This window comes from Staurois parvus, unplaced genomic scaffold (assembly GCF_062004578.1).
Source record: "Staurois parvus isolate SC_StPar_1 unplaced genomic scaffold, SC_StPar_1.0 ptg000023l, whole genome shotgun sequence".
Taxonomy (NCBI): domain Eukaryota; kingdom Metazoa; phylum Chordata; class Amphibia; order Anura; family Ranidae; genus Staurois; species Staurois parvus.
The window spans coordinates 3,406,121-3,550,299 of NW_028317819.1; the positions used below are offsets into that span (position 1 = coordinate 3,406,121).

At 41.2% G+C, this 144,179-nt stretch overlaps 1 protein-coding gene across 1 annotated transcript; it reads right to left on the reverse strand.

Moving 5' to 3' along the window:
- Positions 1-9,999: 9,999 nt before the first annotated feature.
- CTDSP2 (CTD small phosphatase 2) lies at positions 10,000-79,120 on the reverse strand. Its single transcript, XM_089692807.1, has 8 exons — positions 78,544-79,120; positions 30,282-30,430; positions 29,234-29,272; positions 26,660-26,761; positions 24,290-24,346; positions 22,483-22,575; positions 20,488-20,673; positions 10,000-14,130 (listed from the first exon to the last, which is right to left on the reverse strand). The coding sequence occupies exons 1-8, from the start codon at positions 78,605-78,607 to the stop codon at positions 14,005-14,007; spliced, it is 816 nt and encodes a 271-aa protein (XP_089548933.1). The 5' UTR covers positions 78,608-79,120; the 3' UTR covers positions 10,000-14,004.
- Between the last annotated feature and the right edge of the window lie 65,059 nt (positions 79,121-144,179).

The window sequence follows — 144,179 nt, forward strand, 5'->3', positions numbered from 1 at the left end:
ATGCAACCAGTTTGCCAAACCAGGGAAATGGAATAAAAAGATGTCAAGCGATACACCTATCTTTACCGATCCTGTACTTTCTGTACTTGTAGGGCACTTATGCCTACAGCCTAACACGATATCTCGTTGGTAATTATGCAGAGAACTTTTTGGCTAAAAATTTAATCTGAGGAACAGTAATGTAAAAAGTGCTTGATACACATGCTCTTTGATGGCACATGTGTTTTTGGTTACCTTTATGAAGAATGTCATCCAGCAAAAGTAGCCTAGGCCACACACTGGAAAGACTGTTTCTAACTCTGTGGCCAACTTATCACTTGGGGTATCCTGGTCTCTTCCTAGACACAGCTTAAGCCTTTGAGGCAATACCATTTGCTCAATTTCACTCAACACTCCTACAACCAGGGACGGACTGACCATTGGGGAACTCGAGCACTGCCCGAGGGCCCGGTGTCAGTGGAGGGCCCCATGAGATGTCCCTGGTACCTTTCATAGGCTTATTTGGGTGTGGTTTGAGTGTGGGCGAGGACCCAGGGGCCCCATGAGTTGTCAGTCCGCCTCTGCCTACAACATAACATTCTGTCGTGTGATAAATCAGGTCAGTCATTCGACAAATTGCTCCCCTGAGCATGAAGATTAGGTTATCTTTGGCCTAGTGTGGAGAGGGGGAAAGCTGTCCCACTGTCTTGAAAAATCCTGCTAAGGGAAGCCAGCATAAAAATGATGGGGAGGAGTGATATATACCTTGCTGGTGGATAGAGAGCTCTCACCTACTGAGTAACATTCTGGAGCTCAGAATTAATTTGCTGTCCCTACATCACTTGACACCTGGAGGGTCATCTGTTCAGGATTCAGTCGACCAATGCCTCTGCAGTAGCACACATCAACCATCAGGGAGGAACCAGAGGTAAAAAGGATTTTAGCCTTGGCTGAACTTCATATTCCCATCTTATTTGCCATTCATGTTCCTGACATGGACAAATGGCAGGCAGACTACCTTAGCTGGCAGCACCTGGATCCAGGAGGAATGGTTTTTGCACCTGGGGAGGCTTCAGAAGCTTTGTCCCCCATATGGGTAACCTCCAGGTTCAACAACTGGAAAAATTTCTCTCCTCTGGTGAAAGCAGTGGATGCTCTGGTGGCTCTGGAGGATCAGTACAGCCTAATCTATGCCTTTATTCCTCTAATCTCCTTCCTAGTCTACACGACTGGATTGTGACGGTGGGCATTCTAGTGATTCCCTCAGTTACGAGCTGACCCAGGCTGTCAAGGTACTCTGACCTGATCAGACTTCTGGCATAGCTCATTCCAGATTGACCAGATCCCCTATCCCAAGGACTGGTCCACCATCCTCTTTCATGATCGCTAACTTTACTGGTATGGCCGTTGAATCCTAGGTCTTGAGTAGAGATGAGCGAATCGAACTTGGCGAAGTGGAATTCGTTTCGAATATCAGGAAAAATTCGATTCGCATCGAATCCGAATTTTAGCAAACTTCGGGTGCATGAATCGAATTTTCCCCGATCAGCCGGCAAAAGTGTCACTGCAGAGAGCTCCGCTATTTCTGACAGTTCTGACAGTTCATTTACAGCGGTTGAAACATTGTATCTATTTGTTTCCATTTAGGATACAGATGTTTTTATTCGGAAATAAATAGATACAATGTTTCAACCGCTGTAAATGTGAAGGAACTGTCAGAGAACTGTCAGAAATAGTGGAGCTCTCTGCAGATACACTTTTTGCTGTACTGGAATTCTTCTTCTTTTCATTCTTCTTCTTCTTCTTCATTCTTCTTCTTCTTTTCATTCTTCTTCTTCATTCTTCTTTTCATTCTTCTTCTTCTTCTTTTCATTCTTCTTCTTCTTTTCATCTTCTTCTTCATTCTTCTTTTCATTCTTCTTCTTCTTCTTTTCATTCTTCTTCTTCTTCTTTTCATTCTTCTTCTTCTTCTTTTCATTCTTCTTCTTCTTCTTCTTTTCATTCTTCTTCTTTTCATTCTTCTTTTCATTCTTCTTCTTTTCATCTTTTCATTCTTCTTCTTCTTCTTCTTTTCATCTTTTCATTCTTCTTCTTCTTTTCATCTTTTCATTCTTCTTCTTCTTCTTCTTCTTCTTTTCACCTTTTCATTCTTCTTCTTCTTCTTTTCATTCTTCTTCTCCTTCTTTTCATTCTTCTTCTCATTCTTTTCATTCTTCTTCTTTTCATTCTTCTTCTTTTCATTCTTCTTTTTCTTTTCATTCTTCTTTTTCTTTTCATTCTTCTTTTCATTCTTCTTCTTCTTTTCATTCTTATTCTTCTTCTTTTCATTCTTCTCATTCTTCTTTTCATTCTCCTTCTCATTCTTCTTCTTCTTCTTCTGTTCATTCTTTTCATTCTTCTTCTCATTCTTCTTTTCATTCTTTTTCTTCTTCTTTTCATTCTTCTTCTTCTTTTCATTCTTATTCTTCTTCTTCGTCGTGCCCCGTGACTGCCCAAATGAGTGAAGTGTGCGGTGATTCTAAGATCGACGGCACTCATCTGCATGTCATACTGACTGACAGTATTATTTCTCTTCCCCAGCAGACTCCAAGGGCATTTAAATTAAAGGTACAGTGTTCTGCACTAATATAAAGGCTCTCTGAAGCCTAGAAACCCTTTTAATAAGTTACATTTGCGGCGAATAAATTCGCATCGAATCGAATTTCTCCCGCAAATTCGGCGAATCAGCCGAATCGAATTTTTGAATAATTCGCTCATCTCTAGTCTTGAGAGACCAGGATCTCTCTGATTCTGTAACTCCCACAATGTTAAAAGCTAGGAAATCTGCCTCTCAAAGTGGAACTTTACCCATAAAAAACTTGGTATCAATTTATGTTCTTTAGCAAGAAACCTACGATACATTCCACATTAATAATTATGCTACCAAAATTAGTGTATGCTGTAAATTGCCTCCAGTATTGTCCCTATTTCTTTTTGCTGGAGACTGCCATTTTGCTGAAGCCCAGAGCCCCTGACTAGCAGTAAATCTTTAGGCTATCAGCAGACTGATCTCTACAAATTTGGCATAGTGTTTAAAAATAGAGAGCAACCCAGCATGTGCAGAAGTGAGGCAGTGTATTACTGGATTTTAAACAGTATAGGCACTTATTTTTAGCATTTTACATAGCTATACCTGCAGAAGGGGTGGCATGAAGTGATCTAGCAGGACTTAATTTTCTAACTAAAGTTCCACTTTAAGGTCTGCCATTGCACATTGCTTGTTATTATTATTATACAGGATTTATGTAGCACCAACAGTTTGCTCAGTGCTTTACAATATAGAGTGGGAAGGAGTTTTCATCACAGGAAATACTCCATGGGAAGAATTCTGACCCTTCTGCATGCAGGTCTGGTTTAGCTTTTGGCCTTGAATACCATCAATATTCAAATCTTGGCCACTGTAATTTTATTTGAAAAACCTCCATTCATTGTTTAAATCTTTTTTTACAGGGTGTCCCATGAAGTGCCTCCTGTAAAACCATCTGTGACTGGTTCTGTTGGTACTTCAGACTCTATGCACACTGGGTGCTTTAATAACGCTGGTAACATTAGCTGTGTAAAGTCACAGTAAAAACGTGTTGTTCAGTGTTTTTGTATTAATGTTTAGCTGCGTTTTTTCAGAGTTTTAGTTGACCAAAAAAAAAATTGGGGGGACAAAAAACCATCCAAAAATGCTGGTTTGCCGCGATTTACCACGTTTTTTAGCGTTAGAGCATTTTTACAGCTAAACTCCTCTAGAGACCCACTAGTTCTGGGTTTCTTTCCAGCCAAAAAACAATGATTACAGTCTATGTGTGCATGGACACATAGGATAACATGGTGGGGAGTTTACTGGCTGTAGAAAAAAACATCAAAAGCCAAAAACAGCAGCTGTAAAAACATCCAATGTGCATGAGGACCCAGAAGCTGCCTTTTGAACCTATCAAGATTGATCCCCTTCTCACAATCACTCACAAGGTTTCATTTCTTGGTATCTGTGAGGTGTGTCTCACAGCTAGCAGCCTTATCCTATTCAGAACCCTATTTTATCCTACACAAGGACAAGATAGTATTGATGGATAGAACCTCCTTATGAGGGTTTTGGATTTTCCCCTCAACCAGGAAATTGTTCTTCCATCTCTTTGTCTGACTCCAGTACATCAGAAAGAAAATTATCTTCAATGCCTAGATGTAGTTTGTGCTTTGTGGTGGATCTCTCAGCCACTGCTTCCATTAGAAAGACCAATTCTCTCCCCGTGGCCCCTATAAAAAGGAACCAGTTTCTTGTTCTACCATTTTTGTGTGGTCTTCTGTACATGCTTTCTCTAGGTTTTACCATGAGAATGCAGGGTTTTACCAGGTGGATGTTTGAGCCTTACATGATGCCAGCTGCGGGTGTAAAGACCTTAGGCATTTCTTTGAGGTACAGGCTACTACTGCTTCTATTTGTCTTGTTATGTTAGTTGAACTGCTTTTTGATGTCCCGATGTCTCTGAATGACTGATTCTTGTGTCCCTTAGAAACCATAAAATCTGCTTATTAAAGTTGATTAATGGACACAGGCCCCACTCCTTTAGGTTTAGGATCTACTCTTAAAGTGTTACTAAACCCACAACAGTAAAATCAGTCTGTATATGCAGTAAAGTATGCTGGTTATACTCACTGTGGAACCTAAGGGGTTAATCCTCTGCATTGTGTAAAAAGGATGTTCGATCCTTTCTTCTCTGCCCCTCCTCTTGTTGAAATGACCACCTGATACAGACTGAACCTGTGGTCACATGCACATGTTCATGAGAAAAGGAGAGAAGCGCCTCTAAGTGCAATAAGTCTTTTTATTCAAGTCTAAATGTAGAAACACTCACATGTGTGAAGTAATCATAAGCTTAAAAACCGTGGTTAACAATAGGTAACGGTGGGCTGGTAACCTGGGTGAAGAGCCGTCATCTTACTGCGATGTGGGGAGGTCAGCTCTCGGCTGGAACAGCGTGGTGGCTGGAGGGGAACAGTGGTGAGGCCGGCCGGCGTGCATGTCCTCCCTCAGAGCCGGATGGAACGCACGCTGGAACGTAGCGGCGGCGTGGTCGTGATGACGTCAGATCCCAGGGTGCACTGCGACGCGTTTCGGAGCATGCACTGGCCGTGGAAGGCGGAAGTGCGCTCCTTTTTCAAGCAGGGGGAGGTGGATGAACAGGGGTGAATATATAGGGAACGTGAGTCTAATTGATCAATTAACCAGTGATTGACCATTGCTGTAAGGTGAATAGTGTAAAGTCATGGATGTTAAATGGGGGGGTAAACGAAACCAAATGGAAAAAAGAGAGGATGTAATAAATAAGAAAACAGAAGAAGAAAGAAAAATGATGAAATGAAAAAAATGATGAAAAAAAAAGAAAGAAAAATGAAAAAAATTAATGAAATGAAAAATGACATCAATAAAAGATTTTTGAACAGCTGAAAATCGAAGAAGCTATGTGAAAAAAGTTGATGGGGGTAATAAGAATACAGAATAAAAAAGGAAACAGAGAAAAAAAAAATTATTTTATTCTGGGAGATTAGTGGGGTAAAATGTTCACCTTGCAGCACTGGCACATCAATTATGTAACAGTAGTGAGCAGATATTTAGTGGTAATACAGCATGATTGCAAGGTGGGATATGGTTATGGCTCTACAGGAGCTTCATAATAATTATAACATATATACATGTTGCTAGCGGGTATATTGACAATGGGTGTTAACATGGTAGGATGATAAACATATTGGAAATAGTACATGCAAATGACATTATAAAGAGTAAATTACATTGTAAAAAATAGAATAAAATATAAATAATGAACAAAAGGTTATAAATAATAAACTAAAAATTGGATTAAAAAATGAATAAAAAAAAAAAAATTTGATTAAAAAAAAAAAATAGATAAATTCGATAAAAAAAAAAAAAAAAAGGGAAAGTATCATTTTGAGTGTTGAGTGGCTGTAAATGGGAGATTGTAGTGTTTATAGTATAATGTTAATGTCTAATTCCTCGTTGAGTCCAGCTGGGGACAATGTGTCTAATGTAAATATCCAATAAGTTTCTTGTGAACAGAGTTTTTTGAAACGATCAGACTCAGAGAGATTGTTGTGTATGGATTCTAAGACCCATACTTGTAGGCCATCAGTGGATTTTTGGTGATATTCAAGGAAGTGGCGGGGGACACTATGTTTGTCTTTACCATCTTCAATAAGACGTCTGTGCTCGCCAAACCTGGCACGGAGGGGTCTGATGGTGCGTCCCACATATATAGAATGTGTGGGATTGAATACTGATTTGGGTCTGAGCGTAGTGTGGGCCACGGGTGGGGGGTATAAAAGTTGTGAATGGAGTGTAAAATCTAAAGGTGGGCCATCATCAGGGTGAGACTCAGCGAATAATTGTTCTAATATGTCTAAGGCGTCTGAGTCAGATGGGGTTGGGGGGTTGATATTGTCTGTGTCAAGTGAAATGGCTGTAGGCTGTTTTTTTGGATTGAATGTGAAAGAATCTTTTTAAGGTGAGATTGCGTATAAATTTATTCAGGTCTTTGAATAGTGTGAATAGGTTGGGTGGGGAAGTGGGGGCAAAGTTTAGACCGTGATTGAGCAGAGAGATTTCAGTTTGTGATTAGTTGATGGTTGGATAAGTTGAAGATTTTTACAGTTTGCGGTGTTTGTGTTTGGTGTGTGTTGCAGTGTTTATGTCGTCGTCGTCCCCTACAGCCTCTGTGTTTTCTTTTTCTGTGGGGGGGATTTTGACCTAAAAAAGACAGTGAAGTGTTGGTGGGGGAGTGGTGGGCAGAAATGAGAGTGGGGTTGTGATGATTGTTCGGAACCGGAAGGCCAAGGGTGATGACAGTATGGGCGTCGGTGGATGGGGATATGGGTTGAGGGGTGTTTGTGTGGGTGATGGGGATCTGAGTGCCATTTGGTGTGGTTTCACCAGTTATGGGTATAGGGGTGGTGATGGTCTGAGGTATATTTATAGGGTTTTTTTGTTGTTGGTTTTTGGAAGTGTTATTGGGAGGTGTTTTAGTGTTGGGGCGAGACTTGGGTGTGTCTTTATTATGCGAGCTTTTGTGGTTGAAGTGAGGGGGGATGGGTTGTCGTGGTCTGGTATGTTGTTGTGATGTTCTAGATGTGGGGGGGGAGGACTAAATCCTTGAGGGCGGGGATGCTGTGATTTTTCAAAGTGAAAACTCTATTGTGGTTGTAATCATCTAGATCTCTTTTAAATTTGGCAATTTTGTTTGATACTATGAGGTTCTCTTGATGTTTGGTGTTCTTTTTTAGAGTTTTTAGCCACTGTGTGGGTAATTTGTGTCCGCTGTCTAGGAATTCTTGTAACATGATTTGGATGTGATGTGTATGCTGTTGGAATTTGGTCTCTCTTTGGGAGATGATGACTTCTATCCACTTGGTGGTACAAAATTCAGAGAGATTTTGCCAATTTGTGTGGTTTGTAGGATCCAAGAAGGGGCAGGCCTTTAAGATTCTCAGGCCTCTAGGGGTAATCATGTATGTAAGATATTGATTGAGGAAGAATTTGTCCCACCATTGGTGGTTGGCGATGGAAATGAGTCTAATTTTTTAAATTTGCCCCCAAAGAGATAACGTGTCTTCCTTGGTAATATGGCAAGATCAGAAAATAAATCAGATGCAAAGAGGGCAAAGAAATTGTCTAGGATATCATATCTGATTGCCTCAATATCATGGAGTAGCTCCATGATGAAGGTGAATGGATAGAAAAGTATTCAGTAGTGTATGAGAGAGGGAGAAAAAAAAAAAAAAATTTGATAAAAAAATTCGATAAAAAAAGAGAGAGAAGCGCCTCTAAGTGCAATAAGTCTTTTTATTCAAGTCTAAATGTAGAAACACTCACATGTGTGAAGTAATCATAAGCTTAAAAACCGTGGTTAACAATAGTTAACGGTGGGGTGGTAACCCGGGTGAAGAGCCGTCATCTTACTGCGATGTGGGGAGGTCAGCTCTCGGCTGGAACAGCGTGGTGGCTGGAGGGGAACAGCGGTGAGGCCGGCCGGTGTGCACGTCCTCCCTCAGAGCCGGATGGAATGCACGCTGGAACGTAGCGGCGGCGTGGCCGTGATGACGTCAGATCCCAGGGTGCACTGCGACGCGATGCACTGGCCGTGGAAGGCAGAAGTGCTCTCCTTTTTCAAGCAGGGGGAGGTGGATGAACAGGGGTGAATATATAGGGAACGTGAGTCTAATTGATCAATTAACCAATTAACCAGTGATTGACCATTGCTGTAAGGTGAATAGTGTAAAGTCATGGATGTTAAATGGGGGTATCCTACGCTCTTCATACAGTAGCCACTAATACCATGATCACCCCATACTACCATTTCCCAGGACTTTGCAGTGTTTGCGCTGTTACAACCCTTCCACATGCACATGTTCAGTTTGGTGTGTATGGCTAGAGAGGGGTTTTTTTTCTATCGTGGGAGGGTGCATGTGATCAGCACAGGGCCAATCAGCACTTTCCAGACAGAGGGTCAGAGGTTTCACTTCCTAGAGCAGAAAGAAAAACTCCTACAAGCTTTAACCAGTGCTCTGCTGAAGTCACAAGACTGCTCTAACTGCTGATGAGAAAAGGTATTTAGCAGTTTATATTTACTAAAATAATTGCATTTCCATGTTGTGTGTACTGTGAGACCAGATATAGTGAATGCAGGGTCCTGGATTTAGTAACACTTTAATACTTTTTTGAAAAAGACTGAAGCATGAGTGAGTGTGGGAGGGGTATAACTGGTTGGCCAGAAGCTTTTTTGTTTGCCAGTTTCCAATTTCTGGTGAAGGCAGCAGTATTACTCAGTTGCTTCTGAATAACTGATTCCTGTATCTTAATGGACTTCAAGAAACAGGTTTTTTTATAAAAAAAAAAATCCTGTTATTCATACATACATACAGGGCCGCCATCAGAGGGGCACGAGCCATACACAGGTATGCCCAACCAGGGCTGTCTTTAATGCGGGGCAAAAGAGGCAGCTGCTCTGGGGCCCGTCCTTATTATGGGGCCCAAAGTAGCTGCCCCTTAGGTGCTACGATTTCCACGGTGGGCTTCTGTAGCAATTTGGGTCCTGGAAGCGTCACCTATTTGGGTGGCATCCAGGTTATATCCAGAAGGTGCATCTCCGACCATCCATGGACCCCCTCCTGTTTCCATCCATAGGAGAAAGGGTTCCACCCGTCGGGTCCTGTGCAGCTCCTTGATTCTCTTCCCCCAGTGGTAGTTTGACTCCTGGGTGTGCTATACCTGTGGCCTACTTCCTAGTCTTTCTTCTAGTGAGCGCAATTTCCACCGATCTTTGGCTCTCCCCTTTGCTGTCTAGAGTGTGCTTCACCCCGCATGGCTCCCATCAATGTTAGTGGCTTTACAATCTTCCTCCAGTGGGTCTTTTCTCTTCTGCTGGCAGCCCCAGCTCCCTTTACCTCTCTGGCCAAGAGGTGTGAGTGACAGCATCCAGCCAGGACTCCTATATTAGGACAACAGTTGGCTGTGGTTTACATATGTAAGTGGATATTTTGCTTCAATAAAGTGACTTTTTTTACATGGATTGGTGTTCCCTCACCTGTAATACCAGTGATATCTGGGCGGCTCTAGTTTAGGGACACAAGTGGCTGCGCATTAGGTTTAAGCCTGGGTCTGATAGGCTGCAGTGTATATCTGGCAGATTTCATCTGGGTGTGTATGGGTAGTCTCCCACTTTCGTTTCTATTGCTACTTATCACTGACTGGTTATTTAATCATCACCATACAAGAAGACAAAAGTGCCTTTTAGAGCGTTTCTTGCACTGGACAATTGTCAGAACACAATAGCTCAGTGGTGGATTGCCGCACTAACATTGCTTAGTTAGTATAACGACCTCGCTGCTCGCTGTCCGAGCTCGCTGGGTTGAACAAGCATGCTGGGTTGATCTTTAATGACGTAATGAGCAAAACATTTAAACAAAAGAAACATAGACAAATAGGGCATAAAAATAGATTTTATTACATGCTCTTTTAAAGGGTTTACATAGTTTGATGATCAGTCCATCCATTCCGGTAGAAACTTAAATACAGCAATGTGCTGAAAGTCACTCCAACAGCTGATTGTTCTAAAAAGAATAAAACCTAATACTTGTCACAGACCCTCAAAGAGGAAGGTCAGATCCCAAGCGCACATCCAGCCACCACAGAAAGCCACACACACGGAGGAATGTACATGTTCTGCCTGACTTATGTGCAGCATTGACATCTCTAAAGTGTGCAAGATATGGCTGACACAGCAATGGTCAAGCCATTATCTTCATTATCTGTGTGTGAGATTCCCCTGAGGTCCAATTACTAACAGTCCTACTCAACCCTGTAAATGCAGAACCAGTAGAAGACAGGCCAGGAAATGACGGCTACCCTCTATGGTACAAAAGGGAGAAGAAGGCAATTATCAGAAGTAAAATCACAGCCTGCCCTCTACAAATTTTACTTTTTAAGCTTTTAAATATGTTTCTAAGATGCCAAAAGGCACTACACAGTAAAAGCTCTTTACATTTAAAAGCAATAATATGGTACCGGATAATACCATTAGTTTTACATGTCCCTCTTAATAAAACCATACACAGGAATGCTAATAGGTTGTTCTGACAATGGACTCTGGGCGAGAAGATGGAGTGTCTATGCATCCACAACCAGAAAGTTGGTATTTAATTATGCATTTTAGCAGAATCTCTTGATATCCTGTGGGCGTAGTCATGTAAAACTAAACGTATGATCTGGACCCTTGTGGTGTCTCAACAGAAAAATGATTTAGTTATATTAAAGTCAACACAGGTTTAGGAAGGTTTTGCAGACTAAACTAAAATTTGACCACTTCTCATGTATGAAGAGGTTCTTTCCCCTCAATAGGCTGTTCATGAAGTATACCAAGGCTCTATTAATGCCATTCAATTTTAAAGGTCAGTTTGGTGTATGCAAGTGTAATGCAGTTCCACTAGGGCTTGTACGGTCTCCTTTGGTGAAGCTGTGGGTTTTATTTCATAGTAAATTTTCTAAAGGGAGATACTTTGGCTACCATGCTGTCCTCTGTTGAAAAGGCTGTTTGGGCAGCATGTTAATCTCTAGGGCTTTAATACTTTTTGAATCAATGACCTAAACCAGCTAATTAGATAAGTCCAACTTCACTTGCTACAAACTTGTTCTGGGTTAATGACTCAAAAATTCTGATGCCAGACAGCCAAGCAACTAGCCTTTTCATAAGCAGGTCAGTAACACTAGCCTGCATATTTTTTTAATAGGTGTCTTTAACAGAGGGTATATATTATAACTACATCAAATATTATGGTCAAAATTTAATTTAGTCTGGAAAACCTTTAGAAATAAACCAGCTCAGAACTTTGTTAAAGTCTGCCTGTCTATCCAAACCAACTCTAACTACCATGCCCAATTACAATACCTATAAAAACATACTACACCATACCCTTTTCAGTTCAGAGAAGTGCTAAAGTCTTGAGGAAATTGGGTCAGCTGAGCATGTGTGTATGGTTTATCAATCTCTGCTGCTCGGTGATACTGGCACAAACCAGTAAAGCCAATGTTCCAACTTTAAAATGATATAAAACATTACTTTACTATTTTAAGGCACTGCCTATGTAGTGTATGTCAGCGACTGGTTTCATCTGGTAAGCACCACTCACCACAGTTTTTAAAATGCAAAAATTCAATACTGACCTCAGTGTAAAGCTATATGGATCCTCATAAGAGTCAGTGGACAATTATTTTTGCTTCAAGTCAACTATCAAAACAGCATAGTGAACTTTATATATCCATATATATAAAAAATCTCAAAGCAGCTGAACATTAAAAATCCCTTTGGTTTTGACATATTTGGACTAATTAAATCATTCTATTTTGGAGAAAAAATGTAACATAATAAAACGGGATACTGCTACACAAGGGTGTATGACGTTTACCAGTGATTAAGTAAGCCCTTTTTCATCTCTTTCACTTTTATCATCAACACAACTGTTAACTGCTATACCTGTATGACATCAGGGTAATAGTAACCTGTATCATTGCCATTATCAACTAGGCACCTTCTACCATGGATGCATCCAGTGTAAAAAATCCAAACAGAAATAAAACAAAGCTGCTGTCTGTTCCTGGCCCATTAATTTCAGATGTGTACCTTGGCAGGGTTGCTCTGAAACACTAGGTAGTCTTTGTGCTTAGGATGACACAAACCTAAAAGATCCATCATCCCACTGGGAAAAGTAAAAAAATTGCAGAATGCCAACACAGCAAAGATAAGCTTGAATTGGTCACTTGGACAAAGAGACCGATTTTGATAGCAGAAGCAATATTTAAGGGTAGGGAGGCAAACTAATTGCTAAGGGTTAATTAAATTGTGCAGAATGGTTTTGGTGAAAGAGACTGTTAAATGTGAACTACTGCAGTCGCCCATGCAGTTACTGTACTAATTTATATTATTCCTGTGGTCACCAGACATGATACACACTTGACATGAGAGGGAATGCTCTGTACAGTAAGCACCTGAGGGGTACTGGCTGGACAATGGACTCTCAATAGCATATAAAAGACAGCAAAATTCTCCCTGTATTGCTTTCAGTGATTGCTCATTTTTCTGCTGTCCTATAAGAATTATGGAGACTAGTAAAAAAAAAAAACATTGGATACAAACGTAAAAATGGCTTTCGGAACAGCATTATCAGTGCAGCTATAATACAGATACTGCCAGTTAATATACGTACAATTTTAAAGTCAAAACCTCTGATTTTACTTGTAAACAGACAGGCTGCATCTTTTATCACTTTTGTTCAAGCTACAGAATGACTTTCTCTAAAACCAACAGGTTTTCTTAAACTTTTAACATGCCTGTTACAAAACACAAGTGTTTGATATTACACAAAGTTGAGATAAAGATGATTTCCACCCATTGTGTAACACTAGTGTGCCAACATTACTTGGGCTTCTACTTCCCCTTTAGGTCCCTGAAATCCTGTATTTATCAAGTTATTAAAGCTGAACTCCAGCCAAAACTTAATTCTGACACATTGGCAATTAAAAAATTACCCTTAATGCAGCCTGTACCATGTCTGGCTGCTGCTTCATTGTTTAATACTTTAATTAACACCACAAAGGACTGTTAGCACCTCCAGCACTGAAACTTGCAGTCCCACCTGGGGTTCAGGATTCACTGCTGGTTGCTTACTCGCCATCCCTGCCATTTTTTCCTGAATGCAAGGCACTTCGTGATTGAAAGAGGTGTAAATGAACATTGCAATCTCTCCTCCTCTAATCACAGAGCACCTTGCATTCATTTAAAAGAATGCAAGACATTTTGTGAATATCAGGGATGCCAAGCGACCCGCAGTAATCTCAGTACTCCCTATGGCACTGTAAGTTTCAATGCCATAAGTTTGGGGCTTACAGCAATGTACAGCATTAATGAAAGTAAAAATGTTAAGCAATAAAGCAGCAGCCAGAAATGGGACAGACTGCATTAGTGTTCCTTTTTTAAGTGAAAAATGTGTAAATACAGGTTTTGGCTGGGGTTCAGCTTTAGGCTGTTTAAAGTACCGGCATGTATACTGTAATTTCTCAGTATTGTAGCATTCCTTTGTACAGTTTGATTAATTAAAAGATATAAAGACTAAACAGCAGTACAGAACTAGAAAAGGGAGGTACATGGTACCATTATTAAAAAGGACACTTTCTCCAACTAGTGCACCAAAGTAATGGCATGTATAGATCCCTGCATTCACCACCAACGTGCCACTAAGCACGCAGGTCATAAGGAGTGTGAACTGTACGCAGCTTGCTTGGAAAAGGCCCCAATATCAATATCCGCTTTTGTTCCTTGTCCTCTAAGGCCAAAGGCACTGCGTGTGTGAGAGATTAAACAGAAAAAAAATAAAAGAATATTAAAAAGATATAAAATTGTCCCCTGAAAAAAACTCAAGGCAACAGGAGAAAACTCAAGGGGCCCTCAGTTGGCCAAGACTGGCATAAATGTCCTCGGAGTCACTGAGCTCCTCGAAGATTGGGATGAGGCTTAAAAGCTCTGTGTCCCCCATATCATCGAACCAAGACTGCACAGGCACCTGAAAAACAAAATCGGGGAAAACCAATTGGAATGTTGGATGATATTTTGTTTTCATTAAAACAACAAAAAAACATTTTATGAGACACAGACACAGTTGGCAAGTTAGGCAAATGTGCAGTTAGGAAGTATGGAGGCTGCCATTGCTCACCTCTCCTTCTTAATATATGAACTTCAATACTTTTCAAGTTTTTGACTCAAACATATATTGTGGGACTGTCCTAAAACTAAACATTTTTGGTCCAATGTCTATCTATTATTATACACTGTATTAGGCAGGGAAATATTCAAAAATCCATGAGACCCATCTTAATGTATGGGTTGTAGCTTCCACGAAACACCCAAGAAAATTGGTCACTTTTATCCTTACAGTGGTTAAATACATACCGGCAAAAGCTTGGTGGTCCACTCAACCTACCATAGCCCAAGTCAAAAACAAAATAACTTCTGAGTAAACAAAAAATTACAGCCAAACTAGTCGACTAAATGACTGACTATCTAAAACGTTTGGGACCTGTGGATAAGGCAGCCCATAGACGAGTTTTTTTTTTTTTTGTTCAACCAGTGGGTTGAATGAAAAAAAAAAAGACCCAATTCCACCGTCCACACACTCAATGTGGATGGGGGAAACCTCCCTGCTGAGTTAAATGTATTCTGACAGAGGAGAGACTTCCCCACTGTCAGAATACACTGATCAGCACTGCCAGCTACATCCCATGGCACTGATCGAGCAGAAAAAAATCTGACAGGGTGGTTGTATAGAAGTGGATTGGTAGATCAATTTCTGTAAAACCTCCTTGCCCATGCATGGATTGAAATTTGGCTGGTCCCTGCTGAACCAGATGGATTTTGATCCATGGCTTAACACACTATCTCTCGTAGGATTTTGATTGACCTTTATTGACTATTTGACACCCTACAGCTGAATTAATCCAGAAATTCGGAGGGTGTTCTTTTGGGCCTGAGGTCCTTCCCTCCCTTCCCTGATAACCTTTCGCACCCCTAATATATTCCTTTCCTCTCCTCTACCTTTCTTTTGTTTCTGGTTTCAAGATTTATATTCGTTGGTATCTACCAAGATGACAATCCATCTAGACTTAATGATGCTACTCCAAGCACAGTTGTGAAGCCCTGCTGGTATTCAGGATATTTGAGTGTTGGCATGAAATATGACTCATCCAGTGAGGAATAGAAGTTGATGCAAAAAATGGCTGCTCGCGTGACCTGATCCAAGCTGTGGTGTGTATATGTGGTAGCCTCAGATAGTGCTGATCCACAATCCATGTGGGTTTCTTTGCTTCAACTACCAAGATGACAACGACCTGGCAGTTGAAGCTTTTGGTTTGTGATCATATTTTCTAATTTTGCTGTTCCCGTGGTTATCCATTGTTGTGTAACATGCAAAAGCGCAATAAAAATCTATTGCAACAAATGTATTTTTATTCTTGAATAAGCCAAAGCAGATCTTGGTGTCAATGCATCCAAATTTAAAGCGGAACTTCACCTAAAAAGGGAAATTATGCTTTATGTTTTAGGCAATCTCAGCAGATGTCCACCCTACCTCACTCCCTGCCCACAACCTCCTGGGACACATCACAGGTCTCAGGAGGCTGCAGGTTTATTCACAAAGCACAGCATGACGTGCGCATACACAATGAGGAGCTTCCTACAGTAAACATGGTGGCACCAGAGACCCGAACGCTGGCAAATTACCACCCTGGGTGAGGACAACCCTGGATACATGGACAGGTGTGTACTCCTTTACAAGTACTAAAATGTACCTGCAGTTAGCTGTATTGTTAGTTTAGGCACATTTCAGGACCACTTTAATGTTCTATGATTGTCTGCCACTGCTACTTGTTTACAGTATTACTTATCAATTGGGAATGAACAAACAAATAAAAAAAGGCAGTTGGTAAACTGCACTACAATGCCAATTGCTGAGAGAGAACCTGAAACTATTTCAAGTGGCAAATTCTCAAAAAGAAGTAGAAATCTTTTGTGACAGCCACTTGGCACATAAATTTTGGAGTCTTTTATTATTGTTTTTCTGCTGTCAGATTATTGCATAATAGCGATGTAATAGCTTGTATCATAAGCACCCTTAGAAGAGTAATTTAACAAGCTCAACAGCTGTGGTAAAACAAACCTCTCCTCTTCCACTGGAGAGAATATGAAATGCACCAATATTTATGAAGCAGAAAGAACTTTTAATCAATGCTCCATACAGCCCTCGACATCTGGTATTGTTAATGGTTTCCAAGCAACCAGCCCCTCAATACAATCTGTCAGCAATACTATTGCAATAATTAAAAAGGCAATGCTTGGAAAATCAGAGGGATGTTGCTCTCCTAAATGACCTGTTCTTTGAAAGTGGATAACCTCTGCATCTGCAATGCTGACAATTATGTTGTATGCCACTGCATTGAAGATTAAACAGAGAGAATGAAACAGATATAAAGTAGGAAAATCAATAGTCTGGATACAGACTGAGTGTTTCATTTTATAACAGCAGCAATTTAGCGGAGATATAATGTACAGCTTTTATAGGATCCAACAATGATTCCTCTTCCAAGAAGCAACATAAATGCTTGTCTACTCAAAATGTCTGGTAACTGTAGAGCTGGAGATACAGGAAAGTTTACTGTGTGAAAGAATGAGTGCTTCGGCAGCCTCCAGGAGGAAAAAAAAAAAGAAAAAAAGACAACACCGGCACCTAAGTGGCTTTACCAACTTGTGAAAGGAGGAATGGAAATTTTGACACTTGTCCTTTAAGTCATGGAAGGACAAGATTTGCATGTGCCATTGTGCCTCCAGAAAAAGGGTTAAAACATCACTCAACTCACATGTATAAAGTACTGTTTGGATCTACAACTATGAGTAGCCTTTTCCTCACTTTAGGTTTGGTACAGATTTGGCCACATGTCTGTAGACATACATTTGTGCTCAAAAGTTTACATACCCTGGCAGAAATTGTGAAATTTTGGCATTGATATTGAAAATATGACTGATCATGCCAAAAAATGCTCTTTTATTGAAGGATGATGATCATATGAAACCATTTATTATCAAATAGTTGTTTGGCTCCTTTTTAAATCATAATGATAACAGAAATCACCCAAATGGCCATGATCAAAAGTTTACGTACCCTGGAATGTTTGGCCTTGGTACAGACACACAAGGTGACACACACGGGTTAAAATGCCAATTAGAGGTTAATGTCCCACATCTGTGACTTTTTAAGTTGCAATTAGTGTCAGTGTATAAATAGTCAATGAGTTTTTTAGCTCTTACATGGAAGCACTGACTAGGCTAGTTATTGAGCCATGGGGATCAGAAAAGAACTGTCAAAAGTCCTGCATAACAAGGTAATGGAACTTTATAAAGATGGAAAAGGACATAGAAAGATGTCCCAAGCCTTAAATATGCCAATCAGTACTGTTAAATCACTTATTAAGAAGTGGAAAGTTTGGGTATCTCTTGATACCAAGCCAAGGTCAGGTAGACCAAGAAAGATTGCAGCCATAACTGACAGGAGAACTGTCCGGGATTCAAAGAAAAACCCACAGGCAACCTCAAAAGAAATACAGGCTGCTCTGGAAAAAGACAGTGTGGTTGTTTTGAAGGAGCACAATATGATGACACTTGAACAAAAATGAGCTGCATGGTGGAGGTGCCAGAAAGAAGCCTTTACTGAATCAATGACACAAAAAGGCCTGGTTAGGCATGTCAAGGTGTTGTCAGGCATATTGTAACCAGGCTTTTTTGTGTCATTGGTGCAGCAAAAGCTTCTTTCTGGCACCTCGGCCAAACAGCTAATTTTTGTTCAAGTATAACCATTTTCTACTCCTTTAAAACAACCACACCATCTTTTTCCAGAGCAGCCTGTATATCTTTTGAAGTTGCCTGTTGGTTTTTCTTTGAATCCCAGACGATTCTTCTGTCAGTTATGGCTGCAATCTTTCTTGGTCTACCTGACCTTGGCTTGGTATCAAGAGATACCCAAACTTTCCACTTCTTAATAGGTTAACAGTACTGATTGGCATATTCAAGGCTTTGGACATCTTTATATGTCCTTTTCCGTCTTTATAAAGTTCCATTAGCTTGTTACGCAGGACTTTTGACAGTTCTTTTCCGATCCCCATGGCTTAGTATCTAGCCTAGTCAGTGCTTCCATGTAAGAGCTAACAAACTCATTGACTATTTATACACTGACACTAATTGCAATTTAAAAATCCACAGTGTGGGACATTAACCTCTAATTGGTATTTTAACCCGTGTGTGTCACCTTGTGTGTCTGTACCAAGGCCAAACATTCCAGGGTATATAAACGTTTGATCATGGCCATTTGGGTGATTTCTGTTATCATTATGATTTAAAAAGGAGGCAAAACAACTTTTGGATAATAAATGGCTTCATATGATCATCATCCTTCAATTTGTTGGCATGATCAGTCATATTTTCAATATCAATGCCAAAATTTCACAATTTCTGCCAGGGTATGCAAACTTTTGAGCACAACTGTATCTGTTAAAAATCCAGCTGGCCAACTCTTGCATTCAGTTAAAAGATCTCGAGAAATATATGCTACTTAAAGTGGAGTTCCAGCTGAAAAAAAAAAAAAAAAAAAAAGAATAAAAGTCAGCAGCTACAAAAACTGTCGCTGCTGATTTTTAAAATACAGATACTTACCTGTCCCTCGGTCCAGAGGTGTCCTCACCATGGCTGGTTTCTCTGGCCGTCTTCTCTCCCCGGCACTGGCATCTTTAGTGTGGGCACCCGGCTGTGGCAGCTTGCGACAGCTTGCGACGTCACAGACGGGTGCCCACTGCACATGCGCAAAAAGTTCTGCCTTTGTGAATGGCCCCATAGTCTCCTGGGATCTGTCACGTGTCCCAGAAGACTATGGGGATGGGGGGGTTAGACTACTTCCACTTCTGATCAGCAGAAGTGGGAGCGAGTACCTGTCAGGTTCAGGTACCCGCTCCCCAAAGGTGCTAATCCTTAATGGGGATCGGGGGACAAAGACTTAAAGCAGAACTTCCCCTTTTGGGTGGAGCTCTGCTTTAATAACTCTATCCTGGAGATTATGGTGACATCTCTAAATGATAGTCTGAATGCTTATGTCGTGTTCATGATACTTGCTGGTGATGTTTGCAGGAGCCTGGCACCATGACCCATTTTTGGGGCACCTGTCCAAATATTCTCCCATTCTGGGATAAAATATTACATTTGTTCAGAAAACGTGTTGGAGATAAAATCCCAAATGAACCTCAAATTACTGTATTGTCCGTGTTGTCAGGTGCCTACAGACAAATTATAAGAAACTTAGCTAGGCACTTTATCACAGCAGCCCTGTGTGTCTATCACAGCAGTTCTGTGATAGCCAGGCACTGGCGACAGGCCGAGGGCCCATCGATGCCTGAATGGGCTTGTGAAATGGACAAGGTTGACTATGTGGAGCGTATGATCACATGGGATGAGGACAAATCGAATTCATACAAACTAACGTGGATGTATGGTTTCATTTCAGATACTCCTCTGACTTTGACTCCTTTACCTCTACTACAGGCTAAAGACCCTGTCACCTCCAAATTCCTCCCATGGTCCCTTTTGTTTCCCTCTCTCTTCCCTTAATTTCTTCATTCTTGCTGTTACTTCTACTATTTGTACTGTATACTTCACCTGATAGCTGGCCTTACTGTGTTACCTGCTAACTTGGCTATCGTACCCACAGTTGAACTTGATGTGGCTGTTAGGCATCCCACCTAGAGTATACCTTTTCTTTTACATCTGCCGCTTTTTCAATATAGCCCACAGGCTTTGCTGACCTGATGGTTTTGATACTATACCTGCTATCTATGTCTCATAACCATTGTTTAACTTGATTTCTTGTTTTACATTATCTGGGTTGTACGAGTTTGGATGCATTCATTCAGGCAGGATTTGTATTTGTACTGCAAGTTTAAATTGTATGCAAATACGTAATAAAAGTGGTTAAACATAAATGATTGTGTCCTTTTCGGCTGCCTAGTTCAAATGCTGATGCAAAGGAAAACATAAAAATTGTATCCACTTTTAGTACATCTTGCTTATTTCTAAACAAATCTATTAAAACAGGTGCAAGATCCCCTTTAATACTCATCTCTACAGTTTTCGCAACAGAAAGCCTCTCTTCCTCATTGTTTTTGATTAGGTAGCTCAGTTGACAGATAACTGGGACAATCAACAAGATATTAACTGCATTATTAATGAAGTGAAAAAAGTGCATGTACTTGCTCCAGGGTGCAATTAAATGGAAAATGAGTTTTTTTATGGAAACGTAAGAGAGTCAGCATACACTAGTATTGGCACTTACTGCATTTTCTGGATGAAAGATGTAAGATGCTGGAGAATTGTCTAAGATAATGGTTTTCTTCAGGTCTCTTCCTAGTCGACTCAAGTCTTTAACATAGCAACCCTGGTGGAAGACGCAAGCTTCTCTGAAGAGCCGGGAACGGAAGACCCCTTCTTTGTCCAAAAGGTCTGTCACTGGATCAGCATACTAAGGAGGAGAGTTAGATATTTAGACATTACCTCCTGCTTATTACACCAATGGTATAATAGGCCGATACAAGGAATCTGCAGTAGGCAATAGTGTGTAGTAGCCCACGACTACCATAGATCATCTGGCCAACACCTGACCATTATCGGTTGTTTACCCGATCTTATACAGTGTAGACAAAATAAAGGGAGTAGTTAATACCTAGATGGTTTATACAAGGCACATTTCAGCCCTCCTTTACACAGGTGAGGTCCCATTACTTTGCATTTACAAAACCAGACAATTATCCACCTAGCAGTTGTCACAGAGTTTTTAGGAATTCAAGACCAACTTGGCCACATGTAGCTTAAGTAGCCTTTGCCAACATTAACCGTCACCGCACATACTTAATGTGATCCAGCATTCATACCAGCATGATCTTCATGTGCCCCTTGTCCAATCACAGAAAAGAAAGCAAGATGTTTTATGAATGGAGGAGGCTTCAACTGACTCGCTGTGATCGTTGTGCACCAGCCTTGATTGTACGTTTCAGGAACAGAAGTTCAGCTCCTTCATTACTGTCAGGGGGTGCATGATTCTAACAGTTTCAGGAACAAAGCAGGACCCACAAGTGGGACACACATCATTAGAGGTACATTACTGTTACCTAGATAATATCCCAATACTGCTTTTGCCCTGAGTTCATTTTTAAGCATCTGACAAGGGCAGACAAAAAAGTACAACATGCAAATTAGACCATTTTTGGAGGAATGTAAGGCTTGCTCAAAAGAGAAGTAGGGCCAAAGTAGGGCTCTACGTCTGTAAGTCACAGGAGTGCACTCCTGTGACCCAGATTCAGCCAACAGTCTGTTGTCAGCTGACGTCATTCAGCCGGTCCAGGCTGTGGATGGATGACAACTTTAATGTCGGGATCCACCTACATAACGAACTGGCAGCTGGCTCAACCTCTCAGCCAGAGTCAGAGGGTGACAGATGCAGCATAGGACCGATGCTGCATTCACCTAGGCGAGTATGATTGCTTGCTTTTTTTTTAAACCACGCACTTCTCTTTTAAACCTGAATTCCAAGCAGATCTAACAAATACATCAATTTATGCAGTTTTTTCTGAAATAAAAAATAAAATATGTATGTAAAATGCATTTTTAATGCAGCTAATGTAAGCACTTCAATTTGACTTGGTATCAGCCTCTTGCAATACCCCAGTACAGTACAATTCAGACTGATAGTGGAGTAGCAACAGACTGATAGTGGAGTAGCAACAGGCTGATCAACAATATTCATTTGCTCAAAAGGAACATGCTAACAGGAGGAGAGAGTAAAGAGAGAGATGAGCTTGTCAGTCTGCTGCTGACCTTTATTATTCAATTACAGGTTGGGTGCATAGAGGTGACATAACTATATTTATTTTCAGCAGGAGAAAAAGCCAGGCCACCAAACTAGATCTCCTGACTGGCATGGATGCGTAAATATCAGGACTGGATGGACAAAATGTCTTAACTTCACACAAATACTTTAGCAAGTAAAACTATTCCCCATATACATATTTCAACTTTCGATTTAGCCTGAAATTAGCTCTATTCCGTTGTGCTGTAGGTGACAGTGCTCCTTCCATTTTTACCAAATTCATGATTTACATTTTCTCTATAGTATTTTGACACAATCTACCCAAGTACATAGCAGGATTACTGATCAATAGGACTATTTCATACAAGTGAATTTATATATTTATATACAAGAATGGCCAACAAAATGGACAGAGGTAAAGAAAAGAACTGGAACACAGAAGGACAAAGCTTGCTTCTTTCTTACCTTGGCAAGACTAGCAGTGAATAGCACACACTCATAGAGCTGACCCATTCTTTCCAGAAACTCATCAACATAAGGCCTTTTCAGAACATATACCTATAGTAAGTAAAAGATGCAGAGGGGTATCTTAGGTAGCTTCAAAACAATATCATGATAAACAGTTGAGAGAACACACATCACAAACTATAAGGTCTGGTTCACACCAAAATATCTGTGTTCTGGATGCATTTCTGCATGCGTGTTTTTGAGGCTTTTTTGATGCATTCCAGGGCATTTTTTCCCTCTTTTTTCTTCATCTACATTAAGGACATGTGTTTTATGGTGAGCTTTTTATGAGTTCCGGATGTGTTCTATACAAAAAAAATGCTGCATTTTCTACTTTTGTTGACTGCTCTGGTGTGTGTAGGGCAACTGGAAACCATGTTAAAAACACTGTCCACTGCAGGATAAAGTTGGAAAAAAAGAGATAGTAAAAACATGGAAATCCAGTTTTAAAAGGAACGTTTGAGGACAGAAATGTGAGTGCTACCATTGATTACTTGCTTTTTAAAGTGAATCATGTGCTAGAGCTGCCTCCCTGATCCTGACTTAAAGTGACTGTAAAAAAGGTACAAATTTTATTTTTAACACATAACAAACATATCTATACTTAGCTGCTCTATGTAGTGGTTTTCCACAGAGCAGCCCTGATCCTCCTCTTCTTGGGTCCCCCGCCGGCGCACCTGGCTCCTCCCCCTTGCTGATTGCCCCCAGAGCAAGCCAATTGCTCTGGGGCAGTCAGGCATGTTCGCTCCTGACCCAACCCTGTATGTCCATAAGACACACAAAACATGCTTCGGCCCCACCCCCAATCCCTACTCACTGGCTATGATTGACTGAACCAATGAGGTGAAGAGACCTGGGAGAGCCGATGCTCTCGTGCACAGCACTGGATCGAAATCAGGCTCAGGTAAGTATTAGGGGGGATGAGGGGGAAGCTGCACACTGAAGGTTTTTTACCTTGATGCATAGTATTCATGAAGGTAAAAAAAACCTCCAGACTTTTGAACGACTTTAACTATTTGAGTGAGTCACTGACCCAAAACAAGAAAACACGTATGAGCACATTAGGCATTAGGACACCTATTAATCACATGCTTGCTTCGGGTCAGTAAATCACTACATAGGAAAGCAAGGATAACAATGACAGCCCCAGAACGTGCACTTTCAAAGAGCCTATGCAGGCAGGCATTGGAGGTGCACATCAGACGTGCGTCAGCATTCCCAGTTGCTTCACTGGTGTAGTGTAAATGACAATTCTCAAGGTACATTTGACCTGCTTTATATTACATTGTGTTTCTTTGGACACAGCAGACTCTGTTACAATAGGTTTGGTAAACTAGATCAAATCCGAGTGAATTTTGCGATTGAGCAGTGCTGTATTTAAATGGCAGATTTTGACAACAACTCACATTTACACAAGCTCAAACACATGTCAGCATTAGCTGCTCCCATGTTTCTGTCCAGGTGAAATCCTTTTAAAATGCAGAAAAAAACAAATATATACATTACATCATGGCATCTTGCGACACACCTTCAGGTATTCCATTCTTCTCTTTGGAGCGATGTCTAAATGATTCCAACCAGCGGGGAGATGGAGCTCAGATGAAATATGAGCTGCCTCCTGAAACAAGTAATCAAGAGTAGGCCGCGCGGTGAGGAAACAGCCTATCCTGGATTACTTGAACCAGGTAGCAGCCATGTCTTTCCACTCTGATCTATTATTGAAACAAAAGCATTTTTTTTTCTAAAGAAAACAGTGTCCTCTCACCTGATGAGTGGTCCCCTCAATCTCCACTGGTACTATGAAATCTGCATTGCTGATGGGCTAAAAACAATAAACAGAACAAGAATAACCACATTCAAAGTAAATTAAGAATTGGGAGCATTTTAACCTAGACTATTTATACCCAGTAATAACATTCAGCTAATCATTTCTACAACAAGGACCACAAAGCACAAAATGCATTGACTGGACTACTGCTTGAGCTACAGAAGATAGATGCTTGCCCAGGACTGTTGTGCAGTACAGAATGCAGTATGATCATGCATTCTATAAAAAAAATTAATTTACAACAAATTATTTGCAAGTTATACTACCATACTTCGAAAACATAACACAAACATAACACAAACTTTACTATATCAGTAAAAACATTTCAATAACTGAATGCAGCAACACAAATTTATTACCTAAACTGCCAGTTTAAATCAACTCACAGTTGTAGTGTGACATCACCATCAGGGTATTAAGGCCAAATGAAAGGCAAACCTTTTTTCCATTTTGGATAGCATAAGGAAGGGTTATAACCCCTGTCAGCTTTATTTTACCATCTGTGTCCAATTAGGAAGATTCCCCTTCACTTCCTGTCACAGAGTGAAAAACAAGAAGCAAGAGGAAATCCCTGCAAAGTGAGGGAATCTCTGGTTGTCATCAGGGTCACCAGAACCAGTGTCCGTATTGGAAGATTTTTTTTCCTGAGGACAACCCAAAATTTGGGATTTTTTTTTATTCATTTGCCAATAACTGTAAGTATGACAAATAGATAAGGTGAATTTCCCAAACATAGGTACATACAAAAATGAAAACCAAAAAGGTGTTCTAATCCCATCTCCAATCCAAAAATGCAAAAAAAACTTTTGCCTTGAGTTACATTTTAATAAATTGAGATGTGAGTGCACAGCAGAAAAGAAAGCTGGCCTATTATCTACCATTTGGTGTTGTGGTCTGAGGTCTGCAGCTGAGCTGGAAGGTATTCTGGGAAAGTGACTAGCTTCACACAGTAGGAGGTCAGGGCCAAATACTCACTTTTTTTTTTTTTTTTGAGCTGGGTGCCAGGGTTATTCCCCATGAGCTGCAGGAATATACCTAAACTCATCTCTAGTAGCCAGCTTGGAATTAGCATTATGCCACTAATATCAGATTTGTACTCAGAGATCTACCAAAGGAGAGAACTACAAGTGATTTGTGATGTGGAAACTGCCAGAAATGTGTAGTTGATGCAGCCCTCCTCAGATGGGGAAATCTTGTATAGGCTACAAAAAGAACAAAACAGGAGGGTGCAAACACCTAGTGCATTACCGATTTATTGTTCAAAAAACAGATGCCAAATGGATACTCACAGAAGTGAAGAATAAAATCGCATAAAAACCAGAATCACAGCTTACGGAATTGTGTATAACCATGCTGGACTTACAAACTGACGCGTTTCGGAGGTGTGCCTCCTTTTTTTTTTTTTATAACTTTTTATTTCATACTTATACAAACAACATTAAAACATTCCATCTTCCAAAATATACTTTTTTCTTTTCTCCCCTAAATGAATAAATACATTCTAGAACCCCTCCATCTCCCACCCCCCACCCATCCCTCCATCCTTGTCTTATCTTTCTCTATCTGTATCCATTTCTCCATAACTTTGTTATTCCGACCAATCTCATCGTGATTTCTTAGGCTACCTCCTTTACTTTAATTAGTTCTGTATAAGATTCTGTGCTGTATAAGATTCTGCGAGGAGGTGTACCTCCTTCTGTAGAGCAATGTTAACAAACATGTGCTAATTTATTTTTTTTTATTTTTTAAACCATAAATTAAGTCCCACTGCCCTCGTTATGGGAGATGGAGCCACTGGTAATGTCAAAGGTCATCAGGTTTGTTTGATAACCTTTGACATGACCTGTGGCTCCATCTCCCATAACGAGGGCAGTGGGACTTAATATATGGTTTAAAAAAAAATCTATCTATTTCTCTATCTGGGTTTAAGACATGTTTGTTGGCATTGCTCTGAAGAAGGAGGTACACTTCCAAAACATGTCAGCTTGCCAGTCCAGTAGGGTTATGGTTATACACGATTCCCAACGCTGTTGCATTTTGTGGTTTTTATGCTATTTTATTCTTCACTTCTGTGAGTATCCAGTTGGCATCTATGTTTTATGAACAAAAAATCGTTGGTAATGCACTAGGCGTTTGGGCCCTCCTGTTTGTTTTTATTGTAATGTCAGATTTGTGCCAGATTAGATTGTGTTACTGAACTGGTGCAAACAAGAAAAGGATGCAGTAACTCATAACAATCAGCTGCTGTTACAAGTGTATGACATTCTATTTTCACATGTTGCCATTTTAATCCAGAACACTCCTTACCTTAAAAGAACTATGAACTAGTGTTTCATCCAAATCAATCACCATACATATCTTCCCCTTATCCCTGGGCGCTACCTCAGGGAGCAAGGAGGTACCTGGAATCTGAAATAAAAGACACAAGATATAAGCATTCAATTTCAGTTATAAAAATTTCACTGGAAAAAAACACAAGGCCAAAACACACAAAACAAACTGACACAATCAGACACCAGACTAAGGTAAATCACAAGTAAGGGAAGATGGACAACACTGGCACTAGCTGTACTAGGACCTAATACTGCTTGGGAACCTTGTCCCACTTGCATGAAACATGCATCAAACTGGGCTGACAGGAGTGTTGCCTTCATCTTTTTAAAAAATGCACACAATTCAGGCAACTATGGCAACAGACTCATCAATTTCTGTATTTTTTCCCAATATCACTATAGGGCTGTACCAGATTCTGGAGAACATTAAATAAAATCTCATTAGTGAATTCATTTTTTTAAGCATAGTAATTTGACAATATGACCCATTTTGTGCATGTTTCGGTGAAGAGGTATTTTAGTACTAATAAATCTAAAGACATCTTCAGAAATCTGAAGGGGTTCAGTAGGAAGGGATTTCTTTATAAAAAGTATGCTCACTCTATGTCACACAGGGGGAAAATCTATTAGACATTCCTAATTCTTCCTTAAGGAAAAAAAAATGGTATTTACAAATACAGAAAAGACAGCACTTCAATGATCATTGCTCTTCATGTTATCTACCTGGAAAAGATGAAAGAGTGAGCAGAGCTAGCCGGGATTAGATCCTGCGACCTGCAGGTCACACAGATGCTTCCAGGCAGCAGTCTCAGCTGGCTGAGCCACCTCTTCGGTCCCGCTGGCTGAAGCATTAAAAGTGCAGGTGGAAGAAGCTTATTGGTGAAGGTGCATTTCACAAATTAGTTTCTTGAGATTTACAAACTATGCACAGAACATGAAAAATGAGAAGAAAAAAAAAACAAAAAAACACTGGGGGACAGGATTGGAGGGATAAGAAATTAAAAGCGGAATATACTCTAAACATAAGCCATTTTTAGTGTTTTATGAGTGTCAATGTTATAAAGTGAAAATGTATGATTACAGAACACTAATATTTAACAAAGCAAAGTGCCTTACTGTGGTTTAGAGGACAACACAGAATAAATGGGATTATTACAAGTCTTGTGAACCATCAACTGTCCTAAGAGGGCCTGTCTAAGGCTGGCCATACATTATACAATTTTCCTTTACCAAAACAATATAATAGATGGGCAAACCTCAACACTTTCAATTTGTATGCAATCAGGCAGGCCCTTGCACTACATAGTTGAAGGTAATTCTAAAGGAAATTGAATAGGTAAATTGTATATACACTGCAAAATGGAGTTAATATATCAGACCTATAGATACTTAAAAGGATAAGTTCACCTTTTGTAAAAATAAATAAATAATGGAAATTTTTTTTGCAGGTATTACAATTTGCATTTATTATTTCTTTTACATTGCAGCCTTTAAAGCCTTAAACCCACAATCAGCAGGTTGTGGGTGCAATGCCAGAATCCTACAGACTCTGTCTGCCTGTACCTCCCATACTGTCAGGCTTTTTCTGAACAGCAGGAAGAGTCAATGAACTAAGAGTGCTCACCAGTATCCCCGCAATTCATTGAGCACTTCAAGCTGTCAGCCGCAATAGCGGATGGCACTTGTAGTCTAATTAACAGGAAACTGAGAATGAATGACGCAGCCATCTGGGTGGAGCCCTGCAAGGCCGTGCTGTTTTCAAATTATGACAGCGGGTGCAGGGAGAAGACCCCCGTCCACTGTAACAAAGTGGGTTGCACTGGCAGTAGTTGGTTGCATAGGAGCATGTTATATATTACACCTTAAATATGGGTGCAACATGCTCCTAAACGTGAACATAGCCTTTAAAACTAACATTCTGACTCTTGAAGTTTCCTAAGGGCTTGATTACACTTGCAGCTCTCATTGCTCCCCCCTCTAAAAGGCAATTTGCAGTGGCTTGCTTTTCAGAGGGCATTTGACAGGAGCTGAGAGGACATATGTCGCCCCCTCATCACCTGTTTTGACCCTTGGAAGCCAAGGGCACCATGCCGAAACCATAGACATTACACACAGTTGCAAAACAGTTGGGGCACAGCCAAAATCACTTGAAGAACATGTGATAAAATAATACTGTGGAATGTGTACCGACCCTTCGGCTGCCATTTCAAGTTAAGGTGGGTGGTTGGGGCAGTAAAACTGCAGCTCAAACACCACAAATGTAAAAAAAAGGCCTAAGAGCAGACCAATAGGCCTATTATATGGCTAAATTTACTTCCCAAAACTTTGGCCACAGTAAGTCAAATATGTAACTGAGCCAAACAGACGATTTAAACTTTTTTTCTGTAACCTGACTAAGCACAGCATCAACTGGCTTTTTACATGAATGTGTTTTAAAGCTTCTTACTTTACAAAGCAAAGGTAAATCTAAGCATTGTGTGTTTTGGGTTTTTGTCTGTTAGGAGCATGAGTATGCAATCATGAGCATGACATATAAAACGACAAATACCTGGTAGAACTGGTACTGAAGACATTGTAACAGATCCGCCTGAAAAAAAAAAAAAAGGAGTATATAACGGCTGAGCAATTTAGTTAGAATATTATACATACATATAAAATATGTGTACATACATATATAGTACATCACAGAAATTTAATTAAGCAGGGGTAACTGGCAAACAGAATGTAATTATACATTGCTGGCCAGATGCATCGACCCCAAAACAGGTGAGCAGAACCACACAACTAACTGGCAAAATATACAGGAATAAAATGAATAAGGAAAGCAATATGCAACAAAATCAAAAGATGTTTAAAACTAACCAGTCTCTTTATCTAGCCTCCCAGTATGCCTCTTCTCTGTGTGAAATGACCACTTGGGGCTCATTCACACATAGAGATTGCAGATAGGCCTTGTTTATGCACCTGGGTGACACAAGAGTTCAATACAGCCACAGGGAGCACCTTGTTAAAAGTCAACAATAGGCTGACAGCACAGCAGCTGTACTGATCTTCCCACACATCCATTTACATCCATGAAGAGACAGATGCGTGGCCAGACAGGCTGTGCCCAGGGTTGTGCGTCCATTTCTGTATGGATGTCAAAGAATATCAATACAGCTGCTGCATCTATCAGTGATTTGTCAGGCCATATGGATCATCTGGCACTCCTGAGCAGTTAATCACATTCAATTCTGCGCACTTTCAGGCCTCTGTGCCCGTGTGGATGAGCCCTAATTGGGTAAGGCCAATATACTGATAGGCTGAATAAAGTGCTCAGATGAGCCTCTCCCTGACCCTTTACATTTGTGGCTGGTGTGTGTAGAGAATTACAAGGAAGATCAGGAAGAGTGGGAATTATTTGCAATTGTGGCTCAAGTTATTAGTAAACTGCCCCCTCCACTTTTGGAGAAATTGGCATTTTAATCTGAAAGATAATAATGTTTCCCCTGGTACCTCCCAGCACCCACTTGAAAGAAAATCAAATGAAGAAAGTGGGGACAAATTCTCTTCAAAATATTTCCTTGTACTAGAAGGAGAGTCAATATTAGGAATACCTTTGGAGTTGACTGGGCCTCCTCCTTTTGGATGGGAGCCTCACATGGGCCCCCTGGTCGGCTGACATTCTGTGCACTAAGGCAACAGAAGAGAGCTTTGAAGATACTCCGACTTCTAGGCTTCTTTGGTGAAGATCTGGACACTAGTCCTTAAAAGAGAAAAAACATAAAAATAAAACCATGAATATATTGCTCAGTCAGTGAATTTACAGTACATTTAATAGTATGAATGATATAAATTCCAGATTGCAACACCACCTAGTGCCAGAAAGCCATTGGTTTATCAGCTCCTTCCAAACTGAGCACCTTTTAGAAAGCTTTCCGAAATCAATAACTGTTATACAAGTCTAGCTGTCACCTATTAACCATGGGCGCAGGCATAAAGAGGTGCTACAGCAGTATTTCAGACACCCTTTTCCAAAAAAATCAACTGTATCATAACAATTTACACCAATTTTCAATAAAGTGATGGTTCAGCAAAGGCAATAGCTGCTTCCACCATAAAGTTGACACCCAGAACAGCTACATAAAGTTAAAATACACCAATATGAGCAATCTTATCTGTACAAATCATTTACAATCCTGGTCACTTTTCTGGCAGGCAGGAGAGCCAATAGGGCTTACTGCAGAGTTAAAAGGAGAAGTTCACTTTAACAAAAATAATAAACCACACATCTTTTCTGCAGGTAAAAGAAAGGTGCGCTTATTTTTTCTACTAGGACCCTGGAATCAGCAGACTGCAGGTGCCATGCAGGACTCCTGCAGATCTGTGTCAATGTATTTGTGTGCCCGTAGGCAGTTGTGCGTTTTGTTTTTGTACCTAGGCAACACAAAAAAATCAGGTGCCCCCGGATAAATAAATAAATAAATAAGAGGAGAGAGTTCACCCCAGAGCCACAGACAGAGAGATGTGTGGAATAAAAGCAGCCAGCCATCCCCAGTGTCACTCTTGTGCAGGAATGCAAGTCAGCCCCAACCTACACCCTCCAGAAGCCCGCAGCCTCTCTCAAATCCCAAGGTGGAGCTCTGGCAGTGCCTCACCTGATCCCCATCTGCCTGCCACATGTGTCCCCTCTTCAGGGGGGGCTGCGCTACCCCCCTACCTGAAAAATGCCGCCCAAGGCAAAAGCCTTGTTTGCCTTGCAGCAAATATGCCCGTGTGGGCAGGCAGATACAGATTGAGAGGATAAGACAGTGAACTGAGGAGCCTGACCATGGTGCCGACAAGGTGCATGGCGTGAGAGCTCCTGAGAACCGCCGGAAGTAATGCCTAGGAGTAGCGGACACATCTGAAATGCCCCAACCTTACCCTGCCCGAGGGGTGTCCCGCTCCTGTGTCCTGTTCGCCTGCTGTTGTGGTGTGGGCGGAGGGGTCCGAGCCGGTCGCTGACCGGAGGGGAGATGGACTCCAGTGGAGTGGTGAGGTCACGTGGTCACTGTGACAGAGCACTGGGAGACACCGGCGGGTATGAGAGGAGGGGAGCCAACATACTAAGAACTGGAGTGAGCAGGTCACCATGGATCCCACCGTTGGTAATCCCCTCAATTCAGATCGTGTTAGACCACCCTGGAATGCCCTGGCGAGGGGGACTGAGTACCCCGGTGGTGTTTGGTACACAGGGTAACAGTAAGGACGCAGCAGCAAAGCTGATGAAGGTAGAATGGAGGCGATGTACGAGATGCTGAGGGAAGTGGTGTGTCTAAATTAAAATAGATTTATATTGTCAAAAGGAACTTTATGTGGGATCACCTAGTGGGCCCAGAAGTGATAGAAGAAAAGAAAAGAGGCATAAAGAGCCCCAAGGGAGGAAAGTGGTGGGGGAACAATCTGGAGGAGCTAAGAGCTACAATCAGTGTTTGCCAAATAAAAATGATAGGAAGATCCACAGTGGACTATAACTCTATTCTATTCTGTGGAAGTAATTTCCTGTTCTCTGACCTTAAAAGATAGAAATATTATATGAACAATATGAAGAGCAAATCAGGGGGAGGAACTAAAACATCTCAAATAAGTACAAGCACAATTAAAAAATATATGCCCACACAAGAGAAAGTCCAGAGGGTCAAACCTCAGAGAGACAATATGGAACAAGTGGAAGACGGGAGATGGAAAACAATATAGGAGAATGCTCTAGATTGCCCCTGGGTGTATCCAATATGTGTCAAATTGAAGAAACTGTAAATATGGAAAAAGAACTGGATATAGAAAATATTGAAGAAAAAGGGAAAAGTTCACAATTACCTACAAAAACTGAAATAGCAGAAATGGGGATGAGTTGCCCCACTAGCCATCACTAGATGCAGCGGAGTTGGGAGGAACATGTAACATGTTACCAAAGGTGAACGTATCCTTTAAGAAATCTAGTGGTGTCATCATCCTCTATGCAGCCTGCTGATTGGACATAGGAGTAGCAGCACACTGATAAGTAATTATGTACTCTCCTCCTGCAGCAGAGCCGGACTGGCTCCCAGTACTGCCCCTGCCCCCTCATAGTCTGAATGATGTTGTGCAAGGGAATTACATTAGGATGCTATTAATACAGATTGAGAAATATATGCCATGACTACTCCAAATACATTTTACAGAAATACACAAAATTATTTAATTTATTTAATTTTTTATATCTGCCTGGAGGTCAGCTTTAAATTACTAAAAATACACTTTAAATACTTGATGGAAAGCAATGTAAACATAGAAGAGGTTATACTGACTGAACAAAAAAAGTCAAACACCCTCACATAACAAATGAAATGCATCAATTAACATGAACTGGAAAGCAATTTAAACTGCCTAAAAACTAGCAACACAAGGTGGTGCCTTTTCAACCAGAAAATGATCTGTGCACCCTTCTGAAATTGGTTTCACTTTGGGTTTGCCTTCCTGGACTTCAAGTCTTAGTCCTGCCCAGCCACAATCCCCTTGTTGAATCTGAGAGGCCCCCACTCGCCACTCTTAGTGGACCCAGGGATGGAAGGTGTAAGCACTCATACCAGAATCAGAAGAGGGAGCTGAAAGAAAGGCTTTATGGCCAACAGTGGAAACAGCTCTTATGTAGGACTTTCACAAGCTTCACAAAGCAAAGTGACACAAGAATGGTGACATCGGCTACTATTACCTGGACGCAGGGCCATTTCCAGGGCAGGCACATCACTGTGTATCCATTAGCACTGCTTACAGATGCCAGCCATGGACTGGGTACCTTGACAAGCCCCCTTTAGAAGAAACTAGTAATAAAAAATAAGCAGGCTGCCACTGCTGACCTGAAAAATGTTAGGAGCCTGTATGGTGTGCTGATACTAGGACTGACCCAAACAGCAGAAATTCTGACTTCTTTTACATACTAGTTCAGAATCTCTGGCATAGAAAGCAATACAATTAAAAAATGAGCATGGCAGCTAGGTGCTCAGTCTAGGAAAGTGGTTAGCAATGGAAGTCTACACTCACCGGCCACTTTATTAGGTACACCTTGCTAGTTCCGGGTTGGACCCCCTTTTGCCTTCAGAACTGCCTTAATTCTTCATGGCATAGATTCAACAAGGTGTTGGAAACATTCCTCAGAGATTTTGGTCCATATTGACATGATAGTATCATGCAGTTTCTGCAGATTTGACGGCTGCACATCCATGAATTGTTGATACAAGGCAGGATGGATCCATGCTTTCATGTTGTTTATGCCAAATTCTGACCCTACCATCTGAATGTCGCAGCTGAAACCGAGACTCATCAGACCAGGCAATGTTTTTCCAATCTTCTGTTGTGCAATTTTGGTGTGCCTGTGTGAATTGTAGCCTCCATTTCTGGTTCTTAGCTGACAGGAGTGCCACCCGATGCGGTCTTCTGCTGCTGCAGCCCAGGTTCGATATGTTGTGCGTTCAGAGACAGTATTCTGCATACCTTGGGTGTAACGAGTGGCTATATGAGTTACTGTTGCCTTTCTATCATTTCGAACCAGTCTGCCCATCCTCCTCTGACCTCTGTCATCAACAAGACATTTTTGTCCACACAACTGCCACTCACTGGATATTTTCTCTTTTTCAGACCATTCTCTGTAAAACCAATTCTCTGTTTTTGAAATACTCAGACCAGCCCGTCTGGCACCAACAATTGTGCCACGTTCAAAGTTACTTAAAGCCCCTTTCTTCCCCATTCTGATGCTCAGTTTGAACTTCTGCAAGTTGTCTTCACCTTGTCTATATGTTTAAATGGATTTGCTGCCATGAGATTGGCTGATTAGCAATTTGTTTTACCAAGCAACTGAACAGGTGTAGCTAATAAAGTGGCCGGTGAGTGTATATATTTCTCCAACAACAGGGTTATTTTAAAGAAGGAGGCAATGGACTTACTAAGCAGCTTAAAAAATATTTAATTCCACAGTACACCACTGGGAGGTACTCTAAGAGCTAAGATTTTACATTTCCTGAACAAGAGTGATCCTCCAATACAATCCTGATGATATGGACCTCACACCAATAACCTGCATTCACAGACCCAATATACAGAGCTTATGGCAGATCTTACAGTATACGCGATTCAAAAAGCTCAAATAAATGCTTAAAAACAACATAAATGTTGGATTCCATATTTTGCATTGACTCCACTTTACCAGCAACAACAAAATTGAAAAAAAAAAAAGGAAATGTAATATTTTACAGCAGCTCTGCAAAGCTGCGGTTTACTTGTGATTTTACGTTACCCTGAAATTTAACAAACTGACAAATCTGTTATAAATGCACTTTTTAGATTGATGAATGACAGATAATTATTGTGTTTTATTTGAATTCTTTCCTAAACATTTAACTGCAGCTTTTATTGAAGAGAAACACAAAGTATTATCACCTCCATAGTGCAGCCTATGATCCTCCTGACCCTGGTGTTGCTATTACCAGCACTGGCTGCGTCTGCATGCAGTCATGTAGGCTGGGGTGTGCCTCTGGACAGCTATCGTTCTGTGAGAGTGACACCATGAGGTCCCAGCCAGGAGGATGACAATAACATGTATAGGCCTTGTGGTGGGCCGCTACCGTTTCTGCTTTCAGGAAATTATTTACTGATTGCAAGGCAACCTGCTGCTGCCTACTCTGACACGTTATAGTTTTTACTTAAAGCCACAGCAAAACTTAACAAGGTACTCATGGCTTCTCACTGGATGGTTTATGTGGCTTTCTGAATATGAAATTCTTTTGACTGTAGAAAAAAAACACAGCGTTTTAGGGCGTTAACACCTTCCAGGTGATTGGCTATCACAGCGGGCCTTACAGCCCCATGGAAGCATATACACAGTAGCTGGGCGTTAAGGCCCGCCCCCTCATGTCACATAAATGCATTACGCAGTCAGCAAGAGGATAGAAAATGATTAATAAAGGTTCTTCCAAGCTGCCTTCACTTTACATTTTTACCCCAACCTAATTAATAGTCCTTAGAAGTGGTGGCTGCATTTGACATGCTGTACACAAGGGTTTGGGCAGCACAGTGGCTAAACGGTTAGCACTTCCACCTGGCAGTACTAGGGTCGTTGGTTCAAATCCCAGCCACGGCACCACCTTCCTAGAGTTTTGCATGTTCTCCCTGTGCCTGCGTGGGTTTCCTCCAGGTACTCCAGTTTCCTCCCACAGTCCAAACACATGCTGGTAGGTTAATTGGATCCTGTCTAAATTGGCCCTAGTATGTGTATGTATGAATGTGAGTTAGGGACCTTAGATTGTACACCCCTTGAGGGTTAGGGACTGATGTGAATGTACAATATATATGTGTAAAGCACTGCGTAACGGCGCTATATAAGTACCTGAAATAAATAATAAACATGTTCTATTTGTACAGTAAAATATAGCAACATTTCTGGATTCTGGACAGATGAGGGAATAGGCGAGGGCCCATTCAGACTTAAGCATTCCATTGTGTTAATGTACACAAATTAAGGCAGGCTGTAACGTGTTAACACAACTCATGATCTTGTGTTGTGGTGCACTATGGTGCTTTGGGCTCTACTGGTTTATTGAACCGGAGTGCACTTCAATGCGTTGAGGTAACGCATGTTAACACGATCGTTACAGCATACATTGCCCCAACTAAACAGTGTGAATGGGCCCTGAAACAACGGTCAGGTTTTTACTGCTGTGTGGTGCCACCTGAGACAGAATAGGAGGGAAAAATGTCCCCAACAAGGAATACAGAAAGCCCCACCACCATTCTGAAGAAATGCCAGAAAGCAATATGCTATACTTTTTTCACATTGCACGCCAAGAAAATGTAATCAAAATAAAGGAGTGCATGCATCAAGTGGACATAAGCTTTGCCTTCATTACTAACTGTGGAAGTTGGTTAAAGATCAAAATGGCAATGGGTCATACTGAAAAGGTGCCGAACCAGCACTTGTCAAAAAAAGCGTCAAAATTCTGTTATGTTATAAAAAAAAAAAAAAAAAAGAAAATGAAAACACAGCACAACTGCCTTGAAGAGGTCACAATGAGATCCTTAAGTCTCATGTAGGACTTGACCACAAGGGAGGAGTTGATGAACTGTCTGTTCTTATCATGTCCTTTGTTGTCTTATCAATAGGTAGTTTTATGTGAAAATAGGTGCAGTAGTAAATTACCCTACTACACAAAGACTGCATCTGGCTGGGTATACACTTGTTTATGTTCCTCTTTAGGACAATCCTAACCTACTACCAGCATGTTCTGTTGTGGCATTTAACATCTGCTTCACACGTTTGGTTATACTAGGCACCCGTGACTGCATCATCTACCACCCAATACAACCAACCTGGACAGATGTAGCGTTCACGTCCTCTACTCCTGCTTTTTACAGAGTCAACTATGAAAACCTTTCAAGTGAGGAATGGATGCTACCATGTATAAAATATAAATCTCAAAATATTAGAAGTGAAGGTGTCGAAACCGTCACTATTGTAATGGTCACCAGGATCCCTTATATGAGCCATATTGGGTTCCCAACTTCTACACCTATTGCTCCTGGCCAGTTTCATATGCTGGCAGAATTAAAAAACATAAATATCCTCTAATTCAATGAGTGGAAAATGCCATTTTCCCATTGCAGAAAGTATTGCTAGATCTGAGGCAGAGTGTACCTGTACAGTATCATGCACAGTGATGTACCCCAGGTCTTACAATACCATCAAAAGTCAGGCAATGGAAGCCTCCAGGGTTGGATGGGAACATTGGTTGTGATAGGCGTCATGTGTTGTTCCCTTTTTAAGTTAAGTCCTCTTAACATAGAAGAAAGCACTGAAAGAAAATCTGTGATGATTGAAGAAAAGGAAGGGCAGCCATTGTTTAACTCTAAAATTATAGGCCCTTGGGTTTTTTTCTGCTTGCAATGCGGAGTCCCTGACTTGGAAAGCAACTGAAGTCAGGGCTAAATCAAAACTTCTGATGGTCATAGATTTTGGGTCATTTACAAAGTTCTGAAGCCGCTGGATTAGCATTATAGCCAAGCGTGGCTTGTTTTTTTTTACTTTTTCATAAGATTTTTAAAGATTACATATAACAAAAGACATACTGGTATGTTAATTGGCACCTGTCTAAATTGGCCTTAGTTTGTGTATGTATGAATGCAAGGTAGGGACCTTATATTGTAAGCTCCTTCAGTGTTAGCGACACACTATATTGCCAAAAGGATTGGAATGCCTGCCTTTACACGCACAAGAACTTTAATGGCATCCCAATCTTAGTCCGTGGGGTTCAATATTGAGTTGGTCAACTCTTTGCAGCTATAACAGCTTCAACTCTTCTGTGAAGGCTGTCCACAAGATTTAGGAGTATGTCTATGGGAATTCTTGACCATTCTTCTAGAAACACATTTGTGAAGTCAGGCATGGATGTCAGATGAGAAGGCCTGGATCGCAGTCTCCACTCTAATTCATCCCCAAGATGTTCTGTCAGGTTGAGGTCAGGACTCAGTACAATCCAGTCAAGTTCTTTCACCCCAAACTCGCTCATCCATGTCTTTATGGACCTTGCTTTGTACACTGGTGTGCAGTCATTTTGGAACACGAAGGGGACATCCCCAAATTGTTCTCACAAAGTTGGGAGAATGAAATTATCCAAAATGTCTCGGTATGCTACGCCTTAAGAGTTCCCTTCACTGGAACTAAGGGGCCAAGCCCAACCCCTGAAAGACAACCCCATACCATAATCTTCCCTCCACCAAATTTTACACTTGGCACAATGCAATCAGGCAAGTACCGTTCTCCTGGCAACCGCCAAACCCAGACACCTCCATCAGAATACCAGAGAAGCGCGATTCTTCATTCCAGAGAACACATCTCCACTGTTCCAGAGTCCAGTGGTGGCGTGCTTTACACCACTGCATCCGACGTATTGCATTGCACTTGGTGATGTAAGGTTTGAATGTAGCTGCTCGGCCATGGAAACCCATTCCATGAGGATCTCTATTCACTGTTGTTGTGCAAATCTGAAGGCCACACAAAGTTTGGAGGTCTTTAGTTAATGACTCTGCAGATAGTTGTCGACTTCTGCGCACTTTGCGCTTCAGAATTCGCTGACCCCGCTCTTTCATTTTACGTGACCTACCACTTCATGGCTGAGTTGCTGTTTTTCCCAGTTGCATCCACTTTGGTATAATACCAGTAACAGTTGACTGTGGAATATTTAGTAGCCAGGACATTTCATGGATGCACTTATTGCAAAGGTGAATTCACGGAGCTCCCGAGAGTGACCCATTCTTTCACAAAATGTTAGTAGAAGTAGTCTGCATGCCTAGGTGCTTGATTTTATATACCTGAGGCCATGGAGGTGATTGGAACACCTGAATCCAATGATTTGGAGGAATGTTCCAACACTTTCAGCAATATAGTGTAAAAATCTATATGTAAAACGCTATGTAAAGTGACAGCGTTATTAGGTACCTGTAATAGATAAATAAATAAATTCCAGCAGAATAGCAGCTGAACCACTTTAATTAGTAAAACTATATTTTAAGCATTACTAGATTCCAGTATTATTGAATAATTTTCTACAAATACAGTGTATATATATATATATATCGTCATCGCAGGAAATGCCTAATTTTAGTTCTTATAGAGCTTCTTTTTCTGGAAGCTCCTGTGCTGTATGTTCTTGAGAACTGGGTTCCATTTTTACAAATAAAGGCTTCCTTCTGTAGGACTAGTTTTTCATACTCTGTACAATCTCATGTATACGACATACATTATCCCTTCTACAGTATAACATCTGCAAATAGTTAAGACTCTATGTTTAAAAAACATGAGACCCATATAGCATGACACTTGGTATAACTATCCAATGAAGAGCAGAATGGAGGTTGCCTTGTATATCACAATTTTGCACGAGGACTGCACACAGTTGTGCCCCTGTGCCTCCAAAAGCTATTCTAGTATGGACTTGTGTGCTCCGTTATGCAGCAGTGGAGGCTGTACTACTCATCAAACAATGCTCAGCACAGGACAGATGTACTGGGCCTTTTTGTATTTTTTAGCTTCCCTAGAAGTACCAAATGTTCACTGTTTTCATAAATTTTCACTCCCTAGTAGCTCTTTATCTACAAAATTGCCTTTATTGTGAAGTCTTTGTTCAAAAAGTAAAATTCGCTCTTTACACCCTACCTACCATACCTGGATAGTCATCATAATCTTTGGTAAAGCAGAAAGCAAAGCTAGTGAAAGGACAAAACTCAACTGTTTTCCTTTACACCCAAGGTTGCCTCCCATTCAGTAAAAATTGGACTTGATGCCACAATTACTAATCGAAAAAAGACCATAATACTTTTTTTTTTTTTTACCCAGAAGGTCTTCAAATTCAGGAGTTGTACTGTCTGAGCAGGGCAAAAGGAGCCAGACTGTGTCCAGAGTTGGGTTTACTATGTAAACCTACACTTTAAGCACTGGCATGCTGCTCTGGTCCCAAAACATGAAGGGCAGCCTAAGGACCTAATAGATAGGCATGGGATGTTCCTTCTCGATGCAGATATTTGCATAGTAGAGTGCCTTGGGTTTTTCGGCTCCTGAGAAGCTACTGAAAAAATAGGTGAACTCCTTATGACGTAAGCAAGCAGACTGTGGTCTACAACTTGTATGTATATAAATAAATAAGAATTTTTATGGTACAGTTGATCAATTTAATGGAAACCTGTCATAAGGGAAAAGTGTACGCTGGCATTGCTGGTCTTTACGTCAGAAAATACAGCTCCATGACCTTCGTGCTCATCCAGTGGCTTCAAGGATATCTGTAGTGACAGAGCTCAGAAGTTCAGGTTGTCAGACATAAGAACTCAAGACCTGTATACTTGTTCCCTTAGGAAGCCATTAACGTGGACCTTTTACCTTCTGGGCCCAAGGTAAAGACTCACCTTGGGCCCAGATTCTAGGAGGTGCAGATGACATCACCCCTCACTGCTTCCTTCTGTCCACACAAGAATGCATTACTGTAATACACTGGACGCATTTTCACAGGATTTCTACTGATCAGCTATCCCAGGAGGCAGCAGTAAGGCACAATGTGGTCACCCACTCTTCCTGGAAACCGGGACTGCGGTGGGGAGATTTTATTTTCGTTAAAGCTTTATTTTCAAACTTTTTTTTCACTGGGGGGGGGTACATGACAGGGAAGTGAACCTTTTGTATATCATAGACTGACTGCTTTAAAAATGCCATGGCAGCCAGACAACTGAAATTTTCAGAACAAAACCGCGTGAATGACCTAGGACAGACATGCAGCCCAAGATTCTGACTTTTACTTTTGTATTTTTTTATATTACTCAAAAGTACAGGGTGTCACCAAAAGTCGGCATACATGTAGCATAAATGTAACTTTATTTTATATATATATATATATATATATATATATATAATAAAATAATATGGATTTGTTCATTTTTCCTATGTATGGAGACTTTAAGACATCCTGTATTTAGGGAGAGTAAAAAGAAAGTGTGAGGTGCTGGATCTTTTATAACAGTAGGTATTTCCAATCAGGTCTCCAGTATAGCAGAGGAATCGGTTACCCTTAGCCATTTCTCCCAGGAGCGGTGGCTTAAAGTTGGCTCTAGGGATTGGGTGTCCAAGGATAAAAATGCCAGAAGCAGAACATATAAAATTCATATTCATTTGATTCAGAATCTTCTATCATAAAAAGATTTTCACATTACATGATTCAGAATAAATTTATTTTAGAATTTATTCTGCTTCTGGCACTTTCCTCAGTGCACACCTAGTCAAAGTATTTCAGTCAGTATGTACATCATGATTATACAATCTTGGGAATTTAAATCCAAACTCCAGGAAGATATAAACCAAAATGTAATCCAGTTATGTATTCATTAAAAAGTCATTAAATGCGATTTTCTACACAACCGTTCAACCTCTCCTGATATTGGCCACTTGTAACCTCCGCACAGCAGAACTCTGGGAGAACGAAGGGTAGCACATTCAGCCGGTCAGGCTTCTTTCATATTGCTGTCCAACTATATGAACATGCTTACATCAGAAGATAGTACAGGGGCTGACCAGATCAGCATCCTGCTGCTCCTTCATTGTCCTATAACAGGCTGGGCTAAGTAATGGACCAGGCATCAAAGTGGAAATCCAGGCAAAAATGTTTTTTCTAGTTCTGAATAGAGAAGAGAAAGTAATGGTTGTAACCTCTTTCTGGATTTATGCTGTCTTTGTTCCTGTTATGGAGATTTACTCTATTTGTCCATGTCCAATTACTGACGTTTGCAAAGTATGAAAGGAGCTTAAGATTGCTTTATGTTTATGTAGTTTCTGCATAAAAGCATCCCAAGATTCTATTTCACATACAAAAAAAATTGTTTTATAGGTCTGTAATGCTGCAAGAATAGTAAGAATCAGTCTTACTGGGGTCTATGCATAAAAAATTGATGTGCAAATGTCTCAAATGTTCGCACAGCTGCCATGAATAAATGCAGTTATTTGCCCAATATGTTTCTTACCTAGCATTGTCAGTTCCCATCTAGTGGCCACAGTGCAGTAGTTTGCTGATTGAGGAAGAAGCATGTACCAAATGAAATTAAAGGAAAAGTCAGGATTTCTGATCCTTATGTGTGTCCTGGGTCATCAACTCTGTTTACTGAAGCCAAAAGCATCAGCATGCCAGCCAGGCCATTAACATTCAGCTTTTCATGACCACTAAAAAAAATTGAGTGACGGGGGAAGACAAGTATGTGTAGCTTGTGGTGCCAGTGCTAAACAAAAGGGCAAGTTTTTACAAAAATCTCCCAGCCCCCCTTTCTAAGTCCATTAAACATACATACCATAACCCAGCCTTTTTTCAACCAGGGTGCCTTGGCAAAATGCATAAAAATTGCCCAAAATTGTCTATAAGTCAGCAGGTGTATCGAGCCTGCCTTTTAGTACACAAAGCCACAGATTTTCATTGTGCGCCATTACAACCTTCCAGCCTCTGGCGTCCCAACATCCAATGATGTGATCGGTTGATAAAGAGGACGTCGTGCGCCTGCACAGCATTCTTATTTTCCCCTCCCCTGTAATCACATTAGCTGAGTAAGGGAGAGAAAATCTGAAATACTGGTCACTACCAGTGAGTAAAGGTGTATTTGGTTTGGAAGAATAAATCTCTTACATTGGGTGTCCCACATCTGTGGATGCTGTAGCATTATGTAAAACTATTAGTTTAGTTTTTCACATTTTGAAATGGGGTGCCATGAGATTGTGCAGAATTTTAAAAGGGTGCCTTGACCAAAAAAGGTTGAAAAACAAACACTGGCATAGCTACCCCTTCTGCAAATACATACTTGCCTCCTCTGATGTTGTCTGCATCTCCATGCTGCCCCTGCCTGCACAGTCACAAAAATACACCCTTGCAGTATCTCACCCCCCCCCACTACAAAGCGGAATTGCTCTTTAAAGTGGTTGTAAACCTCAGACATAGTATTCTGGATTGAGACAGGTATACTCTATAGAAGGGTATGCTTTGTATTCTAAGTGTCATTTCTGTCTGCTGCCTTGTTCCTCTGCTATAGGTATGATGAGTTTTCCTGACAGCAAGAGAAAAATGGTGACTGGGGAGGGCACAGCCTGTGAATGACAGCCTCAGCTTTGTTCTTGTGTGAAGGGGGTGGAGTGGGGTGTCCGTTCCCTCCAATCAGCTCTCAGAGTTCTCCTCACTGAGTGTCACTTCAGCTCACGGCCCCTTACTTTTCAGAGCAGAGAGATCCTGTGAAAATTCTGCACTTTGAATGGACTGTGTATTACCTGAGCCCAGTCACTACACTGGGTATATGTAAGGGTTTACAACCACTTTAAGTCTAGGGTTAGAGGAATAAAGTGTAATACATATCTTAATTTATTTATTTCAGGTATATATAGCGCAATCAATTTACCTAGCTCTTTACATACATATATTGTACATTCACATAAGTCCCTAACCCTCAAGAGGCGTACAATCTAAGGTCCCTAACTCACATTCATAAATACACATACTACGGTCAATTTAGACAGCCAATCAACCTACCAGAATGTCATTGAAGTGTGGAAAGAAACCGGAGCACCCGGAGGAAACCCACTCAGGCACAGGGAAACTCCAGGCAGGTGGTGCTGTGGTTAGGATTCGAACCAACATCCCTAGTACTGCCAGGCGGAAGTGTTAACCATTTAGCCACTGTGCTGCCCATATCTTAAAACTTGTCATAGCAGGCTCGCCACTGGTCCTCCGAAGCTTCTTTTCTAAGGCAGACTCACGCTAACGTCATCAGCTATGATGCAGGACCAAGAGTCCTGCATTGTACGGTAGGACAGAAAGGGTCCACCCACAGCCTGGCACATTGGACAGAAGAGGTGAGTGTCTAAAGGCTGCCAGAGCAATTAATTAAGGCAAGTATTACACAGCCTATCCCTAGACTTAAAGTGTTACTAAACCCAGGACCCTGCATTCACTATATCTGTTCTCCCAGAGTGCACACAACATGGAAGTGCAATTATTTTAGTAAATATAAACAGCTAAATACCTTTTCTCATCAGTAGTATATTGTAGTCTTGTTACTTCTATCACTGTCCAGCAGAGAACTGGTTAAAGCTTGTAGGAGCAGTTTTCATTCTCTCCTATGAGGCTGCATAACCCCTGAACCTCCATCTGGACAGTGCTGATTGGCCCTGTGCTGATCACATGCATTCTCCCAAGAAAAGAAAAAAACAAATCTCTCTATGAATACACACCAAATTGAGTATGTACAGCTTGCCCTCGAGGCTCTGTTCTATCTGCAGATGGATTTGGGACAGTAGAAGGGGAGGATCAGAGCATGATCAGAACAGCCTTTTTACACAATATGGAGGATTAACCCCTTAGGTTCCACAGCGAGTATAACAAGCATGCCTTACTGAATATACAGACTGATTTTACGATTGTGGGTTTAGTAACACTTTATAAGCAAGGGTGTTTTTTGTGTAGTTTCCAGAGTTTGACTTCAGTGGGTTTTTTTGTTTTGTTTTTTTACATCAAACTCGCTCCATTGTGATCTACAATGCCTAATGCTACGAACGTTCCCTATTTTTATTCTATCCCTGTAGGGTGAGGGTGCATTGGTGCAATTTTACACTAGAGCCCTACAGGAGCACCGTGTCCTTACACATAATAGTCTTTTACATTCTGTAAACCAACATGACAATTATTAAGCAGAACAGTAAAGAAGAGGAGCCTGAATATTGTTCATGGAGAGTCGTATCCCTGCAGGCGGACAAGACTCTTCAAGCAGGTATGGAATGTTCTCTACACACACTTGTTCTTGTCAATACAGCCCTGTGTATAGAGAGCAGCTGGGAGACAGAACGTCCTATTCAATCTCAATTACTGATCCGCCGAGCTCGGCAACAGCAGGTCAGCTCCACCATGCACATCTGTTTAACACCTTGGCAGAAAGACTTGCTAAACGGAGCAGCCCCTCTCCATATGGAGGCCAACCTAATAGAGCATCTGTGCACAGAAAACAAGTGCTCTTACTACATTGCAGGAAAAAAAAAAAAAAAAAAAACCACACATCTTATTTTTGCTTTTTAAATGATTTCATTTAAGAAACCTTTAACTAAGGAGTTTGAAGAGTCGGTCTGCCCAAAAGAGATGTCAGTTAGGAATGGATGGCTTCTGGTATTTCTCAACACCCCGGACAGATATATTTAGACCAAGCCCCAAGCTCTGTCTCCATTACTCATGTCATTCACGCTAAGGGATTGTTTACACTTGTGATGAAAAGCAATCCATGGTGGATTGCTTTTCAGAGAGTAGTACATAAGCGTCTTGCTGCCTCCTGAATGCTTGAACAGTTTTTTTCAATGGGAATACCACACCACAACCGCAAGGCTAGTGTATTCCTTGTAGTTGTGGTGCAGCCCCACTCACTTGATTGGGTCATGTTCAGCAGCTGTACTGCTAGCCAAAATGTGACAGGAGGTATAATTTTTACCGCAGCATGTGAACAACTTCATCCAGCTGCCTTGTAATTTTAAGGCGGGCAGTAAAACACAGCTCAACAGCCTATTGTTACTGCACTACCGCTCTACGTTAAACTGGTTGTAAACCTCAGACATGAAATATGAACAAAGCATTTCCCTCTATTGTGTACACTTATCTCAATCCAGACCACTGTCTGTTGCTTCATTCCTCTGCTATCAACATGAATCCTTTCTGACAAGTTCTCCTGACACCAAGAGAAAAAAAGGTAACAGGTTAGGGACCTCCAGCTGGTTGACAGCCTCAGCTCTGTTTCTATGTGGAGAGGATGTTTCCCTTCCATCCAATCAGTTCTCAGAACTCTCCTCACTGAGCTCTGCAGTGTCTAGTTTCAGCACTCTGCTCCCTTTAGTCTGAATTCTCAGACAAGCTTCATAAATTCCGCACCTGAACGGATGTAGAGAAGAGAAGACTTCAAATAGACAGGTATAACTTATGTGGGAGGATTTGTTTCATCTCTGCATCACTTGAGACCAGTCACTTCACTGGATATATGTAAGGGTTCACAACTACTTTAACATTTTCATAAAGTTCATTATAGTGAACTCGGTGTAGTTATTCACCCTGAGGTCATCACAGAGGATAAGGGGGCACTCTTTACATCTGGAGGAAAAGAGATTTAATCTCCAAATACGGAAAGGTTTCTTCACAGTGAGAGCTGTGAAAATGTGGAATAGACTCCCTCAAGAGTTGGTTCTGGCCAGCTCAGTGGGTTGCTTTAAAAAAGGCCTGGATTATTGCTTAGATACACAGAATATAACTGGATACTAACATTTATAGGTAAAGTTGATCCAGGGAGTATCTGATTGCCTTTCGGGGGATCAGGAAGGAATGTTTTCCCTGCAGGAGCAAATTGGATCGTGCTTTGCTGGGTTTTTCCCCTTCCCTTGGATCAACTGTGGGTATAAGATTATAACTTTGTTTTTTTTTGGTTGAACTGGATGGACTTTTGTCTTTTTTCAGCCAGACTAACTATGTAAGTATATAAACATTTAGGGTAAGTTCACATTATATGTAGTGACCTGCCTTTTCCTGCTCAAGAAAAAGCACAGACCACCAACAAGGCACACAGAAGCCAATTGTTTCTGGTTTCTTAAATGTGTGATGTATGGTGCAGGAACGTGCAGACGTTGCATATTTACGCAGCATACTGGATGGCACCGCATGTCAATGCACTGCTCTGTAAAGACAGGAATGAAGTGTCACCAAGTAAAAAAAAAAATGCAAATTGTGGTCTCTTGCTGGACCTCACACAGACATCAGCCTGCACAGTTTTATTATGACGGCTACTGTGAAGGAGCCCGCCACACAGAGATCAAAATTCAGCTGATACAACAGGGACAAGCCAAATTTCAATCCATGTGTGGGCAGGTAAGTTGCACAGAACCAATCAACTTTTGCACAACCATCCTATCTGATTTTCCCCACTCGATCCATGCCCCCGGCTGTAGCCCACTATGCTGATCAGTGTATTCTGATGGTGGGGAAATCTCCATCAACAAGAAGTATTCCCCCATCCACTTTAACTGTGTGGATGGGGAAATTGAGTCTTTTTTTTTTCCATTCAACCCGTTTGAACAACAAAAATGACTTTTCTATAGACCACCCTAGAAAAAGAAGGGGGTCTTTTTCAAGACATTGAGTTCTAAAATCCATTCTGCAATATCTGGATATCTAGTCTAACTAATGGTCACTTTCAGAGTCACTGCAGAAATCTATGATTGCTCTGCAAATAATGATCATTACTACTCAGTGAACTGACCCAAAGAGCTTGCATGTTTTCTCAGGATACAACAAGCATAATTGCACCATTATTACAACTGCACTGAGATGTAATCATCTTTGAGTGGAAGGTATGCAGGGAATGTTGCATTTAAAATGATGAATGTCCTCCTCAACACTGCTGTAAATAGGATAGCAGAATACAGCATGGCAGATACTAGGATTGCCCAAGTACACTTCATGTACTAGGTTCCTTACATATATTGCAGCAAACACTAAGCCTAGAATGATTGGCTTTATATATACAGAATTATTTTTGAACCTTTGCAAATAAGAGGTTTTCTGTAAAGTGTAGAACAAAAAAAAGGGTGTTCCTGAAGAATCAAGGTGCTGTCAGACAGTGTGAAAATGGAGATGAATGAAGACAGGCATAATTAATGTCAAGCCTGGGTGACCACCATGGAGTCCTCCATAGATACAGCCATCCAGGGAAGTGTGTGATTCACAAGACTAGCAGGTAAAAAAAAAAAAAAAAAAAAAATTTATATATATATATATATATATATATATATATATATATATATATATATATATATATATATATATATATATATATACATATACAGTGGGGATCGAAAGTTTGGGCACCCCAGCTAAAAATTTGTATTAATGAGCATAAAGAAGCCAAGGAAAGATGGAAAAATCTCCAAAAGGCATCAAATTACAGATTAGACATTCTTATAATATATCAACAAAAGTTAGATTTTATTTCCATCATTTACACTTTCAAAATAACAGAAAACAAAAAAATGGCGTCTGCAAAAGTTTGGGCACCCTGCAGAGTTAATATCTTGTACTGCCCCCTTTCGCAAGTATCACAGCTTGTAAATGCTTTTTGTAGCCAGCCAAGAGTCTTTCAATTCTTGTTTGAGGTATCTTTGCCCATTCTTCCTTACAAAAGTCTTCCAGTTCTTTGAGATTTCTGGGCTGTCTGTCACGCACTGCTCTTTTAAGGTCTATCCATAGATTTTCAATTATGTTGAGGTCAGGAGATTGTGAAGGCCATGGCAAAACCTTCAGTTTACGCCTCTTGATGTAATCCCCCGTGGATTTTGAGGTGTGTTTAGGATCATTATCCATTTGTAAAAGCCATCCTCTCTTTAACTTCAGCTTTTTCACAGATGGCATCAAGTTACCATCCAAAATTTGCTGAAATTTTATTGAATCCATTTTTCCTTCTACTCGTGAGATGTTCCCTGTGCCACTGGCTGCAACACAACCCCAAAGCATGATTGATCCAACCCCATGCTTAACAGTTGGACAGAGGTTCTTTTCATTAAATTCTGTGCCCCTTCTTCTCCAAACGTACCTTTGCCCATTCTGGCCAAAAAGTTCAATTTTAACCTCATCAGTCCACAGAACTTGTTTCCAAAATGCATCAGGCTTGTCTATATGTTCATTTGCAAAGTTCAAATGATGATTTTTGTGGTGTGGACGTAGAAGAGGTTTTCTTCTGATGACTCTTCCATGAAGACCATATTTGTACAAGTATCTCTTTATAGTGGAATAGTGTACCACAACTCCAGTGTCTGCCAGATCTTTCTGGAGGGATTGTGCAGTCAAACGTGGGTTTTGAATTGTTTTTCTCACAATCCTGCGAGCTGTTCTGTCTAATATTTTTCTTGGTCTTCCAGATCTTGCTTTAACTTCCACTGTTCCTGATGACTGCCATTTCTTAATTACATTCCGAACAGAGGATATTGACATCTGAAAACGCTTTGCTATCTTCTTATAGCCTTCTCCAGCTTTGTGAGCGTCAACTATTTTCAGTTTCAGTTTTCTAGACAACTGCTTAAAAGAACCCATGGTGCCGATTGTTGGGGCAAGGTCAGATGAGTCTGGGCATTTAAAACCTTTGAGATTGACATAACCTGGTCTTCCCAGACGATGATTGAGAACAATCCATGACACTGGTAGGTCTCAGCTTTGCAAAGGGGGCAGTGCATGCTATAAATTCTGCAGGGTGCCCAAACTTTTGCAGACGCCATTTTTTTGTTTTCTGTTATTTTGAAAGTGTAAATGATGGAAATAAAATCTAACTTTTGTTGACATATTATAAGAATGTCTAATCTGTAATTTGATGCCCTTTGGAGATTTTTCCATCTTTCCTTGGCTTCTTTATGCACATTAATACAAATTTTTAGCTGGGGTGCCCAAACTTTCGATCCCCACTGTGTATATATATATATATATATATATATATATATATATATATGCAGCCACCACATCTTAGAGAAATTTCTTACTCCCCCCCCATCCACACTAAACAACGTAAACAGACAAATCTCTCCTGCTGGCTGTTGTATTCTGACAACTGACACCTGCAGCTGCCAGAATACCTGAACAGGGACTGCACTGGATTAGATGCATTCGGCAGTTTCTGCCTGGCTCCTCTGATTTTCAGACTGAAGGATAAATCGGGCAGGATGGTGCCGACAAGACCCCACAGCTCAAATTTCAGCCATTTTATCAGAAACTGGTCAAAATTCACTCTGTGTATGGCCAGCTTAAGAACTGGTTACTGCAATATATAACATCAGCCTTTCTCAACTTATTTTTACTCCAGGGGAACTGTTCGGATAATTTTCAAGTTCTAGGAAACCCCTGGTAAAATAAATTTATCAGAAATCAGTGGTAAAAATGCTCCTTATATTTGTGAACAAATGAGAATTCCCCTCTTACAGTGTTGATCCGAATGCTACCACTAAGACAGCAAAAATATATATTTTTTGCTTTATGCAGTTTCGTGCAGCTGGCTCTGCCAAGTGGACCCAAAACTATGTGGGCGCCATCAGATAGAAGGTCATTTACCCACAGTTCAAGGAACCCTAGCAAACCCTGGAGGAAACATGGGGTTCCACGAAACCCTGGATGAGAACGGCTGTATTAGATGATTGCTAAAATCACTGATGGCACACTTTCATGACATCTAATAACTAGCAAACTGACTAATTCATCTTATATTTTTATGCTGGTAACAGGAGTTGGCTCAGATGATTATATCAACTTTTTTCGTACAAGAAAATCAGTCTGACATTACAGTTTTAAATGCATGGCCACTTTGTTATGCAAGAGAACACACTCATCTTATAAATCCCAATACGCATCTGCATACCTGAAGAATACTTGTATATCAGCTTGAGTTTAGAGAGTACTAAGAGGCGCATGCTTTACCTTGCTATTGCTAATTTTGCAATAAGTGTTAAATAGAAAGATTTTTTTTTAATAAGCCCCTAGTTACGTAATATCCACAATATTTTTATTTGCACCAGTGGTCTCCAAACTGTGGCTCAGGGCCAGATGTGGCCCTTTGCTTTACTGTATCTGGCCCTTGGGGCGCTATTCCTCTAACTGACACCAATGATGGGACACTATTCCTCCCACTGATACCAATGATGGGACACTATTCCTCCCACTGATAGCAATGATGGGACAGTATACCTCCCACTGATACCAATGATGGGGCACTATTCCTCCCACTGACACCAATGATGGGGCACTATTCCTCCCACTGACACCAATGATGGGACACTATTCCTCCCACTGATATCAATGATGGGGCACTATTCCTCCCACTGATACCAATGATGGGACACTATTCCTCCCACTGACACCAATGATGGGGCACTATTCCTCCCACTGATACCAATGATGGGGCACTATTCCTCCCACTGATACCAATGATGGGACACTATTACTAGCCTTCAGAACACTGCACCAGCCATCAGAGCATCCTCAGTGCGGAGCACAGGCTCCTTCAGAGTCTTCCCTACCCCAGGTCCATGTATGTGGCTGGAAGTAGTAATGCCATGATGCCACCACATGTGTTCTCCATTGAGATCTACGAGTCTCTCTACTGTGGTGGCAGATTGGACATTAGGTCTTCAGTCGACAGAACTCTGTGAATGGATGACGCAACATTGCAGGTGGAGCCACACACAGCCATGGCAAATTCAAAAGATGATAGAATGCTGTGGGGAAAAGAATCCTGCTAATCGGGTAAGTGGCAGGGCAGTTTGAGGGTGGGCAGCTAGGAAATGTAACCGTGTTTCATTCTAAACCGTAAATATGGGGGTAACAAGAAAACACGGCCACAAATTGTGGACCAAGCCTTTAACCGATCGATCTTCGCTATACCAAGATGTTGTTTTACTACAGAAAACAGCTTTCCTTTCATCAAAAACCTTAAATTATTTAATAATAAGAAAGGAAAAAAAGATACAGTTCCGAGTCTGTTGTCAGTGCTTACACAAAGTATACATAATTTATTGACTAAGATGGAAAGGGAGCTGACAGAGCTTTTATGTAGCATTAAGGAGGCAGATGGCTCTTCAATCTGTCTTTCAGCTCTGGTGTCAAAGAGCAGGGAGGCATCTCTGAAGCTAGAGCAGAGGCCAGAGAAGTGAGGCCCCCCACTCCAGCTATATAGAAGCCAGGGAGCAATCACAGGTGAAACCAAAAATATTTCCTGCGAGATTAAACACGAAGGCAACAGTACGTTTGGGTTGTACGAAAACATTGCCATTAGCGGCTTTTTACAGATGGGGTAAAGAAGAAAATCTTTCTACAAAGTGTACACAACATTGAGAAATGATTACAGCAACTGATGGAAAGCACTGATAAATTAGATCTGCACTCGGGCCAGATACATAAAACACAGATCAAATGAAGCTCCTTAGTTATTCATCAATTCACTAAATGTATTTTTTTTCTTTAAAAGAAGAGTACCTGAAATTTGTGTAATGCAATCCCTTATACAGCAGCACTCAGACTGGGAGAAGCAGGGGCAGCACTGAGAGCCAACTTAGAAAATTCTTTAACAAACATATTTATTTCAGGTACTTATATAGCGCCGTCAATTTACGCAGCGCTTTACACACATATATATATATTGTACATTCACATCAGTCCCCAACCCTCAAGTGGTATACAATCTAAGGTCCCTAACTTACATTCATACATACATATATTAGGGCAATTTAGACAGGATCAAATTAACCTACCAGTATGTCTTTGGAGTGTGGGAGGAAACTGGAGTACCCGGAGGAAACCCACACAGGCACAGGGAGAACATGCAAACTCTAGGCAGGAGGTGCCGTGGCTGGGATTCGAACCAACAACCCTAGTACTGCCAGGCGGAAGTGCTAACCATTTAGCCACTGTGCTGCTCCATATCTTTCAAAACCACCAATACACCGAGACAGAAGCTTGAACTACCTAAAGACCCAAAACACAAGCAAAGTAACTTGATATACAGTATGAAGTGCAGTGTAGAGAGGAATGGAAAGACCTGTACTTTGGGGAGACCAAGCAACCTCTCAACCCGAATTGCCCAACATAGGAGGGCCAAGATGCAGTGGCCTAAGTGGTTATAATCAGAGTCCTGTATCAATCCAGCATTGGCTCCTGCTGCTGTGGCGGGAGTGGGGAGATTATGGGGGCGCCCACATAGGGGCCCCCATAGCAAGCAGCTTGCTACAGGGGCATACAGAGAATAGGAGGAGTCAAGAGTGCCAGCGTGTAATCCCAGAAGTTTGGGCCGCTCTGTACGAATCATTGCACAGAGCAGGTAAGCACAACATGTTTGTTATTAAAAAGAAAAAAAATCAAAAAGAACAAAAACACCTTTATAATCACTTTAAGGGAAAGCGACAATCTTTCGAGGACTGTGTGGTGCACGTTTGGTGCAGAAAGGACAATTGATTCACAAGAGGCATGAGAAAGAGGCCATCTACATCAAATTGGGACAACCACCCCTGTTCTGTAATGCTGAGGACGTTTTTATTAACTCATCCAAGCCAATTCTTTATTTCTAAGTGTCAGCAACCTAACTCAGCATTTATATCTATACAGGTAGAACAGACACCCTTCATCCATTCACCGTAGAATGTGTCAAGACAGATGTTGGTTGTTCAAATACATGTGGTGGGATGCATGAAATGTGTGGAACCACCTCTAGTTACATAGTAATAGTTCTAGTTATAAAATTCAATCCTTGCTGCCAGAAAGTCTGCATAGATATTGATGCTTTGATTTTCATGACAAACTGTAAGTCCAGTCAAATCCTAACTATACGTAAACCTCCATCCACCCCAATTCTAACTACCCTGTAAAGGAAAGAGGTCTATCCTTGCCTATTCTGAGGGCAATCCAGTCCGGTCACATGATCGGCTCCCAGCATTGGCTTCAGTGTAGAGGAGGGACAGCTGACAACGGATGCCCTATAGTACGCCTATGGGTGACGTCCCTGCATAGGCTCTGCAGCTGTTGTTGGTGGTCTCTCCTCTTCACTGAAGCCGGCCACTGAAGAGATCATCTGACCAGACTGAAGCAACCTCAGAATAGGTAAGAATAAACACCTTTCCTTTCACAGGGTAGTTAGAACAGGCTTAGAACCGGGGTGGGAGCACAGTTAGTATTTGACCGAACTTCTACTTTAAGGTGAATTGTTGTCAAATCTGGGGTAGAAATTATTCAATTTTATGTTAAAAAGAGATGGTGATGACCACACCCTGTCAGGGCTGGTTGTTTAATTTGGTAACTTTCGGAAGAATGGTAGAAAACAATTTTTTTTGCCATTTGTGTCTCATTGGAGAGGCAGGACCCAGTTGACACTAGAAAAAGATTTCCATGGTCACCAGGACAAATACAGGAGGTTTTATCCCCCCATCAGGGCATCAATAAAAACTTGATGGGGTCCTAATCCTTTCCTGTTCTATCAAAAATCACTGCCAAAGAGTCAAATGCTGAAGGCTGCACCACTGTAATGGAGGGAAGATAGGAATATATTAACTGCAGTGTGTCCTATCAGACACGTTCCTGGAGAGGACCTGAAGTATGTGGGTGCTTTAACAGGCAACAGGTTTAATAGTATATGCCCAAAGAAGAACATGGATCCATGGTCAATAGTCAAAACATTTTTTGAACACGAACATTCCACGCATGCCCTCTTGATCACATACTTGATGAAGAGGTCCTGCATGGCTTCAGACCGTTTCACCTGCACTTGCTGGGAAGTTTGGTTTTTTTTTTATAAACTTTTGGGTTATTGACCATTGACATGGTGTGTTGGTGACATGTGTTCTTATTTAGGTAAGAGACACTGGCCACCACAGAGGTAAATACAATACCTCTTCTATTGCACAAAAAGTGCTTTTGGACTTTTTTTTTTTAAGAGACTAGCAGTGGCCTTTTTGGGTTTAATCATGTAAACACCAAATCTAAAAATTAGAAATAACAAATGTCTGCATGGAGTTTGCATGTTCTCACTGTGCTTGCGAGGGTACTCTGGTTCCTTCCCACACTCCATTGACATGCTGGTAGGTCAATTAGCTCCTGTCTAAATTTGTCCTAGTAGGTGTGTCCATACATGCGATATAGGACCTTAGATTGTATACCCTTGAAGGCAGAGACTGAGGTGAATGTACAATATTTAAAGCAACATATAAATTGTCATCACTATATAAATACCTGTAATAAATAATTTGTGCTTCTAATAAAATATATTAGACTTTTTAGCTTGGTTTATGGCTGCAGATTACAGTTTAACAAATTTTTTAGGTCGATATCCACTACTACCCTTCTTATAATAAATTTCTATTCCCATCTAGAGATTACTAGAAAGCAAAGTATTCCTGCCAGACATAACTGGGTCTTGTTCCCGCAGCCCTCTGCCAAACTTTACAACATACCCTTTTGTATCTAAGAGAGCAGGGAAAGCAGGCCGAGTGTGCACGATCCACCAGCAGGGGACACTGCATTGACACCAGACTAAGCGGGCGCCGTACTCGGTCCTTGCTGCACATAAAGGAAGGGAACATTCATTAGGACACCAACTCAATTTCTAAAGCAGTTTCTTTTATGTTAGGCCATATTGTTGATGCATAGCTTACATATTAATTCACAAAGGTGCATAACATACTTGATTTAGTCCGCTCTGTAAGTTGTGGTATTTTACCACTACTGGTGCTATTACTAGCAGATTTTATTCTGCTATTATTATTAGTTATTATATGTAAGGCCTCGTTTATACAGTCAAATTGGCCTTGGCAAGTATACGGTGGCAGCCTGGAAGCCTATACAAGTCAATGACAGGCTGAAAGAAACGGCGTCTCTCCGCATATATCTACACATCTAACAGCTTTCATGGGGGTTAGGACAGATGATCGCCCCTTGGTGCAGACGGATTGCTGCCACAGCCAATCCTGTCCCTAACCAAATATAGCAGATCAATGTACGGACATATGTGAATACATGCCTACAGCGGCAGATAGCCACAGGTTCTGTCATTGACTTGTAATGGCTTTCTGGCCACAGCGGACCACCTGGCTTCCTCAGAGGTCAAAAGAGCTTTTCCATAATAAGTACATCTATCCAATCTTCCTTCAGCCATAGCTCCTCCACTGCAAACAAAATGGCATAAAAAAGACAAAAAGCGACTAATAGTGCTCACTGTATATATTATTTATTCAAACCAAAGGGATACTCACAGAGAAAAAAAAGGTAGAAACCAGTATGCACATGCAAACACTCCAGGTCACCTCCCTCCTCCAAATGTGCAGCGTGTTGGCATCATCTACAGGTACCACTCCTATACGCGTTACGCCTCTAATAGAGCTTCCTCACCTACTAAGGTTTTTCATGCACTCTCACTGAAGTCTATCAGGCCAAAAACACACAATGTCACACCAAAGCCAGCACCTGCACCTTTTCCTATTCGCATTGCTTTGGCGTAAACAGGCACCATAGAAAATAATGAGATTCCTCTTGTTGAATTACCTGTTCCCATGCATTTGGCAGTGCTGAAAAATGTAGCAACATGTACTGGTATCTAGTTCAAACAAGACTAAACTTCCAACATACCCTGGGACCTAACCTTCTATTCAGGAGGTGTTTAATGTAATAAAGTATCCACAAGAGAGATCATCATCATGAAAATGGTCAAGGTAGTCATGCCCAAATACAATGGTAGGACACTAATGAAGCGAGAACTGTCCAAACGGTGTACACATACTCGAAGGAATTAAAGTCCTGCTCCGAGCAAAAAAAAAAAAAAAGTTTTCCCATGCAGTGGGGCTGTGGCTACACTTCACTGGTCAACTGCTCGTTTTATCCATGGGTGAGGAGAAAGCTTATACTCACCTGATCCTTCAGGACCGTTCCAGTGATGGACCGTTCCTGGGTTATGTAGCCTGCTCTGGGCTCGATGGTGTCAGAAACAGTCCGCACAAGACCTCTAGACAGTAGCCTCAGGGACCGGTCTTGTACTGGGAGGATCAGAGGATAAGATCATCCTTTCTCCTTTGCCCTCCTCAGTATTGGAAAACTTTTTTTTTCCTCCTCAAGCTGGGCTTTATCTGCACAGGCCAGTTTAAAGGAAACCTGTGAAAAAATATAGTGGCTGCTATTGAATTCTGACAGAAGGAAGAAGTTCCCCAGCCATCAGAATACAATAATCACTGCTTGTGACTATAGCCGTCAGCAGTAATCGAATGAAAAAACCCAACAGGCTGGTTGTACTGAAGTCTATCAATAGATCAACTTCAGTACAACCAGCCTGCCCATACATGGATCAAAATTTTGATCTGTCTGTTGGCAGCTTAAAGCAGAGCTCCACCCAAAAGGGGAAGTTCTGTTTTGAAGACTGGTCCCCCGCTCCCCCTTAAAGGATTGGCACCTTTGGGGAGCAGGTACCTGAAATTGACAGGTACCCGCTCCCACTTCCGCTGCAATTGTCTAGGTGATTGGAAACAGAAGTTGTTCTCCTACCCTCCTTCCCCGTAGTCTTCTGAGACACGTGAAAGACACGTGAAAGACTACACGAGCTTGCGCAGTGGGCACCCGGCTGTGAAGACGCAAGCTGTCACAGCCAGGTGCCCACACTGAAGATGCCAGCGCCTGGAACACCAGACGGCCAGTGAAATGGGCTGCGGGGAGGACACCACGGGATTGTGGGACAGGTGAGTGGCTGTTTTTTAAAAATCAGCACCTACAGTTTTTGTAGCTGCTGACTTTTATTTTTTTTATAGTGTGAGTGGAACTCTGTTTTATGTCACTAACTTAAAATTAGAAAAAATTCAGAACTCCTGATATACACGCTTGTTCTGAGTCAATTATCGGCATAACAGCCCGGCAAGAAGCAATGCTGCTTTTTGCTGCTGGAGCCATTTATGCAATTTTACATACACATGCTGACATTTATATTTTGCACATGACAAAACGCTTAAAAGCCCAAAACATTATTTTTTTTTTAAAGCAGAGGACTCCTATTAATAAGTAATGGCACTTGCAATGTTTTATGTCACAAAATATAAGCGCGACTATATTTTCACACACTCTCAAACCGATTTTAATGCACACAAACAAAATGAAAATTCCAAAAGTTCTATAAAACATAAAGATGAGCCTGGCTTGAGTAAATAGACACCAAATATGTCAAGACTTTAAACTGTGTGCATTTGTGTTCATATGTGTGTGTGGACGGGGTGGTTGGAGTTGAAGCTATTTAAAATTATAAGAGTAAAAGAATGAATTTTTTAATCTATTTTTAACACTTTTTCACTTAAATGTATCACTATCAGAAAGGGCCCCTTATATGATAGTACCTTACTTTTGACAGAGCCTCTTTATATAGACATTAGGATTCCCTTAACGCCTCCTTCGTACTCTGTCTAAACATATCCAGCATAGAACACACTCGATCTGGCCGCAATGGCTCTGAACCTACAAGTGCGCCATCTTGAACGGTGCAATGGATGTTCCAGGGCTTCCACAGAAGCGAGGCAAGTCTTGGACACATGTGGGGGGCACACGTTTGCCTACACCAGGGATAAGCAACCTGTGGTTCTTTAGCTGTTGTGGAACTACATTTCCCATGAGGCATTGCAAAGATTACAAAACTGACAGTTACAGCTATGACTTGCAGAGGCATGATGGAACTCGTAGCCCTGCGGTTCTCAGGTTGCCTACCCCTGGCCTACACGTAGAAGTAATGGGGTGGCTGTAATTTCTGTTAAAGAGCCTGAAACCAGCTCTTAGACTTCATGCACACTGCTGCTCATGAGCATTTGGTGTTTTTTTTTGCCAAAGATCCTGAACTCAACTCAATAAAAGTCTATGTATTCATGCACACATACACTTTTATCAGAGTTTAACAGCAGCAGCGTTTAGGGCCAGTGAAACATCCCTCTCCTGAACGCAGAATGATCAGGTTCAGGAGAGAAACGTTTTGGGCAAAAAATGCAAAATGCATGCAAACGCGCCTAAACGCTAACCGCATTTAGTGCTTGAGCGCTTATTCATTTCAATGGCCTGTACTCTGGAATAAAAGTCTAAGCTCGGGTAAACGCAGTACCACATTTAGCCCTGGTTCACACTGATGCAGAGCGGAATTGGCAGCGTTTTCTGTGCGAATTCCGCACAGCATCAGAATCACACCCCGTTCATACGAACCGCTGCGGGTGTGTATGTTGAGTTAACAACACCCTGATACCGGTCCGCAAAACGCGGTGCAATGTGCAGAATCGGATTGCGTGGATGCGAATACTCATGCGATCCGATTCTAGTGCGGACCAAAAAAGGGTCCTGCACGTTTTTGGTGTGGGTGTGGTGCGATTGGAGCCATACAACATGTATGGCTCCAACCGCACACAAATCGCAGTTTCTGTGTGAATCACATGCGATATACCGCACCACATATATGTGAACCCAGGCTTAGCGGTTTTCTGCCGCCAGCTAAAAAATGTTCCAGTGTCCTAAAAAATGTAAAACAGCAGCAAGTTTGTTTACATACTGATCTGGCAGCACCATAGCAGTTACGGTGGCGGCAGCAGACGCGTTTCTCCGCAAGATCTAATCTGTCTACACCTTTTCCATTAGGAAGACAACATAGGATTAAATAATGCATAAGTATAATCACCTTTTACTGTTCACACAAGCAATTTAAACTCTTGTGGACAGCCACCTCATTTTCAGTGTAGAGAGACCAATGGACTGCAAATGACACGACTGCCAACAGCTAGTTAAATCGCCCATGTAGTTGATCCTTACTGTGAACGGTTTGACCATCTGCAGAGTATTTCTAGACCTTTCATTTGTAAAGCTAGCAAAAAGATGCCAAATTCCACACTGGCCTAAACACGGCCATGCTAGGTTGTTTATTTCTAGCCTTGGTTACCGATTATCCCACTCTACTACTGAGAGTAAATACTACAGCCGGCTATGGACGGCGCAGATATGCCATGCTATGGAGCCACTGTCAGGATGCTCTATATATACCCTCTCAGTCAAACCAAAAATAACATCAGTGTCATCTTCAAAGGGAAACCGGGAGGGAATAAACAAACACAATTTCCGTTGTCATAAAAGGAACACAAAGGATGACCAGGCCGGGAGGGACGCTTTTGTTAGGATGATCACAACAATAATAGCAAGGCTATTAAAAGGTCACTAAAATGGTCTACCAACATTTCCGAGCTTCTGGCTGAGGGACGTTTCTGTGCACATCGTTTTAGATTGTAAGCTCCACGATCAGGGCTCTCATATTCCTTCTGTACTGAAATGTATTGTAATTGTACTGTCTCCCTTATATTGTAAAGCGCTGCGCAAACTGTTGGCGCTATATAAATCCTGTATAATAACAACAACAACATGGTATTAAAGGGTACTAAACTGGCTGGGGGTCAATTTTGTTTACTTTTTTAAGTTGTGGTAACTGAAATATATATATATTATTATTATTTTACAGGATTTATATAGCGCCAACAGTTTGCTCAGTGCTTTACAATATAACAGGAGACAATACAGCAACAATACAGTTCAATAAAAGAGGGTTAGGAGGGCCCTGCTCCTTGGAGCTTACAATCTAAGAAATTATATATATATAAAAAACACATTATACACACACACCTCACAATACAACAGGCTGTCCTCAAGCTAGCCTTCAAATGAAAACCTTGGGTAAAGACGTCTGATAAAAGGGATGAGTAAAGCTGTTCATACATGTAAAGTGAAAATCTCTCATAGTGAATCTCCCGCTGACAGCCATTGTATTCTGACAGTTGGCACCTGCAGCTGTCAGAATACCTTAAAGCGGAGTTCCACTCAACCTGTCAAAAAATAAAGGTCAGCAGCTACAAAAACTGTAGCTACCGATTTTTAAAAACAGCCACTTACCTGTCCGTCGGTCCCGTGGTGTGTCCCCCGCAGCTCCTTTCACTGGCTGTCCTGTATTCCAGGAGGCCGGCATCTTCAGTGTGAGCAACCGACTGTGACAGCTTGCGGCTTTACAGCCAGGTACCCACTGCGCATGCGCGAGTAGCGCTGCGCTTCGTGAATGGTCCTGTAGATCGGACCGGAAGTGGGAGCGGGTAACTGTCAAATTCGGGTACCTGCTCCCCAAAAGGGCCAATCCTTAATGGGGAGCGGGGGAGCAGTCCTTAAAGCAGAACTTCCCCTTTTTGGTTGAGCTCAGCTTTAACAGTCACAGTTTGGTTGACTTTTCTCCACCCAGATCCTTAGATTTTTCAGTCGAAGTTAGTTGAGGCAGCTGGTGTTGACACAACTACGGCTCACATTTTGTCCAGTTCACACGAATCTGTCAAGCCATGGATGGCCAGCTTAATTCTTCTGACTTATGATAGATACACACAGAAAGTTTTTTTCTTTGGTCAACCCAGCGGCCTGAACAAAAATGAAGAAAAAAAAAAAACCAGGAGGTAGCCGTACTAACTAAGCAATGTTAGTGCAGCAATCTTCCCCACTAAGGTACTGTGTTCTGACAGCAGGACTGCCTCCCCCACGAGAACACACTGATCAGTGCTCACAACCATTGGCGCCAAAGTCATAGTGCTGATCGGATGCTGGTTCTCCAGGATGCCCCTTCAAGAGAATCTGGACATTAGATAGGCTACCGTACACACTGGCCGAATATCGTCCGCTTTCTGTTGAAACTGGCCAATACTTGGTCTGTGTTCCAGCCTTTATTCATTTGTGTGCTGAATTTCAGCTTGGGCTATTATGCTTTTTAAACAACGGGCTTTTCAAACCAAAAGGAGCTGTACCTCCTAGCCAGATAGAATATTACACAATATTCAGGTGCAATATGTCAGATTTACCTGACAACCAATTACATTTTATTTTATTTTTTTATATCTCACAAATATCTCAAAAACAAATTCAAAACCTTGATAGATTAACTTGAATCAGCCCTAACATGGGATACCACAACAATCTCATATCATGTCTATGATGGCAGTGCCAGACAGGGCTGGTCAGGAAGGATGCCCTACCCAGTGTCTCAAGTTAGTTGGGTCTTTTTTTTTTCCTCCACCACAATAAGCTGGTACTCTTGGGTTCCCTTCACTATAGGGCAAAACACTGATGCTTTTACAATGATCTTTTGCAAGTAAAATTGTTGGTGGCAAGATTGTGCAAGCATAGCTGGCAACCAACTGATAGCTGTTGGCACCTTTTAAGTGCCAAGCAGGGAGATTTCAGGTGATGCTTCCTGGGAAATACATAGTAATGAACCTCTGCTAACACCCAATAGCTGTGCAATGTCTATGGGTGTAACTAAAAAAAAAAAAAGAAAGAAAAATACATGTAGAGAATGTGACAGACCTGTTAACCTGTCCTATTGGGACACAGCATAGGGAGTGCTCTTCTAGTACTATGCTTGCACCCATCCGCACAATAAAGCTTCACTGTATTGTGCCAGTCCTGTTTCATTTATAGCCATCAATGCCTGAAAGGGTGCATTCTGCTCAAAATCAAATCTGCTGTGTGCTGCAATGTTAATCTTCATGTTACTGAAATATTAAGTCTCATATCTGCTCACAAAGAAACGCTACATACAATGAGATATGCCACAAAACACATAGTACAAGCTGCAATAGATATTGTACTTTCTAGTTTTAGGCCTGGTTCACTCTATCGCGGGTGACTGCAAGAATCCCAATGATTCCCACACCCGCAACCACCCAAAGTCACAACACGCTACGATTTACCAACGCGTGGGGTTGCCATTTATTTTAATGGCGCCCCCACGCATCTCAAACTCCAGGATGTTTGCGATTTCCCAGCCACTGCGTGCATCTTTTTTAATGTACGGAAAACGCAGGCACAGCGGCCCATTTCAAATGAATGGGCTGCCATGCTTGCACAAACGCAGGCCACAAAACCAAAATAGTGTGAACCAGGCCTTAGAAAATCAACCGTATTGTATGCTTCGGAATACAGAGCGAGAAGAGTGATTACTATTACTTTAAGGTCTCATGCCCAGGTCCTCTGAACACCTATAACACTAGCAGGAAAAAAGCAGCTGACAAAAATGCACCGAATGTTTTGCACACTTGCTTAGACACGCCAAGCGTTTGGGTGTTCATTCATTACATTGGCCAACATATCAATTTATTCTGGCCATTGGAACGAACACTCAAGCACTAAATGCGCCTAGTGTTTAGGCACATCTACACGCGTTTAGGCAAGTTCAGTGTTTTTTTTTCTGTCCAAGCGCTCCTCTCCTGAACAAGCAGCACTCCTCTTCTAAAGTAAAATAAGTGCAGCGCTAAAATATGAAATGTGAATAGTCCTCAATAAATAACACAAAACACATGTATACGATAAAAGTTCATAATGGGTATATAGAGCTCAGCATGACTTCAGATATCCCAATTCATCACTTCAAGAAATAGGTGAGAGGCAAAGTACGGATAAAGTGCGCACTCACCGGACGCGCAAAGGTATTGCGCAATGTATAGTTAAATGGAGGTCTGCAAATGGGTCTCTCTCAAGATAGGAATGGAATCGACCCGGGATGGATGGATGTCATCAGGAATATTCAACCGGAGGTCCCCTTTAATGACACGGGTGCAGCCTCTCCCTTCCTTTAATACACCTGTAAACATGGCCACAAAGGCTAACATAGCGGGGCTTTTTTTAGGCTGAAAAAAAGTGAAAGGCCTGTAAAAGTGGTATTTTTACATCCTGTGTGTGTGTGAGGTCCTAATAGATTAATTTATACAGCTCATAACCCTGGAACTAAAGACTGCTAAAAGAGGTTTGACGGTGAAAGAGGGACAAGGCCCTTTGGTTCCAAATGAGGGACAGGTGGGAGCCAGGCACATGCCAAGTTTGTGAGAGGATTTCAACACCTCACAAGGAGTAATAGAGAAGCGCTCAGAAAAAATTGAAGCCTAAACAGGACAGTTTTCGTTGCTCTATAGCAGTGGTCTCCAAACTGCAGCCCTTTGCTTGCCTCTATCTGGACCTCAGGGTACTATTCCTCCCACTGACACCAACAAGGAGGCACCATTTCTTTCACTAGTACCAACTATGGGGCACAATTCCTCCCCCCGACACCAGTGATGGGGCACTGTTCCTCCCGCTGACACCAATAATGGGGCACTGTTCCTCCCGCTGACACCAATAATGGGGCACTGTTCCTCCCGCTGACACCAATAATGGGGCACTGTTCCTCCCGCTGACACCAATAATGGGGCACTGTTCCTCCCGCTGACACCAATAATGGGGCACTGTTCTTCCCGCTGACACCAATGATGGGGCACTATTCCTCCCCCTGCCACCAATGATGGGGCACTGTTCTTCCAACTAATACCAATGATGGGACACTATTCCTCCCACTGATACCAATGATGGGGGCACTATTCCTCCCACTGACACCAAGGATGGGGGCACTATTCCTCCCACTAATATCAATGATGAGGGAATATTCCTCCCACTGATACCAATGATGGGGCACTGTTCCTCCAACTAATACAAAAGATGGGGCACTGTTCCTCCAACTAATACCAATGACTTGACCCTATTCCCCCCTTCCACTGACTACAAGCACTATGTCATTTTTTTTTATACTCCTACTGACACTGGGACATGTTCTATGCCCACTGGGCCCTCCAGCCCTCCTATAGTCTGAAGGACAGTAAACCGGCCCTTTGTTTAGAAAGTTTGGAGACCCCTGCTCTATAGCAGTGGTCTCCAAACTGCGGCCCTGGTGCCGGATGTGGCCCTTTGCCTGCCTTTACCTGGAAAGTTCACAGTTCATCCCTGGGTGTTATTTGTCAGTTTGCAATGACCAGAAATATAAGTTTTCTGTTAAGGAATTATCACATGAGGAACAAGGTGGTTATTTTATCTATATTTACATGTAACAATAAATTCACTATAACTGGCACATTCACTTTATATCACCCTAATAAAGGAGGCTGCCACTACTGTCCTCTCTTCTAAAAAAAGCTAGTTCTCTGACTGATGCACTGATGGTTTAGTTTAAAGATTGGGAATTCTGTCTTTTCTCTGACTTTTAGCTTCTGGCTGTATGTTTGTTCTAGGTTAATGATTTAGATGTGTCATTTGAGGTGGAGATAAAACAAGTTTGCCAGAAATGTGGATTTGATGTGGATAGAACACCTACTTTACTTGACCTCCTATGGGATATTTATGTATGTGAGGAAATCATCATATGATAACGTTGACTCAGTATGTTAAATAGAAGAGGCTAGTCATCAAGGAGAACTTCAAGCTATGAGCAATTGCAGATCCACTGTGTGGTCAGGCTGTAGAGTCAATGGAAGAGAAAGAAGCTATAAAAAACTAAAAACATTGTGTTAATTTTTTTTTCACATTGAATAACATAATAAAAAAATTAATACCAAAATGTTTATATCCCTTTAAAGCCCAACTTCAGGAAACCTAAATATTCTTCGTTGCAGTGGGGCTTCGTCCACACTGCAAGGATTAACTGCTTATTTACGCATGGGCAGAGTAAAATCAATTTTATCTACCAAGTCCTCCACATCTCTTCACCGCAGCAGTAAACTGTCCTTGGGCCTGCATCGGTCTAGGTGACATCAGAAGATCTTAGTCTGCCGCTGCATAGGGGACAAGAGGCTGCAAGGACCGATCTAGGTACTCCTAGTAGTGCAGGCACAACCCCGCTGCATGGGAGTAATCGTATGTTATTCTGGAATTTAACTTTATGAAAGGAGGAAACCAAATGTATCAAATGTTGAACGAAAACAAATGTTCTAATTCCCCCAGTCACATATTTGAGGTGGATGGGGAAATCACTCCCACTGTGCTATTGTCAGAATACAATGATCAGTGCTGCCAGTTATGGCCGGCATCACTGATCATTTGGGAAAAACCAGACAGACTGGTTATACAGAAGGAACAATCTACCTCTAGATCTAATTAGTCAGAAATTTCCCAGCATCAGGGGCCCAGTCCTGTGCGCAATTATTCTAAAGGCCATCACACACTGCTTGATTTTTTCTCATTCAGCCTGCGGACCGAAAGACCAATCAATCGATTCCCACATCAATGCTAATAGTGTAGATGGATGAATCTCCAATGATACAACGGCTCTGACAACAGTGAATTTTCCACCCAGCTGAGTCAATTTTTAAACTAACTTATCAAGCTGGGAGGTGCTTGAAGGGCCACTGATGGCTCGAATTTTTGCATGGTACGCCAGCTATGGGCCAATATTTGAATTACCTAGGGGCTCTTAAAAGGGACATCAGACCCTCACTTTAAGCACTTTCAGCACTTTTGATCTAATCATTTACAGAGTATGCAGCTTCTTTATATATTTTAACCCTAGCCTATGTTCCAGTTTAAGCTGGTGCCATGACCAATTCCCCGACCGATTTCCTGTTTCAAGGTGGCTCCATTCTTTTGCAGCATCCTATGGAGTCACCCTTGAATGCAGGGACTAGAGTTATGTCTTCTTACACTGTGTGCATCAGTAGAAATACAGCTACATAGCCCAGAATGGCAAGGCATGCCTCTGTTCCTCACTCATCCTAGAAATAGCCTGGATGGAGACTGCATTGTCCATTGTTAACTCTTTTTTGCAAATACCAGAAATTCAGGGAAGCAGCACTGAGAGAGAAGGAGCAAGCAGCACTGCAAGTTGTAAACTGAAAGTGCTGGAGTATTAAATTTTAACAAATAGTTTACTGGGCAATGTTTATTTCACTGTGTTCAATGTGTTACGCTACAAAACGAACAAAAACTAGCTGCTATCGGTAACACAGGAAGTTCTTATTTTAGAGACTTGAACTGTCATTTAAAGTAGTAGCTGCATTAAAACATATTCTAAGAAAAAGCTCCATCAATACAGTCTCAATTATTTGATAAATACTTTAAAATGATCACATATGACTGTATATCCTCCACAGTAATGACCAGCCAAAGTAGCAGCCTTCACAATCCTCTAAGATTAATGTGACATGTGGCAGTGAACAGAAGCACCTGTAATTAACAGGTACGTAGGAAGGAATTAACTCGATAATTGACCCGGATTAAGATATTTAAATGGTGAGCCTCATTTGTAAAGCTTGCTCATAACTGCCCTCTTTCTGCTCATCAATCTTTTTTAAGAAACATCTGAATCTAGTCTTCGTCATGTGAAAATCTAGTCTTTAAAAGAGTTCCAGAATGTAATCATAAGGAAAGATGAAGCAGCTTCCGCAAACAAGATATAATAAACAGCAAAACAGGACAAGGTGTTAACAACAAGCAGTAGAGAATTTGTTATAGCTGACTTGATCTAATAATACCAAAACCAACAATTAGGTCTGTAATGAACACTAATGTACAGCACACACAGGATGCCAGCATGAGCATATCAATGACCAAAACCACAAAAAAAAAAAAGTTCACTTGTGCTACAAAAAATAAAAACACAAAATAAACCGGTAAAAAAATAAACCAAATGAATATTTACACTGGTGGGCACAAAGCTGCTTTCTAGAAACAGTTTGGTGTAGCGAGAACAGAGATGCCAGTGAGCCTTATACACAGCATCAAAAGTCTTTAACGCCACCATGAGACTAGCGTGGTTATGAGATTAACCTGCTACGCACCAGCATAAAAGAATAACAAATAGGGCACAGGAAAAACGTATACTGCATTTACAAGCTATTATCAAGAAAAAAACATGTAAAGTGTGTTTCCTTTAAGTTCTGAAGACATTATATTAATTACTATGTACTTATACAAACTGTTGTATGGACTAAATGAATGACATCTCATTACCCAGTGGGTAAATTCTGGGTTAGTATTCATCACTGTACTTGGATTCCTGCTACGGTCCAGCTATTTCCTTTACTATACAGACAGATTTCCAAAATGATAATTGTCCATCTAAGTAGTGCTGGTCATACACTGTACAATTTTAAAAAGTGTGTTATACCAATACAAAAGGCAGTTATCAAATCATACAGAAAAGAGATTGAAGGGGCGCGTACGCCACATCATACAGAAAAGGCAAAATGAACACTTTGCAATGTCTATGTAATCGAAGCATGCAAACTGTAAAAGAACCAAGATTATATTAGAAAGCAGAAGTTATTGTTACCTGCAGGCCTGAATCTGACCAATTTTTTTACTTTGTAGAAGATAATCTAAAAGTGTTAAAATTCACTCGGAGACCACAAGTAATGATTTAGGCCTCAAGCACACTGGACGTTATAAAAACGGCAGTAGCGTTAGCTGTAGAATGCCACGTAAAAAAAAAAACGGCTTTTTGTAGCAATTTTAGCATTTTCAACAGTTTTTTTTAGCAAAAACTATACTCCCACAAAGGTTTGAGGCTCAAAAACACCAGATAGCTGCGATTTTCAGCATTAGAGCTTTTTTACAGCTGAAAACCTCCTATTCAAAAACGCAGTATTTCTGGGTTTTTTTCCAGCCTGAAAATGCCCCTGCCAAAAAATGATAATAAAAGCCTATGTGTGCATGGACACACAGGATAACATGCTGGGGAGTTTACTGGCTGTAAAAAAAAAAAAGAAAAAAAAAATGCCTGCCGCCCAAAACAACAGCTGTAAAAAAACACCCAGTGAGCATAAGGCACTGTAGCCAATACAGCAGGTAGAGCGTGAAAACCTTTATCCCTCAAGGATATGGCACTCCAGATAAATTTTATTTATTTATTTTAGGTACTTATATAGTGCCGTCAATTTATGCAGCGAGATATATATATATATCTATCTCTATCTATCTATATCTCTCTATCTATATCTATCTATCTATTTAATCCCCCTTTAATACAGTTCTGAATAATCTAAGTATATTTATTATTATTACATTTATATTAACACTTTAACACTCTATTATTGACTGCACAAGCCAGAAAGAGGTAGTAGGAGCTTTTGCATGTGCAATGCTGTCAATATCTCAGGATACTTTGAGATGTTCATTGTAGGCGCTATACAAGTACCTGTAATGTATAAAATAAATACATAAGAATGGTGTAAAAAAAAGGAGGTGAGTGCACAGAAGATGTACTAGTGTGCGGATGCTCGTTCAATATTCAAGGAGCAGACTATAGGCAGAAAATGATTCAGAAAAAATGAGGAAGGGTTGTAACAGCGCAAACACTGCAAAGTCCTGGGAAATGGTAGTATGGGGTGATGGTGGTATTAGTGGCTACTGTATGAAGAGCGTAGGATTCCGTGTAGCACTGAGGGCAAGGCTTCCAAATAAGCTGTAGCAACCTCTGTAGATGAGAAAAGGAGAGAAGCGCCTCTAAGTGCAATAAGTCTTTTTATTCAAGTCTAAATGTAGAAACACTCACATGTGTGAAGTAATCATAAGCTTAAAAACCGTGGTTAACAATAGGTAACGGTGGGGTGGTATACCGGGTGAAGAGCCGTCATCTTACTGCGATGTGGGGAGGTCAGCTCTCGGCTGGAACAGCGTGGTGGCTGGAGGGGAACAGCGGTGAGGCCGGCCGGTGTGCACGTCCTCCCTCAGAACCGGATGGAATGCATGCTGGAACGTAGCGGCGGCGTGGCCGTGATGACGTCAGATCCCAGGGTGCACTGCGACGCGTTTCGGAGCACGCACTGGCCGTGGAAGGCGGAAGTGCGCTCCTTTTTCAAGCAGCCTGCTTGTTCCAGCCGAGAGCTGACCTCCCCACATCGCAGTAAGATGACGGCTCTTCACCCGGGTTACCACCCCACCGTTACCTATTGTTAACCACGGTTTTTAAGCTTATTATTACTTCACACATGTGAGTGTTTCTACATTTAGACTTGAATAAAAAGACTTATTGCACTTAGAGGCACTTCTCTCCTTTTCTCTTATAGGCAGAAAATGACCCAGGAAGATACAATATCTATTAGTGCTGCCTGTGATCAAGTCTCCGGTGGCTGGGGCGAAACGCATCACAGGGCATGACCGGAGCGGTGGCGGAGGCCAAACCAAACCATCCATGCGTCTGACTCCTGGGGTCAGTTGAGTGGTGTCCACCTTTATCTCCTATCAGCTATACTGGAAATTGCTCTGGGACACCTGCTCCCTTTCCTTTCCAGTGGGGTGAGTCTCCTCTTACTATCCAGCTTGGAGCGGCACCACAAGACACTCTCATGGAACGCATCAAAAATGAGCATGAAGAAACACATCAAGACTCCGTTTCTATAGTGTGAACCAACCCTTAAGCTGACTGTAGAGGTTGCATTGTGACCACCACTGTAAGAAGGACATTCTTCCCATTGACCACCAATGTAAAGGACATTTTGTTACTCACAGACCAACAATGAATTGGTTTTAGCAAGGGTTCCCCAAGACCTGAAAATTCTTTCAAGGGTTCCTCTGAGATACAATGACTGAGAAAGACTGGGCTAGAGTTTTGCTTGAATTACCAAGAGGATTAAAAGGCAATTAGATAAATGTAAAAGTAGAAACCGCCATCCTGAGTTTTCTTGTCACTTAAAGCCTAACTCCAGTTTTCCTGTGACTTTAGGACCTCATGCATACTGGTCAATTGGCTTTCTCCTCTGAATGCCAAAGCGCCTGGCAGGAAAAAAGCTGCTTAAAACACGCCTAGAGACACGTATTACAAACACATTTAGGTGAGTCAAGCATTTGAGCGTTGTTGGATTACATTGCCCAATATTAACATTTTTTTGAACAAAAAAAAGCATTAGCACTCAAATGCACAAATTTACACAAAGCAAGTCAAGCACATTTTCTGCTCAAAAGCTCCTCTTTTGAAGGTGCTTTTAATGTTTTCTTTTTCAGCCTGTAAACATTCCTCTTCTAATATGCCTGTAAATGCCTACGTGTTCAGGGACACATACAGTAGTTTACCATAAATGTTCTTGAATAGACTGAATTTAAAAAAAAAAGCCAAACGCCCATAAAATTGGGGGTTTTTTTAAGCCCTGTGTGCATAGGGCCTAAATAGTTCATTTGGACCAAGCTGATGCTATATACTTTGAAGTGTTACTAAACCCACAACAGTAAAATCAGCCTCTCTATATAGTAAAGCATGCTTGTTATACTCACTGTGGAACCTAAGGGGTTAATCCTCTGCATTGTGTAAAAAGGCTGTTTGTTCCTGATTGCTCTGTTCCTCCACTTAGGCGACCAATTATCTCCTGATAAGCCAGACTGAACGATAGGCATTATGCACATTCTCAGTTTGGTGTGTATTGCTAGAGAGGTTTTTTTGTTAGGAGTGCATGTAATCAGCACAGGGCCAAGCAGCACTGCCCAGGCAGAGGGTCAGGGGTTTTGCCCCCTCCTACAGCAGAAAGAAAATTCCTCCTACAAGCTTTAACCAGTGCTCTGCTGAAGTCACAAGACTGCTATATACCGATGAGTAAAAGATATTTAGCAGTTTATAGTTACTTAAATAATTGCATTTCCATGTTCTGTGTACTGCGGGAGGCCAGATATAGTGAATGCAGGGTCCTGGGTTTAGTAACACTTTAATACAGTGCTCAAAGCGGGCGCATCTGTTAGTAAACATAATAGTTTGTTTGGACCAGCTTACTCTAAACAAATGAATGTGACAAGAAAACTAAAATTAGGTTTTAAAATGACCATACAGCAGTAGAATTTATTTTAAAAGTTTGTGCAGAAATTATGAAAAATTATTCATCAGAGCATTTCATTCTGCCATTGAGTTAATTAATTCATTTTGAAAGTCCTTAAGAATGAAATCCCAGACATATTAAACAGGTTTCATTACAATATGAATTCATTTTCACAAACTAAAACCACATTAACAATTAGAATCTCATTTGAGGAAATCCTGCACCTTCACATTTTCTCATCCCTTCAGTTGAAAATGAATGTCAATTTGACCCCACTAACCATTAGAGATCCAAACTTTCTGAAAACAAACATTTCCAAACAAATTTCTACTAGTGTATGGCCAGCGCTAGCATTGTAATGATGACAAATGTGCTTCATTCTATTCTGGAGGCAGGGAATATGTCATTTATATGACTTACTGAAACACTCCATTGCAAAGCATGCACACTTCTTTGAATATCTCAAACCTAACCATTTTACCATTTGCAATATAAAAGGCTGAAAAGCACTTCAATAACATGGAAACACAAGCTATGTGCTACAATGGTAAGCCTGTGAACTGTAAATTCTATGGCAGAGATCGTCATACAGAACATGAACTCCTACAGTAGCAGACGGCAGCCTCCAACCCCACAGCTGCACCATGACTTCCATTCACTGGAATGATCTGGGAAGAAAACCACCATGAATGAAGACTACTTTATACTTCACATATCATAATTTAACAGCCCAATAAAAGTAGATTCTATGTGACAGCCTCAGTGAATGGCATATGGAAAGCCCCATTTTTCCTTGGTTCATTGTAGTCTACTTCAGTGGTGTCTGCCAACTCTATGGCACATGAAGCTCAGAGGTTCGAGAGGGGATCATTCATTACAAATCAATTAGACACGTCAGTATTGCTATATCACATTGTTATCTACATGAAAATGTACCTCTTTTTTACAACAAATTAAAGCTGATTTTCATGAAAAAAGAACACTGCAAGCGTTAAATGCTTGGTAAGTCTAGAGGTAGAGGAAAAGGATGCAATACTTCCCTTGTTCATTGCTCCCCTGGTGCTCTTCTCTCCGACACTCCAAGTTGCAATTGGGCACTTGCTGTCCTCATGTACAATGCAGGACTCCTGGCCCTGCATTGTAGATGATGACTTCAGAGTGTGATCATCAGCAAGATTGGGGACTGATTGCATAGAGAGGAGGAAGCCTGCAGTAGCAAATAGAAGAGAATGGTTCCACGAGGAAGGCTGCTGGTGCAAGAAATAAGTATTGCAACTTCTTTCTCTACCCCTAGATCTAATGAGCATTTAAAGTGGTTGTAAAGGCAGGTATTTTTTACTTTAATGCTTTCCCTGCCATGCTGTGTGCTTCAATGGATGCACACAGCCCCGCTCAGGAGGGAGTCCACAGGTGCACCCCAACTGGCGCACCAAAAAGAGGTGTGCCAGCAGGACACTCTGGAAGACGAGGCTTGGGGCCGTTCTGTGCAATAACATTGCACAGAGCAGATATGTATACCATGATTATTATTATATTTCAAAAATAGTTTACAACTGCTTTAACCTTTGCAAAGCGAGGAGGTGCTTTAAATAAAGCCATTTAACCTGTTCCCAGCCCAGACAGCTTAGACAACATGGTCTCTGGCTACCAATGACTGAAAGCAACAGAAAATCTGTGGCAATCAACTTATTTAAAAAAAAAAAGTTTTGAAAAATTGAAGCTACGTGGCTAAAATTCATATACTTCTGTTAAAAAGTTTTGTGAATTGAGCCTTAAACAGAAACAAGGATTTACATTAACAATCAACTTATAAAAGAAGAAAACCAGGTAAACACTAAACAGATATTTTAGTTGGTTAAAAAACATAAATCTACAGTTCCCCTTTTAAGTTACCAGAGTCATCATGTTCACGGCTATAAGTTTTCAGGGTTAGTTCAGACCACCACGCTGCTGTTCCTTTGAAGTACTGTGTATCCGGCTACCCCATTAAAAAGTCATTCTATTTTGGGGTCAGAAAAAGGGACGAGATACGTCATAAAGCTTGGCAAGTTCACCAGTCTATGCATTTTTACATTATAGATATTACTTCTTTAGACCTGGAGGCACTACGTGGATTACCGATAGAGGTTTTGTCCAAGGAGAGACTCACACAAGAGCTCCACAGAGCTAACATCTATTTATATTCAATGTGTAAGCTCTGAGTCAACATATATTGACCATCTCTTAGATTGTAAGCTCTAACGAGCAGGGCCCTCTGTTTCCTCTTGTACCAAATTGTATTGCAACTTTTATGTCTACCTTCATTTTGTAAAGCGCTGCACAAACTGTTGGCGCTATATAAATCATGTATAATAATAATATAGTAGAACAGAATTCATATAATAGAGTCCAGTTTTTTAATAACACACTGAACGTTACAGATTATTCATACAACATATTTCATACGTTTCATCATATCGACTCAGTATACCAAAAACAAGCCCACCCTTACAACTTCCCTGTGGCTCCCCCTAAGTACAACCCAAGAACAGTAGCCATATGTCACTCCCTTTCATATAAAGTCATGAAGTGTGAATACATTGATGACATTTATCCCTAAATTCCCACACAGAGGTATACCCATGATCCTAACTCCTCTCCAAAAGCAGCAAGTCACCCTTTCTCAACATTTGTATACTACGGAGCAACCCTTAAAATAGTTTTAAGATCTCAGGGAACATCCACTAAAAATTATTATCTCTGGAGCTCAGAACATTAGCATGATCAGTAGGCTGCATAGAGTTCTAAATAGAAGAATAAGGAATGAGATGTATATCACCGTAAGCAGGAGATCGGTCTTTCACTGCTCCTTCATCAAGGAGCCCCTTAACAACCCCTGGAGAAGCCTTGGATGAGAAAGACTAGTCTAATATATTACTTTGTTCCATTTTGTATGTAAATTCAGTTTTGCAAATAAGGTACAGAATAACATAATGTGTATTTTTTTCTCAGTACAGAGCCCCACTATGCTACTGGTAAAATGGCCCTATCCAATTTCCATCAATGTTTTTTCAAGTAGCAAGTTGGTTTCCCAACATATATAAAAATAGATCAATTGCAATATCTTCAGAAATGAACCTTGGAATTAGGGCTTTTACACTTCTGAACAAAAATTTAATAGGTTTCTAAAAAAAGGGAGTGATTTTGGCGACACTGGTTAAGCTTGTCCCACACATGCATTAGTACATAATTCTGCTACACAAGGATGGGTGTCATATAAATATGGCATGCCATTTGAGGTTCTCTCAGAGAAACATGGTTTACAGACCATTAAAGAACTATTGCCCATAAAGAATCTATACAGAGATATGGGTACATTCACAGGGATATCCTGGATATATCTAGAAATGAGAGCAAAAGTAAGGGTGGGTGTCATAAATAAGATCTTACATTTGAAGCTCTCTTAGAGAAACATAGTCTACAGACCATTAAATAATTATTGGCCATAGAGATTCTGGTCTACAAAGAGATATCATGGATATATCTAGTAATGACAGCAAATATAGGGATGGGTGTCATATAAATATGATGTGATATTTGATGTTCCTCTCAGAGAAACATGGTTTGCAGACCATTAAAGAACTATTGGCTATGGAGAACCCAATCTACATAGATCTAGGGACAGTCACAGGAATATCTGGGATACATCTAGGAATACCAGCATATATAGGGATGGGTGTCATAAATATGATGTTATATTTGAAGTTCCTCTTAGAGAAACATGGTTTACAGCTCAATAAAAGAACCATTGACTATGGAGAATGTGGTCTTCACAGAGATCTGGGAACCATCACAGGAATATCTGGGGTATATCTAGGAATAACAGCAAATATAGGGACGGGTGTTGTATAAATAAGATGTGATGTTAGAAGCTGCTCTCAGGGAAACATGGTTTACAGACCAAGAACTATTGGCAATAGAGAATCTGGTCTACGTGAAGGAAATGTAGGTCTGAGAACACTCACAGGGATATCTGGGATAAATCTAGAAACGACAGCAAATATAATAGCAAACATAAAGCAGTAGGTGCAGAGTGGGAGTGCCCAGTAATAGTAGCACAAATGGTTGTGGCCATTAAAGAACAAAAACAGTAGCAGCAGATAAGAGCACATCAAAGGGATCATTAAATAACATTGACATTTCGACACAAATATGTTACTTATTTACATATTAACCTATTATCAAAAGAGCTTCAAATTACAGGCAAATAGACATGAACACACAAATCAGATTTCATTTAACTCTGCTAAAAAAGACTACTAATATCTGATGCAGGGTTGTGCTGTAGAGAGGAAAACGACAAGCGAAACGATAAACAAACTTTAGCTGAGAATCCATTTTGTGCATACATGATGTATGCACACAATTAGGCGGACTCAGAAAGGGACAATAATATGCAGGATCCCAACAGAAAGGATCTGTCCTTAACCCGATCACTAGAAAATTCAATCAGACTGGAAGCTCTGGGTGTCTACACATAGTAGATCAGGAAATAAAATCATAATTGCTCTTCTGTCATTAGACATCAGTCACGTTATCAAAACATCTAACAGAGCATATGCAGGAACAAAGTAAAACAAACTAGAGGAACTTGTCTGATTCTGAGAAATTCTTCTTTGTATTGGTTGAGGAATAATAGAGAACATTAGCTTCTGTAACATAGCTGGTGAGGACGGAAGAAGAAATGATTTAGAAGCTTGGATATGAGTTGCTCCTCAGAGTTTTTGGTCCACAAAAAAAAGATACTTATAGCATGAAATTCATGCTTTTCAGGTTACCCAAGAACCACAGGCTGTCTGAATATTCCCATAAGACCACAACAGGTAAGCCAATGTGACATTAGTAGTAAAGATCAGCCAGTCTCAACCAGGGTTCTGTGGAACTTTAAGGTTTCTCCAGAATTTTGGGGGGTTCCTTTAGCATTGGCTGATTGAACTCCCATCTCATGGTGCCTACATGGTTCTGGGTCCAACAGTATGACACCAAATGATCTTTTTAGGAGTCTGTAGGGAAGCATTCTGACAACCATGATAAGGGGGAGGCATTCTGGTCACCATGGTAAAGGGGCATTTTTCTCACTGACCCCTGTTAATTGTTTTCGTGCAGAGGTTGCTTTTGGACCTGAAAATTATTTCAAGGGTTCCTCTGGAGTAAAAAGGTTGAGAAAGGATGCATTAGATTGTGAGCTCCTCCAGAGGTGTCAATGGTCACTGTAGTTTCTTCTTTTATAAATCCCCACAAAGGGCAAAAATGGATAATGCTTTCATATGCAACTCAAATACAGGTGATGTAAAAACAGTGGCACCAAGCACTCATCCCCTTTCCAAATTACTCCTTATCAGGTCAGCGGCACTTTGTCTTGAGGTGTCATATGCACCCGGGTAACTGTTTTACTATACCATATGACCTACATTCAGAATCATATCAACATGTTACAATAACTGGTTGCTATATAGACACAATCTTTCGAAAAGCACCCAAACAAAACAGGTTGCTGCCCACAAGTCGCCACCCTGAAAGCAGCGACAGCAAACTGCCCGCTTGTCACTGTCCTAGTCCAACCATAACCTGCGCGCCATAAATAATGTATACAAGACAGGCTATTCTAGGCATCACAATAAAAAGAGTGACAGGACAGCCATAAAAACATTGGCAGGCTGATGTTTCCCATGAAATCCCTCATTAGGAGGCAGCTTGTGTGGAGAGCATTATTTAAAATGTGTAGTGAACACACCCCTACATAACAAGGAGGAAGAGGAGGGGGGGGGAGATGTTTTCCTACTCTGGTTGAACGATGAGGACATTGTTGTTCACATAAAATAAACATCTGAATGTGAAACATTGACAGGTGATGGGAGAGGAGGCACATAGACAGTGTATTATAAAACATGTCAGGAGGGTGGCATGAGTAAATCCACAGATTGGGGGGTGAATTTAAGAGTAGATCTAGTATGGAATAGTCAAAGTAGGCAGCAGAGGAATGAACGATGAGGACATTGATAAAATAAATATTTGAATGTGAAGAATTGACAAGTGGTGGCAGAGGTGGCACAAGTACGATGCATTATGAATCATATCAGGAGGATGGCATGGGTTAATCAGTGGATCAGGAGGGTGAATTTGGGAACAGTGGATCCAGGGTGCAATGGTTAGAGCAGGCAGCAGAAGAATGAACGATGAGGGTATTGCTCATAGAATAAAATATTTGAATGTGAAGAATTGACAGGTGATGGGAGAAGAGGCACATGGACAGTGCATTATGCAACATGTCAGGGGGGTGAATTTGGGAAATTGGATCTGGAATAGAATGGTCAGAGCAGGCAGCAAAGGAATAATTGATGAGGACATTGTTGATCAAATGAATGTGAAGCATTGACAGTTGATGGGTGGGAGACACATGAAGAGTGCATTATAAAGCACATCAGGGGGATGGTACGAGTTGATCAGCAGATCACGGGGTGAATTTGTGAAAAGTGAACCCAGAATGGAATGGCTGGAGCAGGCAGCAGAGGAATGTTCGATGAGAAAATTGTTGATAAAATGAATAGGAAGCATTGACAGGTGATGGGATGGGAGGCACATACACAGTGCATTATAAAGCATGCCAGGGGGGTGGCATAGGTTGACCGGCAGATTGGAGCGTGAATGTGAGCAGAAAGGGTCCAGGATGGAGGGGTCAGAGCAGGCAGAGGAATGATCAATGGTGACATTATTGATTAAATTATTTGAATGTAAAGACTTGACAGGTGATGGGATGGGAGGCACATGCATAGTGCATTATAAATCATGTCAGGGGGTGGCATGGGTTGACCAGCAGATCGAGGGGTGTATTTGGGAAGAGTAGATCCAGCATTGGAAGGGTCGGAGCAGGCAGCAGAGGGATGATCGATGAGGACATTGTTGATAAAATAAATATCACAATGTGAAGCATTGACAGGTGATGGGATGGGAGGCACATGCAGAGTGCATTGTGAATCATGTCAGGGGGGTGGCAAGGGTTGATGAGCAGATCGAGGGGTGTATTTGGGAAGAGTAGATCCAGGATTGGCATGGTCGGAGCAGGCAGCAGAGGGATGAAAACAAGCCATTTGCTTCCCCCGTGCTCTTACCTTGCTTGGGGTGCACAAGCGCCTCTTCTCTGTGCACTTGGGCGATGATACAGCTGCTTTCCATCTAACACTTGCACGGATCCAGTGCTGATCTCGCCTCTCCAGATCCGATCTGTAGCCGATCCCTCTCTTCTCCCAGATCCCCGATCCTTTCCCTTCACGGTGCGGGGAGACGGCGGTGGTCGCTGGGAAGAGAAGCACAGACATACACGTAGATCGGCGCTCCCAGCCCCAAATCTCAGAATTGGTTCAACATGGAGAATCCAGACTAAAGAGAAGCAAAACAACAGAGGAAATGGGACATCGGCTGTTTCAAGGTCCCCCCAATACTATAGATAAACAACCTCCCTAGATCGGCCTCTTCTGCGCCCGGATCCTCATTAGAGCTGCACCCCGGGGCTTTAGCTTGGCCGGCAATTAAAAGCTGTGATCTTCAGAGGCGGGAAAATAAAAGATTTCGTGGAAATTAAGCTTTGTTTTCCTAGAGCAGGGCAGTGTGATGGGGGAGCCTTGAAACCGACGCGAGCCTGTGATTGGCTGGCAGGTCTGTGGGCAGTATAAAAAGGGAGGTATTTTACTATGCAGTGTTTATCTAACTACATTCCAGTGCATAAGCTCTGTGCATCGAAGGGGCTGGGTGCCTGAGAACAGGCAATGTGTGCACGACACTGGCAGGCAGCTTCCCTCACAGGACAGGCTACCTACTACCCAGGAGGCAGTGCTTTCCTCCCAGGGCGCCTGAACCTTCTGTCATGTTCAATAAATTACCTCACGTTTGTTTTCCCTAAAACCCCACAGCAGCCCTTGTGACATAAGCATGTTCATTTCCATTCACAGCTATAGCTTGTGCTGGCTGTACACTAGCAGGATTGCATTCGACGTTTCTAGGTGGAAGAACGTGCGTTTCTCTAATCATTAGTAGAGTCAAATCGGCCTTTGTTTTCAAACAGTGACGAGAAAATTTGAAGGAGCAGGGTGGAAAATAAGGGGGCAAAACCCCTTCTATATAAAAATAATATAAAAATGATAAATATTTATTACAGGTACTTGTATAGCGCCATCAATTTACGCAGAGCTTTACATATATATTGTACATTCACATCAGTCCCTAACCCTCAAGGGGCGTACAATCTATGGTCCCTAACTTACATTCGTACATACACATACTCCTAGATTGTAAGCTCCGAGGGGCAGGGCCCTCCTATCCCTCCTGTATTGTTGCTGTATTGTCTCCCATTATATTGTAAAGCGCTGAGCAAACTGTTGGCGCTATATAAATCCTGTAAAATAATTACAATAATACTAGGGTCAATTCAGACAGGATCCAATTAACCTACCAGCATGTCTTTGGAGTGCGGGAGGAAACCGGAGCACCCGGAGGAAACCCACGCAGGCCCAGGGAGAACATGCAAACTCCACGCAGGTGATGCCGTGGTTGGGATGCGAACCAACGACCCTAGAATAAATAAAATAATATAGCATATATAATAATAAAATATTTAGGCCTCTTGCACATTGCAGCTTGAAAAAGCTCAGTACTGCGGGGTTTTTTTACTGATCTAAAATTTAGCTCATTGTTTACAATGTGCCTGTACACACAGGTGTGTAATCAAGCACTGTGTATTCTTGAGTAAAAAAAAAAAAATGTAAATCTGCCTTCCTTGTCATTATTTAGTGCCATTACTGCACATACATGCAAATACAAGTAGCACAAACACCTAATATTATGTCCAGAAACACAGGGCAGCACGGTGGATAAATGGTTAGCAATTCCACCTCACAGCAGTAGGGTCATGGGTTCAAATCCCAACCATGGCACCACCTGCCTGGAGTTTGCCTGCATGGGCTTCCTCCCATACTCCAAAGACATGCTGGTAGGCAAATTGGCCCTAGTATGTGTATGTATGAATGGGAGTTAGGGGCCCTTGATGTGAGCTATGGGCCTTAGTACACTCCTTGAAGGTTAGGGACTGATGTGAATGTACAATATATAAATATGAGTAAAGTGTTGAGTAAATTGACAGCACTATGTAAGTACCTGTAATAAACTATGTATGATGTACAACAGGCCTTCAGTTTATCTTGGAAAGTACTGTTTTGCTGGCCATCATCTGTAAAAAGTTTTTTTTCTGGACTGGTATATTATATCATTTTAAAAAAGCAAATTTTGGGAGCTAAAGGGAACCACACATAGAGCGCTTACACTCTTAGGCCTGGTCAACCCCTATGCATTTTTTAGTGCATTTTGGGCTTTGCAAAAACACACTACACTCCATTTAACATGGTTTCCTATAGGATACATTCACATCTATGTGTTTTCAGCCTCTGCTTTTTTTTTTTTTAAAGGGTCGGGGACTTTGTTCCGCAGCAGATTGCGTTTTTGGTGCAATAGACTTCATTGGAACCGCACCCCAAATGCAAGTATTGTGTTTTTTATGCGTTTTGCTTTTTGTTGACTAATGGGAAAGTACTGAGTGTAACTTTAATGCGACTTTACACTTTCTGGCACTCAAGTCACTTCAAAGTAGTGCAGGAACCTTTTCAAAGTCTCTGCAACTCTGAAAAGGTTCTTGCACTACTTTGATGCGACTTTGAGTGCCAGAGAGCATAAAGTTGTATCAAAGTTGCATATATAGTGCAGGAATCTCTTTTAAAAGTTGCAGGGACTTTAAAAAGGATCCTGCACTACTTTGATGTGACTTTTAGTGCCAGAGAGTGTAAAGTCGCATCAAAGTCACACTCAGTACTTTTCTATAGACAAAAAAATGCAAAACACATCAAAAATGCATGTTTAAAAATGCAAAATGCGCCAGTTTTGCCACTATTGCAGTGTGATCTGAGTTCCTGAAATCCCAAAACTCCATATCTGAATGGGACCTTAGAATTGGTCAGTTGCAAAATACATAACGAAATGTCTAGCTGGCCGGCTCAGGACAATAAGAAACACCAAATACCAACAACAAAAAAACTTTTATTTATCTGCCAAGCATAAGGCTAGACAATGTTTCCCCCTTATAAAGCCTGCAATATAACCAAGCAACCAGGGAGGACGGGAAGCCAGCTGTTGATGCAGAACTCCTTTATGCTGGACAGAAGGGGGGATAGCATGTCTAGAGGTAGGTCTATGAAGGGGTTCCAATAGTCAAGGCAAGAGATAACACAAGAGTGAGTGTTGATGATGTCATTGGTTGGGAAGGGGAGTATTTTGGAGATATTACAAAGGAGAAGGCACCAAGATTTGGAGAGTAATTTGCAGTGGGGATGAAAAGAGAGATCAGAGTCCAGGATCACACCTAGCATCCTGGCATGAGGAGAGGGACTAATAGTTGTGATAGTGATCCATAAAGATTTTCGTTTGGAATCTGGTCACGGCATTCATTTGGGATGGTACCCTAATCTGGTAGACAGCCTTTAAAATTTAGAAGGCATGATCTTTATCTTCACGTTGTTGTAATGCATGGTAAAATGTGCTTTATTGTAATGTGGGTGTGCATTGCAGTGGCATTCATATGGAATGGTACCCCAGGGCACATCTCTAATGCACAACAATTATTTATTTCAGGTACTTATATAGCGCCATCCATTTACACAGCACTTTACACATATATATTGTACATTCACATCAGTCCCTAACCCTCAAGGGGTGTACAATCTAAGGTCTGTAACTCACATTCATACATACACATACTAGGGCCAATTTAGACAGGAGCCAATTAACCTACCAGCATGTCTTTGGAGTGTGGAAGGAAACTAGAGTACTTGGAGGAAACCCACGCAGGCACAGGGAGAACATGCAAACTCCAGGCAGGTGGTGCCATGGCTGGGATTTGAATCGACAGCCCTAGTGCTGCCAAGTGGAAGTGCTAACCATTTAGCCACTTTGCTGCCCAAATGCACTTCAAACATGTGAACCATTTGTGTGTTGTGCAATGGAAAGAAAAAATAGGTGCATGTGTGTTAAAAAAAGTCTATTGTGGTGCATTGGGAGCCCATTCAAAATTGATGGTCTTCCATATTGTAATGTACATTAATATGCCTGTGGTTACACAATGTAGCAGTGTAAAACTGGTCTTAGGGTCCATTCAAATATATGCATTTTACACACATTTGCACCATTACTGGAATTTATGTACCCTGCTGTAATTTATTTTTATTTTATTTATTTACAGGTACTTATATAGCGCCATCAATTTACGCAGCGCTTTACATATATATTGTACGTTCACACCAGTCCCTAACCCTCAAGGAGCGTACAATCTAAGGTCCCTAACTCACATTCATACATACTAGAGCCAATATAGACAGGACACAATTAACCTCCCAGGATCTTTGGAGTGTGAAAGGAAACCGAAGAAACCCACACAGGCACCAGGAGAACATGTAAACTCCAGGCAGGTAGTGCCATGGCTGGAATTCTAATTGATGACCCTAGTCCTGCCAAGTAGAAGTGCTAACTGCAGTTCAGCTTACAGCAACCAGCCTGATCCCTGTGTGCTGCCGTGGAGGGACGTCATCCCACAATGAAGATAGCTGAAAAACAGCCCATAGAAGAAGATGCAGGTGCCAGCAAGAGACGGAGACAGTTGGATGAAAGGTGAATATAGATGCCCTTAGTTCCACTTTAAATTAGGCCTGTTTTCTCAACTAGGGTGCCTCCAGAGATTGCTAGAGGTTCCTTGAGCAGTGGCACATCGATCTTCCATGTGATGGTGTCTGCTTACTGTAGTTTCATGGTTGCCATCATTTGGCAGAGCCAACAACATGGAGCTTCTGCTCTTGACCATACAGAAAGCAACCACTGATACCTTAGATCTTTTAAGGTAATCTGTAAGGGGTGCATTTCTCCCCTTGACCTCCAATGTGAGGGGCATTTTTCCCAGTGACACCTCATGTAACCAGGAAAACCTCCCTCTGACCCAGTGACCAAATGCAAAAGGCCCTTCTGCCACTGACCACAAATGTAGGTGAACCCTTTGGCACTGACCACCAATGTAAGAGGGCACCTCTCTCGGTGATCCCACTGATATACTGGGAGTTGTAGATATAATACTTAGTAGGGGTTTCCTGAGGCCTGAAAATTATTGCAAGGATTCCTTTTGGGGGTAAAAGTTATAGAAAGACTGATGGAGGTTGTAAAGTTACAACAGCATGGTAGTACACACTGTTTACCAGCTTGATAATTGGGGTTAATTCACAACTAAATAGTCCCCAGTGGAATAACATAGTCATCTGCAGCAGGGAATCTGCAACAAATACAGAATTGTCATACAAATCAATGAGGCCCATTCATATTTCTGTGCTGCAGGGTAGTGCATTGTGAAAAATACAGCCTACATGAATTTTACTGCATCAATATGCATTTTCGTCCTGCAGAAATGAAAGTGCGCATATAGGGGTTGATTTAGGAAAGGAATAGAGAATGTTCACCTAGTTTATTGCTTAATGGTAAAGTGTGTTAATATGGATTATCTTATCCTATGCAAGCAGAAATCCTGTTCTTTTAGTTCCCCTTGCTCCCGCTTCGGTATTCACAGTAAACACAGCATCACCTTTTTTTCTGCTAAGCTAAATAAACATTGACTTTCTTAACTGAATATTCACTTTGCTAAATGTGAAGTAAATAACCCCCACAGTTTTGCTATTATTATAAAATATATGATATGACAAGCAAAGATTTTTAAATGTTTAAATGACCTGGACAGGGGTCTTGTGACTGGGAAATCCATCCCATCCCCCAGCATAAAGATCCATTTAAAGGGACGATGGGGCTGGGCGGGAAAGGGTTAAAACACACAAAACTGCTCATATTTTCATAATGCAGTGTATAAATCCAGCTTCTTGGTGACATGTTTATTTCTTACACAATGTATCTTGCAACCAATATCAATTTCAAGATAAAACTGTTACCTGAAAAGAAGAGTGTAAATACTTCTTCTGCTGCCCTCCCCACCACATGCTGCTCAAGAATTGTCCCCCGAAGTCTGTTGGGAAAACAGAACTTCTGGGAGTGTTGATCTCCAGTGTCCCTACTGCCAACCTCAACATCACTAGGGGACACAGAAATGACGTGGAGTTCATCAGGAAGAACCTGTGGGTGTTGCCTGGAGCAGCTTTGACACTACCAGAAGAGTCAGTTTCCCAGCAGAGTTTGAGGGCGCTTCCTCAGCAACAGATCAGCATTTGGTGGGGCTGGCAGCAGAAGTGTTTTTTTTTGTCAGGTAACAGTTTTATTTTGAGTGATGACGGAGTTGCTTTAAAGTGTAATTCTGAGATATACGTACCTAACTAATCTTAAAACTGCTCCCAACCACTTCTAACACCTACAGTATATAACAACCCTGTAGAAGGAAGATGCATATACTTGGCTATTTACAGGGTGCTCCAATATGGTCACATGATTGGCTCCCAGCGGCCAACTTCAGGGGAGAGGAGAGACAGCCGACAACGGATACCCCATAGAAAGTCTATGAGTGACGTCACCACCCAGGCTTTCTATTCATTTTTGGCACTCTCTGCTCTCCCCTGAAGCCGCCTGCTGGGAACATCACATGACCAGACTGGAGCACCCTGAGAATAGGTAAGTATAAACATCTTCATTCTACAGGGTAGTTAGTGTAGGTGTTAGAAAGGGGTGAAAGTAGTTTTAAGCTTAGCTAGTTCCAGCCCAGAATGTCAACTTAATAAAATCAGATTATGACATTATTATTATTATACAGGATTTATATAATGCCAACAGCTTGCTCAGCGCTTTACAATATAAAGGGAGACAATACAGCAACAATACAGTTCAATACAAGAGGGTTAGAAGGGCCCTGCTCCTTGGAGCTTACAATCTAAGAGGGAGGGGCTGGTGGTACAAACGGTAATAACTGTGGGGGATGGACTGGTAGGAGGAATAGAAGATTCTGTTATTAGCAGAAGGCAGGATAGGCTTCCCTGAAGAGATATGTTTTCAGAGATCACCTAAAAGTGGGCAGAGTAGGCGATAGTCTGGGGTAGAGAGTTCCAGAGGATTGGGGAGGGTCTGGAGAAGTCCCGGAGACAAGCAAGGGAGGAGCAGACACGGAAAGGACGGTTTGGGTGATATTTGGAGACAAGATTGGTGATGTAATTGGGGGCAGAGTTATAAATGGTTTTATATGCTATTGTTAATGTTTTGAATTTTATCCGTTGGGCAACGGCAAGGCAGTGGAGGGATTGGCAGAGAGGGATGGCAGATATGGAATGGTTAGTAAGGTGGAGGAATCTGGCAGCAGCATTCATGAAGGGATGAAGAGGGGATAGCCTGTGATGAATTAGGGCAATGAGGAGGGAGTTACAATAGTCAAAAGACTTTGATTTTGAAAAACTTTAAAGTATACCTGAGAGAAGTTGTAATTGCTCTCCTCTCTTTTTGATAATACTAGTTGCCTGGCTGTTATGCTGATCCACTGGCTTCAGTGCTTTGACCTACTCAGAACAAATATGTAGAGAAAGATTTCTGACTACTCTGCCTTACAATCAGCATACTTGTTCAGTAATCCAGAAAGTACTGAAGTCAGTGGGTCAGCATAACAGTCAAGTAACAATTATTTTTATAAGTTTCTTGTATAACATAAAACCAATCAGGATCAGATTTACTATTAGGCACAATAGGCATGCTGCTAGAGATGACGGGGTGGCTTTTCTTTGTGTAAATATTAGGCACACATGTTTTTGCCATCATCAGTAGAAATATTTCCCTCATGCACATGGACGTATAAAGGCTGCAAAGTCCTCCAGTGTAAAATCCCTAGCCCTTTCCCATACAAGATAGTGCTGTTTCCCCAAATGTGAAATTAGAGAATTTGAGCAAATACACTGTACATGCAGGGCCGTGGATAAGGGTGTACCTCCTGTACAGGGCCCGGGCCAGTAGGGGGGCCCAGGTAGCTGGGTGAATTGGATGTGGGCAGGGAGGCTGATCGGCATCGTGGGGGTGGCAATTACTGAAACCAATTCCCTGTATGGCTCTCTCTGCAGCAGCTGACATCTGTCTTCTTCTCCTCTCCCACCCGCTGGCTTTCAGCTGCTGCAGAGAAAGCAGTACAGGGGATTGGTTCCAGTAATTGAAGCCCCCCCACTGGCATACCATCACCCTGCCTGTGCACCATATATGTTCCCCTGCTGCTCAAGCTGCAGTGCTAATGGTTTCTCTCCTCTCCTTCCCACCGGCAGCTGCAGGTACACAATAGAATCCTTCAGGATGGAAAGTGTAGAAAGGGTCCAGTAAATATGTCACATTTACCAGCCCCCTTCCTTTCATGAATGAACACAATAAGTGATCGGTACCGATCACTCGCTGTGTTCATTCATAACTGAAGTATCGTAAACTTTTGTTGGGAGCCTGTCAGGTTGGCTGTGAGGGGCCCATGGTTTCTAACAGAAGCCCTGTGTACATGCATGCTTTGGTCAACGCTAAATGCAGAGCCATCGACGTACAGCCTTTCACTACAACGGGCAGCTGTACACACTATTTGCAGCTTTCCAGGTGCAGCAAAGAACTTTACAGCTTCTAGATGTCCATGAGGTCTTAAGGTTATTTACTCATGATCACAATATTATAAGCCAGGTTTACCAGGAACAGAAAATGTTCTTAGTAAAAGGCAACAAACACTATGTGCCTACAGGATCCAATTATGGAAATTTGTCACTGCAACATTAGAAACCTAAATACCCATGAACAAACCCACCTACTATTATGGGATCCCCATGCAACTCTTCATAAGCTACATATAGTTTTTTTTTATGACAATCTTTGTGCTTTCACTGTACATGTCATAGTAGAGCAGGTCTGAGCATGAAAAATAAGATTAGCCTCATCTTACAGTCGCAACTTCCCCTATTCTGCTCTCTGCTGTCTGCTTGGTTTGTCAGCAAGAAGTGAATGAGGGTATGGGACCGACACAATGGGGGAGATATACTAAAGCTAGAGCACGCAAACTCTGGTGCAGCTCTGGCTAGAAACCAATCAGTTTCCAGGTTTTATTGTCAAAGCTTAAAGCGGAGTTCCACTCAACCTATCAAAAAATAAAAGTCAGCAGCTAAAAAAAAATGTAGCTGCTGACTTTTAAAAAACAGTCACTTACCTGTCCCTCGGCCCCGTGGTGTGTCCCCCCCAGCTTGTTTCACTGGCCGTCCTGTATTCCAGGAGGCCGGCATCTTCAGTGTGGGCATTCGGCTGTGATAGCTTGCTGCCCAAGTAGCACTGTGCTTCGTGAATGGTCCTGTAGTCTTCTGGGACCTGTCATGTGTCCCAAAAGACTACAGGGAGGGAGGACACCTTCTGCTTCCGATCGCCTAGGCGATAGGACCGGAAGTGGGAGCAGGTACCTGTCAAATTCAGGTACCCGCTCTCCAAAGGTGCCAATCCTTAATGGGGAGCAGGGGAGCAATCCTTAAAGTGGAACTTCCCCTTTTGGGTGGAGCTCCGCTTTATTTGAACCAGCTGATTGGCTATCATACATAGCTACACCAGATTCTGTTTGCACCAGTTTTAGTAAATACTGATACCCCAATATTTTTCAGGGTATCAGACACTGGACTATGTATCTATCTGCTGCTCACACACTGCAAAGGAAGTAAAAGCTCTATTTTTATTCCAACAGTTCTGGATTTTTAACAACATTGTAACTTTTTATAAACGTATACATAATCTTTGGCAAAATGTCATGTGTAGGCTGCCTAAGCATCCCAGATGCCTAACGCTACAGACTCTACTGAGGCTTATTGATCAATACACAAAGCAAAATGTACATTTCATTTTGCACTCTGGGTAATTAACATGAACACATCTGTTCTTCCATTCAGCATATGTGTGCACATCTTCATTATCATGTTAGCAGATCAAGCCCCATTCCATTGAGGTGTGTGTCAAAATGCCCGTCAAACAAGCAAAGTGCTTAACTGTAGTGCAGTTAGACACCACTTTGCACAGGGTTTTCTGCTGCAGAGTCTGTCCCTGGCACTGCAATATTAATTGGTGGCATCAGGCCACGGTGGGGACTTCGTGCATTACTAGATAAAAGCTGAGCTCCTGCTAAAGCCTGGTGCGTTCCTGATCCTGCACATCTCTTAGCTGGAGTCAGCAGGTTGCCTAGCTAGGTGTTATTACAAGAACAAAACAACTATTTTATTGGTTGATTTTGTTTAAAGAACATTTACTGGATGGTTACATATTTTTAAACTGTTATTTTATATTACATTTTAATTACTTGTATACAATTTTTTCATCTAAAGATAGATGTGATACAGGGTGTTTCCACTATATAGTATTTGCAGACCCTACTGGGCCTTCTAATAAGAAAGTCCAACAATTGCTGTTCATTGTGGGTTGAGCTAGATGAACTTGTTTCTTTTTTCAAACAGACTAATGCAGGCCATAGATGGGGAGAAAAACGGCAGATTTTTCTTTAAAAAAACGAAAAATCGGTCGTTCAAGCGGCCGACGTTACCATCAATGGTAAAAAAAATCGGCCGATTTTCATCCCGTCTAGAGCCGGCAAAAAGTGTCCCTGCAGAGAGCTCTGCTATTTCTTTGACAGTTCCTTGACATTTACAGAGGTTGCAACATTGTATCTATTTGTTTCCATTTAGGATACAGATGTTTTTATTCGGAAACAAATACAGTTGTGTCCAAAATTATTCAACCCCCAATGCTGTAAAGGGGTTTAGGGACTATAGTGTACATTTGGAATTGTATTCAGAATCAAATCCTACAAGGACGTTGTAACTACCCAAATGCAACTAAAATGACATCAATTGTTTATGTAATACAGTAGTAAATGGTTCTTATGTGGTTTCTTCATTGCCACAATTATTCAACCCCTTAAAGACTACCACTCTGAAGAACAGAGGTTCATACAGGTGCTTTCCATCAGGTATTGAAAACACCTGTGGATGTCACCGAGCAGCAATCAAGCATAATAAGCACCAATTAGGCAGCTTTAAAATGACTGTGATACTCAGCTCCTTCTAGACATTTACTGGTGTGGTTACAAACATGGTGAAGGCAAGAGAATGGTCCAGGAAGACAAGAGAAGAGGTGATTTCTCTTCACAGGAAGGGCAATGGCTATAAGAAGATTGCAAAGATGTTAAACATACCAAGAGACACCTTAGGAAGCATCATTCGCAAATTCAAGGCAAAGGGCACTGTTGAAACGCTACCTGGTCGTGGCAGAAAGAAGATGCTGACTTCGACTGCTGTGCGCTACCTGAAGCGTAGAGTGGAGAGAAGTCCCCGTGTGACTGCTGAGGAACTGAGAAAAGATTTGTCAGATGTGGGTACAGAAGTTTCAGCCCAGACAATAAGACGCACACTGCGTAATGAAGGCCTCCGTGCCAGAACTCCCAGGCGTACCCCCTTGCTGTCTCCAAAGAATAAGAAGAGTCGACTGCAGTATGCCAAAAGCCATGTGGACAAACCACAAAAGTTGTGGGATAGTGTTCTGTGGACTGATGAAACAAAATTAGAACTGTTTGGGCCCATGGATCAACGCTATGTTTGGAGGAGGAAGAACAAGGCCTATGATGAAAAGAACACCTTGCCTACTGTGAAGCATGGTGGAGGGTCAATCATGCTTTGGGGCTGTTTTGCTTCTGCAGGTACAGGGAAGCTTCAGCGTGTGCAAGGTACCATGAATTCTCTTCAGTACCAGGAGATATTGGATGGAAACGTGATGCAGTCCGTCACACACCTGAGGCTTGGGAGACGTTGGACCTTTCAACAGGACAATGATCCCAAGCATACCTCCAAGTCCACTAGAGCATGGTTGCAGAGGAAAGGCTGGAACATTTTGGAGTGGCCATCGCAGTCACCAGACTTAAATCCGATTGAGAACCTCTGGTGGGACTTAAAGAAAGCAGTTGCAGTGCGCAAGCCTAAGAATGTGACTGAACTGGAGGCCTTTGCCCATGAAGAATGGGCGAAGATACCCGTAGATCGCTGCAAGACACTTGTGTCAAGCTATGCTTCACGTTTAAAAGCTGTTATAACTGTAAAAGGATGCTGTACTAAGTACTAAGATTGAATGTCACTTGGGGGTTGAATAAAACTGATAATGCTGTGAGCACAGAAAAGACATTTGTGGTTATTTCATTATAACTGTTATGTTATATTTGTCTGACCTACAAGTGCCTCTTTAATGTAAATGTAAGCAAGATGACTGAATGATCAAAAGCAATGTCAAACTGGCCAAAACACTCAATTTCAGTGGGGGTTGAATAATTTTGGACACAACTGTAGATACAATGTTGCAACCTCTGTAAATGTCAAGGAACTGTCAAAGAAATAGCAGAGCTCTCTGCAGGGACACTTTTTGCCGTACTGGAATTCCTCTAATTTTTCATCCTTCTTCTTCTTCTCCTGCTTCATCATCATCCTCTTCTTCTTCTTCTTCATCATCATCCTCTTCTTCTTTTTCTTCATCATCATCATCATCCTCTTCTTCTTCTCCTTCTTCTTCACCCTCATCTTCTTTTTCTTCTTATTCTTCTTCATCATCCTCATCCTCTTCTTCTTCCTCATCCTCATCCTCTTCTTCTTCTTCTTCATCCTCTTCTTCTTCTTTTTCTTCTTCTTCATACTCATCCTCTTCTTCTTCTTCTTCATCCTCATCCTCTTCTTCTTCTTCATCCTCATCTTCTTTTTCTTCTTATTCTTCTTCATCATCCTCATCCTCTTCTTCTTCTTCATCCTCATCCTCTTCTTCTTCATCATCCTCTTCTTCTTCTTTTTCTTCTTCATCCTCATCCTCTTCTTCTTCATCCTCATCCTCTTCTTCATCATCATCCTCTTCTTCTTCTTCTTCTTCTTCTTCATCCTCATCCTCTTCTTCATCATCCTCATCTTTTTCTTCTTCTTCATCCTCATCCTCTTCTTCTTCTTTTTCTTCTTCTTCATCCTCATCCTCATCTTCTTCTTCATCCTCATCTTCTTCATCCTCTTCTTCTTCCTCTTCTTCTTCATCCTCTTCTTCTTCCTCTTCTTCTTTTTGTCTTCCTCTTGCAGGTCACTGCTCATGCGCAGATTTTTTATCGGTAAAAAATCAGCCGATTTGCCCATCATTGCCGCGAAAATCGGCATTGATGGGCAAAGTTTTTTCCAACTTTACCGAAAAAAAAATCTGCCAAAATACCGAAAAACGGCCGACCAAATCGCCCACTAACGATCCGAAAATCGGCCGATTATATTTTCGGCTGAAAAATCGGCCGATTTTCGACCCATCTATGGCCTGCATAACTGTGTAACTATGGGGTAGACTTACTAAAACTGGTGTACACAGAATCTGGTGCAGCTGTGCATAGTAACCAATTAGGAGCACTTGGGTGTTTTTTGGTCAGAAGAGCACCATCGTTTGAAAATGATTGCACAGTGGTGGATACATTGCCTTGCGTGGACTTTGATTATATGTTGGACTGTTTGTTATTTAATTTCAATATATTGTTTAATCACTATATTAGCGCAGCATGTGTTTTAGATTGTTCACATGCTGTATATTTGGTATGCCCTGTAATAGGGATGCACCGATACCCTTTTTTAATCGGCGAGTACAAGTACCAATACTTTTGGTCAAGTACTCACAGATACAGAGTACTGATACTTTGCGGTGTGATTTGCATCAATACAAGATTCATGGATGCAAATTGCACCACAAAGAATAGCATGAGATTTGAACAGGAATGTGATTCCTGTCCAAATCGCATGCAGATTTTCCCATTGCCCCTGTGTGAACTCAGGTTTGTCACACAGGAGCAGTGCAGGGAGGTTTCCAGCACACAGTGGGAGAGAAGGGATTGTTGGAAAGTATACTTTGGTGGTAGATGGAAGCAGATGCTCAGTATTCTCAGCTGTAGGAGAAGAGAGAAAGCACCGTAACATGGACGGTGCTGACCAATCAGAAGCCATCTAGCCCGTACTGTCATCCCTGCAAGGAGAGGAGAGAAAGATGCTTCACAGGTCTGGGGATTTGGAATCCCCGCGGCTTTCTCTCCTCTTCTTGCAAGGATGACAGTATGGGCTAGATATCTTTTGATTGGTCAGCACCATCACAATTAAAAGCCCTATAGCCCGAACTGTCATCCCTGCAAGAAGAGGAGAGAAATCCACAGGGATTTCAAATCCCCGTGGCTTTCTCTCCTCTCCTACAGCTGAGAATCCTGAGCATCTGTCTCCATGGTATACATCCCCACACACCCACTCTCCGCTCAGGATGGGGTCGGTGCAGTTTCTCGCACCGCTCCTGTGTGAACTCCGACTATGACAAGTCTGGGTTCACACAGGAGCAGTGGGGAAACCACATGCGATTTGCACATGAATCGCATTCCTGTTCAAATCGCATGCTATTCTTTGCGGAACAATTTTCTTTTTGTATTGACACAAATAGAACTATAAAGTATTGGTATTCTGGTATTGGTAGCATTTTCACGAGTACTTGTGAAAATACTAGGTATCGGCACCAATACCAATACCGGTATCAGTATTGATGCCTCCCTACCCTGTCCCTTTTATGTGCTGTTCCTTTTTGTTTTCACAATTTTTTGTTTCCTTTTGCGCAGTGATGGTTGGTTTATTGTATTTCCATATTAACTAATCAGCTTCCAACTTCAGCTTGTTCAATTAACCACTTGCCTACCAGGCACTTATACCCCCTTATTTACCAGGCCAATTTTCAGCTTACAGCGCTGCCGCACTTTGATTGACAATTGCGCGGTCATGCAACATTGTACCCATATGAAATTTTGATCATTTTTTTCTCACAAAAAGAGCTTTCTTTTGGTGGTATTTAATCGCCACTGGGCGCTTTACTTTTTGCGCTATAAATAAAAAAAAGTGCAAAAAATTTGAAAAAAAAAAAAAAGTTTCTTTGTTTCTTTTATAAAATTTTTCAAACAGGTATTTTTTCTCCTTCACTGATGTGCATTGATGAGGCAGCTCTGATGGGCACTGATAGGCGGCACTGATGGGCAGCACTAAAGGGCACTGATAGGCAGTACTAATGAGGTGGCACGGATAGGCGGCACTGATAGACAGCACTAATGAGGTGTCACGGATAGGCGGCACTAATATGCAGCACTGATAGGCGGCACTGATAGGTGACACTGATTATGGGTACTGATAGACGGCACTGACTGGCATCACTGATGGGCACTGACTGGCGGCACTGACTGGCACAACCCCTGGGCACTGACTGGCAGCACTGCTGGGCTGCACTGGTGGGTGGCACTGGTGGGCAGCACTGGTGGGTGGGCACAGGTGGGTGGCACTGGTGGGCACAGGTGGGTGGGCACAGGTGGGTGGGCACAGGTAGGTGGCACTTCTGGGCACAGGTAGGTGGCACTGCAGAGTGGCACAGGTGGGTGCACTGCTGGGCACAGGTGGGGGCACTGCTGGGCACAGGTGGGTGCACTGCTGGGCACGGGTGGGCGGAGCTAGTGGGCGCACTGCTGGGCACAGGTGGGCGGAACTTGCGGGTGTCACTGCTGGGCACCGATCATCAGGGCACTGATCATCAGTGCCCTGATGATCGGTGCCGATCCCCGCTCTGACAACTGCCGGTTCTCGGCAGTACTTTCCTCACAATCTGACAGCGTGAGGAAAGTGCAGCCGAGAACCGACACTTGCATTTCCCTCTGATCAGCGTGTCATTGGACACCGCTGATCACGTGGTAAAAGGCCGCTGTGATTGGACTTTTACCACATCACGTGATCAGCTGTGTCCGTAGGACACAGCGATCACGGAGATCGCTGGGGCGCGCAGGAGAGCGCGTTCTGGGAGGACGTCATATGACGTCCACCCAGAACTGGCCGGCCGCAGTGCTGCCGTCATTCGGCTATCTGCGGTCGGCTACTAGTTAAGCTTTGTCAGTAAAACCTGGAAGCTGACTGGCTTCTCTGCAAAGCTGTACCAGATTCTGTGTTCACCAGTTTTAGTAAATCTCCCCATATGTAACTATGTAATTGTCTGTTGGAGGCAAAATGTCCTTCCTCTAAAATGCATGTCAAATTACAACTCAATTACAGTAAATTGAGCAAAGGTTGAGAAATTACCACACTGTTAGCTGCAGATAATCAATATGAAATATTTATATACAACATTTAATATTTACTTAAATTTACCAAAATGCAATTTAAAAAACTTTTCTATTTAGGGCCCATTCACATCTCAGCACCTGTGCCTACATTTATTTATTTATTTCAGGTACTTATATAGCGCTGTCAATTTACGCAGCACTTTGCATCTATATTGTACATTCACATCAGTCCCCAACCCTCAAGGGGCGTACAATCTAAGGTCCCTAACTCACATTCATACATACACATACTAGGGCCAATTTAGACAGGAGCCAATTCACCTACCAGCATGTCTTTGGAGTGTGGGAGGAAACTGGAGTACCTGGAGGAAACCCATGCAGGCACAGGGAGACCATGCAAACTCCAGGCAGGTGGTGCTGTGGTTGGGATTCAAACCAGCAACCCTAGTACTGCCAGTGCTAACCATTTAGCCACTGTGCTGCCCATTGGAAAGAATGACATTTCTACTTAAAATACATTTTCATGCAGCAAAATCAATGGGTCCTAACTATGAAAATATATACAAAAACACTTTTAAAAAATAAATATGTATTACTTTGCTCTGTGGATATATCTCACACAAAACTTGTTATTCTGGCAATGCATTTTAACAGGAATTGCTGAATTGTTTGCTGAATATGGAGCCAAATTGTTCAGTACACATGAGTTCCTAACAAAGTGTCCATTTCATTTTGCACTCTAGTTATTTAACACATCTGTTCATCCATTCAGCATATGTGTGCGCATCTTCATTATCTTCTTAGGAGATCCCATTCCATCTGGGTGTGTGCTGAAATGCTTATCAAGCAAGCAAAGTGCAATATGAATTCTCTGAAAGGTTTATAGTGGTCCCCTAGTAAGAGGTGCAGTTAGATACCACTTTGCACAGGTTTTTCTTCTGTAGCGTCTGTCCTCGGCACTGCCATAGTAATTGGTGGCACCAGGCGAGGGTGGAGGCCTTGTGTATCACCAGATAGAAGCTGAGTGCCTGCTCCAGCCTGGTGCATTCCCAATCCTGCACATCTCCTAGATGGAGTCAGCAGGTTTTCCAGCTAGGTGTCTTTACAGGAGCAAAACAACTATGCCTATGTGTAGATTGAGCACTATAGAAGATCAGCAATGGAAATTTATATATTTTACTCAGTACAGATTTCCTTTATATAAAAAATATTTATTGGATGATTAGACATTTATAAACTGTACTTGTGTGTTACATTATATTATTTATATTTTATATTAATTAATTGCATACATACTATAATTTAGAGATACATATTTAGTACAGTGTTTAAAACTACGCTGCAGACCACACTAGGCTTTATAATGAATAAAAAAAATCAACAATTGTTGCTTTTTTTTCTGGTTGAAACTCCATACAAAGTGTATGAGCATGGATAAGGAAGGTAAGTGTCCTTCCTCCAATAATGCACATCAACTTACACCTCATTTGCAGCAAATATGTAAAATGACTGAACAAAGTTGTAGAACTAACTTGACCGCACCACCTGTTGGTTGCAGAGTGTCAATATTAAATATTTATATACATTTGACATTTACTTAAATTTGCTCAAAATCAATTTAAAAAATATTTTCTATTTAGGGCCCATTCACACCCCGGCCATGTGTCACAGTACATGTTAAAGTTCTTTTAAAACACATTAAACTGAAGCACATACAGTAAATGCAAACCCTGTATTGGACTAAGGTATAAATCCAACAGGATAAAAATAGCAAATTCGCTTGCTAGCTAGCCTTTTCCCCAGAAGATGTAGTTTACGAGAAAACATGTAGGGCGTGGCTTAGATGTGACGACATCATGCACGCTAGTCGGTTGAAGCAGGCCTTTTTGTAACTATCAGCTTGCTAATTTTTATCTGTTTGATTGCAAGCGAATTTGCAATTTTTATCCTGTTGGATTTACACTTTCGTCCAATAAAGGACCTTTTTAGTGTTTATGTTTCTTTCAACCATGACCTGCTTTGGATGGGAGTGCGCTGACCGCAAATCTTATGAAAAGAGTGGTGGAAGGCGTATGACCCAAAATCGATTTTGACAATTTATAATTTTATGGTCCAACAAATTTGGTAAGAGGCCTTTATTGTTGATTACATATGGTGGTGGAATACACTGAAGCATATTTATGCGATTGGAGGAATCACACATTCAATCTTTATGCACTGATTTTATTCAATTATTTGAATTAAGACAGACTTTATATATGGACTATATATATAACCTGTGTGATATGTGATTATTGGTTATTTAGTGCTGCCTATTTTTTGTTCTGCACTTGTTAATTGGTATCACAACTGCATAGTAGCTGCTGTTATACGATTTTGACCCGAGCAGGGATTTTAATTTGAATATTTAAATAAATGTAAACCGGCTATATAGGAAAGAATTGGATTTCTACTTGAAATGCCATTCCATGCAGTAAAATCCATAGGTACTTAGTGTAATATAGAAAATACACTCACCAGCCACTTTATTAGGTTCACCTGTTCAATTGCTTGGTAACACAAATTGCTAATCAGCCAATCACATGGCAGCAACTCAATGCATTTAGGCATCTAGACGTGGTGAAGACGACTTTCTGAAGTTCAAACCGAGCATCAGAATGGGGAAGAAAGGGGATTTAAGTTACTTTGATTGTGCCATGGTTGCTGGTGCCAGATGGGCTAGACTGAATATTTCAAAAACTGCTAATCTACTGAGATTTTCACGTACAACCATCTGTAGGGTTTACAGAGAATGGTCATAAAAAGAGAAAATATCCAGTGAGTGGCAGTTGTGTGGATGAAAATGCCTTGTTGATTTCAGAGGTCAGAGGAGAATGGGCAGACATTCAGGTGGTAGGGTCAGAAAGCCACAAACATAAACCACATGAAAGCATGGATCCATGCTGGCTTGTATCAACGGTTCAGGCTGGTGGTGTAGTGGTATGGGGGATATTTTCTTGGCACTAACAAGGTGTATCTAATAAAGTGGCTGGTGAGTGTATATACAAAACACTTTTAATAAATAAATGATCATTACCTTGTTCTGTGGATAGCTAAATCTCTTACAAAACTTGTTATTTTGGTAGTACGTTTTAAAAGGAATCGCTGATTTTTTTGTTTCATTTAAATTTATCCGGTTACAATAATTTTTTTGACAATGGTGTTGGACAACATTATGAGGGTCCATATACACTGTTGGGTGCATATTGCAGAACAATAATCAAAAGTGGGAAGCAGGTGGGTAGGTGTTTAACACCTTGTATTTTACTTTTACATAGCTGAAAGCTACAGTACATTTAGCGTTGCTGTTCCAAATGGCCACATTCACACTGAATGTAGCAGCTAATTACACATTTTCAACATGTTTCAAAATTTTTGACAGCTCATTCATACTTACTGTATAGCTGACTGCTCGTTATTGTGCTTTATTTTCATCAGCATTGTTAGGCCTCGTTAACACTGGTGGCTGTAAAAGCAGGTGGTTTATCCACATTTTTACTGTCTCCCCCACCACCCACTTAAACTGTGCAATGGTTGTAAGACATATTGCTGTGCCTGCAATGCTTTGTGGTGCGGCAAAAATGATATAGTATGTCACACTCCACAGGTGGTACAACTGACAAATGCAGCGTTGCTGCAGTATTTCAATAGAAACTTAAAAAAGAGCATTCAGGGTGCAATCCTGATGCCTGGCAGCCACTATTAACCATGGATCACTTTTTAGAGGGGCGATAGAGAGCGACGCCCATGTGAACAAAGTCTAAAAGAGGCTATCTAGAGCGTCTTTCAATGTGTATCTGTATATCTATGTGGTCACTGTGGGCTCCAATAGAAAAGGAACAGATTTATAATATAATTAAGTGCCTGTATATCCTATAAGAGTGAGGGGGCAATGTGAAATAAACCGATGAACCCCTATCTTGCAGACATTGCATCCTCCACTGTAGCAGCACCTGCTGTGCAGATCTTGAACCTCTGCTAAGCTTTACCATCTAGTGCCCGGTATTTCTGAAATCTTTGGTGCCTACAACTAGAAGGGCATAGCTTGTAAAGGAACCCCTTCCCAGGAATACATTGTCCCAAGGGAATTTCACTTAAATATTCTTGCATCTATGAATGAATGCAGGTGGAAAATTGAAAGCAGTTTTAAACGCTTTATTTGAACTTGGTAGGTAGGATGGGAAAACAAAAAAGATGGAATACCCAAAATCACATAAGAGTTCAGCTCTTTGGTTAGCAGTGGCTTAGTAAGTCACAGCATGAAGAAGCATCACACGAAATTTTGGTGGACATAGCTCCACAACCAAGAGGTTCAAGTGTAACTCATTATGTATCACTGATGACTCTTAAGCTTGCTTGCCCTGCCCTAAATAGATAGCTGATACAACCTAGGCTCAGGCTCCAGCAACACAATTTGCACTATCAAACATCTTTAGCATATCTCCTCTTGGGGAAGTGCAGAATGACCCCTCAAGCACTGAGACAGGCTAACATTTCAGTCTCAGGTTATGGCCCTTTTTGTATGGTGGAGTGAAAATTGAGTTGGGTGCCAGTCAATGTAGTCTGTTTACCTATTATTGTTGAACTCAATTCTAGGAGAAAGGGTTTAAGGGTGCATGATAGACAAAACAAGCACAAATGGAGAAAAGGTACTCAGGAGTAACAATAATAGCAGAAGTGGGTTCTTTAAAGGCAATGAGAAAAGCCTTTTAGTAATTACTGGCCCTTTGAGACAAAATTTTCAGATCTATGACCCCATAAGAGCAGTCACACTCTTTAAGTTGTATTGGACCTCTATATAATAAATCTATGTCTTGCCCCTCTTGAGTGCAAAGGTACCTTGATCTATGGGAAATTAATCCTTATGACACCCTTCAGCAAAAAGATCCCTTTCCAGCTACAATTCCTCCAGTGGTCCACTCCAGTAGATAAGCTAAGTCCTTGGCTCCCTGCCACACTGATGCAAGACCCAAGTGAAAGGACACATCCTGCCCAGGCAGAGCCCAGGTGGAGACAGAGAATCTTCTGGAAAGGTGACCAAACTATTTATCATCTTACAAGCCATATCTTTGAACTGCAACCTCAGTGATTGGGTGGCTCAGGTACATATTTATAACTCAGGGGCAGACTTTCCCATACTGCTTACTGGAGCCGCCTTCACAGTAACAGGTGAAAAACAATCAAACCACTAAAGCCTGGTATGCACATTGAGTCTTCTTTTTTTCATTCTACCCAGTGGGCTTAACAAAAATAATTTAAAAAAAAATGAGAGACCATTGTACTAACTAAGCGTTGTTTGTGTAGCAATCTCTCCCACTGTGCCTTTGTGTTTTGACAGGGGGACTCCCCTCCGGCCAGGACACACTAATCAGCGCTTGCAGACATTGGCTGCAAGAACCGATCGGATGCTGGTTTTCCATCATGTCCCTTTGAAAAAAGCCCGTCTGTAGTCCAAATTCTGTTGGAAGGACAGCTGTACACATGGGCTGAATGTTGGCCAGTTCAGCTCGGACCGTGTACCCAACTTGAGCCTAGGGAACACCTACATAGTCTAGAAAAGGTAAACAACAGCGCAACAGAATAGCAGCAACTAAAATTAGGAACACTACAGGAGGAAGGACTTCCTAAGGAATACCTTTCCCCAGAAGGAATGAGGGAAAATGGACTCTTCCAGAACATTGTATCCCTGCCTTGTTTACTAGGTTCAACCCACTAATGACAAGCTCATCAGAAGCCTTTTAATTGCCGTCTGTGTCTTAGCTTCGTAATTTCACCCACTTTTTTTGTGATTATTGTGACTGAAACAGAAAGTGAGGGTAGATTTACAATTTTACAGTTGTCACCAGAACAAGTGGTGAGGACAATCCATCGTTGGTTAAAGTAACGCAGCGTTGTAATGCAAAAAATGGCCTGGTCAGGAAGGAGGATAAATCCTCAGGAGGTCAAGTGGTTAAAGTCTTTTTTTTTTTTTAAATAACAAACATGTCATACTTACTGCTCTGTGTAATGGTTTTGCACAGAGCAGCCCCGATCCTCCTCTACTTGGGTCCCCTGCTGGTGCTCCTGGCCCCTCCCTCCTGCTCAGTGCCCCCAGAGCAAGCTGCTTGCTCTGGGGGCCCTCAAGCAGGCATGCCCCAGGAGCTGCGGCTCTGTACGTCCATTCACACACAGAGTCGCAATTCACCCTGATCTAAAGCTAAAAAGGTGATGGCTATACATACACTTTGGGGGAGATTTACTAAAACTGGTGCACTCAGAAGCTGGTTAGGTACCATGCACAGCTGCGCCAGATTCTAACTTCAGCTTTTTCAATTAAGCTTTGGCAATAAAACCTGTAAGCTGATTGGTTTCTATAAAGAGTTGTACCAGATTTTGCACTTTCCAGTTTTAGTAAATAACCCCCTTTAACCTCCTTGGCGGTATTCCCGAGTGTAGCTCGGGGTAACATTTCAGTACCAAAAGCGGTAACCCCGAGCTACACTCGGGAATACCATGCGGCACTGCTCCGGCATGTGTTCTTCACTTACCTTACCCTGCGCTCCCACGATGTGTCCCCTGCAGCGTCCCCGGCCATCTCCTCCGGCCGATGCCGGCATCCGGCTTCTGTGTCCTGTCCCTGTGACGTCGGGACGTACGGGCGCCGCCGCCGGAGGCGGCGGGAAATTTAATAATTTAAAAAAATGTCATTTTTTTTTTTTTCATTTTACACAGTAAAACATTGCTGTTTCAACCTATTTCACATACATATTGTCCCTAGTGCTTTGTCCTGCGCCCTGCCTGCATTTTGTCTGTTCTTTCTGCCTGGAAACTGAGAAATGTCCATGGCATCCAAAAAGTGTCCCTTTAGGTCAAAAGCGGGTTTAGATCAGCTAGAGAACAGCGATAGTAAATCAGAACCACTTGCAGAATTGAGTGATAATGATTCGTGGGGGAAATTCGTCATCAGAAACTGAAAACGATTTTGCGACTGAGCTCAGCGATGTGCGAACTTGGCGCTCTATTTCACATTTCAGTGTTTTTGGTTTGATTATATTATTGAATTAAATTTTTTATTATTTTTATATTATTTTTATGATTATTTATTAAATTATAATTTATGATTTTGTGTTTCAAATTTTATCATACCCGGGATGTTTACTAGACTCTTGTTCGGACAGATTTCAGTGAGTTTTTCCTAAAAATTACAGCCTACAATAAAAAAAATACATATTTCCATGCAAAAAAATGGTACCGCTTTCAGCACCAAAAATCTGAAATAATCATACCGCCAGGGAGGTTAAGTCATATATAGTATCCTATCATAGTTGACTGCAGTAAGGTTTCACTTTCTGACATACCACTGTGTCTATTTGAGCATTGTGTACATTCAATAAATCAATATATCCTTTGTTAATGTTTTATCTGTCTGTGTACCTAAATGACAGGTCTTAACCAATTTACAGCTTTGCGGTCCTATCTTTATTATTTTATTGCAACCTTGGCGTAAGAATGTGTTCTGCAGCTGCATAGGGGAGAAGGACTCTAAGGTAGGTCTATCAATTCTCCCAAACAGCAGGGCTATGAGAATGTTTATTAGATGGATTTACTATGTCATTTCAAATTAATTCCCACTCTGCTGCTCCAAAGTAGCACAATGCCAAAATAAAACATGACCTAATTGTTTTGATTGGAAAACACAAATTTTATCAAAGATTCCAACAAAACTGCAGGCGCAATATTTGCAAATACACACAAAACTGTCAGATATTTTTTGCTAAATGCAGCATGATTTGCACTAATTATGCTCCAGATTCTGTTGGTAACTTGAATGATAAACGTCCCTCACTGGGCCAGATTTACTAAAGAAAATGAATAAGAGCAGGGTAAATCTATATGGTATACTTGCATTTTGGGCATGAATGGTTGCACAGATGTACATGCCAGGGGCGGACTGACCATTTGGAAACTCGGGCACTGCCCGAGGGCCCGGGGTCATTAGGGGGCCCCACAAGATGCCCCTGGTACCTTTTTTCTTAGGCTTTTTTGAGTTTGGGCAAGGACACAGGGGCCCCATGATCCCCTATTGCCCGGGGGCCCCATGAGTTGTCAGTCCGCCCCTGGTACATGCACATAGTAAACACAGTCCCTCAACCTATTTAGCATATTGTACACTGATGTTCAATGCTTATAGGGTGCACCTAGTCTTCCATACATGTTGCACAAATACTGATGCTTTTCTGCTTTATTTTCTGATAAGGTGCATTAAGGAATGCACATGTCAACAATGTATGTTAAGAAAAATACAAACAAGCTATTGTGACAAGCACAACAATTATAGTGCAATAAAGTGCACATTCAACAAGCAAAGCATCATATTATTATTATACAGGATTTATATAGCGCAAACAGTTTGCACAGCGCTTTACAATATAACGGGAGACAATACAGCAACAATACAAAAGGGTCCTCGGAGCTTACAATCTAAGAGATCACATAAACCTGTACTTCATGCTGTCAGAGCAAAGAAAAAAAAAAAGCAGATGAGGTATTGGTATTCATGGCTGGTATCACCATTCCAAGCAGCAGCATATAAAATCATGTACACAATACAAACGTAGCAGTAAGAACAACCATACAAATATACTACACTTGTGCTGTGTATATTTTACATTTTCCAAATTTTCTTTAATTGGATAACATTTGGAAACTCATCATTCAATGGGGTTGATTTTCTAAAACTGGAGAGTGAGAAATCAGGTGCAAATGTTCATGGTAACCAATTAGCTTCTATCGTCAGCTTGTTCAATTAAAGTGGTTCTAAAGACTGAAGGTTTTTTTACCTTCATACATGAAAATAAAAACCTTCTGTGCGCAGCAGCCGCCCCACCCCCCTAATTCTTACATGAGCCCCCTCTCAAGCCAGCGATGTCCACAAGAGCCTCAACTCTCTGAGGACTCTCACTCCTGATTGGCTGAAGCAGCAGTGGGAGCCTTTGGCTGTCAATCACAGCCAGTGAGCCAATCAGGAAAGGGAGGGGTGGGGCCAAGCTGCGACTCTGTGTGTGACTGGACTTACAGAGCCGCAGCTTCGGGGCATGCCTGCTTGAGGGCCCCCAGAGCAAGCAGCTTGCTCTGGGGGCACTGAGCAGGAGGGAGGGGCCAGGAGCACCAGCAGGGGACCCAAGTAGAGGAGGATCGGGGCTGCTCTTTGCAAAACCATTACACAGAACAGTAAGTATGACATGTTTGTTATTTAAAAAAAAAAAAGACTTTAACCACTTGACCTCCTAAGGATTTACCCTCCTTCCTGACCAGGCCATGTTTTGCATTACAACGCTGCGTTACTTTAACTGACAACTGCGTAGTCATGCAACACTGCACCCAAATTAAATTTATGTCCTTCTTTTCCCACAAATTGAGCTTTCTTTTGGTGGTATTTGATCGCCTGTGCGTTTTTTATTTTTTGTGCTATAAAGAAAAAGAAAAAGACCGACAATTTTGAGAAAACAAAATATTTTTGCCTTTTTGCTATTAAACATGTCCAGTAAAAAAATGTTAAAAATCTAATTTTGTCATAAATTTAGGCCAAAATGTGTTCTGCTGCATGTCCCAATATGTGTAAATTAAATGGTTTACGTGAAAGTTTTAGCATTTACAAATGGCAGTATAGATACTGGAGTGTTTTTCTTTTCAATTTTTATTAGTAATGGCGGCGATCAGCGACTTATAGCGGGACTGCGGCAAGCATTCTGACACTGGGGGGAACTGACTTGGTGTCACTGACATCCCCAGTGACACCAATACAGTGATCAGTGCTTAAAAAAGCACTGACACTGTACTAATAGCATTGGACAGGAAGGGGTTAACATGAGGGACGATCAAAGGGTTAACTGTGTGCTGTTTTTCTTTGGGCTGTGTGTCTGTGCTTCACTGTAATCACACTGCTTTGGATGGCTGTGCTGGGCACAGCCATCTAAAGCAGTGTGCACGAGCTGAGGAAGGAGAACAGTATTGTTTATATACAGTTCTCCTCCCCATCGAAGATCCTCGGCAATCCCCGGGTGCTGGCGAGTAATCACTGGCCGGGACCCGATGATTGACAACCGCAGCCGTGAATGGCGGCGTGGCTAGGGCGTGCGCCATCTACCTTGAAATGCAAAATCATGTATATATATGTAATTATTATTATTATTATACAGGATTTATATAGCGCCAACGGTTTGCTCAGCGTTTTACATTATAGTGGGAGACAATACAGTAACAATACAGTTCTATACAAGAGGGATTTGAGGGCCCTGCGCTCCTTGGAGCTTACAATCTAGGAGGGAGGGGTGAATGGTACAGTAGGTAGTCACTGTGGGGGATGGAGTGGTTGGAAATGTAGAGGATTCCAGAATTAGCTGAGGGCAGGATAGGCTTCCCTGAAGAGAAAGGTTTTCAGTGATCGCCGAAAGGCAGGTAGAGTAGGTGATAATCTGATAGATTAGGGTAGTTCCAGAGGATGGGTGACGCCCTGGAGAAGTCTTGGAGACGAGCATGGGAGGAGGAGATGAGGGACCTAGAGAGTAAGAGGTCTTGCAAGGAGCTGAGTGTACGGTTTTGGTGATATTTAGAGATAAGATCGGTTATGTGAGTTGTGGCAGTGTTGTGGATGGCTTTATATGTAATTGTTAGAGTTTTGAATTTTATCCGTTGGGTAACTGGGAGCCAGTGGAGGGATTGGCAGAGAGGGGAGGCGGATACGGAACGGTTAGTGAGGTGGATGAGTCTGGCAGCAGCATTCATGATAGACTGAAGAGGGGATAGCTTGCGATGAGGTAGGCCAATGAGGAGGGAGTTACAATAGTCGAGGCGAAATATAACAAGGGAGTGAATAAGTTGCTTAGTGGTTTCCGGGGTTAGGAACGGTCGTATCTTGGAGATGTTGCGGAGGTGAAGTCTACATGATTTAATTATGTGCACCCATGCTGCCCTGTAGTAGTATATCTGCTATAGGGTGGTCAGGAAGTGGTTAATTTCACTTTAAGCTTTGATAAAAAAAATAACTGGAAGCTGATTGGTGTAGCTATGCATTTTGCACTCTCCAGTTTTAGTAAATCAGCCGCCGTGAGTTTAAAACTGAAATGTAGGAATGAAGCATCTTCGCACAATGTGCTAGCATACTATAGGGAGATTAGCTAAAACTGATGCACTCAGAACCTGGTGAGCTGTGTATGGTAGTCAACCAGCTTCTAACTTCAGCTTGTGCAGTTAAGCTTTGACAATAAGACCTGGAAGCTGACTGTTTTTTTATGCAGAGCCGCATCAAATTTTGAACCCTCCAGGTTTAGTAAGTAACCTATGAGTGGTTGTAAAGGTAGAAGGTTGTTTTTACCTTAACTCATTCTATGCATTAAGGTAAAAAAAACCCCTTCTTTGTCTTGCTCTCCAATTCTCTCTCTCCTCACTGGACATGGAGGCAGCAGCAGGAGCCATGCTGCTGTCAATCAAAGCCTGTGAGAAGAGAGCAAAGGGCAGGGGTGAGCTGCACTCTGTGTCTATGGATGCTGTATGTGTCTAGGGCACTTGGTAGGGGGGAGAAACCAGAAGTAGCAGACCCCAGAAGAGGAGGATTGGGGCTGCTTTTTGCAAAACCATTGCAAGAGCAGGCAAATATTACATGTTTGTTATAAAAAAATAATAGGTTTATAATCACTTTAAGTCTAAAGAAATGAATGCCACATGTAGACTTACTATATCTCTTTTATTTACATCTGCAATTTTATGGCACTCTCCCCTCTGCTGTTCATTCATAGTTACATACAGGTAAAACGTGAAAAATTAGAATATCGTGCAAAAGTTCATTTATTTCAGTAATGCAACTTAAAAGGTGAAACTAATATATGAGATAGACTCATTACATGCAAAGCAAGATAGTTCAAGCTGTGATTTGTCATAATTGTGATGATTATCTTCCAAACTATAGAAGTTAAACTAACAGGTCTATAATTACTTGGTAAAGATTTTGACTCCTTTTTGAAATGTTGGCACCACATTGGCCTTACGCCAATCCAGTGGTACTATTCCAGTCATTAAAGAGTCCCTAAAAATGAGAAACAATGGCTTTGAAATGACAGAGCTCAATTCTTTAAGGACCCGTGGGTGTATGCCATCCAGTCCAGGTGCTTTATTCACCTTTATTCTGTCTAAATATTTCTGGATCATATCTATAGTGAGCCTTTGTATTTTATGAATGAGTTCACATAATATAAAGCGCTGTGTGATTGGGCAGGTGGAGGGGAGGGACAGGCACAGGGCTGTATGCAAATCTGCAGCTGTAGTAGCTGAGAACAGGAGGTCCAGTGCCAGAACACCAGAAGTATACCAATAGCCAGCCATGTCCATGATGCTCAGTGTGCAAAGTTTAGTTGCAGTTGTTGATGCTTTTTGAGGATCTCATACAAATCTAGTGAACCTGCATCTATTACCAAACTATTTAGGGTGATGATGCCAGGCAGGTGGCAGCTATTTTACATGTAACAGACTATATTGTAGGTTTAGTATCCCATTTAGGTATCCCCTTGACTGTTTTTTCCCATGTGTCAAACATCCTGGGTAATAACCCCTGCTTGTTTCCTATAGTGACTATATGGACCAACTTCCACAGCAGATTTTGGTAATGTTTAGTCATAGAGTTGTATGTCTGTTTAAATGACATCATCCTTCATTGTATATTGTAGCAAATGTATGCCAGCGGTAAAGTGTTGGCAATGTAAAACATTGCCTTTCATGCTGAAAATATATGAATTCCATCTTATCAAATTAAATCTTGATAAAGCAGAGTATCTATGCGTGTCTCTACTTTACTAAGTATTTCCTCATTTGTTTATAGAATGCATTTCTTTGCAATGTGAATATTCACTGAGCATAGTATATCAGTCGAATCTGTGCTCATTTATATACCCAATCATGACCAAGGGAAATAAACAGGATTTTTAGCTTGCACATGAAATTAATACAGTTTCATCATATTTGCTAAACTCAGTAAAAATGAATTTTGCTACAAGAACAGTTCTTACCATTTAAGTATTTCCACCCCAGAGTAATATGCTTTTGTCTTATGTGTTTTTAGTGCTTTAATTGGCTTAGCTATGGATTTCTAGAATATAACCAATGTTAGGTCACTAAAGGTTTACAACTATGCCATTTTTCCCAATAATTTCTAATATTTAGCGGTTGATGTCACATCTACCCCTGCCCTTAAGTCACTCTAAGTCTGAGTTCACACCTAAGCGTTTTCCGCAGCATTTTGCAGAAATGCAGTATAGTCCATTTAACATGATTTCCTATGGGACACGTTCACATCTTTGCCTTCTCACCCAATTCATTTTTTTGAAAGGGTCAGGGACTTTTTTAAATGCAAAAAGTTACATTTTTGGTTCTATAGACTTCAATGGAAACACTGCAGAAAAGCATGTAGTGCATTTTTGACACATATTACGCTTTAATCTGCCTAGCAACAAAAAGCACTGCAGAAATGTATCAAACGCAAACTGCATAGGTGTGAACCTAGCCTTACAAATAATTCATTTGGTTGCAGGTTTAAGCAACATACTATGTGTAATGTATTGACAATTTATTGTTACATTCCATTCTTATTATTCCCATCAACTGAAGTTTCAGATTAGACATACAATGCAAGAGCCCACACTGTCTGTTCAATGAGAAAAATAGAGCATGGATGATTGATCTAGGCCATATATGCAATGTCTGACATGTTCAGGCACAATTGCACTATATCATATACACTGGCAGGTGTTTAACCAGCTTTCCAAAGTGAGTTCAGAAGTCTTAGTATGTAGACCTGAGATTCCCTAGAAAGGTCATTAAAGCCCTACAGATTGAAATCTCATTCTTCGAGGTAATGCAGCCATATTGCACAGTGGATACTCATCCGACCAATTGCTAACTGCACATAAAAGGCATTTTACAGATAGGTATCGACCACTTTATCTGCTTTAAAACATGTTTTTCATTTTTTTTCTTAAAGTGTTTGCTTCAGATATTTTTTTATTTTGTTGTAACCCCAAGTTATTGTGCATTTGAACATAGAGAACTAGTGAAAATTTCCTTCAATAACTAACACCAAATATCTATGAACTTATCCCATAAATACCCAGTAGGGACATCCAACCATAAGGCCAGGTGAACTTTCTGCTGATTGTCACAAGCTCCTTCCAGAAGATAGTATGAAGACGTGCAGCAAACAGTGGCAAAGAGTCTCTAATGGTTCATCTTTTTTCCAAGCTCCTTCTAAGAGGTAGTAGGAACAATGTACAATGAACAGTGTCAAGCAGTTACCAATGACCCAACGTACTATTTCTTCCAAACTTCTCCGAGGGGATGGTAAGAATATATTGTGTAGTAAATAGTGGTAGGAAATGATTAATTCTATTTAACTGATTTTCACAAACTTCTTCCAGGAGCTTGGAGGAACACATGTATAGTGAACAGAGGCAGCGGGGTTACTTTACTAAGGGTCTTTTCACACAGGCGTTGTTTTTTTCATCAGTTCATGTTTTCAAAGAAAAAACAGATCAGTTTTTTTTTATCAGTTTTTACATCAGATTTTCATCAGTTCTTATATCCACTACCAATGTAAAAATGAATGCAAAAAAGGACAGTTTGTCCATTTCCAACTGCTTTTCCTCCATTCTGTTTTTTTACAGCACAAAAATAGGGCTTTGATATATTCCCAAAAATGGATGCGGATGTAAACAGATAATCATCTGTTTACATCCATTTTTGAAAAACGGACAAACGGAACACCCGCGTGAAAAGGGGCCTTAAAGAATGGAAAATGTTTACTTTGTTTATGTTCACTCAGTGAATAAAATAAAAGTGTTTACTTCAGTCTATCAATCATGTGCCAACAAAAACACAGCTTATTTACTAAGCAGACGGCATGGAGAACATACACTTTACTTAGTGAACAGCTTCTACTCTTTTAGTAGTTCATATGGTACATCCCTATGATGCTTCTCTCAGTCCCTTTCCAATAGCTGGTAATAATACACATACAGTGAATGGTGGCAAGGTGACAAGGAGTCAATACCAAATTCACTTGTTGCTTATCCCAAGAACCTTCCTGGAGGTAGTAAGAGGACATTTTCAATGATCACTTGCAGGGAGTCAAAACTAATTCCACTTGTTTCTTCTTGTTCTCTATCCAAGTACTGATCTCCCTGTATCCTTGGTAGGGGTGTTGCGTGAACATGGATGAATGGTGGTGAACAATGTATATTACATTGTGACTGTCAATATAGCATTTGCCCAAACAGTTGGTATATCTGAGAGTTTACTGTATGTGGACAGATATAAGCTATAATGGGCTGACCACTGAAGAACAGTCCCATATTAGTAAAACAGCACAATGTATTGTGGCCTTGACACATTTTCCTTTTGATTCACATTTGTTTCCACATTGGAGTCATCATAAGTAACATCACATAATACCACATTAGTGGCTTGAAAAACTTCATTCTGATAAACAAATGTCAAGTTATGCTTTATGTGCCAGTCTGCTTTTTAGTTTAGTTGCTGTGTACAATATATTCTTTGCATCCCAAATGGACCCGGAGTAAGATAAAGAACATTTATGCTTATATGAAATATTTTAGTCTTGACAGTTTTTTGAGATGAGTGCATATCATGAACATATTTAACATGAACAAAATTAGGCTTGCCATAGACATCAGAGAACAGTCAAGTATGTACCATCTCTCGCAATCTGCAGATTCAGCTTCTCATTTAAACAGAAATATTCTGGTGGGACAAATTTTCTTGTTTAAAGTTTGAAGAAGATAAGGGAGGCTGCGTAGGAAGCAGACAAAGGAAACAGTTCCAATTGGAGAAGGAGCCCCATACACAGATTATACCATGGACAGACAATTAAAAAACAGAAGCCCTTGTCTAATGTCTATGGTAACCTTGTTGCAGAGCTTCAAGACCCAACTATAAATTCATAAAGCAAACTTGTTATCCCTTATAAGCCCCACCCCACAACTGACCCAATACATTTATGCAACACACCACTGGTTTCTGATTTATTTAAATAATTTTTTAATCTGTTGATGTAAATTGTCCTGGGTGCAGTATGTCAATGTCTCGGTGCACCACTAGTCAGAGAATAATCTATATTTTAAAGGTTAGTTTTGAAGGTTTGGTAGGTGACAGGTGTACTTTAAAGCACTCTTACTTTTTTAATTTGTGAGAAAAATAATATATTCTACCTTTCTTTCTTTTTGGGTTTAGGGAAGACTATCCTTAGTTTAGAAAACTATAACTGAATACAAAATGTTTTTCACAAAGATTGTAATCATGAGAAGGTGGACCTGAAGATAAGCACCCATTCTGGTACAAGCCTCGTGCAATTGTTGCCTCTTCGGGATTACGTTCATGAAATAGAACATTGTATACACTCATCATTAAAATTTAAAACACCAACATTATTTCTTTGTTTTTTTATCTGAAGACATAATTTGTTATATATGTTTGGCAAGTATACTTTAGTCATCAAGGCTATACTTATTCCTACTTTGCCATATGTAAATGCTATTAGCATAACATACTTCATTTTAAAAAAAAGTAAATCTTCCACATCAATATTCAGCATTAAAGCAACAGATATAGCTAATGTGGAAAACACAAGCTTACCAGTGATTTCAGAAGAAGACTTACTTTTCCCCACAAGCCATACATTCCCCTGAGATACCTGCATATTACAAGACAGACTTGTTCTTAATGGCTGTTCTTTCTAAAAATGTAACGCATACCTTGTATCATGTTCTAGATTTTCCTAAAGAGGAGATATCTGTGTATAGTTACATACTAAGCAACAGACGAGACCTCTCCTTAATTTAAAGAAAATAAACTCAATACATCTTTGACAATTCCTAAATAGGACTCCTCCCTGAATTTCAAAAATCATATATCAGAAATTATGAATTTGTAAATGTTTGAATTATACATATATTCTGTATGTTATCATATTTGATTAACCATTTAAAAGACTTTTTCACATGTAAGGGGCTTAGTTCACAAATCTAACACACCAGGATAAGTATACTTAAATAATAATAATTTGATAGTACCATAATTTTCAGTTGAATCCAGTAAGATCTGAAAATTACAGTAACATGGCCAAAATAAAAAGTACCTATCCTTGTGCTAAAGCTTTGTGAATTGAGCTTATACAATGAACTTCATGTACTAAATATAATACTGTTAGAAAGCTGTACTGTTATATAATAGCATAGTATATTAAACTATTGCTCACATGAATTATATTAAAATCATAAGTGTGAAATTTAAAGGAATGTTAAGTCATGTGAGTTGTGTTTTTTTCGTATTTTGTAAATTTTTTGCTTTATTCTTGTGCGTATTCACTCTGTTTGTTTGTCCCAATATAAGTTGTTTGAATGAAAAAAGAACCCACATGTCTTTTAGAATGAATTCCAGAATGGTATTTTGATTAAAAAAATATGTTTTGCACAAATGTGGTTATGCAGTAGAGTGAGAATTGGTAAACTGTCTGCTTATCCTCCTTCAGAAATCTTGGGAATGTTGTATCAAAAATATTAAAATATAACAACAGAACATTAGACATTGGGGTCTACTGAACTTTTTTTTATTAATAAAAAATAATGAAAGGCAGCTACATAGTAAAGTTGAAAAGGACAAAAGTCCATCAAGTTCAGCTGGTTCATAAAAATTTCAAAACCTTTTATCCAGAACAAGGCAAGAAACCCAGAGGGGTAATAGCTACCAATTCTCACAGTGAAAAAACAAAGAACTTTTCATTACCCCCACCTAGGGCACAGTTTGCGCAACAAACAGCTAAATATTTTAGAATCCTCACTGACCAGTGAACATTTCAGAGATCATGGCTGCACTCATTTAAAGTTATGTTACCTGGCCAAAAAAATAAAACATGAATGATCAAGAAAGAGTTAAAAAGAAAGATACTTAAGAAGAACAAAGCAAGCTTTTAATAAATGGAAGTTACCAAAATTGTTAGTAGTTTATAAGATTAAAATACAGAAATTAGATGAGGGGAACATTTTTAATTTTGGCCTCTTTGGTAATCACTTTTGCTGTGTTGCACAATCATGAGAGCAAGGCAGTTTGTTTTCCTGTTTGTCAGTAAAAAAGTACGTGGGGCAGTGCTAAAGAAGTATATACATTGCAACCTTTTAAAGTTATAACAACATATATAGATAAAAGTATAAAATTCACTTTGCTCTATTAAAAAAATTCACAGATTATTTACACAAAAAAAACTATTTCAAAGAAAATGTAGAAAACACATTCTTAGTTAATGAGGTAACTTGGATACATTTTATTCTTAAAATATATATTTATAGACATTTAATTGCAGAATATGCCTATTTTTTGCAAACAAAATCATAGATTGATAGCAGGAAAAGGGAAAAGGAAAAGTGAACCACAGATACATGTAATAATGTAATGTTTATTGTATACATTCCAGCCATCCATAAGAAATCATTTGAAAATTACAATTTAAAAATAGGTTAACTATTGTTTATTTTTTCAGCCAATTTGTGCATTTTTCATAAAATGTAAAACTGGAAGTATAACAATTTTTTTTATCATTGGACTTATCCTGGCATTGTTAAAGAGTTATGCAGGCCATACATGGGTTGAATTCCGAACAAATTTTCTTTAGAAAATCAGAAATTTAATGTAATGTAATCCAATGGTGCCACCATTGTTTTTGAAATTCGAGCAACCAAGCCTTTAATTTCACCTCATATTGCTACAGAAAAAGAATTTTCATGTCCAAGAATTTTCTTTTTTCTTTCCAGATCACAGCTCATGCTCATTTCTTTTTCAATTACATTTCTCACATGATTATTCTATCATTAATTAGACATTTGCTCATTTTTCAAAATTTCCAACATGCCTGATCACTCAAATTTGATGGCTGCTTGAAAATCGGACGTTGCCGTGGCCCACTAATGGTGCGAAATTTGAATGAAAATTCTTAAGAAAAGATTTTCGAAAGAAAATTCTTTCGGAATTCAACCCATGTACAGTTGTGTCCAAAATTATTCAACCCCCAATGCTGTAAAGGGGTTTAGGGACTATAGTGTACATTTGGAATTGTATTCAGAATCAAATCCTACAAGGACGTTGTAACTACCCAAATGCAACTAAAATGACATCAATTGTTTATGTAATACAGTAGTAAATGGTTCTTATGTGGTTTCTTCATTGCCACAATTATTCAACCCCTTAAAGACTACCACTCTGAAGAACAGAGGTTCATACAGGTGCTTTCCATCAGGTATTGAAAACACCTGTGGATGTCACCGAGCAGCAATCAAGCATAATAAGCACCAATTAGGCAGCTTTAAAATGACTGTGATACTCAGCTCCTTCTAGACATTTACTGGTGTGGTTACAAACATGGTGAAGGCAAGAGAATGGTCCAGGAAGACAAGAGAAGAGGTGATTTCTCTTCACAGGAAGGGCAATGGCTATAAGAAGATTGCAAAGATGTTAAACATACCAAGAGACACCTTAGGAAGCATCATTCGCAAATTCAAGGCAAAGGGCACTGTTGAAACGCTACCTGGTCGTGGCAGAAAGAAGATGCTGACTTCGACTGCTGTGCGCTACCTGAAGCGTAGAGTGGAGAGAAGTCCCCGTGTGACTGCTGAGGAACTGAGAAAAGATTTGTCAGATGTGGGTACAGAAGTTTCAGCCCAGACAATAAGACGCACACTGCGTAATGAAGGCCTCCGTGCCAGAACTCCCAGGCGTACCCCCTTGCTGTCTCCAAAGAATAAGAAGAGTCGACTGCAGTATGCCAAAAGCCATGTGGACAAACCACAAAAGTTGTGGGATAGTGTTCTGTGGACTGATGAAACAAAATTAGAACTGTTTGGGCCCATGGATCAACGCTATGTTTGGAGGAGGAAGAACAAGGCCTATGATGAAAAGAACACCTTGCCTACTGTGAAGCATGGTGGAGGGTCAATCATGCTTTGGGGCTGTTTTGCTTCTGCAGGTACAGGGAAGCTTCAGCGTGTGCAAGGTACCATGAATTCTCTTCAGTACCAGGAGATATTGGATGGAAACGTGATGCAGTCCGTCACACACCTGAGGCTTGGGAGACGTTGGACCTTTCAACAGGACAATGATCCCAAGCATACCTCCAAGTCCACTAGAGCATGGTTGCAGAGGAAAGGCTGGAACATTTTGGAGTGGCCATCGCAGTCACCAGACTTAAATCCGATTGAGAACCTCTGGTGGGACTTAAAGAAAGCAGTTGCAGTGCGCAAGCCTAAGAATGTGACTGAACTGGAGGCCTTTGCCCATGAAGAATGGGCGAAGATACCCGTAGATCGCTGCAAGACACTTGTGTCAAGCTATGCTTCACGTTTAAAAGCTGTTATAACTGTAAAAGGATGCTGTACTAAGTACTAAGATTGAATGTCACTTGGGGGTTGAATAAAACTGATAATGCTGTGAGCACAGAAAAGACATTTGTGGTTATTTCATTATAACTGTTATGTTATATTTGTCTGACCTACAAGTGCCTCTTTAATGTAAATGTAAGCAAGATGACTGAATGATCAAAAGCAATGTCAAACTGGCCAAAACACTCAATTTCAGTGGGGGTTGAATAATTTTGGACACAACTGTATGGCTGGCTTTAGTGGGGTTGATTTACCGAAATTAGAGAATGCTAAATCTGGTGCAGTTGTGCGTGGTAGCCAATCAGCTTCTAACTTCAGCTTCTTCAATTAAGCTTTGACAATAAAACCTGGAAGCTGATTGGTTTCTAAGCAGAGCTGCACCAGATTTTGCACTCTCCAATTTTAGTAAATCAACCTGTTTCTGTAATCCTTAAGTTTAAGATATGTTGCTATGACGATATAGATAACTATATGATTGTCTCACCTAAAAAAATATTGAAAACTAAGCCTATGAAATATGTAGACCTAAAATAATTATGGGGTAGTAAACTATTCACAGCCAAATACAAATTTCCATAAAAAAAATCCAAATAGATAACAGTCTTTAAAATGAAAAGTAAACTGCAATATTGTTGGTTACTTTATTTTCTTTTAACATTTATAAGTTCTTAAATAGAAGTTTTGTATATCTTATAATTTTAATAAATGGTCATTCTTAATTGCAGAATGCACCCATGGCTCAAGTTTTGCAAAGCTTGATGTGTTTTGTTTTTTTTTTTTTAAAGAAGAGCACAGCAATAGCTGTTTCCTTTCAGGCTTTGTATAGCAGGAAAGAAGGCGGAGGCAGAAGGGATAAGTCACTCCTGATTTTTTCAGCTGTGTGTAATTTTTAACTATTGAACTCTGTAAAAAAACAAAACAAAACAAACAAAAAGACTCTCAGTATAGCAGATGAAATGCCAGCATGTTTGTGAAAAAAAAAACAAACAAAAAACCACAGCTGCCTGCTGGATGGAAATCGTAAACATAAGAAATGCATATGTATTACTTAACATTTACTTCTGAAAAAAGAAACTTTGTTTTTTTCAGTCCTGAATGTAATAAAAAAACATCTATACTTACAGTTTAAGAACTTTAAGAAGTGTGTTAAATTAGAGAATTATATTATTGAACAAAAATATATCTGTATAGGGCATAATTATAAAGCAGTTGCTGTGACATTCATTACAGGTACATCCTCCTGGTGCATATGTTTTAAATTTCAATTAATAATTCACATGCAGTAAATGTTTGGTGACTGTCATGTACTGCTTTCTAAATGTTTTCACAACTAATCTCAGAGAGTACTATTTTACTGAAAGAATAGTTGATGCTTGGAACAAACTTCCAGCAGAGGTAGTGGGCCAGTCAACAGTAAATAGCTTCAAACATGCTTAGGACAAGCATAGATCTATACTCTGACAAAAACGTTAACCAAAAAATCCACAAAAAAACAACCCCCCCCCCACACACACACACACACACACAAACAAACAGACACACAAAAAATAAGTAAATAAATACGGACTTGATGGACCACTCAGTCTTTTTCTGCCATCACTTTTCTAAGTTTCTAATCTGCAACCAGGAAAACAGCACTTAGATATGCAGCATTTACCCTTTTGTAACATATTTTCACTAAGTATTTGGGGTGTCACAGCTGAACTTCAAGCAGATATAACAAAAAACAAATTTAATTACGTTTTTATTTATTTAAATTAAAACTTTTTTTAAATGCAGTCTGTGTAAGTATCTAGGTTTGTCTTTATATCAGTGTCCTGTAGTCCCTAGTACAGCAGCACTCAAAACAGATGAGAGGGTTGACAGTAGGAGCCAACATACAAATGCAAACAGGGAGGAGAGTGTTAACCTCATCATTGTACTGCTGCTCCTTCTTTGTCCAATCAACAGAATGGGATGTGTTATTAACAAATCTTTACTTCTGCTGCAGAGGAGCTTAGGTGTCCGTTTATGACACAGAGAATAGCTGCGATTCAACGGATCTCAGCTATTCTCTGGTCATTCACAGTTTATGACACTCAGGAGATCATGTCAGCCCTTCACTGGAGATCTGTGTTCTCCCTCCAGATTCTCCAGCCCAGAGCTGGAGAATCGGAGGAACCGCAAACTAAGCAGAGATAATTTACCTCTGCTTAGTAAACTGATCTTTTACTGTAATCTCACGAGATTATAGTAAAATCAGCCGTTTTCCAGAGTTTGTAGACCGTTCTCCAGCGTTTGGAGACCGTTCTCCCTTCGTTCAGAGAACTGCTTCATAAACTGCATTCACAGGAGAACTGTGTTCTCCGAGAATGCAGGAGAACTGAGCAGCGATCTATTACCGCTGGTTCATAAACGGACACCTTAGTGAGTTGGCTATGTCTATCTGGATCACAAGACTGACTGATTTACAAATCTTTAGACAGATTAAAACAAAACACCTATTTTACACTTATTTTAACTGTGGGTATTATTATCTGCAATACAGCTAAGGAAAACAGCAAAGGAGTCATCATCTCCCAACATTTATTGATTGCATATGTGTGCCTGGAGTTCAGATTGAAAATGTAATACAAAATTCAATGAAGACACAGCCATGCTGATCATTTCTCTGCAGTTGGGAGCTCTAGAGCATATGCAGTGTTCCAATGTTGCTGGAGATTTAAAGTGCATCTACATTCGTTTTTTGTTTTGGATAAGGAAGGATTAGAATCTCTGTCAGGTTTTTATTGCTGTCTGTATTCCTGAGTGGTAGATTCAGACTTCCAATTGTCCTTGTGACCAAGTGATGGAAAATCCAGAATGTCACCAGTACATGAATAGGGAGGCAGGTCTTATAATTGAGAACTCTCTAAGAAATGATTCCCTTTATTTTGGAAAGATTTCCCACTTTTTTCTGTGACTCCAAGACAGCAAAGAAAAAAAAACAACAGGGATTTTAACCAGTCCCTACAATATTCAAATGGTAAAAAATTAGTTTTGACTTTCGATATACGTTATATAAAATACACCCAAATGACTTCCTCTTTCACACAACAGATTTCTTCTGCTTATTACACAGTGGTGGCAGAATGAACCTAACATTGCTTCAAACTGCTATACAATACTTGATTCATATTAACATATTTACTAAATATATCAGCACTTTTATTGTAGACTAATAATATTTTCTGTGTAAGGAAGGAAATGGTCTGCCTTTCTTCAGTGTTAGCTGAACACAAACTATTGTTTTATATTATCTATTCAGAAAATGTTAATATAGTGTGCACAATTTATATACACCTTTAAAGCTATAGCAAAAGATGCATAGATTGTGGAGCTCTAGACCCTGCTTTGTGCATAACCAGTGGATTAATTACTTTAAAATAGTTGTGTCCACTGTAATTGTAGGAATAATTAAAGCAAACCTTGACAAATTTGTTGACAGTTTCAATATATTGTTGCTGTTCTTCTATTTCGATATTGGTGTCAAACAATGCCATTTCCTCTAGCACAAGGGATGAATATAGCTAATATTTTGAAAATATAACGTTTATCTTGTAACATTTTTAAGACAAGGGTCTGTACAAATGTAAATATTGGAGAATCTTATTTGTATGTAAACAAGTTTACTTTATGATCTATAAAGATATGGGAAGATACAGGATGCAGAACACAAGGAAGCAGAAAAATCATGAAAATATAACTCCAGTTTTAAAGGCTTATTTTAGATTTATGTTGTGGAATTAGCAACAGGCCACTTTAAGGGGCATGAATCCCTATAGGAATGCATTTAGGCCACCTACTTCAGACCAGATGTACCAATAAGGGTACATTATAGCTCACCCATCTCTGACTGACATTCTTTAGGGTGTGTAAACGGGTGCATCTCAGGGCACCTACCACTGAATAGGGATCTATGTGATCTCTAGTAATTGCCCCTATTTATAGATGTCTATTCATTGTAGCAAAGATTATTATTGTTATTATTATTATACAGTATTTATAAAGCGCCAATAGTTCGCTCAGCGCTGTACATTACAAAGGGGGACAGAACATGTGACAGAACAATACCAATACAATGCAAAACATGAGGGGCCTGCAAAGATGGACAATTATAGGATTTGTAGTTCTTCCAGAAATGGGACAGTTGGAGCTATGTAATTTTAGTATTTTATTTTTATATTATTAGCTGCAATACTGTTAAGGTTTCATCCAATGAGGCAATCTTTAGTCCTACATTATTCTATAATAATTGTTTTTTAAAAATATCAGTTTGTTTATAGAGTAACATTCTTACAGATGACGTCACATAAAAATTGCTGTTTAAAAGTTGTTTAGTCTATGTTTAATTTTCAATAACGGAACTATAATGATCTTTCTTTCATATATTTTCTCTTTACTTTGTGATATTTTTAATGTACACAGTGCACCAGTGTAGTTTAGATGGCAGGTGATCATATGATTTTTACATATATGATAATGTTCTGATATGAAATATGACAAGAAATGCTTTGGAAAGTCTATTAAATATGTAAATAACACATTTAATAAAACTGCATATAAAATCAGGTCAGTCTTTACCAAATAGAAAGCACAGAATGATTCTATAGACAGGGGTCAGAGAATTCAAAGCAAACCTGACAGCATTTTGAGACATTGAAAACTAAAGACCTTGTGCAATAGACAATATTCACAAGTTTCCTACTTTCACTAGTTGCCTGAATCTCCTGATATGCCAAGAGAGCCCAGCTCAGCTGTCATTCTTTGTCCAATGACAGCACATCAGTGGCCATTAGGGCCACTCTATTTCGACAGACTGCCAGTTGGTGCACAAACCTTAGCACAGAAGTCACTTCCCCAATAATATAATGGAACAAAATCAGAGGGGGGCTTTTTTGCCTAAAAAAGTAATACTGCACAGCTTGTTGGACTTGCTCTTTAGTGGGACTTTCACATTTGAAGTAGAAGATTCACTTCACATTCTAGTAGACCCCTTTGTCATACTGTAAATTCTTGACTAATGCTGATTTGAGGCTTTGCTCACATTTGTGTCTATGGCAGAAGAATATCCAGTATCCGTGTTATTGATGAGGTGATCACCTGCACCACCGACTGAACTTACAGAACCCGTGGAAGTGATTATACACTGCTTGGGCCACAACGCCTCAAAGAACCAACTGCCCACCACCAAAAAGTCATTCAGTACAGGCCCTTTGGAAGCACTTGGAGAAGATCAGAACTGTCTGCCATTGTTCCATTTAATAATCATCTGAACATACCTTTTTGTGCCTGGATTATCCTTCATGCACCTCTTTAGTGGACGTTGGAAATAGTTTTTGCGGTGAGTGGAGAAGGCAATTAACAGTTTGTGCAAATAAAAACTTTTGGCTGAAATCCTCTTAAATGACAGAACAGGATTCAGCTTAGCTGGTTTCCATCAGTAATCTCTGACAAAAAAATAATTTATCATTTTAAAACAGCATAAGTTTAAAGCCTGTAAAAATAACATTGGCTTTATTATAATTATGGCAACAGGGTGGACCACATTATAGTCTGTACAATCTCCTTTAGATTTCTCTAAACTTTGTAGTTTGAGGATCTGTTCAATGTATATTTGATCTGGTAGTCCCTCACATTAAAGGATAACTTCACCTTTGGGAATACGTTACACTCATTTTTAGGTTGGAACATGTAACATGTTCCCAATGCTGGCAAGCAGATATACTGACAGGTCTGCAGGAATCCTGCATGGCACCAGGAATTGGCTGTACAGGCTCCTTTAACCAAATATAGTAAATGCACATTTTACCTGCAAAAAAGTGCATTTATTATTTTTGGTCAAAAGGTTAACTTATCCTTTAAATAGTTTTAATAAAACTAAATGAGGTTGTACAATCACATTTTAATGCGTGACTAGCTTTACTGAGACCTGGATTTCCCAACGAAGAATTTGAAATCCAGATGCTGAGCGATCAGCAGAGATTATCCAGTAATCAAGCAGGTAAATGTAGATGACAAATGTGTTGGCAAATGTGTTTCTTCCAATAGGCATTGTTGATGACAAAGTGGTAAATATTTATCTGAATATAGCTCCTTCATCAGTTATTAAATACGCCTCTTAGAAGGTTGGAGAAAACCTTGGCAAGATTACAGTTAAAAATCCACCTTTTAACATCCTTTTGAAAGATCACATAGAATAAAAGATATACATTCTTTACATAAGGTGTCCATTGTAGAATATCTGCCATTTCTGTAATATAAGATTACAATTCAACAATGATTGAGGTATTTGAAATGGCCTCAGGTAACTGAAGTCTGAACAATGATGGTTCAGGTTGGACATTTTCATTTGGTCAGCACTGTTCTGTAACAAAAAAAATGGTGTCATCGAAATGTACAAGGGTGGATTTCAGTAATATGATTTATAAATCCTCCCTAGCAAGGACACAGCAGTAAATACAGAGTTTCTAACCCTTCTCCACTGTATCCAAAATGAAGAAAAATTGGGAGATGAAGTAAGGCTTAAAGAAGAAGTTCACCTTTTGTAACATGTTACACCCATATTCAAGGTGTAACATGTTATGATCTGACCGGCTCCCTCCCCATCCCCCCCCCCTCCATCCCTGCTGTGGCAGCTAGCAGGGGACCTTCTCCTCTCTGCTAGCTGTCACAATTTTAACCACTTGCCCTCCAGAGGATTTACCCTCTCTTCCTGACCAGGCGATTTTTTGTGATATGGCGCTGTGTTATTTTAACTGACACTTGCGTAGTCATGCAACATTGTACATAAATTAAATTTATGTCCTTTTTTCCACACAAATAGAGTTTTCTTTATGTGGTATTTGATCACCTGTGCGGTTTTTATTTTTTGCACTATAAACAAAATAAGACTGACAATTTTGAAAAAAAAATATTTTTGACTTTTTGCTATAAAACATATTCAGTAAAAAGATTTTTAAAATAAAAACGTCTGCATAAATTTAGGCCAAAATGTATTTTGTAACATGTCTTTGCAAAAAAAAAACCCCAATACATATAAATTAAGTGGTTTATGTGAAAGGTATAGCGTCTACAAATGGTGGTATATATACACTGGTATTTTTATTTTTACTAGTAATGGCAGCGATCAGCGACTTATTGAAAGACTGCAGCAGGCATTCTGACACTGGGTGGGAACTGACTAACTGCCACTGACATCCCCAGTGACACTAATACAGTGATTAGTGCTAATAAAAAGGCACACTGTGTGTGTTTTACTATGTAGACAGGCTGCTTTGTATTGCTCTGGTGTGCTGACAGGGGAGAGATCTGTGTTGTTTACACACAGACCTCTTCCCCGTCAGCTCCACTAACGATTACCGAGTCCTGGCCAAGAACTGGCGTCCAGAACCCAGTTATTGACATGCTGAGGAGCCAATAGTGGCACACGCCCCCTGACCGTAAATGCAAATCACGTATATGTGATTTTGTGCATACCTGCCACCCTGTAGCAGTACTTCTGCTTTAGGGTGGTCGGGAAGTGGTTAAAAAACGTGGCCGTGAAGGTGTGCGCCCGCCCAGCCATGTCATTCATTCACAGTATTCTGTGAATGGGAAAACTGCAAGTCCCAGCAGCCTTTGTGGCTGTCGGCTTGTAGTTTTCAATGAACTACCATGGCACTCCACAGCGCCATGGTAGTTCATTGAGCCTTCCTGTCTGTAGTATCTGCTTGCTCGTATGGGATATATGAGCAAGCAGATATACTGATAGATCAGGGGGAGACATGCATGATCGCTGGTGCAATACTTTAGAGGCTCCACAAAAAAAAATAAAAATAAGTGCACATTTTTATGTAGGTACAATTTGTATTTTTTTTCTTTTTGTTAAGAGGTGAACTTATCCTTTAATTTAGCTGATGTCACTAAAGGTTTATATTGTGGTCATAAACTCTAGAGTGAGCCCCCAACATATATTAGCGTATCTCTATAGGTGAGAAACACCACTGTCCTAAGACCATGCGAGCTAGAGAATTATGTACACCATACCTCCAGTTTGGAAAAAAAAAACATATTAAGCCCTAACGTGACAAGAAGCTACAAGATTTCTCTTAATTTTACATTATTATTCATTTTATTATTTTAAGTTTATTACACATCTATCTATATCTATCTACAGTATAGTACCGTATTTTTCGCTCCATAAGACGCACCTGACCATAAGACGCACCTAGGTTTTAGAGGCGAAAAATAAGAAAAAAAAATATTCTGAACCAATGGACTGCAGACACAGTACAGGGGATGACCAGAGACTGCGGACACAGTACAGGAGATGACCAGAGACTGCGGACACAGTGCAGGAGATGACCAGAGACTGCGGACACAGTGCAGGAGATGACCAGAGACTGCGGACACAGTACAGGAGATGACCAGAGACTGCAGACAGTACAGGAGATGACCAGAGACTGCGGACAGTGCAGGGAATGACCAGAGACTGCAGACAGTACAGGAGATGACCAGAGACTGCAGGGAATGACCAGAGACTGTAGACAGTGCAGGGAATGACCAGAGACTGTAGACAGTGCAGGGAATGACCAGAGACTGTAGACAGTGCAGGGAATGACCAGAGACTGCAGACAGTGCAGGGAATGACCAGAGACTGCAGACAGTGCAGGGAATGACCAGAGACTGCAGACAGTGCAGGGAATGACCAGAGACTGTAGACAGTGCAGGGAATGACCAGAGACTGCAGACAGTGCAGGGAATGACCAGAGACTGCAGACAGTGCAGGGAATGACCAGAGACTGCAGACAGTGCAGGGAATGACCAGAGACTGCAGACAGTGCAGGGAATGACCAGAGACTGTAGACAGTGCAGGGAATGACCAGAGACTGCTGACCTTTGGGGAGGGAGGGGGAGCGGGTACCTGAATTTGACAGGTACCCGCTCCCACTTCCGCGGAGTTGTCCTTCTCTCTTCTTCCCGGGCCGGCTTCTGTGACAGCCGGGTGCGCAGTGGGCACCCGGCTGTCACAGAAGCCAGCGCGGGAAGACTGTGCAGCGCTGGAGCGAGGAACAGGTAAGGCCCTGCAGGAGAGAACAGCTGAGCGGCCGGCCCGGTATTCTGACATGGTGGCTGCAGAAATACCGGACCGGCCGCTTAATATTCGCTCCATAAGACGCACTGACATTTTCCCCCTTTTTTTGGGGGGAAAAAAGTGTGTCTTATGGAGCGAAAAATACGGTACTTTGCAAAAGTCTTAGGCCAGTGTGAAAAAAATGCTGTAAATGAAGCATGCTTTCAGAAATAAAGTGTAATACTTAAATTTTCTTAACAAAATGGAAAGTAAATGAACAGAAGAGGTATCCAAATCAAAATCAATATTGGTGTGACCACCCTTTGCCTTTAAAACAGCATCAATTCTAGGTACACTTGCACACAGTTTTTGAAGAAACTCTGCCGGTAGGTTATTCCAAATATCTTGGAGAACTTACCACAGATCTTCTGTGGATGTAGACTGCCTCAGCTCCTTCTGTCTCTTCATGTAATCCCAGAAAGACACAATGATGTTGAGATCAGGGCTCTCTGGGAGCCAAACCACTTTCAGGACTCCTTGTTCTTTACACTGAAGATAGTTTTTAATGACATTGGTTGTATGTTGTCTTGCTGTAGAATATATTTGGGGCCCACTTACATGCCTCCCTGATGGTATGGTATGATGGATAAGTATCTGCCCATATTTCTTATCATTGGGGACACCATTGATCCTGACCAAATCTCTAACTCCATTTGCAGAAATGCAGCTTCAAACTTGCAAGGAACCTTCACCGTGCTTCACTGTTGTCTGAAGGCACTCATTGTACTGCTCTCAATTCCTTCATGAACAAACTGCCTTTTACTACAGCCAAATACTGTATTTAGAATTTTGACTCTTAAATCCAGAGCACCTGCTGCCATTTCTATGCACCCCAGTTCCTATGATTTTGTATATGGGACATTGTAAATTTAATTTAACCAGGCCTGGATCTGTTTGGAATGTTTGGAGTCTAACAATTTACTTGAGTCCCAAGTGCTGTTTTAAAATGGTGCTGATAATACACTTATTTGTCCTGGCACGGTTTCAAAATAGTGCCCGATTTCCATGGTTCTGGCATGTTATATTGGGGATTAATGTTGGATTCATCAGCTATCAGTCAGTCGATCTCTAAAATGTTAAAGCAGTCACGTGGCAGAAGATGAAGAAAAATCTTCCCATAAGGACATCAGTTGGTGGTGGTGTCAGTACTCCGAGAGACTTTGTGTTGTCTTCATGGAAGTGAAGGGAAATCACCAGCAGGACACAGAAAAAAAACTGATGGGATTTAACCCTCCTTTAAGAAAAAAATCATTTTTGGACTATCATTTCATATGTCATGTTTTATATGCGAAACAAGTCAATTAATTGTACATTTTCAGATGGCTGCACAACTGAATCAAGCAGGGAACAAAGACACATAAAGCAGCTCAATTTTTGTACACAAGTTCACAGACGTTTCTGAATTTAGTGGGCGTGGATGTAACATGTTTTGCATCGCATGGAATTCAGAGTGTTATTTTTCTTCTGAATAATGTTGACATGTACACAATATAAATTAAAAATTCAGCTGGGCTGACCTTACAGTGTTCTGCAGCATGCTAGTGAGTACGGTTTTATCCTGTCCACACAGTCACTTACCCTCTAATGTTTATATGCAGCTTGAGGATGTTACTGTAAGTGTGGTACTACTGTCAATCTTCTGTCCTTCTATCCCCTATCTTCTGTAATTAAGAGGATAACAGAGGTCATGATGTTTAGTAAGAGACAACATTTTGGACTCTCTCATGTTAAGTTGGGGCTATAGTCCTTTAATTTTTTCAGATTTACATATGAAATAATTTAGCCTATAGAGACACTATTAAGCTGGTCATACAGTAGTAGGTTTTTGAACGAACATTTGTCCAAAAATTCTCATGAGTACATTTGATGGCATACACCTTTGAATTTTCTAATCACTGTGGTCCAATACAAACGTTGTTTTGACCCTGCTAACGATTAGAAAATTGAACTAATATTCTTAAATTGGAAACTTTCGAAGAAATTCTACTAATGCATAGTCATTGTCTGGACACCAAAAACTGACTTTGACTTTAACCTGTTGCAATACACTGTACAACAACTCTCAGACCGGGATATGAAGAGACTGTACTAGAGCAAATCATGTGTGCTGTATGAACAAGAGGAGAGAGCAGACATATCACTCTGACTGTTGTTGTTTATTCACTGTACAATCACAAAATGGAGTAGGTAGGTGACCTACCTGCATTGCTTTAAGTAGGCTAGGCTAATACATGTATAGTTTTATACAAACATTAATCATCAGTAAAGTGTAGTCACTCTGCAGATATTTAAACTGTTACAGTACCCTTTTTTCCAATGTTGAAGTAGGGGTCATGTGACCACTATCTTTCTCTTATACTGGAGGCTATAACAAAGGATGAGTCTTAGCACTGGGAAGATTTTCCAATACTTCCCGTCCCGAAAAAAGGGGACAGACACTCACAGTAAGATACAAGTAGTAGTTGTTAATTTGTTCCCATTGAGATCTTTGTTAGTAGTCAACGTATTTGAAGCACACTGAAATAGATGGCTTCCTGATAAGACGATTGTCAGCAACTGGATACATTTCTTACTAGCAAGCTACTATAACCATAGATCTTCTATACCCTATCCAAATCTAAAGAGCAAAAAAAAAGAAAAAAAAAAAGATTTGTCCTAAGTCGGGCTTTAAAGTAGAAGTATAGCCAAAGCTCTTTAGGCTGTACTTCTCATATGGATCACAGAAGTGCAGTTCATTCTGCACTCATGTGACCTGTTTCCAGCTGACAGTGGGCTCAAGTGCGCTGTCGGCTGACATCACTCATCCGGTCCAGGCTGGAGAAAGATCACGACTTTAAAGTCGGGATTCATCCCAGAGTGTGGAGCGGCACCTGGCTAAGCTCATCTAAGAACTTGAGCCAGCCGTTCCCTCTCCCTCCATAGCCCAGTGCTCCAAAGAGTTTTGGGGGGGGGGGGTGTTAGAGCAGTGAGCGGTGACTAACAATCACAGCTCTCTGCTCATAGTGGTGGAGAGAACTCAGCAATCAGTGGTCATGTGATCACGGAGTTCTCACACTTAGAGCTGGCAAAGAACAGATGCAGCATTGTGCTGATGCTTCATCCACCTAGGTAAATATAATTGGGGGGGGGAAGCAATCCCCCACTTCTCTTTTAAAGCGTTGTGTGGTTTTCTAGTGCTACTAAGTTCTGGGAAGTAGTATACCAGTTGAATGCATTGTTTCACATATTTGTGTACCTTTATTACAAATCTGGATGTGTCAAAAGCTGCATATGATTTCCTTACCACTACCCACAACTCTTTAACCTGAACTTGAGATGCAAAAACTTTCTTCCAAAAACAGTCTTCAATAGGAAAAATTGTATAAATCTAATTTATGTGCACCAAATGCATTTGCAGATCTAGGTATGATATCATCCCTATTTTGTACATGCCTGTGCAGTGAGCAGAGCTAAGGAATGAGCTCAGTGGACCCACCCACTATAGACCTGTCATCCTGCACAAGTAGAGAGAGCAGCAGTGATAGGTCTTTATTACAGGAAGCTCCAGCACAAAGGCAAAGTTTCATGCTGGATTACTGTACAGATATAGAATAACTACACAAAGTACACCAAGATTCAAGTAGTTAGACACATCTCTTGTATTTATACAACATTTGCTTATCCCAGAGTGCACAATTACTGGAATAATTTAGAGTAGACTAGTATTAAAATGATGCTACCATCTATTTATGGTGCTTTTTATATGTGCTTGGAGTTCTGCTTTAACCACTCGAGCTCCTGAATTTTTACCCACTTCATGACTGGACCATATTCAGCACTGCTCTACTTTAACTGGCAATTGCAGATCAGAACGCTGTACGCAAATAAAATTTATCTTATTTTTTTCACACAAATAGAGCATTCTTGTGGTGTTTGATAACCATTGGGTTTTTTAAATTTTTTACTATATAAACGAAAAAAGACCGAAAATTCAGAAAAATAAACAATATTTTCTACTTTGTTATATAACGTATCCAATAAAAAGAATTTAAAAAATCAAATGTCTTCATAAAGTTAGGCCAAAATGTGTTCTGCTACATGTCTTTGATTAATACACTGCTCAAAAAATTTAAGGAACACTGAAAACACTGGTCTCAGTGGGGAAAAATATCATGCTGGATATCTATACTGATATGGGCTGGGTAATGTGTTAGGAACGTAAGGATGCTCCATCGTTTGATGTAAATGAAAATTATCAACCTACAGAGGACTGAATTCAAAGATACCCTGAAAATCAAAGTGAAAAATTTATGCAGCAGGCTAGTCCATTTTGCTGAAATTTATTGCAGCAACTCAAATTGGTACTTCATAGTTTGTATGGCCCCCACGTGCTTGCATGCATGCATGACAACGTCAGGGCATGCTCCTAATGAGATGACGGATTGTGTCCTGGGGTATTTCCTCCAAGATCTGGGCCAGGGCATCACTGAGCTGGACAGTCTAAGGTGCAACCTGGCGGAGTCGGATGGACCGAAACATGATATTCCAGAGGTGTTCTATTGGACTTAGTTCAGGCGAGCTTGGGGGCCATTCAATGGTATCAATTCCTTCATCCTCTAGGAACTGCTGGCATACTCTCACCACATGAGGCTGGACATTGCTGTGCACCAGGAAGAACCCAGGACCCACTGCACCAGCGTAGGGTCTGACAATGGGTCCAAGGATTTCATCCTAATGGTAGTCAGGGTTCCATTGTCTAGCCTGTAGAGGTCTGTGCGTCCCTCCATGGATATGTCTTCCCAGACCATCACTGGCCCACCACCAAAACAGTCATGCTGAGCAATGTTAGAGTCAGCATAACATTCTCCACGGCTTCTCCAGACCCTTTCACGTCTGTCACATGTGCTCACGGTGAACCTGCTCTCATCTGTGAAAAGCACAGGGCGCCAGTGGCAGACCTGCCAATTCTGGTGTTCAATGGCAAATGCCAATTGAGCTCTATGGTGCAATGAGCACAGGGCCCACTAGAGGATGTCGGGCCCTCAAGCTACCCTCATGAAGTCTATCTGTGATTGTTTAGACAGAGACATTCATACCAGTGGCCTGCTGGAGGTCATTTTGTAGGGCTCTGGCAGTGCTCATCCTGTTCCTCCAAAGGAGCAGATACCGATCCTACTGATGGTTAAGGACCTTCTACAACCCTGTCCAGCTCTCCTAGAGTAACTGCCTGTCTCCTGGAATCTCCTCCATGCTCTTGAGACTGTACTGGGAGACACAGCAAACCTTCTGGTAATGGCACATATTGATGTGTCATCCTGGAGGAGTTGGACTGCCTGTGCAACCTTTGTAGGGTCCAGGTATCGCCTCATGACATTAATGTAATGACATTGACCCTAGCCAAATGCAAAACTAGTGAAAAAACAGTCAGAAAAGATAAGTGGGGGAAAAAAACTGTCAGTGGCCTCTACATGTAAATCCATTCCTGTTTGGGGGGTCGTCTCATTGTTGCCCATCTAGTGCACCTATTGGTAATATAATTAACACTACAGCAGCTGAAACTTGCTAACAACCCCCTCTGCTACTTAACTGACCAAATCCATATCCCAGGAGTTTAATTGGCTTGATGCTATTCTCTGATTGATTATAACTTTAATTTTTTTGAGCAATGTATATTGATCAATTCTGATGTACCGACAACCTCATTTCTTGAGGCCCTTATAACACCAAGACACTATGAATACCCCCCCCCCCCAAATGACCCCTTTTGGGCAGTCCAAAATATTTTGTAAGAAGCATGGCGAGTTTTTTTAGGTTGCTATTTTTGTCAAAATGTTTTTCGAAAATTAGGAAAAATAATCAGGATTTAAAACTAAATTCACAATTTGTTTTTATTACATACTGTCACCAGCGCAGTACATTTTCATCATATGACTGGTGTGGTGATAGTGATCAGGGACACTACCTGGTGCCAGTATGTATAAAACTACATTTTTAAATTTTTTTTACTTCTATGTTTTTTTACATTCTTTCATCATAGTTCAGTGTCACCATAGTAACACTGTACCACACTGGGAAGGAGGCAGGTGATCAGGGATTTTTTACTGTTTGCTTGCTATTACAGTGAAAACCATTGTACCAGCAATGTTTTGAAATGTCACAAATGGGTTACAATCATGACAGCTGTGTCTACTAATGATCTGTGATTTGAGTGGCCTGGGGATCATGTGTTTGCATAGTGATCCCCAGGCTGCTCAAACCAGCCTGGTACCAAAAGCCACAATCCACTGTGTCCAGTGGACACGTCAGTTGCACACGGAGGGTGCTGCCCGCTCAGCCAGCTCCTAAACCTGTGCAGGCTGGATCACGTACATGTACGTGATCCAGACCACACGTGCTGCCTGCCCGCAGTAAATGTACTGTGGGCAGTCGGTAAGTTAAAGCGACATTAAACCTCCAGTTTTTTAAGCAAAATCAGCAGCTGATTTGTTCACTTACTAAGCATGCAGGTTCTTTATCTTTTAATCCATGGATATGTTCCAGTTTAAGCTGATGCCATGATATCTGCTGAAGGCAGGGGCGGACTGACCATTTGGAAACTCGGGCACTGCCTGAGGGCCCGGGGTCAGTAGGGGGCCCCATGAGATGCCCCTGGTACCTTTTTCATAGGCTTTTTTGAGTTTGGGCAAGGATACAGGGGCCCCATGATCCCCTATTGCCCGGGGGCCTCTGGCCATAGGTTTCCTGTTTCAAGGTGGCTCCTGTCTCTTACTTCACCTTCTGGTGCCACCCTTGCATGCAGGGACTAGAGCTGTGTCTCCCTACACTGTGAGCATCAATATAAACACACATTCCCATAGCCTAGGATGACAAGATACCCCTTTGCTCCTCCCTCCTCTTCTCCAGGCTAGCAGACTGACTGGAGACTGTACTGCCCACTGTTAACTCTTTGCTGTGAAGACCGGAAGCTCAAGGAAGCAGCACTGAGAAAATAGAAACCAGCAACCAGGTTGCAAACTGCAAGTGTTAGGGTAAAGATTTTAACAAATTTAACTGGGAAAGGTTTATTTTATTGTATTCAATGTGTTAAACTATAAAATGCTGAGGACTAAGGGCTCTATCACATGAACGTTCCGATCAGGTCCACCTACCCATTTTTCAGGTGGACCTGATCGGAACATCCATTCTCCTCTATGGAGCGGTGGGTATAAAAACTGACATGTGTTTGTTTACACCCGCTGACATACAATCCACCAAAAAAGGGATGGATGGATGGGGATCCAAGTCTGTTTTCATCTGACCGCCCATTGAGGAGAGAAAGCAGCTCTGTGTCTGCTCTGCAGCAGCGGAGCGGACACAGAGCTGTCATCCGATCTGTGGAGAGATCCCCCGGTGAGCTAGTGGATCCGCTAAATGGGTCCGCCCCGTGTGAAAGGACCCTTACACCTGTTTCACACTGGTGTGGCTTTGAAATCTACTTCAGCATGATTTCAAAGCCGCCATTTGTGCGACTTCATATGCAGCTTGCCAACATCTGTGCGACTTCATTTATACAGATGTCAATGCAAGCCGCACATGAAATCACACAAAAATAGTGCAGGAACCTTTTTTAAAGTCAGCGGGATCTGAACGGTTCCATAGCGGAAAATAGAGTGTGACTTGTCATGCAATGTTGATCTGTCAAGTCGCATGACAAGTCACACTGGTGTGTAGTTAAAGCCTTGGTTCACATATGTGCGGATCGTGCCGCTGCGGATCCGCTCACAAATCCGTGCTGCTGCACCACCCACACAGAAGAATGCGGACCCCCCGGGCAGGTGCCATTAATTCTAATGGCACTCTGCCCGCACTGGAAATCACAACCGCACTGGGAATCGAGGTTCCCGTGCAGGCTGCGTTTTCAGAAGAAGTGCAGGGACTTCTTCCCTGCGTGTCCTGAGGCACGGGAGTCCATTCAAATGGGCTCTCGTGCCCGCGCAAAATGCGGCCCGCAGGAACCGAATATGTGAACCAGGAGTTATGCTACTTTAACCACTTCAAGTCCGGACACTTTTACCCCCTTCCTGCCCAGGCCAATTTTCAGCTTTCAGTGCTATCACACTTTGAATGACAATTGGGCAGTCATGCGACACTATACCCATGTGAATTTTTTAGCATTTTTTTGAGACAGATAAAATTTTCTTTTGGTGGTATTTATTCACCACTGGGTTTTTTCTAGCTATATAAATGAAAAGTCCAAAGATTTTGAAAAAAAGTGTAAATAAATAATCTTTCTTCATAAATCTATTTATTCAGTTATCTTTTTAGTAAAAAAAAAAATAACCCAAATTAGTTTATAACCAAAAATGTAAATTTTATTTTTATTTTACATTTCTATATTATTATTTGTTTTTTTTTTTGTTAACATACAGTCACCCCAGCAGAACAGTGTCACCATAGTGACACTGTACTACTTGTGGGGGGTGATGAAGATTTTTTTTTTCTTTTTACACTGATTGCTTTTACACCCATAAAGGCTGTAAAAGCAATCATTTCAACTTTTCCCTGGCTGAATTCCTGCAGCCATTGGGAAATACTGTGAGAGCTGTGATTGGTCACAGCTTGTCACATGGTACAAGGCTGTTGTGAATAGCCTTGTACCATGTGACCTCTGTGATCATTCACAGATTTCACAAGTAGTAAGCTATGGTGTCAGAAGTGACATCTTGCTTACTACTCTGCATGTGATCACTGATTGGCCAATCAGTGATCACATGATTGGGACCTCACACAGCCCTTCGGACACAGCAGGCACCGGATCGCGGTGCCGAGTGCTCCCAGGGAGCACGCACAATTACAAAATGGTGGGCGACGTTTATGAACGGCAACCCGCCCCTGAACTGCCACCATCCGGCCGTTTATATACATGGACCGGACAGGAAGGGGTTAAGGTGTAACCACAGCAGGTTATTACATGAAATGCTACATAAAACAAACCCGCATTTTCCTCTTTTTATCATACTGTTATCTTTCCTAAAACATACAGAAAAAAAGCTAAATGATGTTTTATTTACAGTACGCACAATGAACAGACCTGCCTCTTTTTTTCTGGGATATGTGACTGACTACAATGTTTAAGATTAGTAATTATTAATGGATGGCTGCGGAAGACGATCAGGACTGAATAAAACATGCAGATTAATAGGATCGGTGTTACCAAATTGGTTTTATTGCCATGCATGTTCCTGTAATGCAGACCACCGCGGACGTGTGTCATAGAGCAGAGCAATCAGAGAGTCTAAAAATGTCATTCTTGTTTTCTTCCACAGCTCTTTCATTCAGCAGTGTACATTGTGGCGCCCCAGAGCAGAGGTTGCTATGCAACAGTCATGTGACACGCCAGGGCACTGTTCCCATTACACAACACGAGAAAGTGAGATGGACGCCAAGAACAGAATTTGGTGTCTGTCCTTGGGGAGACAGTGAGCGTGAACACAAATTAAGCTATGGATGGTCCAGATCTGCAAATAAAACCCCTCTGTTTTCATACTTGCCTAAAATGTAAGATTCCATGTTAACAGACTGAATGGAAGATACCAAGTGAATGCTTCCAGTATTGATAGCTAGCTTTCCTTCACCGAACAGCCAAGGTTGGAAAATACTAATCAACCACAATCTTGTTAAATGGAACCCTTCACTGTGTTTGGAAGCTGAACTCCAGGCCCACAGCTAAATACACAAATGAAATACATATGTAAGAGCAGTTTTACCTCCTGAAGGATTTGTATTTCTATTTATCCAGTTCTGAGATTCACACAGCTCTGCCACACAGCTCATTTCTGTCTGGCAGGGGAGCAGACCTGACCTTTCTCTCCTGCCAATTCACTTTGCTTTACAGGTCTCCTTCCCACCATTGCACTTTGACTGGACAGTAAACGGAGGAGCAGCACAGTAATGATCAGCATGCTTCTTGTACTACAACATGCTTAAATGGCTTCTACTGCACCTTCAAAATACATTCTATGATGTATTTATGGAGACAGAGCTTCATTTTGTGTGCCTTTCTTTTTGTCTGAAGTAAAATGATCACTTAATATTTTTATAAACCTTGTGTTCATGAGGCCTAAATAATTCGCTTGGACCAAGCTTATGCTATATACATTTAAAGTGTTACTAAACCCACAACAGTAAAATCAGTCTGTATGTGCAGTAAAGCGTGCTGGTTATACTCACTGTGGTGCCGAAGGGTTAATCCTCTGCATTATGTAAAATGGCTGTTTGAGCCTGTCTTCTCTGATCCTCCCCTTCTTCAACTGTCTCCATTCCATCTGCTGATAGCACACAGCCTTGGGGGCAAGCTGAACATGTTCAGTTTGAAGTGTATTGCTAGAGAGTTTTTTTTTTGGGGAGAGTGCATGTGATCAGCACAGGGCCAATCAGCGCTGTCCAGGCAGAGTCATGGGTTATGCAGCCTCATAGGACAATCAGGGGAGAATGTACACTGATAGAAGTCACAAGACTGCTCTAACTGCTGATGAAAAAAGGTATTTACCAGTTTATATTTACTAAAATAATTGCATTTCCCTGTTCTGTGTACTGTGGGAGACCAGATTTGGTGAATGCAGGGTCCTGGGTTTAGTAACACTTTAAGGGCTTGTTTGTACACATCACCTTCTGAATAGTACTTTTTAGAGGGGTTCAACTGACCTTGAGAAGGCATTATGTCACCTCCTCACTGCCTGTTTTAAACCCCAAAAGTCCACATCAGTGCCTCTCAGTGATGCGGTGTCTGCATACCCGCATACGGCTGCCTTTGCAGCATGTGTATACTTGCGTACGGCTGCCTTTGCCCCATGTGTATACTCGCGTACGGATGCCTTTGCGGCATGTGTATACTCGCGTACGGATGCCTTTGCGGCATGTGTATACCCCCGTACGGCTGCTTTGCGGCATGTGTATACTCGTGTACGGCTGCCTTTGCGGCATGTGTATACTCGCGTACAACTGCTTTTGTGGCATGTGTATACTTGCGTACGGTTGCCTTTGCCCCATGTATATGCTCGCGTATGGCTGCTTTTGCGGCATGTGTATACTCGCGTACGGGTGCCTTTGCGGCATGTATATACTAGCGTACGGCTGCCTTTGCAGCATGTGTATACTCGCGTACGGCTGCCTTTGCGGCATGTGTATACTCGCGTACGGCTGCCTTTGCGGCATGTGTATACTCGCGTACGGCTGCCTTTGCGGCATGTGTATACTCGCGTACGGCTGCCTTTGCGGCATGTGTATACTCGCGTACGGCTGCCTTTGCGGCATGTGTATACTCGCGTACGGATGCCTTTGCGGCATGTGTATACCCCCGTACGGCTGCTTTGTGGCATGTGTATACTCTCGTACAGCTGCCTTTGCGGCATGTGTATACTCGCGTACAACTGCTTTTGTGGCATGTGTATACTTGCGTACGGCTGCCTTTGCCCCATGTATATGCTCGCGTATGGCTGCTTTTGCGGCATGTGTATACTCGCGTACAGGTGCCTTTGCGGCATGTGTATACTCGCGTACGGCTGCCTTTGCGGCATGTGTATACTCGCGTACGGCTGCCTTTGTGGCATGTGTATACTTGCGTACGGCTGCCTTTGCGGCATGTGTATACTCGCGTACGGATGCCTTTGCGGCATGTGTATACCCCCGTACGGCTGCTTTGCGGCATGTGTATACTCGTGTACGGCTGCCTTTGCGGCATGTGTATACTCGCGTACAACTGCTTTTGTGGCATGTGTATACTTGCGTACGGTTGCCTTTGCCCCATGTATATGCTCGCGTATGGCTGCTTTTGCGGCATGTGTATACTCGCGTACGGGTGCCTTTGCGGCATGTGTATACTCGCGTACGGGTGCCTTTGCGGCATGTATATACTAGCGTACGGCTGCCTTTGCAGCATGTGTATACTCGCGTACGGCTGCCTTTGCGGCATGTGTATACTCGCGTACGGCTGCCTTTGCGGCATGTGTATACTCGCGTACGGCTGCCTTTGCGGCATGTGTATACTCGCGTACGGCTGCCTTTGCGGCATGTGTATACTCGCGTACGGCTGCCTTTGCGGCATGTGTATACTCGCGTACGGCTGCCTTTGCGGCATGTGTATACTTGCGTACGGCTGCCTTTGCGGCATGTGTATACTCGCGTACGGGTGCCTTTGCGGCATGTGTATACCCGCGTACGGCTGCCTTTGCGGCATGTGTATACCCGCGTACGGCTGCCTTTGCAGCATGTGTATACTCGCGTACGGATGCCTTTGCGGCATGTGTATACCCCCGTACGGCTGCTTTGTGGCATGTGTATACTCTCGTACGGCTGCCTTTGCGGCATGTGTATACTCGCGTACAACTGCTTTTGTGGCATGTGTATACTTGCGTACGGCTGCCTTTGCCCCATGTATATGCTCGCGTATGGCTGCTTTTGCGGCATGTGTATACTCGCGTACAGGTGCCTTTGCGGCATGTGTATACTCGCGTACGGCTGCCTTTGCGGCATGTGTATACTCGCGTACGGCTGCCTTTGTGGCATGTGTATACTCGCGTACGGCTGCCTTTGCGGCATGTGTATACTCGCATACGGCTGCCTTTGTGGCATGTGTATACTCGCGTACGGCTGCCTTTGCGGCATGTGTATACTCGCGTACGGCTGCCTTTGCGGCATGTGTATACTCGCGTACGGCTGCCTTTGTGGCATGTGTATACTCGCATACGGCTGCCTTTGCCCCATGTGTATACTTGCATACGGCTGCCTTTGCGGCTTAGGAGGCCTTTGCAGTTTAATTGTAAATGAATCCTAAATGGCACCAACGGATGTGTTACATGGAACACGTAAAACAAAATCAATATTAAATACCTTGATCTTGGACACAATCTATAATTAAAGGCCTAGATGAGAGAACTGTTATTGGATGATGAGGCACACTTGTTGGCTTGTGGGATGGTGAGGTCAATCAAAGCTGAAGCTCTAGTGACAGAGTGCATCCTGGGTTGGGGACATTACTGAACAAACGGAAACAGATTTGTGTAGTAACAAGGGGCCTGAAGTGGCCTGATGTGCTTACTAGTCTCTACCGAGCAGAATTTTGACTGTTCACTGAATGGTGCTCTGAGACAAAACAAAACCTATAAACTTTTTGTTTAATGCCTTTACCATTCTCTGTGTTTCCTATTCAGCACATCTCATGTCCCTGTGCTTCCTGACGCAGGAGCATGCTGTACCTGAAAATCTCTGTGTCTTCAGTCCCCAGCTCATCAGCACACTGCCCCTAGAAATCTCAGCGACCTTCATTCCTGACTAAAGCTGGCCATACATGGGTCGAATTCTGAAAATTGTTTTCGAAAATCTTTTCTAAGAATTTTCGTTTGAATTTTGCACCATTAGTGGGTCACAGAAACTACCAATTTTCATGTGACCATAGAATTTGAGTGATTGGGCATGTTGGAAATTTTTTAAAAAACAAACGAATTTTGAATCAATGATGGGAGAATCGTACAAGAAATATAAAGCTGTGACCTGGACAGAAAAGAACATTCTTGGCCATGAAAATTGTTTTCTGTAGCAACATGAAGTGAAATTGAAGACTTGGTTGGTTGAATTTCGAAATCAATAGTAGCATCATCAGATTACAAAACGCACAAAATTTCTGATTTTCTAAAGAGGTGATTGTAGCCGTATTAGTGCATTTGCGGCAGAAACAATTGAGTACTGTCCATGATACTTTTTTTATTTGCACTAACAAACAATTTTGAGGACAAGCTTTCGGGGAGTGTCCCCTTCTTCAGGTCCAAGTGAGTACTGCTTGGACCTGAAGAAGGGGACACTCCCCGAAAGCTTGTCCTCGAAATTGTTTGTTAGTGCAAATAAAAAAAGTATCACGGACAGTACTCAATTGTTTCTGATTTTCTAAAGAAAATTAGTTTGGAATTCGACCCATGTATTAGCAGTACCCTTCCTCTGCCACTGCCCACCCCACTATGCACAATTTAGCCTCAATCCTAGAGATGTAACTCTCCACAATGCTATGTCCCAAGAAATATCAGCCCCATCCCTTACTCACTAGTGGGGTTGCACTGATACCGGTATTGGTACTTGTACTCCTGCAAATGCTGATACCTAAAACAGATACCTTTGAGGTGTGATTTGAGCCGATTAAAAAAAAAAAAAAAAAATGAATGGGTTCAAATCGCACTTCAAAGAATTGCATGTGATTTGAACAGCAACGCAGTGCGATTCCTGTCGGATTCACATGCGGTTTCCCTTCAGGTACGGTGCGATTTAAGCCATACAAAATAAATGGCTCAAATCGCACTGCAAATCACACTGCACCCGCAGGGAAACTGCAGGTGATTCAGATAGGATGAATAAAGGATAAATAAGCGAGCGCTATCTTAAAGGAAAATAGCCGCTGAAACACCAAAAAGGCAACCAAACAAACCTTCCAATAAGAATAACAATATGAAGGTGCAGCGCTAAAGCAGAATATGCAGCATAAAACTATAAGGATAAATATCATAAACTGCGTATAATTACCATGTATTACAAGCAAAACTTAATAAATACGTAAATATCATAAAATGCGTATAATTATCATGAAAATTGTGATGTCACCAGGTGGTGAACTAAGTGTATAAAGAGTCCCAGATAAAACCGCCCACGTGAGGATCCTGTATGATCCCGATAAGCATGTGTGGAAAACTGATCCAAGGTGGCTGGTATGAATCTGAAGTAAGTAAATTGCGCACTCACCAGAAGTGCGTAACAACACACATTTGAAATATAACCTGTCTCATCAGGTATTGCTCAGGTCAACTACTTCCCAGGTCAGGTCATGATCCTATACACCTTCTGGTCACATCTGCATGGGGTGCTCAGGGGTCCTTGATACGTATCACCATCTAGGGTCACCTTTAAAGCAGACTCTGCGAATGGCCCTTGTAAAGAGAGACGAATAAGGAGACCACATAGTGTGATACTGTAGGGAACTTTATTCCATCAAAGATAGGTGCAATAACACAAATGAAAAAATGGACACTGACCATATAGCATTCAGGATGGCCAGCAGCGGTGGTTAGACGTCCATTTGCTGTAGCCCCCCTGACCTTATTTATGGAAAACCTCAATGGCTAGCTGCATTCCTTTTCAAATTGCATACGATTCTTTGCAGTGAGATTTTGAGGCCATTTTGTATGGGCTCAATTTGCACTGCAAAGATATCGGTAATTGATATTGGTGAGTACTTGACTACAAGTATCAGTGCTCGTATTTGCCAATAAAAAAAGCTGTATTGATGCAACCCTAAACCCTACTCAGTAGTGCCCCTGCAATTAAACCGATCCCCCATCCCCAACTGGGTAGAAATATTGCCTTTTCTCATTATCCAGCTCATTGTATATGCAAATTTACATGCACCCCATAACTGGCTCATCATTGCTATGTCTCTGGAAATATTCTTCTGCTTCTGGTGATATAATCATGCTTTACTCTCCATACTAGCGAGAAGAACCAATTGTGGCCCTTATTTAATAATGACAGCACAGAAGAATGATGGTGTGTAAAGTGTACTAGTCCATAGCAAGTAAAATTACATCCTAGCTAATCTTACTCCACTGAACAGAAATATGAATGGTTGATTTACTCCTCTTTGCACATGGCTATTGCTTTTGGCACTGTTTTCTAGAAAAGCCTGAAAGTACAAAACTGATCTGTAGAAGATAGTGTAACCTGTGTGTTGGTTGCTGTTTTAAGTGTTACTAAACCCAAAACCGACTAACTAATACACTAAATTTAAAAAAAAAAAAAAAAAAGCCAAGCTTTCATAAAATTGGGGTTTTTTTTAAGCCTGTGTGTGTGAGGCCTAAATAGTTCACTTGGACGAAGCTGATGCTATATACACCTTAAAAGTGTTACTAAACCCACAACAGTAAAATCAGTCTGAATATGCAGTAAAGCATGCTTGATATACTCGCTGTGGAACTGAAGAGGTTAATCCTCTGCGATGTGTACAAATGCCAATTGATCCTGACTTCTCTGATCCTCCCCTTCTTCCAGTGCCCCCTCTTATCTCCTGATAAGACATATCGTGTGGACACAGTCTGCACATGCTCAGTTTGGTGTGTATTGCTAGAGAGGGTTTTTTTCTTGGGAGAGTGCATGTGATCAGCACAAGGCCAATCAGCACTGTCCAGACAGAGGTCAGGAGTTCTGCATTCTCCTATAACAGAAATGTCCTCCTACAAGCTTTAACCAGTGCTCTGCTGGACACTGATAGAAGTCACAAGACTGCTCTAACTACTGATGATAAAAGGTAATTAGCAGTTTATATTTAATAACATAATTGCATTTCCATGCTGTGTGTACTATGGGAGACCAGATATAGTGAATGCGGGCCCTGGGTTTAGTAACAATTTACCGTTACTACAGACAGCAACACGGTTTGTATGCCTGTGGGCCCTACAAGAGCAGGGCAGATATCCCAAGCCCAAGCTTTGTTGGAGAATCATTTGGATTTTTTTTTTCTGCCAATTACTACCGTTTCTCCCAATAGAGAATACCAGCTAACGGTTCCACCGCTCCTCTCCAAAGGCAAATACACATCCACCTGATGCTTTCTTCATAAAGGTCATGTGGCGACCAGATCCTGCATGATCTGTATTCCTTCAAGGGTCAGAGTGCAAAGACTGTACAAAACCTACGTGTGTTGTTCGAAGATTATTCTTCAGAAATTAAAAATGAAAGAATCCTAAAATGCCTAAATCAAACAAGCTTTGCTAGGCAAAGCAACTAGGCAAAGTCAAAACGTTCTACTGTTCTTTTTAGTTTTGAATAGAGCAGGTACAGATTAAGATCTGTCTTTTTTTTTCCTACCTATTTCTCACTGGGGAGATTTTCCTTCACTTACTGTCCTAGAAACACGACAGAAAACAGGAAATGATAGGAAATCAACACAACAGGAAATCCCTTCTTAGTAGGCACTTTAGCAAATGTTCTCATTTGAAGATTATCCCTCCCCTCTTGTTCTAGTGATAACTACATTTTTTTTAGTATTTTTTTCCATCACTTTTTTTTACTTTTTTCTTAGTGAAACTGATCACAGGACATATAGATAGCAATAAAATCACAGCACATATTCACCATTTCTGCAGCCGGTGGCATCACCAGCACTGAGTATGCCATCCCTTTAAAGCATTGTGCTGCAGCCATCATTGCAGCTTGGCCATTCAAACAAGCCAGAGCCTGCAAACCTGGAAGGAAGACTGGGTGAAGATGGAAGCCCCGACAGCACTGACAGCTCGCTGTTGGAGAGCTTTGTGTTAAGGTTAGTCTTTTATAATGTGCTAGTGTGTGTTGCATACTAGAACATTATGACGTTAACTTGCAGGGACTGGATTTTTCTCCTGCCTGCATGCTCCTTGTAAGCATATATGCACACACGCTAAACCTAATGGATCCTTGTATTGGCCCTCTCTCAGTCTGAGTGCTGCTGTACAAAGAATGGTGATATACAGAAAAGATAGAATTCAGTACCTATACCGGCTGTATGTATTTATTTTTACTGTAAAAAAAAATAAAATATTATTTTTATACCTGTCTTAAGCTCAGAGTTAGCTATGTTCCTAAAATAAATAATGGCTTTCACTGAAACATTCTTATGGCTTCTTGAATTTACTTTCTAGTATCCAAATCCTACACAATTTCATCCAGCAATGCAATATGAAACTGTGACATTATAAACCATAATGAATTGGAACACAAAGGCAAACAAAAAAAATCCTGGTGAAAAATGGTAATATCTAGATGTTAATAATTACATCAATGCAGGAAACATGACACAAGATCCAAAAATATCTACACTGGGCTGAAGCAGCAAAAGTAGTCACAATGCAGGCTAACAGTAGACAACACGGTGCACTCCCTCTCATGTTCCTTAGGCCAAATGTTGGTCTCCAAAGGATGACTGGGCCATTTATGGTCACAGGAGGCTTCTATGTTCTGGCAACTCAGCGCACCTGTAGGGAGCAACCATTTGTAACGCTTTGTAGTGGGTGGGTGGGCTGCCTGCTGGTCACTGACTAGCAGATGGCCAGTTCCTGGAAGCAACACAAAAGGTGGCAACTTGCATCTTTACTGGGGTAGGGGGAACAAGGTCCCATGAACATCAATAAATAGCAGCCTATGTATTTCTCTTAGAACATTGTTCCTTTAATAACCATGCTCCTAAAGCGTTAAGCTTCCCAAAAGCAGAAGCTGAGTTCTGCATGCAATTGTGCAACTATTATTTTCAGAAACAGAGGCCGGTAATGGCAGTCTATTTCTTTTATATCATTTTTCTTCTTTTTTTTCTCAACCCATTGCCTAGTTGCATGTGCATTGTGCCACTAAGGGCAAATTATGTACTTCAATTTGTCCCACTTTCTCTGCTTTCCCTTATGTAATATGGAGTTATGTTCTGAAACTCTTATTGTTAGTCTCTCTGGCTTATTTGTAATAATCTCATCCCTGTGTCATTCTGCATTCTGTGTCAATCCACCCTCACTGGACAGGCAAAAGACATTGGACTCTACAAAAATTTGGTGGATGCAAACCCCTTTCAGCAGCCACATCTAATAATGAGACCTCATTCAATTTGTAATCATCCAAGACCTTGTTCATTTTGCCAAAAATCACACAATGAATGATCCTTACTAGATGAATACTGGCATGCAAGAAAACCTGCATCCAATCGCTGACCAGTGTGTTCTGGTGGAAGGGTAGTCCCCCTGTCAGAACATAATATCCCAGTGAGGAGATCGCTGTGCTAACATTGGATAGTTAGTACAGCGAGCTCCTCCCGAGCTCCAGTTTTTTTTTCGTTCAGCCACTGGGTTGAATGGAAAAAAAAAAACTGATGGTGTGTACCCAGCATTACCAGGAGAGAGCAAATGTCCCAACATCTGTCCATCAGAGAGGTTAAAGTATAACTAAATGGATTTTTATTGAGATTGTAGAGGTTTTAGAACCCCTCTTGGATTTTATTGCTTTGTCTTTGGAACCGTTATCACTAGAAGTAAAAATGAAAGAACAGGAATAGAGAGGATATCTTCCAATGGAGACACCAGTTCTGGTGACCCTAGTGATAACCAGGAATTTCCCTTATTTCAAGCTGTGGCCATGGGAGAGGAAGTGATGGGGAAATCTCCTCAATGGGACACAGAAGGCAAGATTGTCTTCCCTTCCTCTATCCAAAATGGAAAAAGAAATTGCCTTTAGTTCTGTTTAACCGTATTGCGCATGTTAAGAAAACCCAGGGCATTAAGCAGTGTCTCCTATGATATGGTTTGTTTGCCTACATGCATGAGCCATTGAATACTACCTGTTCAGTCTAAACATCAATTTAATGTAGTATAAAAATGTGCCAAGTCAACATCTACTCTATGCGCTTTAAACAAAGAAGGTTTTTTTGGAAAATCTGACAGGAATCTGATGTTCTAGTTGAATAACTACTCTGATTCTCTGATTTGTATGGTTAACTTAAAATAATTTTTCATTTGTTTCTTGGCAGTGAGGAATTTAAAAAGGTATAAGCCCCCTTATCGGTCCCCCTATCCCCTCACCCCCAGGTCAAGTCTCTGAGAATCTACAACACATAAGTGCTATGTGAGCTCCATACTCCACAAGTCAAACGTTAATATAGCATCAGGCTCCAGTTTGTCTCCTAAATAAGGAAGCGATAACAAGAGATAGGGTTACACTAAGATTCACTTACGTGGGCCTCTCAATGTGAAGGCAGCTCAAATTTACGGATTGTGCTAGGCAAGTCTGACAGTTATTAAGGAATGAGACTGCACACAAAATAGCCACATCTGAATCATCCACATTTTGATTTGTGCCAAAAGAAAATAAAGTTTGATCTGTATATATCCGCACAATAAAGTACAAGACTCTAGGCAAATGATCTAATTAGTCTGCATGTGTACC

Excerpts from the sequence above, each read along its gene's own strand:
- CTDSP2 (XM_089692807.1), bottom strand. The coding sequence starts at position 78,607 with ATGGAAAGCAGCTGTATCATCGCCCAAGTGCACAGAGAAGAGGCGCTT. Across the intron at positions 29,273-30,281 it reads AGGCCCAGTCAACTCCAAAG|GCGGATCTGTTACAATGTCT; the intron begins GTATTCCTAATA and ends TTTTTTTTTCAG. Across the intron at positions 24,347-26,659 it reads TAGTTCATAGTTCTTTTAAG|CCCATCAGCAATGCAGATTT; the intron begins GTAAGGAGTGTT and ends TATTGTTTTTAG.